Below are 134883 nucleotides of genomic sequence, written 5' to 3'. Positions count from 1 at the left end.
ACAGCCAATCCACAGCCGCGGGCGCCGGCCTCTGGCCACGCCCCCAGACTCCCCCGGGGGCAGTGCTGCCAGACCCCTGCCCCAGCCAGAGCCGCTCCCCGCTAGGAGGAGGCCGGGTAGAGGCAGGGTGTATCGCGCCTTGGCATGGCCTATCCTCGGGCCCCGGAGGTCTAGGGTTATGCGAGGGGTGTGTCTGGGTGTGAGTCGCTTTCGGAAAAAGGCTGTGGCCGCTCTAGGCTCTTTTCTTGTAGCCTTCTCGAAGATCGTAAGATCTAGTACTGACCCCAATCCCACCCGAACCCCATTCACAATCCTGCACCACCAATCCCCAACACGTTCACTCAGATCCGAGGTATCGTCACGCAGCCTTCAACTTCCACTTCTCAAATCCACGCCTCAACTTTCAACATCTTGAATCTTTCCTCAGTGCCTTCCCTATACGACTCAGTCTTCTGTTTCCTCCCGCTGTTAGTGTCTAATCCCAACCGAATTCCAGGCCCTGAAAGTCCTGAAATCCTGGCTTCAGACTTCATTCAGATCCTGAGCTCCGACACGCCCCCCAAATAGCCTCTCTTCTTCGGAACAAAGAGCAGACCCAGAACGGGGCTCCAAATCACACTCCTTCCTTCTGACCTCTTCCTAATCCAGGTGGGAAAGGGAAGGACCCCATCCTCACCCCCAAAGGACTAGGACTCCTCTTCTTAGCTCGCAGCACTCCTCCTTTGGCGGAGGGGGAGCAGTCAATACTTTGACTTGCCTCTGACACGCCTGCACAATAATTCTGAGGTGTCACTAGAAACCCAAATAAACTCGGCTACGTTTTCATTCTGAATTCCTAATTTATTGTGAGACGCTCCACCCACCTTCCCTCTGGGACACCAAAATGAGCTCCAGATTTGTAATTCTTCCTGTCAGACTAGTCCTCTTTTCAGACACAAACACAGCCGAGGAGGCTGTTACATAGAACAGAGAACATTTTTCCACAGAACCTTTTAAGGAGAAAATTTTATTTTCTGTGTGATTTGAGCTTGGAATTAAATAAACCTTGGTGGCAGGAATCAGAGTCACCCTCTAGGATCGATTTGCGAATCACTTTAGCGCTGCTCCTCCGTGAGCACTTGACCTGCCTGCCAAGACTTCCGTCCAGAGCTGTAAGAGAGCAGGGCGGGGGTTTCGGAGCTGGGATCTGAGACCTGCCCTATTCCCCTCCTGAGTAGGACTCTTATTTGAACAAGTCCGTTAACCTTTCTGAGTCTCCGTGTCCTCATCTGTAAAATGGAAATAATATCTACCTCCCAAGGTCAGTGAGAAGATAAAAGATTTGGGGCTTCTTCTCCCCCTCTTTCAAGTTCTATTTCTAGGCCCTTCCTCCAGACACTTCATCCTCTTCCCTGGACGAGTAAGCGAGGGTGGTTGTACACGGAACTTCCTACCTAGGGATGCAGCTACTAACAAAAACATGGCATAGCCTGCTCCCTTGGGCTTTCTTGGTTGCTGGAGGCCATCAGCAGCAAGCTCTCCGCCTACTCCCTGCCATGGGCCGACCAAGCAGGCAAAGACAGCTTCTGGCTGGTTCCAGTCCCAATCTGCGCTCTCAGTTCCAGTCTTTTCAGAGGAGATGTGGAGGGTTAAGTCCAGGTCTTAGGATACCTGATGTCTGTAGACTGTTTTTCCACTGCTCTAGTCTCAGTGTCTTCCATGAGAGCTCAGGAGATATTTATTGTATGAATGAATGAATGATTCTCCTCAGACAAGTGAGGTGTCCTCTCATCAGATTCTCTTATTAGATTCTTCATCTCTAAAATGAAATATTGTAGGGGCCCCTGGATGGCTCAGTCAGTTGGGCCTCTGCCTTCCGCTCCGGTCATGATCCCAGGGTCCTAAGATCGAGCCCCCCATCGGGCTCCCTGCTCAGCGGGAAGCCTGCTTCTCTCTCCCTCTGCTGCTCCCCCTGCTTGTGCACGTGCTTGTTCTCTCTGTGTCAAATAAATAAATATTTTATTTTTTAAAAAAATTAAAAAATAAAATGAAATATTGTACTTACCCCATTTATAAATAAAAGGGATTGAATCACATGTCTTGGGCCCCTTAGATGACGTAATGTGTCTGGAACAGCGTCTAGAACATAGTAAATACATTTTTTTAAAGAACATAGTAAATATTTAGTTAACGCCATTTCCTTTGCCCAGCCCCTTCAGGCTCTGTTTGATTCTAATCAGCATTCATGTTCGGTTAACCTGTGCCTTTGCCTTACAGAGCCTCTGTTAATCAGTGTTGGGTTATCTTCTATGACACACTTCCAGTTCCTTAACATTTTCCATGGAATCAAGTGTCTTCGTTAAAACACTGAAGAACAGGAAGGAGAAACAGACTATTTTTAAAATTTATTTTCCTGATATTAGGAAGAAATTTCCATGAGCCATGGATCCACAAATAAACTACATTGGAATGGAACAATAAATTATAAGTTTAAAATCATAGTTCTCAAACTTTAAAACGTCTCCAAATTAACTGGAGAACTTTTTTAAAAATGCAGATTCCCGAGTGTGAGCCCGAGAGCGTCTGCATCAGTTATCTGAAGGAGGTCCAGGAACTTGCATATGGAACAGAGGCCCCGGGTGATTCTGAGGCGGGTGTCACCAGGCCACACTTAGAAAGATGCTGGTTTAGAAAGTGTTATCTTGAAATTCAGTAAATAAAAATGCATGTACTTATTTTACCTTTTGAGAAAGGGAAGGCAGTGGAAAGAAGCCTCTGGCTTTGGAGGCCTAGCTGAATTCTGGCTCTACCATTTACTAGATGTAGGATCTGTGCATGCCACTTGATTTCTCTGAGATTTCACATCCCCCAGTGTGAAATGGGATAATGACACTGACTCATATATTTGTTGTAAGGTCTAAATGAGCTATGCACATGAAAAAATCTATCATTAATATGAATTCCCTTCACAGTCTCTATGGCTCTGGAAAAGGCTTTTTTACTCTGTCTTGATTTGATGGGGAAGAAACTGAGGACCAGCCCCCAGCAAGTAAGCTTCAGAGCCAGGACTAAGAGACTCTCCCTCCAGTGCCTTGTCCTATGCACAATGCTACCTCTCAGTCCTTATGCCAAGCACATTGTTTGCTTTTCCTTTTGGATTATTCCCTCAGGTAAAATGTTTTCTCCTAAATGGAGAGCAGAGACGGTTAGTTGCCTAAACTATATTCATTCCTACATTCATTCACTTTATGAACAGAATCCTCATTTCCTTTGGGAAAGCCATTCACCTAGCTAAAAATCTTAATTTCCCAGGCATCTGCACCTAGATATGACCATGCGACAGAGTTCTAGCCAGTGAAATATAAGAAGTCTGCCAGGAAGAGCTTGTCTGGAACATACTGTTTTCCTTATAAAGACTCATCACATTCTCACCTTCTTTCCATCTGGAACAAAGCTGCAACACCTGGAAGTACAGCAGCCATTTTGTGAGCATAAGGATAGTGTCCATAACACCATCTACACCATCATTCCTAGAGAAACTAGGAATGAATAGAGTAGATAACTAGGAGTGGAGAGAGTCTGGGTCCTTGATAAATTCCTTGAGCAACCGTACCAGCTGTAAATGCTTACCACTGATGTTCATATTATACGAGAAAAATAAACGTCTCCTTTTTTTAACCTTAAAACACTTTAATTCTGGTCAATGCTATCTATTATATATTTTTATTTCTGTCTTATTTTTTAGCCTACAAGCTAGTATTGATTTATACCATATTATCTATTGCTAACCCCTAGGCTCCTAACTAAATAACAATCACCTCAAAACCTAGTGGCCTAGGATAATAACTATATATTATTTCTCATGAGACTGTGGGTAGGCTGGGCTGTTTTTCTTGGGCTAGGCCAATTTAAATTGATCTCAGCTGAGCTCACATATGAGTCTGCTATCAGGTGGCAGGTCATCTGGGAACCAAACAGATCTATAATGGTCTAGCTCAGCTCCTTTATGTGGTTTTTCACTCTCTAACAGGCTAGCCTGGGTTTGTTAACATGACAGTTCAGGGATCCAAGATAATGAAAAGCAGTTTACAACGGGCACATCATTTCTGCCACCTCCCATTGCTTTGGGAATGAATTAGGCCAAACCCAAATTCAAAAGAAATAGATTCCACCCCTTGATAAAAGGAACTGCAAAATCACATTGCAAACGGGTGTAGATATCAAGAGAGATGTAAGTGTGGCCATTTCTTGCAAACACTTTTTACCACTTTTTCTGATCTTCATTTTTTTTTTTATCCCTAGACTTTCCATCTCAAATCACTTTAATTCCACCTGAAGTACATCCTTTCAATTTCCCCTTAGCGAAAGCTGACTGGTAGCAAACAATTTTAGTTTTTGTTTGATAGAGATGACTACATTTAACCCTTATTTTTGGACAGTGTGTTTTTTTCCACTGGCTACAGAATTGTAGATTGGCAATTGTTTTTTTCTCAACAACTGAAGCGATCATTTCACTGTCTCTGGCTTCCATTGTAGTTCGTGAGAAATCAAGTATTAGTCCATTTCTTCTTTGTAGGTAATTGGTCTTTTCTGTTTACTTTTTTTTAATAGACTTTATTTTTTATAAATAAAAATGTTTATAAATGTTATAAATAACAAATAAAATATTCATTTTTTAGTTTCACAGCAAAATTGACCATAAATTACATAGGGTTCCCATATATTCCCAGTCTCTACCCAGGCACAGCCTACCCCACTGTAAATAACCCCCATTAGCATGGTCCATTTATTAGAATCAATGAATCCTGCACTGACACATTATTACCCAAAATCCGTGACTTACTTTAGACTTCACTCTTTGTGTTGTATATTCTATGGGTTTTAACAAATGTTTAATGATGTGTATCCATCACTCCAGTATCACACAGTAGTTTCACTGCCCTAAAAATCCTCTGTGCCCAGCCTCCTCCCTCCCCCTAACCCTTGGCACCCACAGATGTTTTTGCTGTCACCATGATTTTGCCTTTTCCAGAATGTCACATAGTCAAAATCATACTGTAGCCTTTTAAGATTGGCTTCTTTCACTTAGTAATATGCATTTAAGTTTCCTCCCTATCTTTCCGTGGCTTGATGGTTCATTTCTTTTTAGCGCTGAATAATATTCCGTTATATAGATTCACTAGAGTTTCTTTATCCATTCACCCCCTGAAGGATATCTTGGTTGCTTCCAAGTTTGGGCAATTATGGATGAAATGCTATAAACATCCCTGTGCAGGTTTTCGTGTGGACATAAGTTTTCAACTCATTTGGGTAAATACCAAGGAGCATGATTGCTGGATCGTATGATAAGAGTATGTTTAGCTTTGTAGGAAACTGCCAAACTAGCTTCCAAAGCGGCTGTACCATTTTGCATTCCCACTAGCAGCGAAAGAGAGTCCTGTTGCTCCCTATCTGGCTGCTTTTATTTTATTGAATTTTTCATCTCTGGAAGTTTCGTTTGGTTCTTTTAAAAATCTTCATTCCTCCTCTCGTAATGTCTACATTTTTCTTTATATCCCTAAACATATGAACCATATTTATAATAGCTGTTTTAATGTACTCATGGGATAATTCCATCTACTCTGTCATTTCTGGGTCTGTTTCTGTTTACTGATATTTTAGGCTCACATTTTCCTGCTGCCTCTTATGTCTAGTGACTTCTTATTGGATGCCAGACATTGTAAATTTTCGGGTATGGAATGCTTTATTTTCCTGAAGAGGCTTGAACTTTTTCTGACAGTGAGTGAAGTTACCTGAAGATTAGTTTCACCCTTTTGAGGCTTATTTTAAAACTCCTTTGGGACAAGTCCAAAATAACCATCATTCTAAGACTAATTCTGCATCACTTATAAGATATGGTCTTTCTGGGATCTCTGTTAAATACTCTGTATGGTCCACAAGATCTCTCTACTCTGGCTGGAGAGAATGCAAATGATTCCTGAGCTGGTCTGAACTCTAAGAATCTGTTTTATAGCTTCTTAGCATTTTTTCTTGTCCCCAAAGTTGTTCTTGCCAGCCTTGTGGGGGTTCACTCTCTGCATGCAAAGATTAGTATTCAGCCAAAGAGTCCAGAGGACCCCGATGTGGATTTCTCAAGCTCTCTGGAGAACTCCTTCCTCTCCAGAACTCTGCCTGGCACATTCTAGCAGCTGCAGGCTCCCCGAGCACCGATCTCTATCTCCTCAAATCAGAGGAAGTGCTGAGTATCTGTGTTTGGTATTTATTTGCATATCATCTTCCGGGACGTGCCTGTCCAAGCCTTTTGCTCCAGTCTCATATTAATGATTTATAGGAGTTACCTGTATTATCTGGATATGAGTCCGTTGCCAAATGTGTGTATGGTGAACGTTTTGGTTCTGTTATTTTATTAATGTTATTTTTTAAAGAGTAGTGGTTTTCATTGTTTTTCTTTACAATTAGTTCTTGTCGTGTTTTGTCTTGAAAAAATTGCTTACCAACCCCAGAGATAGTCCTCTATGTGTTCTTCCAGTTGCCTTAAAGTTTTAGCTTTTACATTTAAATCTTTAAGCCACCTTGAATTAACTCTTGGAGTCAAGGCTTAATTTTTTCTGTACTGACATTCAGTTGCTCCACTATGATTTGCTGAAAAAACTTTTCTTTCCCTTTGAAACTACGTTGATACTTTTCCAAAAATTATTTGAGGGCATGTTTGCAGGCTTACTTCTGGACTCTCTTTTCTTTTACCATGGTCTCATTGTTCATCTTGATGCCAGTATCACTGTGTTGATTACGGTACATTATGGTAACATTTAAGATCATGTAGAGTTTGCCTCCCAATTTTGTTCTTCTTCAACATTGTTTTTCCTATTTTAATAAGTAAATTATAATGACAGTTTGTCAATATCTACCAAAAAAAAAAAAAGCCTGCTAGAATTTTTATTGGGAATTGCCTTGAATCTATAAATCAATTTGGGGAGAACTGACATCTTTATGATATTGATTATTCCGATCTAAATGCATAGCATCTTTCTCCATCTATTCAGGTCTTTAATTTCTCTCAATAATGTTTTATAGTTTTTATTGGTAGAAGTCATAACATTTGTTAAATTTATTTCTAGCTAAATTTTTATGTTACAGTAAATAAAATTCATTTTAAATTTGATTTTTAATTATTGTTTCCATTAAGTTTCCTAAAATTGTTAAATTTCAATTCTAGTTAGTTAATATACAGTGTTATATTAGTTTCAGTTGTGCAATACAGTGATGCAACAATTCTCTACATTACTCAGTGCTCATCATGATAAGTGTCCTCTTAATCTCCCTTCACCTATTTCACCCATCCCCCCACCCCTCACCCTCTGGCGACTAGTTTGTTCTCTATGGTTAAGAGCCTGTTTCTTGGTTTCTCTCTCTCTCTTTTTTTTCTTTGCTCATTTGTTTTGTTTATTAAATTCCACCCACATGGGAGTAAAGCCATATGGTACTTGTCTTTCTCTGACTGACTTATTTCACTTAGCATTATAGTCTTTATTTATTTTTTTAAAGATTTTATTTATTTATTTGACAGACAGAGATCATAAGTAGGCAGAGAGGCAGGCAGAGAGAGAGGGGGAAGCAGACTCCCCACCAAGCAGAGAGCCTGATGTGGGGCTCGATCCCAAGACCCTGAGATCATGACCTGAGCCAAAGGCAGAGGCTTTAACCCACTGAGCCACCCAGGTGCCCCAGCATTATACTCTTTAAGCTCCATCCATGTTGTTACAAATGGCAAGATTTCATTCTTTTTTATGACTTGAGTAATAGTCCATTACACAGACACACACACACACACACACACACACACACACACACTTTCTTGTCTTCTTTACCCATTCATTTATAAATGGACATTTGGGCTGCTTGCATAATTTGGCTATTGTAAATAATGCTGCAATTAATATGGGGGCACATGTATCTCTTTGAAGTAGGGTTTTTATATTTTGGGGCTAAATACCCAGGAGTACAGTTACTAGGTCATAGGGGAGTTCTATTTTTAGATTTTTGAGGAACATTTATACTATTTTTCATAGTGATTGCACCAATTTGCATTCCCACCAACAGTGCATGAGGGTTCCCTTTTCTCCACATCCTCGACAACACCTGTTGTTTTCTTGTATCGTTGCTTTTAGCCATTCTGACAGGTGTGAGGTGATATCTCATTATGGTTTTGATTTGCACTTCCCTGATGAGAAGTGATGTTGAGCATTTTCTCACATGTCTGTTGACCATCTGGTTGTTTTGTTTGGAGAAATATCTGTTCATGTCGTCTGCCCATTTTTAGTTGGATTATTTATTGGGATGTTGAATTGAATATGTTCTCAAATATTTCGGATACTAACTCTTTATCTGATATGTGATTTGCAAATATCTTCTCTTGTTCTGTAAGTTGTTTTCCAGTTTAGTTGATTGTTTCCTTTGCTGTGCAGAAGCTCTTTATTTTGATGTAGTCCCGTAGTTTATTTTTGCTTTTGTTTCTCCTATCTCAGGACATATATCTGGAAAAATGTTGCTACAGCCTATGTTAGAGAAATTACTGCCTGTGCTCTCTTCTGGATTTTTATGGTTTCAGGATAGGTCCTTCATCCATTTTGAGTTTATTTTTGTATATGATGTGAGAAAGTCGTCCAGTTTCATTCTTTTGCATGTGACTATCCAGTTTTCCCAACACGTTTGATGAACAGACTGTCTTTTCCCCATTGGATATTCTCGACTTCTTTGTGGAAGATAAATTGTCCATATAATCATGGGTTTATTTCTAAGCTCTCTATTCTGTTCTATTGATTTATGTGTCTCTTTCTGCTCCAGTACCATACTGTTTTGATTATTATAGTTTTGTAATATATTTTGATACTTGGGATTATGATACCTCCTGTTTTGTTCTTTTTATTATTTTATTTTTGAAACAGTTTTGTTCTTTTTGAAGATTGCTTTGGCTATTCAGGGTCTTTTGTAGTTCCATACAAAATTTGGAATTATTTGTTCTAGTTCTGTGTAAAATGCTATAGGTATTTTGATAGGGAGTGCATTAAATGTGTAGATTGCTATGGATAGTGGGGACATTTTAACAGTATTTGTTCTTCCAGTACATGAGCATGGAATGTCTTTCCATTTTTTTGTATTGTCTTCAGTCTCTTTCACTGATGTTTTATAGTTTTCAGAGTACAGGTATTTCACCTCCTTAGTTAAGTTTATTCCTGGCTATCTTATTATTTTTGGTGCAATTATAAATGGGATTGTTTTCTTAATTTCTCTTTTTGCTACTTCATTATTAGTGTATAGAAATGCAATAGATTTCTGTATATTGATTTTGTATCTTACCACCTCACTGAATTTATTTATCAGTTCTAATAACTTTTTTTTGGTGGAGCCTTTAGGGTTTTCTATGTATAATATCATGTCATGTGCAGTAGCGAAAGTTTTACTTCTTCCTTGCCAAATTGAATAACTTTTATTTATTTTTCTTTTCTGATTTCTGTGGCTAGGATTTCCAATACTATGTTGAATAAAAGTGATGAGAGTAGACATCTTGTCCTGTTCCTGACCTTAAGGGAAAATCTCTCAATTTTTCACCACTGAGTATTATGTTACTGTATGTTCTTCATATATGGCCTTTATTATGTTGAAGTATGTTTCCTCTAAATCTACTTTGCTGAGGGGTTTTATCATGAATGGATGTCATCAATTCTCGGCCTTTTGGCTAAGATCAAGTATAGTACCATGAATGGATGTTGTACTTTGTCAAGTCCTTTTTATGCATCTATTAAAACAATCATTTGATTTTTATCCTTTCTCTTTTTAATGTGGTGTATCAGGTTGATTGATTTGTGAATATTGAACCACCTTTGCATGCTGGAAGTAGATCCCACTTAATTGTGGTGAATGGTTTTTTAATATATTGCTGGATTTAGTCTGCTAATATTTTATTCATGATTTTTGTATCTATGTTCATCAGAGATACTGGCCTGCAGTAATTTTGTATGTGTGTGTGTCTTTATCTGGCTTTTGTATCAAGGTAATGCTTGTCTCATAGAATGAATTTCTAAGCTTTCTTTCTTCTTCTATTTTTTGGAATAGTTTGAGAAGAATAGGAATTAGCTTTTCTTTAAATGTTTGGTAGAATTCACTTGTGAAACTCTCTAGTCCTGGGCTTCTGTATATTGGGAGTTTTTTGCTTACTGATAAATTTCATTGCTAACAGTTGGTCTGTTCAAATGTTCTATTTATTCCTGATTTGGTTTTGAAAGGTTATATGTTTCTAGGAATTTATTCATTTTTTCCAGGTTGTCTAATTTTTTGGTATACAATTTTTCCTAATATTCTCTTATAATTGCATTTTATAATTGATTATACAATTGTATACTGTAATTATTATTTTTTCTCTTTCATTTTTTATTTTATTTATTTGAGTCCTCTCTCTCTCTCTCTCTCTCTCAGTGAATCTGATTAAAGGTTGACCAACTTTGTTGATCTTTTCAAAGGGCCAGCTCCTGGTTTCATTGATCTGTTTTATTGTTTTTTTAAACTTCTATTTCATTTATTTCTGTTCTAATCTTTATTAATTCCTTCCTTCTACTGGTTTTGAGTTTTGTTTGTTCTGCTTTTTCTAGATCCTGTAGGTGAAGGTTAGGTTTTTTATTTGAGATTTTTCTTGCTTCTTGAGGTAGGCCTGGATTGCTATAAACTTCCTTCTTAAAATAGCTTTTGCTGCATCCCAAAGATTTGGGACCATTGTTTTTTGTTTTCATCTGTCTCCATGTATTTTTTTTTAATTTCTTCTTTGATTTCTTGGTTGATCCACTCACTGTTCAATAGTAGCATGCCAGTTAACCTCCATGTATTTGTTTTCATTAAGTTTTAATTTTAATATTTTTTCATTTGTAGAAGTTGTATTGGGAACTTTTCCAAATCTGTTTGGTCTTCCTTTATTGTTCCTTGTTTTCCAATGTTTGTTTTTCAGTTTGGTCTTTTTTTTTTTTTTTAAGCACTTAAAGCATTGGTATGCTAAAAAAAATTGCAATCAGGGGCGCCTGGGTGGCTCAGTGGGTTAAGCCGCTGCCTTCGGCTCAGGTCATGATCCCAGGTCCTGGGTTCAAGCCCCACATCGGGCTTTCTGCTCAGCGGGGAGCCTGCTTCCTCCTCTCTCTCTGCCTGCCTCTCTGCCTGCTTGTGATTTCTCTCTGTCAAATAAATAAATAAAATCTTTAAAAAAAAAATTGCAATCATACTTATTTCATATTTGTATTTGTATAGATAATTCCAGCATTTGAACTCTTGTGGGTCTATTTCTGTGTCTGTTGTTTCTCATTTACAGTGTGTCTGTATTCTTATTGTTCCTTTTTTATTGAAAGTGGTGCATCTTCTTTGGGATTTTAGTTGCAAAAATTCTTTAAGGTCTGAGGTAAATGTCGGGTCCTCTGAGGAATATTTACATTTGTTCTTGCAATCTGTACTGCTAGCAGTCTCAGGTTACTTTAAGAAATTATTGGCTTGAATTTGGGGGGGAGGTTGATGTGTTTATTGTTTAGAACTCACAAGTAATATGATGTGGGGCTTCAGACTGCATGAAGGACAGCTATGCTTCCAGATTCTCAGTGATGACATTATTTTTCCTTTTTTTTTTTTTTTTTTGTGCTCAGCACCCATGTTCCTGCAACTCGCTGGTGGTTAATAGCTATTTCTGGTTCACCTTTTCACTGGGATTATAGAACTTTGGGGTCTTGTGTTTATGGAGGAGGTGTCCAGAGTCCTTGAATGGCCCCTGATCTTTATGCTCTGTGATTCCCTGTACTCTGTGAGACCAGACATCAGAAAGTCAAGTTCATCCGGTTCAGTAAGTGCCCTCAGAGCATCAGCCGGCTACAGTGCTCCCGTTACCATGATGTGAGTCCCTTCTTTCTCTTAGTATTTTGGCCCAAGAATCTTCTTACTTTCCTGCCAGCTGATAAAGGCATTAAGGAAGCCATATTTCCCAGGCATTTTTAGGTTTATCCCATGGGAGGGTCAGTCCACCAATTGTCAGGAATGCAACGCCTACTGCCTACCCTCCTATTACGCAGACATCTTAAAAATCACCATCGAGGGGTGCCTGGGTGGCTCAGTGGGTTAAAGCCTCTGCCTTCAGCTCAGGTCATGATCCCAGGATCCTGGAATCGAGCCCCGCATCGGGCTCTCTGCTCGGCAGAGAGACTGCTTCCTCCCCTCTCTCTGCCTACTTGTGATCTCTGTCTGTCAAATAAATAAATAAAATCTTTTAAAAAAAAAATCACCATCAAATTTTCTGCTGCAGCGTAACAAGGTTGTAACTGTTATAGGTATCAGAGGGGATACCAACAAACAAAAGCTATGTTGCCAATATAGTGCAAAAGAGATTCAGCTTCTGCCATTGTCTCTGCTGCTTTTCAAACATTAAAAATATGCTCACAGGCTGTCTATCCCACTCGCCTCTGTTCAAGCTGGTCTCCCCAAATGCTTGGGTTGCTTTAAGAAAATGTTTTGTTTTGTGTTTTGTATTGTTTTGTTTTCATTTAGACTTTTGTTATGGATGTCTCCTTTTAAACACACTATGGAGAAAGAATTTGTCCTCTGGATACTTTCTTCGCTTTGGGGGCTTTATTTATTTGTTAATTTTTGATTAATTTTGTAAACGCCCCCATGGATACTGGAAAACAGAAGCAGACTCTTGGGCATATGTGAATTTTTGTGTGTGTAGGTTTAATCCTGGTAGTTAATCTTTGCTTAATTTTGACTGCTTGATCTGCAAAGACACAGCCGTGCATTAAGCTCTCCCCACTGCTTTCCCTGTCTCCCCAGAGACACATTCTCTGGCCTTTACCGCCCTCCTTACCTTGTCATAAAACCGTAAAGTAATGCCAGCTTCCTGGCCCTTGTGATTTCGGGCTGAGGGCTAGCAGGTGTGAGCCATCTTCTCTCTGACCCCGGGGAAGCAGTCCCAAGACCACACACCGTGGCTCTGTACCAGTCTTGCGCTCAGAGGCCTGGATGGTAAGCAGTCCCAGCCTCTCTCTTTGGGACCTGGCCTCCACTGGGAAGACACCTAGGCTTCTGCCTCGTTCCCATGTCTAGGCTGAGTGGGGCAGACCCAGCACACAGGTGTGGAAGCCAGGCTCTGAGAAGCATCTCCCCCGAGTCAAGAGCAATGGGCAGGACACATTTTTAGGAGAGACTTCAAAGAGCCTGAGCATTGGATAAGCTCCACTCAGGTAGGCCCAGACCATGCCAGCATCACCAACTCTGGCTCCCAGAGTACAGGTTTCGATTCCTCCTTCAGGCCCCAGAAGGTAACTCAAACTCTTACCTCATTTCTGGTAAGACAGTGGAGACAATAGGTACTTTCCAAAGAATTCGACCATGAGGCTTAAGGAAATGAAAAAAGAAAATGCTGTACACCACCAAGCTTATAGAATCTCTGTATTTCAGTTTCTGGAAGGTTCTGCTCCTCACCCTACTCGAGAGTTCCATTTACAGATGACTTCATGTTATTTGAGATGGGCTCCTTCTTTCCAATCCCAACAAAAAGCCAGCATGAGGGGAAAGGGGTCAGGCTTTTTGGATGGACGGCTTTCTGTCTCCCAGCCCTCAGGAGCTGGGTTGTATGGGGAAGGGTAGGGACCCTGGAAGGGCAGGACTAAAGCAAGAGGTCTTTCCATGCAACTGTTCCTCTTTCCTCTCTCAAACACAGATAGGTCACCTCCTTCCAGGTCAGCCCTTGTTTTCCTTCTAGGAGCTCACATTGAAGTGAGGGAGATGGCTGCATACAATTACCTTATTGTTAATTATATTAATTAACTGAATACAATTAACTAACTTCAATATCTTCAGACCACCTCCCAGATCCTGCATTGTGTTTGAGCGAAGAAACAACAGTCTGACTTTCCAAAGCACACACACAAAAAGTCATTTGCATTTTTATTGAAAATGAAATTTGTCATGGTGCCAGAAAGATTACAGTTAAGCAACCAAATGTCACCGATGCCACCCCATCCTCTTCCTCCCTCTGGACAGGCCCTCTGCCCATGCTGACATCTACCCAGTTAGCCTTCTCCCTCCGCTTCTTCCACTACCCAGATCTCTATCACGAAAGTCCTGGGCTTCTGGTGGGCAAATGGACACCAGGTCTTGGGAGGCTGCCAGAGCAGGCAGGCGGGACAACTGCTGCTGTTTGTGTCTCCCGCGATACAGCGGGACAGGTGCAGCGCTGGTGGCAGTCTTCCCTCTTAACACTTTCTTCTGTCCGTCCCCAAGCACTACTGCTCCCTAGGGTCTGTCCCGGGTCTACTCATCTTGACTCAATTCATACCTCTTCCTGGACAACCTCACTTGCTCCCCAGCCTTCTTCTGGCATGGACATGCGGATGACTTCCCAAATCCCTGTTTCCCCAGGAATTCAGCTGCTGAGTGCCCAGGTTCTTCCAACAGGTAAACACCTCCCAGGGGGAGCCTGGAGCTTAAGAGGGACCCATGGTCAACTACCATGCTCTCTTTAGGATAGCAAAACCAGGACTTTAGGACTTTTATAAGTAGGTTATCAGTGGTGTAGCTTGGAACTCATCCCGTGTCTTGTTTGCTTTTTTTGGTCTCTCCTCCCTCCCTGGCAAGTTCTGGCCCGCATCGGGGAGGGCTGGACAATGAATAGCCTTTTTGTGTTTCAGACCAGATTGGGCATCTCCAAAGTATTTAGATGTCGTTTCCAGGCCCATCACAGGATTTGGTTGGATTTCCTAAGAGACAGAATCCCTGGATTAATTGGGTCATGTGTCCCTTCACTGTGGCCATAGACTAAGACATATCTTGGTCTAGGCCTAGGACTACAGCCCACCCATGAACCAATCATGGTGGAACTGATTGCAATTACAGTACTTGGTTTATATCAGTCAATGCACACTCTTAGAGCTCACCCAGACCACAAGGCTATCCCACCGAGAAAGAGAAAGAAAGGCTCAGTGACACATGAGGAAGCAACCAGTGTCTTCTGCAAACTTCCTCCTGAGCAACAGCTAGCAAACGCTTTTTGTACATGATCCATAGGAAGAAATACACTTAACGCTGTGACCCAGTACCCACCCCCACCAGACCCCACAGCGCTGTATCAGAACTTGCACAAACCAGTATCTACCCTTTGCTTGCTGCTGGAAATGCCTGCTGATACTGTGTAGTTCCGGCTTCTTGACCAAGTACCACTCAATTCTATCTCCTTAGTTTTTAAAAACCCTGGTCCACATGCACTAGATGGGTTTCACAACTCCTTAGGGGGTCACAGCCCACAGTTTGAAAAATGCTGCCCTTACGATTTGCATGGACCGCTTGCATTGTTTAAATGGTTGTTAAAATGGGTCATAAATTTTCCAGGAATGTAACAGGGAAGTGTGTAAGGAAGTGGAAGCTGAATTAATGGAGAGTACAAGGTCATGAAGCGTAGAGGGCTGGCGCTTGCCACTTTGACTCAGAAAACTGGCCTTGAGAGCAGAGAGTTTTGAGCTCCAAAGTGGGACTCCCTGCTTCAAGCAGTAAGCAGTCTGCAGGATGGTCCCCTGGAACAGACCAGGTCTGTGGCCACAGCGGGCTTCTCTGGAGGCAGGATGGGTATGCGATACAGCTGGGGGCACCAAGATGTTTTGTTCCACGATTTTTGTCACCCGGAACCCAACTCCAACCTCTGACCAGCCTTCTTTGACCCCTTGGTGACTGGATTATAGCAAGTAGACAGGTGCTTTCTGATCACGCTAAGGCCAGGCTAGGCCAAGCCCCTATGGTACATGAGAGGTGTCTGTGTACAATGCGGAGGCTGTGTGGGTGCAGCGAGGATAAATGGGCCACGTACCCATTTACATAACATTAAATGACATACACAAGTAAAGAAGATATTCTTAAGGATTCATTAATATGATAAAATAATTCAAAATAGTAGTTTAGTAGATTGAGAGACAGAGAGAGATAGAGAGAGATAGGGAAAGGACAAAGAAGGGCCTTCAGCAGGGATGGTAAGACATTTATTTCCTAATCTAAGTGGTAGATACATGGCTGGTTGTTTTATTATTCATTAAATGTTAAAGATACAGTGTACGCACATGGACATACACAAACACACACCTATTGGCCTATATTACAAAAAAATATAATAAGCCACAGGCCCTATGCTTGGTGAGCTCACAGACTCAAGCAGAAGACAGACATAATCACAACTAATATATTACACAACAACATCACAAAAAATATAAAGAAGGAATTCATTCGGGCTGTTTATAAGACCTTGGGTAAGTCATTTTACTTCTTGAAGCCTGGGGTTCTTCTGATGCGTTTGATACATTCATGGATGGGTAGATATATAGAAAGCTAGATAGATAGATGGATACACACATATACAATAGGTTTATTGTGAGACTCAATTGGTATGTACTGCATGAGAAAATGTCTGACAAACTGTAAAACATGTGAGATAATATTATCACTCTGGGCATCTTTGCAACTGCTTATTTCTTCTGTGAATCTGCTATCCCACACAGTTTTGTGCTCAAGTGGCAGTCTGAAGGAAGCAGGTTGTAAGTGACTGTAAATTATTCTCAATCGCACATATTTTGTGTCTAGCACAATGAGGGACAGAAATAAAGGCGGCACGGGCTACTACTGAATAGCTCGTGATTGCCAGAACGGGGACTTGGAGCTTCAGGGACGCCAGGGGGGACTAGTCTAGGGGGACCAGGACTTTGAACTTGTGGGCTACAGGGGGTTAGTGCAGAGAGGAGAGTGCCTCCCCTCCCCCAGGGGCTCTTTCAGTCCAGCTAGAAGACCCCCCACTGTCATTGTCACACCAAGGCCTGGCAGGTGCTGCTCATCCTTCATGCTCAGGCTGAAGCATGGACACAAATCCCTTCTCCTAGCTCCTCGAAGCCTGAGAAAGTACAGGAGCACTCTGGTGCTTGCAGGGAAAGCTCTCTTTCTGGATTCCTGGGCCTGTCCTTGCCCCTCTGCCACAGGAGACTCAGAGCACTGGCCAGACAGCATACAGCTCAATGGGCTCCTTGCTCAAGGTCCTGATTTCTGGGTCTTTGCCATCTCCATGTGAGGAGAACAAACCTCCTAGGTTTGGAGGTTTGTTCTCAGGAATAAAGTGAGAATTCATGATCAAGACTTAGGAGTCTAGGTTCAAGTCTACTCCAGGCAAAAAGACTCCTGAACTTAGACTTCAAACAATGTCTCTCTTGGGATAGAGTATGTCCCAGAGATGAGGGGAGACCGAAGTCCCAGGTTGGCTTTAGGTAGTTTTTCAGTCCAAGCCCCAGACAAACAGGTGACACATGTAAATGGGGTAATTTAAGGAGCATTTAATAAAAGGACTGTTTTCAAAGAGATGGTAGGCTATGGGTAAAGTGCGATGGTGAACGCAGAAGCCCACGGTGCTCCTTGAGGCACCGGTAACAGCAGCTGCTGTCACTAGCCCAGCTTGAACAATGGGTGGAGAGAGAGGCCTGCCCAGGATGCCACTTGACAATGGTGTTCTTTTCTATGGAGGGGTGCAGCCAGACCTTGGAGAGCCCAAAGACAGGAAACTTGGCAGAGAAATCCCCTGAATTCACACTCCTCCCTCCCTTCCCTCTCTAGCCAGTTGGCCTAACCTACCTGGGAGCCAAAGCACAAGAAAACCCAGTGCTATGTTCCAGTTGGATCAGGGTGCAGGGCACAGAACCAGGTGGGTCTGGAGGAGCAAGGGACCCACACAGCCGCATTGTGAAAGTGGGGGTCAGGTCAAGGGGGGCCAGTCTGAGCAGCATGGCACAACAGTCAGGATGAGGGAACCCAGAAGGTACCAGAGGTGACAAAAACACTGTCAAGGAGCCGATTCAGGGAGACTGCCTTTAGACCACAGGAATTCAGAGATCCAGAAGGCCCCTGGGAGGCCGGGGCATGTCCTTGATGGCTGAATTCAAGTGTCCCGTGTTTAAACAAGTACAGAGGCACATCTTTGCAGAGATATTTTTGGCATGCAAGAATCGAATTCATTTAGCAATTTCCCTTACAGCAGCAGGTTGAAATTTCCCATCAACTGTCTTCAAGGACATTTAGAAGCAATGCTGTAGGAGACACTCCATTATTTACTTTATGAAGCGGTCTTGAGTGACTTAGCGGCAAGATTCAGGTGCAACAGTGCAGAAGACCTGGTGTGAGACTTCACTTTGCCTCAAACTCACAAGGGACCTTTAAATCACTCTCTTCCCCTCTCTGGCCCCCAGTTTCCTCTTCTGCTGTGTGACAGGGTTGGCTGTGATCTGTAAGATATTTCCTGACTCTAGCACGTGACTTTCATAAACTATATGATCAAGAACAAGTCTTGACACTTGTTCTTGTCAAAAGACAAGAACTGGTCTTAGCAATGATTTTTTTGGGATAGGAAGCCAGAAGCTCAGGCAACAAAAGCAAAAGCAAACAAGTGGAACTACATTAAACCAAAAAGCTTCTGCAGGAAAGGAAACCATCAACACAAGGAAGGGGCGCCCTACAGAAGAGAAGATATTTGCAAACCATACATCTGATAAGGGGCTGCTATCCCAAATATATAAAGAATTCATACAGCTCAACAACAACAAACACACAAAAGAGAACGCTGATTTTAAAAATGGGCTAAGGACTGGAATGGACATTTTTCCCAAAGAAGACAACCACCATGGCCAAAGGTACATGAAAAAGATGCTTGATATCACTCATCATGGGGGAAATGTATATCAAAACCACAGTGAGATATTACCTCACACCTGTTAGGATGCCTGTTACCAAAATGACAAGAGATTACTAATATTGGAGAGGATGTGGGGAAGAGGGAACTCCTATACGCTATTGGTTGGAATGTAAATTAGTATAGTCATTATGTAAAATAGTATGGAGTTTCCTTGGAAAATTAAAACTAGAACTACCATATGATCCAGCAACCCCTCTGCTGGGTATGTATCCAAAGGGAATGAAATCAGTACCTTGAAGATCTATTTGTGCTCCCATGTTCCCATGTTCATGGCTCCATTATTTGTAATAGCCAGAATATGGAAACAACCTACACACACACACACACACACACACACACACACACACACGCTGGAATATTATTCAGCCTTAAAAAAGGAGATGATGCCATTTCTGACAACATGAATGAACCCAGAGGATGTTATGTTATGTGGAATAAGCCAGACACAAAAAGAAAAATCCTACACGATCTCACTCGTGTGTAGAATCTAAAAAAGTCTAGAAGCAGAGCGTAGAAAGGTGATTACCGGAGGTGGGGAGGGCAAGGAAATGGGGAGATGTTGGGCAGGGGGTACAAAGTTGCACTTATGTGGTATGAATAAGTTCTAGAGATCTAATGTACAGGGTGGTAACTATAGTTAATAATATTGTATTGTAGAGACACCTGGGTGGCTCAGTCGGTTAAGCATCTGCCTTCTGCATGGGTCATGATCCCAGGCTCCTGGGATCGAGTCTCACATCCGGCTCATTGCTCAGTGGGAAGCCTACTTCTCCCTCTGCCTGCCACTCCCCCTGCTTGTACTCTCCCTCTCTCTGACAAATAAATAAATGAATAAAATCTTTTTTTTTAAAGATTTTATTTTTATTTGACAGAGATCACAAGTAGGCAGAGAGGCAGGCAGAGATGGGGCGGGGGGGTGCTGAGCAGAGAGCCAGATGCGGGGCTCGGTCCCAGGACCCTGAGATCATGCCCTGAGCGGAAGGCAGAGGCTTAACCCACTGAGCCACCCAGGTGCCCCATGAATAAAATCTTTAAAAAAAAATAATATTGTATTGTATACTGGTAATTTGCTGAGTAGATCTCAGGTGCTCTCACCACACACTCTCACATAAATACACACAAATGGTAACAAATGGAGCGATGGATATGTTAATTAGCTTAACTGTAGTAATCCTTTCACTATGTATATGTATGTCAAAATGTTGTACACTTTAAATATACACAGTTTTATTTTTTTAAAAAAGAACCAGTCCTGACATACCAGCACAGCCAACTTGGCAGTTCCTCTGTGATTCCATTTTGTAAGCTACAAAATTGTTTCTTTGAAATCTCTTTAAAATTGCTCCATTTCTCTGATGCAGCAAGAAGGCAAGAGAAAATAATTGCTTTCCAGTGGACTCATGCCCACGAAAACAAACCCAAGTGTACTGCTGCTAAAAAGAATCCAGTCTGCCACACTTCCTATTTATTTGGCTTTGGAGAATTGGACAGAGCAGAACCGAGGAAGGCACGGTATACACCGCACTGAGTCATCCCCCTGAAGCGGATCCCACCCCCCGTCCCCGGCCTCCCGCGGGCTGCTGTGCGAGGGCAGGACCTCCTCTCACCGCTAACCCCTCGCTCGTACGGGTCTCCACGGAGGAAGCCGCAGAGCTCACTTCCTCACTACCATTCCCGCCCGCAACCTGCATATTTCTGGTGTAAGTTAGCAACGAAAACCACACCAGCCTGAGCGCGCACTCTCTCTTCGGTCCCCGGACTGCATTCAGTCCGATCTCCTGCTGTGTCTGCCTGCCTGGCTCCTTTTCCCGACTTTCTTTGCTGAAAGTGCAGTCTCACCTCCCCTCCCTCAAAAATCTGCTGGATTCTGGTGGGGCTGCCGGACGCAGGTTCCGGACACCTCCCCCCCTTCCCCCCACACCCCCCCGCTCCGCTCCCGGGTGATGACGCAACCGAAGCCTGGCCAATCACAGAACCTCGTCCCGCAGCTTGGAGACTGGGAGCGGAGACTGGGGGACGCTGGCAGGAGCGGCCGGTGGGACTCAAATCGGGTTAAGTGCCCAGAGGAGAGAGCAGCGTTCTCACGGCCTCGGCCTCGCTGAGCTAAAGAACGGGTCAGGAGCTTCGGGTGGCCATGCTTCCTGTGCCCTATCCTCGCCAGGATGAAGCCATCCCACGTAAGAGAAAATGGGGCCCAAGCACACAGAAAAGTCAAGATGAGAGGTGCAGAGAAAAGCGTGGAGAGTCCAGGGTGGAAAAACTTGACAATATAATTTGTTTGCTTGGACGCAGTGATCCCAGTCCCAGGGCTCCCCGCCCCCGCCCCCGCCCCCGCCCTCGGTACAAGCACCAGGAACTCTCCTTCTCTAGGTAAGCGAGGGTTAGCTGGATTTCTGTCCCACAACCAAAGAAGGGTGACTAATACAGCAACTGATCCGTGCACGAGGAGATTTGTAGGTAATAAGGTAAGAGACCCTAAAAGGGGGGACTGGCTCGGTTGAGGTGGTGCAGAGCCTCGGGGATTCATCTTTGCCAGTGGGGGAGAAGTAGGCCTTATAGGCCTTGTGCTGTCAGCAGCCTTTACAAGAATTCTCCATCAAAAGATGTCAGGATGCTAGAATGGGCCGTCTATGCACTACCGAAAAGGAAGCTTTCGTCAAAGTTGGGCTGTTTAAAAGTGGAAGGGATTGGCAGACAGATACAAGAGAAGGTCTTTCTCCTCACAGTGAGATGCCAAGGGTACAGAGAGTCGGGTGATCTTTTTCCTTGAAGAATTGCAAAAGCAGCAGTCTGGGGCTGGGAAGGAGAGTACGGGAATAAAGACAAAGTATCTTGTCTTGGAGCAGTATTGAATGCGGCACAGCCCAGGGCCTGAATGGACCTTCCTCGTCTCTTGGCTCTTCAAGCCAGCTCAGGCCAGGAAGCTGAGCCCCCAGGAAATGGACACTCCTCCAGGCCTGTGGCCAAGAGAAGACAGCCCTCCGCTAGGAGGTCTGGTTTGCTCAGTGGAATTCTTCCAAGTCCCGCAAGAGGCAGGACCAAGAGGAGGGTAGGGGAATTTGCTCCTGTGCCAGAGAAGTGAGTTTTTCCCGCCTCTGTCCGGAAGGATAGGGTGTAGGTAGTTGGCTGATGACAACCGGAACTGCTTCCCCATTCCATTTTTTAAAAATAGAATTTTCCAAACATACAGGGAGAGGGTTCGTGCATCATTTAGTCATAGATGGCAAGAGGATGAGTAGGTCTCTTTGGCTTCTCAATTATAACCTGGCCCAGTTGTTGCTTTTTCAGTTACTCAACACACATTTATTGAGCACCTACTAACTGCTGGATCTCTTAGATCCTGGGGATACAACAAGGAAGAAAACAACCAACCAACCATGATTTATGACTTGGGGGAGTCATTCCCATACCAGGAAGTGGGGACACCATCCAGCCAACTGGCCAGGGCCAAATCCCAGGAATCCTTCTCCGACTATGGAGCCCTTTCAGGAGGCTCCTCCTAAACCCAGCCCAAATCTGCCCACTTCTCACTATGTCCTCGGCTTAGCTGGGGCCCAGGACGTGGCGTCTTGGCTAAATCACTGTGACAGTTTTCCGAGTATGCCATTTGCCTCCAACGTTGCCCCTGCCACCACCAAGTCCATTCAGTACACAGAAGTCACAGTGGTCTTTGCAAAACAAAAAATCAGTTTATACACTGTCAAACCTAACAGATCTGCTGAGAGCAAACATCTAGATAGTTGTATCTATGTCAGTAATAAAATGAATGCTACCAGCAGGAGGTGAGTACGTGTTTGTGAGACTCACTTGGTGTATGTGAAGAGTCAATGCTGGTTTTGTGTTCTTTGACAGTGGAAAATATCATAATGACGCATTCAGTTGTATAATTTGCTTCTGCCAAAAAATAAATAAAGCTAGTTTGTGTCCCTTTCCTGCTTAAAACCCTGCAGTCTCTTCTCAGAGCAACCACACATAAAATCCAAACGCCTTACCTTAGTGGGCAGGAGCCTAGGTGCTCTGTGGCTTCCACCCATCCTCCCTCGGCTGGTGCTGTCTTCCCTCTCACTGCCTCCTGCTTTGGCTCTACCAGCTTCTTTCTGCCCCTAATACATACCAACAGAGTTTGAATCTCAAGGCCTTTACCTTTACTGTTCTTCCTTCTTGGGATGATACCCTTCCCCCAGATCTTTGCAAGCCTGTCCCCTTTCCAATGTTCAAAGGTAACAGGATACTCAGTGGGGGGTTTTATTGTCCAGGAATTCCAGCTAAAGCCCAGAGGTGAAGACAAAAAGGTTCTAAGCATCCACCATCTCAAGAGAGCTGCCCCTTCCCCTCCACCCCCCAGAGCACTGGTTTCCCCTGGTGGGGTTTACTGAAAGGTGTCAGAATGTGCCTATCAGCTGTCCTCCAGGCCTCCTTTCTAATCTTCCTGAGATGACTGGGACTGAGAAAAGAGAGGTGGGCTAGAGCCAGAATCCTCTGCTTTGTGGGGAGAGCAATGTTTGTAATGAGCGACAACCCTCCCCCTAAGCCAAATACTGGGGAGGCGTCAAGAAGTCAGCCATAGAGAGGGGTTCCCTGAGAGACCTGCTGTTCCCAAGCTGATTATCATTTTCTAATCTGCCCTTAGACTTTTGTGAAAGGTAGGACGGCTGGCGTTGTTTCCAGCTGGGAATGGGGCAGAAGGGAGGTACTTATACTCCTACTGCTGTCTGACAAGAAAGGAAGAATTTGTGGTAGGGTGAAGTAGACACTAAGAAAGGTGGTTGGGCTTGGGTCCCCCAGAGGAGCTCACAGTTGGGTGTAGAGAGTTTAAAAAAAAAATGGGCGCCTGGGTGGCTCAGTCATTAAGCGCCTTTGGCTCAGGTCCTGATCTCAGGGTCCTGCGATCAACAGGCTGCCTGCTCAGTGGAAAGCCTGCTTCTCCCTTTCCCAATCCTCCTACTTGTTCTCCTCTCTTGCTGTATCTCCCTCTGTCAAATAAACAAGTAAAAATCCTAAAAAAAAAAAAAAAGTCTATCCATTCTTTCTGATTCTAACACTGCTATTACATAAATACAGAATATTATATCTATCTTCCTCTCTATGTTTCATCTGATGAGTTTATCTTTTTGTCCGGGTTCTGAGGGGATCGCATTAATTCTTATGAATTTATCTGACAACTCACTAAGTCAGTTTTCAGTAGTGTATATGCTGTAGTTCTGTTTGATTTGGGGGCGCATACAATTATTTTATTTCCAAGGATTGTTTCTCGGTGTCCCAGTATTCTACTCCGTGCTTCTTCTGCGCTCTGTCTTTTCACTGAAATAAACACTTGAATTGTTTTAAAAATTACTTCCTGCTTTCTGTAATAATTCTTCTTCTTTGGCTCTGATCGATCTTCTGGTTCCATGTTGAGGTCACTTAATCTCCTCGGATGACTAACAGATGCTTGTCATTCTCTGGTATTTGTAAATAAGAAAGTCTGTATTGAAAAGGAGGGATGGGTCTTCCGAGTGCTGCGCGAGCAGTCGCACAGGTCACCTGGGAGCTTTCCTAGCTGCCCCCAGAGCACATTTGCCTCCAGCCCCTGCTGGCATGGTCCTACGGAAATCAGGGGCCAGACAGAGTCCCAGGCAGATGCTGCCTTTGTCCTGTTTGTCACATACCCGCTCATGCCAGGTTTCTGTCTCCCAAAAAGTTCTCGAGGTTTCTGCCTGGTTGGCGCTATTCTTGAAATAAAACCCATGTGGCTTCCCATTAGATGGAGCCTGATTTTGCAGGTTTTGCGGTGCCCAGCCCAGAGACCTCCAACCTGTCCTTGCAGAGTCTGCCCTAAGGGCTTGCTCTGGCAGCCTGAGCCCACTCTGCCTGGGCACAGCCGCTCAGAAGTACTGGAATTTAATGCACCCCTGCCTTCCAGTGATGGCTGGTGTATCACAACCACAGCTCCCTTGTCCCTTAGGTGGGAAATTCTGTGGTGTCTATTCATTGCATACAGAGTCCCAGAGTTCCTGAGAGGAGACATGACCTGGTTATCCACAATGGTGACCGGATACCCCCTTTAGAGCCTGCCTTGCCTTCTCTGTCTCACTTCCCCACTTCCCTGTCGGGTGTGTCCCGGGACCACCTCCCACATAAACTGCTTGCAAATCAACGCTCATCCAAGGGGAAAGGCAAATGACAGAGTGTGGCAGGCTCTTTAGAAAGCTCTGTCTCGGGGCGCCTGGGTGGCTCAGTGGGTTAAGCCGCTGCCTTCGGCTCAGGTCATGATCTCAGGGTCCTGGGATCGAGCCCCACATCGGGCTCTCTGCTCAGCAGGGAGCCTGCTTCCCTCTCTCTCTCTGTCTCTGCCTGCCTCTCTGTCTACTTGTGATCTCTCTCTGTCAAATAAATAAATAAAATCTTAAAAAAAAAAGAAAGAAAGAAAGCTCTGTCTCCTGGTATGGAGGAGGAACTGGAGGGGGATGCCGGAGGCCAGGAGATCAGCCTGGAGGTGTGAGCAGCACTCCCACAGAAGGTAAGAGAGGAGTCAAGACCTCACTGTGTCTCAAAGACCAACACCTACAGCAGAGCAGAGCTGCCCTGAGGTACTGGTTAAATATTGTGACATTCAGAAGACTAGAAGTAGCCATCGTGGAAATATCTAGACTTTGTCGACCTTCCTAGCATTTACCTTTATGTTTTTTTTTTCTTAAATTGTTGCTGTTGCTGCTGTTATTACTGCTACTTCTAAGGAAGCATTCCATCCATATTTGTTGAATGAATGAGAGATAAATGACTCCTTGGCTGCTGGCTGGGTCCGCAGTGCCATTCACTGAGAGAAGGCCCAGGGGAAAAAGAGCAAGTCTGGGGGGAGTGGGGAGGCAGACAATCTCCTCTACAGACATATCAGATAACAGGGCACTCTGGGTACTTTCTGGAACTCAGGGTGCCAGGCAGGCGCAGGCCGGGGACTCATCAGGCTATTTCATAGTCACTGTAGCACGTGCTCCTGTCAATCAGGTGGAATCCAGCCCCAGGGCAGAGCGGAATCTGGGAGCCCCTGCATAGCCAGATGATAATACTAGTTGTTGGATTACGAGGAGGAGCAGAGGGTGAAGGTAGCCAGAAGCTTGGGCCTCTCACCCACTTAGGGGCTTGGGGCAGTGGATCTTCACCCCAGGTATAGTTGTACTAGGGTTTACAGGTGGAGCCCGAGCTCTGGGCCTGATGTCAGGCTGAGAAACCAGGCAGATCAGAAGACATCACCCAGCGAGGCCAGACCCCCAGCTCCTCCTTCCCAAGAAACATCAGGCCAAAGACAGCGAGCACTTACGGATGTTTACTCAGTGTGAGAAAACCCTTTCTAGAGCTTCCAGCAACTTAACAGAGAGTGGTTTTCCATTGCTATCTCTGTTTTATGGGTGAAGAAGCAGCTTCAGGGAAAGGTTGAGTGGAGGGGACGATTTTTCATAACTTGCCTATGATTCCAAGGCTCTTCGGGGGTAAAGCTCAAATTCAAACCCAAACCAAGGCCTGCCTATACTCGACTGCCCTGCAAGGTGAAGTATAAAGGGAGAGGCAAAGGGGAAAGTCATCCAGTGGGGACTGAAGAGCTGTGAAGAGCTCAGTGGGGTCTCAGGGACCCAGGAGCTCAAGGCATAAACAGAAAAGTACTTCTCCAGCTGCTAGGTTAGGCAGAGGTTATACCCATGTCCATGCCTCCACTGGGGAGGTCTCTGTGGACTTGAGGGGGAAGGAGATATACAGGAGGTATGCAATAGTCGGTAGCATGAGAAGGCGTTTGGTGGGTTTAAAAAGTGGGGAGCATCATCTGTCTTTGCACTTCCAAATCCAAACCTAGTCCTGGGTGCAAACTCATCATTCAAAGTATTTCTGAATGTTTGAATGAATAAACAAAAGACCTACTAGATTTTTCTCGAACAAAGACCTGCCTGATCCCGTATCTCATCTTTTTAAGATCTTCCCAACATGCGCCCCCAATTGCAGGATCAAGTTCAAATGCCTCATCCTCGAATTCAAGGCCAGTGTGCTCTCACCCACCTCAACCCCCACCACATCCCCCACGCTCGGCCCTTCCAAATCATTGTGTGTGCTGGAATTTTTATTTGCTAGTTTGTTGTTTTCTCAACTTCCCGAGTCCCCTTTTTCTGGTCATCGTAACCCTCACATTTTGGGTGGAGGAACTGTTCCTTCTGCACGGTTCATCCTGGGTGGAGCTGCTGATCCATTTCGGACACACAACACACGTGGGACGGATCAAGTCCTTTCTGGAAATTAACAGAATCCCAGGAGGGAGAAGTCTCTATCCTCTGAGGCCAGCCTCTGGGGTGGGATGGGGGGCAATGTAAGGCTGGGGATGTCTGTGAACTACTCCTACCACACGAAGAACTCTTGTTCCTCCCTGGAGGGAAGGAAGACCAAATACAGAGAAAGCAGACAGCCTCTCTCTCTGTCTCTCTCTCACACACATACACACACATACACACAGACACACACACAGAACAGAATAAGTGATCACATCACTTGAGTCTATTGTACTCCCCGTCCTTCCTCCTGGTTTCCAGAACCAATACATTCCTTTATGTGTGTTTGCTGTTTTGTGTTTTTGGCTTATGAACTTGGCTTGTGTCTCCCTTACTGACTAGCGTTCATCTGTGCTGGATTGCTGACAGTTCCCTAAAGTCCATGCGGTCTCCTTCTGGCACTCTCCACAGGTTCAGACAATGTAGTATCCGCCATACAAAGTCCAGAGGTGCAGGACATGTGAGAGTGGCTCTTGTGATCCAGCCTCCTATTTCCTCAGTTTCCCTTCCACACCAGCACGTGGTCATGCTCATGTTGGCAGAAAGTATCACCCTGGACCTTCTCCTTCATGCTTTGTCTCCACCACCCCCATACCTTGTTAGTCTCTAGGCTCCTCTGGGCCCTCCAAAGTCTGCCTCTTCATGGGGCCCAGCCCCTCACATAGGTTGACAGCTGCTTCTGTCATTTTGGTTCTGCTTCTAGACGGGGGACCTTGGACGCTGTGGGCTTCAAACCTTGAGAGTCTACAACACAGACTCAGCTCCAGTACCCAAAGGCCTCCAGCACTGTAAAGACAAGCTGTCCATGGCATACTTCCTTCCCTTAGTGTACCTTAGAACATCAGTCCACTTCTTGGCCTGAGGTCATCCAGGAGTAGAGTGAAGGCTTAGAGACCTTTCAGCCTCTGTGTTTCAACTGCGTGACAAGAACCCCGGATGCTCAGAGGAGGAGGAATGACAAGAGGTAGACAGGTTTAGGGGACTGGGGGATGTTGCGGAAGAAGCAATCTACACTGGCTATCAGCAAATGGTGGTGACAGCTGTCCTGACATGGGGTGGGACACAAGCAACAGCCTGGCAGAGGAGCCTGTGTGACTCACTGAAGTGACCCATGAGGACACCAGGCTGGTGGCCTTTGGCAAGTGACGTGAAAGCTGCTGTTCAGGGAAGGGTCTTGGATGCCCAGGATTTTGACCTTCATTCTCAGAGACTGAAAGGGCTTGGGTTGCTTCAGGGCCTCTTCCAGGAGGACCCACTGGTTATACTGAGTCTAGCACCCAAGGAGGACTGAGAAGCCAGGACAGGAAACTCACCTCCCTTCCTGGGGTTAGCAGAAGGAAGCTCTCCTCCTTTGGCTCTCCCTGAACTCCCATCTTGCCCTGCCCACTTTGTGACCCATGGCCGTGGTGGGCTCTGACTAAAATGGATGGCATCTTCACGTCGTGACCTCAGGTGCCTCCTGCCCCACTCCTCTCTCCATTCCCGTCCATGCCAGGCAATTCCCAGCCCCTCCGTCACTCGGTAGGTGGGACAGTCCTCAACAACCCACTTCTGGGACTTTCCAACCTATAACTGCCTTTTATTCTGTGACTCATTAGACATTCTCACCACTCTTCCATTTAGGAAGCCCCTAAGTGGAGGTTCTGGGCTGTGTGCTTTTTTTTTGTCCTCAATTTCCTTCCCACCTCAAGGACTATTTGGGTGGATTTGGTGATTCTGTTTCTCTAGCAGGGTCAAGCCAAGAGCCAGAGCATCACAGACTCAGAGCTGGAGAGCGCAGGCAGGCAACCTCCTGCAGGGGTTCCTTGCAAAGAGCTGACACAGACCAAGTCTGAAAGCAGCCCCACCATTCACCAGCTAGGCCACCTGGAACAAGGAACAAGGGACTTCCTGAGCCTCAACTTTTCTTTTCCCCCCCATTTGTAAAGTGGAGCTAAAAATACCCACCTTGCAGGGTTTTAAGAAAGGCAAATGGGCCTTATAATAAGGTTGATGTTTAATAACTGGCAGCTGATATTAGGGCTCTTTTATGCCAACCTCCTTGAAAGAACCTAGCAGGCTTGCCCAAGGCCACGCGTTGCTGCAGTCACAGTTCACCGTGTTTCCCGGGCTGGGGTTCTTCTGCCCACCCCACACTGCTCTCACCAAGGGGGAGACAACAGGCAGGCCCGGAGGAGCATGACGGGAAATCCTCCTGCTCTCTGATCATCTCCCGAGGGCTGTGTGGCAGCGGCAGGGTGACCAAACTCGCCCCAGGGCCACTTCCACATCAGCGGTGGAGAATAAAGGAACTGGGGGCAAAGAGTCAAACAGAAGAAAGTGCCTGGAAAAGATGTTTTTATGTTCACTTACATGGAAAAAAAAAAATTGAAGTATACAGCACAAAGATATATGCATCTCAGAAAATTCATCTTCATGAACCTGTCGGTTCAATGGTAGTTGGAATTCTTGAGTGTTGCCCCAAGGAAGTCATACAATCAGGGGGCCGGGGAGGGGGGGAGGAGGGCCTCCAAGGGAAAGATAGTCATTAGGCGCAATTTCTTTTCTAGTTTCAGATCATTTGGAGCTTAAACTTTTCCAGCAAGTCAGAGTTATATAAACAGATGCCATACTAAAATATGATTGTGTAAAAATATAAAACTCCTAAAGCATGATGGCAATAATAGTTTAGGAAATAAACATTAAAGTCTGGTAATATCAGAAAATACAAATGGGATCCTTTGAGCAGTTCTGTCTCTGTAGGAACAGCAAAGGATGGGTACGTATTACAGATGCGTGAAGAATAAGGCCTTCAGTCGGCACATAACTTAGAAAGGGTAACATGTCTAAACACTGACTTTGTGAGAAAACATGAAGGACATCTTACACTCAGCAACAATGGTTAAAGGAAGAAATTCCTTTCTGAAGAATGCAGGGGGCCTTTGTTTTCAACTCGCTCTTAACCGTGGTGGGACGTGTCCACACCACACGGGACCTCCTGCAAAATCTAGCACCAATAGATGGATCAGATTTTATTTTTGATCTGAGTCCTTTATGTCTTCAGTTTTGAGTGTATTGAGGTATGTTTTCTTTGGTTGCTGTTGTGATGAATGTGTAATAAAAAATAAACTAATATTTACAACATTTAAACCTTTTAGATTTCAGTGTCAACTCTTCACATAAGAAAAACTGGAAAACCCTTATGAATCATTGGAAGGTCATTACTTCCTGGCATCTGTCATGAAACTGTTTTCGATACACAGAACGATGAGCCTATTAGCACAGCTGTATGTTTTCTGGTCCAGAATCTTCCCCGTGCTCAGTGGGGAGGCCAGTCCCGTGACAGCCATGTCAGCGGTTCGCCACGCTTCACAGTAGTTATCCACAAGACGCACTCCGTGGGGGCTGGAGCCATGCCAGATGACCTTCTGGGGCCTGCAAAGGAATTGTGCCACATTACTTTCGAGATGTTGCTTCTTTGTGGCATACCTCATCGAAGAACAAATTGGCCTAAGTCACAAATCAAGTCCAACTCTTGAGTTCTTCATAGTCTGACCCCACATCATAGTCTCTCCCCACCACTGGGAATGTCATTCCTTCCAACTAGCTGAACACTCTGTATTCTATCCCCACCCAGCTCGGACCTGTCCTAGACCATATGCTCTGCTTTTGTGACTCTGAACCTTTGCTCACAAGGTCTCATAGTCTGGAGTGGCTTCTCTTTCATTTTCAGACCAGGGATTCCTTCTGGTCTTTCAAAGTCCACTAAATGCCTCCTCTTACAGGCAGCCTCCTTGACTGTCAGCCCCATATAAGGATAAATCTTTCCTCTGTGCTCCCATCATCATACCTGTTACTCCATTTTACAATTACAGTGTTCCATCTAGGACTGTAGCTAGGTGGTGATTGTCCTCCCCTGTAGACTGTGAGCCTTGTAAAGGTTTATTACTATGCCTTCTGGGTGGGCATCGGGCCTGGCATAGGGTAGACATTGAGGAAAGCTTTGCCAAGCTTGTTCTAATCTCTCTCTCTCTTTTTTTTTTTTAAGTAGGCTCCATGCCTTGTGTGGAGCCCAATGAGGGGCTTGAACTCATGACCCTGAGATCAGGACCTGAGCCAAAATCAAGAGTCAGATACTCAATCGACTGAGCCACCCTGGCACCCTAACCAAATTGTCTTAATCTTAATAGCACACACCATTTCCAAAGAATTAGAGCACAGCTCACAGCACAGGGTTAAAGGATCATGAAGAACAGCACTCCTTACCATTTGCTGAGTGTCTACAGCATGCTGGACGTTCTCACACTTATCATTTTATGCTCACAGCAATCCTGTGGTATAGATATGATCATCTTGTCCATTTCACAGTGAGGCCACTGAGGCTCATAATGTGGAGGAAACTTGAAAGGTCCCTTATTAAGGGACTGGTCTCAGGTTTCCCAGCTGCAAGACCAGGGCTCTTTCTATGGCCTTCAGCTGCATGGCTGAGGCTCTGTGTTAGTAACAGCCCAGAGGGGCGGCCGGTAAAAGCATCTCATTGTTAGAATGTCTCCTAAAACTGTCACTCCGTATACTTTGAGGGCTTACCCCTGACTTACCAGGAAGGATCCGTCATCACATCTCGGCCATCAAAGGAGTATATCGGAATATGTGTATTGAACTGACCTCCATGGCCAGAAAAAATTGTGTCCCAATTGTTGAAAAGTACTTGGCCCTGTAGAGATAGAAATACTTCATTGGAGTTACTGTGCTATGGGCCTGCTAGTGGACTAGCTTTTTTTTTTTTTTTTTTAAGATTTTATTTATATATTTGACAGAGAGAGAGAGAGAGATCACAAGCAGGCAGGGAGGCAGGCAGAGAGAGGAGGAAGCAGGCTCTCCGCAGAGCAGAGAGCCTGATGCGGGGCTCGATCCCAGGACGCTGGGATCATGACCTGAGCCGAAGGCAGAGGCTTTAACCCACTGAGCCACCCAGGTGCCCTGGACTAGCTATTTATTCATTGATTTTTTAAAAGATTTTATTTATTCATTTGACAGAGAGAGAGAGAGAGAGAGAGAGCAAGAGAGGGAACACAGCAGGGAGAGTGGGAGAGGGAGAAGCACACTTCCCACGGAGCGGGGAGCCCGATGCAGGGCTCGATCCCAGGACCCTAGGATCATGACCTGAGCCGAAGACAGATGCTTAACAAGTGTGCCACCCAGATGCCCTATTTATTCATTCTTTAAAGCCGAGAGGCCACCCCATGCCAAAGCCACCAGCCCCAGGCCCAGAGCCTGGACTGACTGGGAACTCAGGAAATGTTTGTGGTTTGATTTTACAATCCATCCTTGAACCCTTTTGCTTTTATTGTTTATTTCTTGAGATAATTTCTCTTATTATAGGCATATAAAGGTTCCTCCCCATCAAAAGTGTGTTTTAGGTCTTTACTAATTTTTTTTCAAAGATTTTATTTTATTTTATTTGACACAGAGAGAGAGAGAGAGATCACAAGTAGGCAGAGAGGCAGGCAGAGAGAGGGGTGGGGAAGCAGGCTCCCCGCCAAGCAGAGAGCCCAATGCAGGGCTCGATCCCAGGACCCTGAGACCACGATCCGAGCCAAAGGCAGAGGCCCAACCCACTGAGCCACCCAGGTGCCTCACTAATTTTTATTTTTAAAAAATTTTCTACATATATACTGAACTTCAGAGTTGTGCCAGGGCTTGTGCCAATCTGCACTATGGAGATGACCCTCTCACTTCTTTTCCTGAAGGAGCCTAGTGCCCTTCAGTTATCTATATTCCAAGAATACTTGTCATCTGAGTGGGTGAATGTGGCAGAACAGAACCTCAGGGAAAGAGAAAGAAAGGACCAGGTGTGGGGTCTGGAGGTACCAAATTGGAGCACGACGGGTCACAGCGCCTTGGAGGTCTCAGAGTAACTGAAATACAGTGAGAGGTCATGGTCCAGGCTGCATGTAAGCGGTGACAGAGCTGTCCCTCCATGGAATTAAAGGAACCGGCCATTTTCATCGTGGAACAGGGGTCCTACAAGGACGTGCCTTGCCAGCAAAAGGGGGCAGAGAAATACCTGCCAGGTTCGGGCAGTTTGGATGTGCCAAGAGGACCAAAGTAGGGGGCAGGACAACTGGGCTCTGCTCTGGGACCAGTGCTCAACAGTTCTCTCTGGAACTGGGAATCCCAAACTGGGCGTCAAGGACCTGACTTCTGGTTTCTAGTGATTTTCAGCAAATTCCTCTCTCCCTTTGTGCCTCAGTTTCCACATATGACTATTTGAGGAAAGAATAACTCCTTTTTATTGGAAGTATTTATTAAGATGATGGGTATAAAGCACTTTGTACTTGTCTGCTCTGAGAGTCATACCATCTAAGCAGGAAGGACCATGGTAAACGTCAGGAAGCTGAGGCACAGAGAGGTTTAACTGATCCACCCAGGCACACAGCCAGTCAGGGACAGGCAGGGTCTGGAACCAGCAAGCCTCTGACGATGTCAGTCTCTGTGAGACCAGTGCCTCCAGCAGCCACTGGGAAGAATACTTATGCTTACCTTGAGGTTCACTATTGGAAGGCTGTATCTCTCTGCTTTCCTCACAACCGTGGAGAGGTCTTGCAGATGGGAGGACAGGAAGGCCCGGTAGGTGGACAATAGCCCTGCAGCCCTGGCCTGCTGGAAGCACTGAAAATCAGCTCGGAAGTCTCCAGAAAATGGCGTGTTCAGGGCAACCAAGTGCAGCTGTGAAAAGTAAGTGAGAGTTAAAAGTTAGAAGCCAACTCTAACCTGCATACCCATCTCAGGTTGCTGGTAAGACCCTGGACTCCCCAGGATGGAAGGCGCTACAGGTGGTGTCCCTCAGCCTCTGCCTGAGGGAGGCTTTCCAGCCCCGGCCTGACCGTCTCTGGGGCAGGGAGCTCGGAGCCCAAGCAGCGGGCTTCAGCTCTCTGACCCACTCTAGATGGTGACCACGTCCTCCGTATAGCAGAAAACAAAACAAAAGCAAGCACTTCAGAGATCTGAACCCAGGGTGCAGGCCATCTGCTGGAGACTCCTGGGTCTGCCCTAGTTCAGCTTCCAAGAGGGATTTAAGCCAGCTTTGGTACTGGATCCCAGAACTCCACCACGCTGGCCGGCCTTGCCCTTTCCTCTACTCCCCGAGTAGGTTGGGGCTGATCATGAGGGTCCAGAGGGAAAGGCACTGAAAGGAGAAAGTCATGACATATCTTGCTAAGACTGCTGGGTAGACCCTTTTAGAAACTAGGGGTCACACAGTAACTCGAGCCTCACATTCCTGCCACCTTGGGCAGCGGCCAAAATAAAAGTCGTTCCATAGTCTGTTTTCTCCCACACTTCTTCTCCCCAAACCCATGCCTCTCTCCCGGCCTTTGTGCTGTGCCCTTTGGAATACATTCTGTGGCATGTGTCCAAGAGTGGCCCTCTCCCTCTTCGATGTCACCTTGGAGAGGGCTGGCCCAAGTCCCCAGAAAAGAAAAATATTTCAAAAGTTCTTAAACCAAAAGACACGAAATGAGCCCTGTGGGGTGAGGCAGGAGGTGGCCAGCGCTCCTCTCCCCATTCCTGAGCTGCCTCTCCAGGCTGAATGTCCCCAGCACCAAGCTTCTACATGGCCCAACACCAAGGGTCGCCATGTTGGCATTCTCCCACTCAGCAAGGGTCTGGCCGCCATGAACCACAACATTCGGACCGTCCCACGCAGTCCCCCCTGCGCTTCTTGGGACATTCTTCTCTGTTTCGCCACCCCTTTCCTTCCCCATTTTGAAGAGAAGAGACCACGCATGCCACACCTCCCAGTTTCTTCCTGTTTTTTCATCCCTGGTTCTGCCTACATCGTCAAGCTGGATAGAGGTCCAGGTCAAGCACACCCTTTGCCTCCTACCTGAGACAAGGCTTCCCCCGCAGCCCTCCCAGCACCAGCCTGAGGATGAGGAGGCAGCTGCAGCCTGCTGCTCGCTCACCAAGACCACCTTCAGGCCACCGGACTTCCAGCCTCACACACAGGCTCTGTCTTCCTCCCTCCCATCGACCTGAGGACCAGCACCCGAGGGACGAGGCCCTAGGGTTCCACAACCTTCCAACCAGCATGCTTCTCATGGCTACACCCAAGTGCAGTGACCAGAGGATGGCGTCCCCACACCAGGGGACACCTGGAGAAGGGGCACAGGTGCATGCATCCTTCTAATCCCACCCATCTCCACCCCCCCCCTTTTTTTTTAACAAAGATACATAAAGAACTGTCTGGAATGATGGCTGTTTCCAAATGGCAAGACTGGGGGCTTTTGTGCCCTCATGTCTGTATTTCTCTAGGAGCCAGGACATTTTTAATAATGAACATGCTATCGTTTTTATGAAGACAATACAAGTCCAATAGTCAAATGTTAAAAGGGTGATCTGGGAAGTGGTTGTAGTTTTGGTAAAGTTATTGGGGATTTACTGTTTCCTTCTCCATTTTTTTCATTTATTGCCCAGATTTTCTACAAAATACACATGACTTTAGAATTGACAAAATACTACTTTAAAACATCCTTCAGCTGCTGCCCTAACTTCTCCCCTTCATGGCCGAACTTTTGGAAGGGTGACCTCCACACACGTCTCTCTTTCCTCATCTCACCTCTCCTGTCCTCTCAAGCATCCCTCCACAACCCAGATATGCTCATCTCTGGCTTCTAAATTTGGAGGACACTGTTTTGTTCTTCGGATGGACCTCTTGCAGCTTCTGATACTGCTGGCTTCTACCTTGCTTGTCATTCTTTCCTCCTCTCGGGCTATGGCTTCTATAGTTCTCATGATTCTTCCATCGGCTCCTTTTTGCTTTTGCTCTATGCTCTCCAACCCTGCTCAGTGCACACACTCTCTTTTGGGAATCCTACCACCCTCCTCACCCAGGTCACAGCTCGGTAGAAGACTCCCAGGTCCGGAGTACCTCCAGACCAGGCCCCCGATCCGACTCCCTCTGGGTGACCTCCATTCACATATCCTATGGGTGCCTCAGACTCACTGTGCCCCCAAGGGGGTCCTGACTGGTGAGTGGCAACACCCCCAAGAAACACGTCTCTGCTGCGAATCCAGGTCTTGTTCTTTGAAAAGGCCCCAGGACCCTTGCTAAAAAGGCATGGCCTTAGGCCATTCAATCTCATTCTCTTGGCTAAGCTCGATTCGGCTGGGAGTGGGCAATGAGCCCAAGATGACCCCGCAGATGACCTCTCCACACAGACCCTGGACCGAGTCAGGTGGTACTGGGCCCTCCAGCTGCAAGACCCCCTGGAGCTGGGACCAAGGTCAGTGCCACGACAACTCAAAGTGGCGTGCGAGCTTGTGGATGTGACCTATGTCTGCGTGTTGGGGTGGGGGTGGAAAGGCGGCAGGAAGAGAGAGCCTTACAGAAGCTGCCCTGTACCAGCGCGGACGAACAGCAGGGACAGGAGTCCCACAGGAGTCCCAGGAAGTTGTACTTCCTGCCGTTGAGTTTCAGGAGGTTCCTGCAGTGATCTAAACACCTTCACTTAAGCTCATGAAGGAAAAGGGTCAGTGCTGTCACTCTGGCAACACAACGACCCTCCGGAAGAAAAGCAGCACCCTTGACGATCCAAGCAGAAACCTGGGCATCGTTCCCGATCGCCCTCATCCCCGCTGTCCCATATCTGTACCGGGGACCAAATCTGTCACTCCTGCCTTTTTATTTTCTCTCCAATCTTATTTTTCTACGTGTTCACCGCTGTGATCCTGGTTCAAGGAATACAATAGCCACCTGACTGTCTTTGGGCTCCTGGGCCTGTCCCTTCCGAACCATGTGTACACCATAACCAAGGTAATCTCTGAAATGCCAATCTTAGAGACTGTTTTCTTGTTTGCAACCCTTCAGTAGCTCTTCATTGCCCGCTGGAATAGGTCAAAGCCCTTAGCTTTGCTTACAGGCCCTTGTCCTCTGCAAACTAAATTTCTCCCTTCTCTGCCTTAAAACCTGCCTCTTCAGCCAGATGAGGTACCTGCTGTTCTACGAATGCCCAATACCTCCCCTTGCCTCCCTCTGTTCCAAATCCCCTCTGCCTCGAATATGCCCACTCTCTCCCACCTGCCTGCCTCTCTCCTGCTCTCAACTCTCCTTTAGGTCTTAGTTTAGGGGCTCCCTCTAGTAAAGAAGGCAGAATTTTTTGCGGTTCCTCATTCCCCCAGCACCCAGTGTGTGCCTCACCTCAATGACTTACCAACTATCGTAACTCCCTGGTTTTTGGGTTGCCCCCCCTGCTAGTCTCTATGCATCTTGAGGGGGAGGGAGAGGGCTCCAGGCACGGGGCGGGGGAGTACACGTTGTTGGACACACACCCAGCACTTGCAGCGGGGGAAAAGCATGAACCCTACTTACAACAGGTCTCTCGTAACTGACACTTGAGATCGGCATCAGCGGAGGCGGATGTGGCTGTCACATAAAAGAGGAAACAAATGGTCCTGAATAAGCATCCAGTCTGATCCTCAGAGCACACCAAGGGGCGACTGTGATGCTTTGCATTGTCTGTCATTGTCTCCAGGACACTCTAAGGAGTTTCATGCCTCCCCCTCCCCAGGACCCCCCTCCCCAACCAGGAAGACAGGATCCTCAGGAAGGGAGGGGATATTCTCCAATCTTTTACAGAGAACACAGAACTGAGGAAGCAGAAGACCGTGTCTTAGAACCAACTTATTCACTTCAACTAGAGCCTCTGTTTCCCCGCAAAGCAGGGTGGGGATGGCAAGACGTGCCTCAAGGGGTTGCTGCAGGGCCAAAAAAATGGACAATGGAAGTTGACAATGGTCTTATCAGGCAAAGAAGTCACAGAGTGCAAAAAGCAAAGGGCTCTTCTAGACCACTTATGCCAACCACGATTTCACAGGGGAATAAACTGAGACCAAGAGTGGTTGGAAGCTACAAGAGGATTCAGCTACAACATGGAAATAGCAGGTCTCCACCCTCTGGGTCCGGTTCCTGCTCTGCTCTCCTGTGAGAGCATTCTGTTGGCATTTGGGAATTTCTGGGCTTCCACCAGCTGGCTGGGCAGAGGTTGGAAAGCTTGGTTCTGGACACTGAGGGGGACTTCATAGATGCTGATGAGCGAAGGAGTGAGAAGTAAGGCAGGGCAACTACTCACATTGCTGGAGAGCGCAGGGGGCGGCGGGCTGTCGGCAGGAATGGGGATCAATTCTCCCAGCTGAAAGAAAACAATACATTGAAAATGAAACATCAACTGGAGAATGTCAGCCTAGTTTCAAAACAGAAAAATGGCATTTCCAGGGGGTAGGTTATTATTTTTAGAGGGTATCTGCAGGCAGCTTGTTAAAAGGAAGCTTAAGAATTAACCTGTAATTTCTTCCAACCATCTCGGACCCGAATGAAGAACTCCGTGCTGTCCCTCAGGTAGATGAAGGTCCCTTCAATGACCAGATGTGCTTTCTGCAGCATGTCATCCATGGTACTAAATGCTGTCACCTGTCAGAAAGTTTTCCATTCCCAACAGTGCTGTTACCGCTAGAGTGGTGGCAGGATTCCCCTCACAGCCAGTGAAAGGCTCTTTGTGCCTTTGAGACATATGTAACTTCATTAATAGCCAAAGGACATTCTTTATGAGGAAACAAAAACACCAATTAGCTCAGAGCACAAACTGGAACTGTAATGAATAAAGGAAAATAGGAAGATGATATTCTAGGGGCACAAGGACAGTTAAAAACTATATAGAAGGTTGTCTTTCTTGGGTCTTGGCATCGGCAAAACCATGGGTACATTTTGCCACTTGGATCTGTGTGTCGGCTTGGTGGCCATGACGTTGTTAAATGTGTTTAACTCCTGCTAGTCTTTTTTTTTTTTTTTTAAGATTTTATTTATTTATTTGACAGAGATCACAAGTAGGCAGAGAGGCAGGTAGAGAGAGAGGAGGAAGCAGGCTCCCTGCCGAGCAGAGAGCCCCATGCGGGGCTCGATCCCAGGACCCTGGGATCATGACCTGAGCTGAAGGCAGAGGCTTTAACCCACTGAGCCACCCAGGTGCCCAACTCCTGCTAGTCCTTAAAGAGTTTCAAGTTTGCTTTCATTTGGAATAAGAAACACAAGCCGGTGGGCCATTCCACTTAGGTTTGGAAACTTTTTTGCCCAGTTGGGCAAAAAAGATTGTACAATTAGATTTCAATTACAATAAATTGTAAAATTGTAAAAATTAAATAAAATAAAATTTTATTTTTATAAAAATAAAAAATTAAACAAAAAAGTTGTAATATTAAATACATGAGAGGCAATGGGGGTCTGTAATTTCTCCGTCTAGAAATCGTCCAGAAAAAGATCAGCTGTCCATCTTGGCCACTCCAGGAGCAGCCACAAGTTACCAAAACCTGCTGAGAGGCATCATACCTCTGAGAAATATCAGCCAAGAGAGCCTGTATTTTTCATCTTGACTGAGAAAGAGCATAAAAAGTTAGTTTTCACCTAGTCTTGAAAATCATGACTTTGGGCATCAAAATGGCTTAGACATGCCCCAAAGTCACCCAATGTCAACATTCTGTCAGCTGCTGGATGGTTTTTTTCTTTTGACAGCTACATTTTCCAGCTAAAATCCAGCCAAGATCTCAGAGCATTCCCAGGACTCCGGACATCCTTGTGAGGTGTTTGTCCCTCTTCCTGGGCATGGTAATCATCTCTGAGCGCTCGCTACACTCTGGGCCCACGGTGTGCAGGGGAATGAATGTACGAGAGATGTCCGGGGGAAGGAGCGAGAAGGCGCAAGGACCCAGGGGAGGTCTGACCAGCAGGGGCCCTGCTGTGAGCCTGCTGATACTCTGATGCTTCTGGTGTTGGATGTAATCGAATTGGTTCTTGTGACCGTTTAGTCAATTAAGGATTAGAAGGGTGGAACCAGAGTCATAAATGATTTTGTATTCTCTTCTCTTTTTACTTGGTAAGTCACCTAAAGACACCATAAAGAACCTCTTTACGTGGAATTGTACCAATTCTATGGCCATGGAGACCTAATTCTTACCTAAAAGGTTTGCCAGCCCCTACACCCCATAGTTGAAATTCTAAGGAAACCCAGCCAGAGCAGAAGGAGAAATGCACAGTGGTAATAATACTGACCAGGTTTCTGGATCCGGGAAGCCCTGGCTGTCCTGGAGGGCCGGGTGGGCCTGGAAGGGCCACAGCTAAGACAAAGCAGAAAAGAGAAGTTACAAAAAGGCACCGTCTCCGCAAAACACCTCAGGTGTCGGGGGAGGGGGTCACCGAGGGGAGCCCTCACAGCTCCATTCAGAGCACTGTGGAGCCCTGAGCCTTGCAAGTGCAGCTGGGGGGCTGTGGGCCCAGCCTGGGACTCCACCATGCTGACAGGTTTGGGAGAGAGCCGGGATTCTTGACCGTAGCCCCGCATGAAGCCACACTAGGACTTTCTCAGTTTCACAAGTGACTGCATCCCCGTTGTTTCTGTTGTTCTTATAGGACAGTCTGAGTGGAGTTTCCAAAAATGTCTCGAGGAGACAACAAGCTCCCTGAACCCCTGCTTCCTCACCTGTGAAATGTAAACCAATCTTTCCTCTTCCTGGGCTGTGGTGAGAACGGAGAAAAGATCGAAACTAGGGATGTGCTTTACACAAAGGACACAGCATCCCGCCAGATGTTTGCAGTGTTTGAAGAGTCAGAGCCCTCTTCCCTAGAAAAATGCTTATACTCTCCTTCTACCTCTCCAAACCCCGCCCCCCACCCCCACCCCCAAATCTGCAAAGCTCTTGGCTCTTGGCAGTTCAGGATGTTTTGGCAAGTTCCCGGTAAAATTATCCTATGAGATTGTTCAGGGGCAAGGAAGTCCGCAGTTCTGACATAGGACTTGAAAATCATTACATAGATGCTGAATGTCTGGTGAAGACAGGGTTGGAGGACCCGGGTTTGGATCCCAGCCAAGCCCTTACTATGATTTGTGACCTTGAGCAAGTCTCCTAGCCTCTCTGAGCCTCAGTGTCTTCATCCATGAAATGAGTTTTATAATAAGATCCATTTCCTCTCCCTCCCAGGGTCACTGCGAAGATTAAGTGGGCTAATTGATAGGACATTTTGTACCCGGGGATGGCGTGCCCTAGGTGAGACACAGTCCTTTGTCACTGGAGCGAGGAGCCCTGGGCAGCGTCTCCCATCGAGCTGCTATGAACAAGATTCCCTGCGTCCCGTAGCATCCTTCCTCCTCCTGCCGCTGCTGCTCATCCCCCAAGGTTATGTTGGCTCCTCTGGTTCCATCTGCCCAGCAACTTCTTTCTTTGTTGGATGAGGATCCTCACTTCCTCTTCCTCCCCCGACCCCCCACCATTTGGATTCAGAAGGCACCGTCCTGTTCTCATGTGATCCCGCCTTCTGGCCACAGGTGACTGGCCCAAAGCTGGGCATCGGGGCCAGGCCAGGTTGGTCAGAATTCTTCCCTAGGCCTTCTCCACCCCAGGACCTTTCAGACTAAAACCGAGAAAGAAGGCCAAGATTTCTAGCTGAGCGGTGGAAAGTCTGAGCTGTCAGTAACCATATTTCCCACCATGCAGGGGATGTGGTCTGTGGTGAAGAAACGTGAAGCTAGCACACAGAGAGAAGCCGAGACAGGAGATGGCCAGAGAACCCTTCAGGGGTCGAGTCCCTGGTTCTAGGCTGTGCCTGAGGTCAAGCTGTAGGCCGGTCCCTCCCACAAAGAAAGATTCACCTCCTTCTTCACATCCAATAAATTTCCCTTCTGCTTAAACTAGTTTGAGTTACATTTCTATCACTTGCCGCCAAAAACCCCCAAAAGCCCAATCCCAAAGCCACCTCCTGTGTTCTCCCTGATGTCCCTGACACTTCTCTTCCCAGGGGTCCTTCCATCACATATGGCTCGTGCCGGTACAAACAACAAAAGTGACACACTCATGCTCTGACTGCTGCTTTTCCACCATGGGCCCGGAAGGCAGAACACAGGCTTTTGGAGCTACGCTGATCTAGGTCTGCGTCCCGTCGGTGCCCCTAATTAGCCGTGCGACCTTGGAAACATTTGTGGGTCTCACTTTCCTCATCTGTGAAATGGAGATGCTAGTACTTTCCTTGAAGGGCTCTGTGAGAATTCCATGAAATGATGTAGGAGAGTGACGAATGGAGTGCTGGCGCTTGGTGAACGTTCAGTAAAGGGAGATTTTCTTCTACTTCACCTGTTTGTTGTTTGAGGGAGTAAGGGACCTCTGGGTAGGGAGAGTTTTATAGAGGGTTCGAATCGACACTTGTCCTCGAGTCCCCTGCGGGCCGGGCATTGACAAAGCAGCCAAAAGTTCCCACCCACACATGAAAAGGTGTTCCACGTCTCTAGGCTGTAGGGAAAGGTGAACAAAAACCACCGCAAGCTTTCTGTTCATGGCGCTGGGCGCTGTCTGGAATAAAACGGGTAGAAGACTAACATGGGTGGGTGGCAGCGAGCAGACACCGGGGCCGGCCTGCGCTGCTGGAGGGGCTGCAGAAACAGGGTGGCCACTTTGGAAAGCAGGTCAGCAGGTCCTCAAAAGGCGAAACAGAGTCAACACGTGTCTCGGGTACCCGGCAAGGCCAGGCTGAGCAGCACACCCCCGGGAGACTTGAAAACATATGTCCACCCAAGAACGCGTACGCGAATGTTCCCAGCAGCATTATTCCCAATAGCCGAGAAGCAGAAACAATGCGGGTGTCCCGCAGCCGATGAGTGCAGCAGCAGGAGGTAGCAGGTGCACGCAGCGGACTGGCACTCAGCCCGAGCGAGGAAGGAGGAGCTAGGGCACGCTACAGCACGGTTGAGCCTGGAGGGCATCGCACGGAGGGGAGGCAACCAGACACAGAAGGCCATGTGGGGTGTGAGTCCTCGGATAGGACAGTCCCAGAGCAGGCCAAGCCAGAGCAATAGCGAGTACACTTTCGTGAGCCCAGGTCCGTGGGGGGAGGAGGGCAAGAATGACTGCTCATTGGTGCAGGGTGTCTTTTGGGGATGATAAAAACGTTCTGGAATGAGAGGAATGGCAACACGACCTTGTGAATATATTAAAGACCAGTGAACTGTACACTTTGAATGGGTAAATGTTATGGCGTGTAAATTATACACCAGCTTAAAAAAAGAAAGAAAAGCCTGTCCAGGAAATAGCTCTCTGTCACTCAGTGTGGCCCAGACATGCCACTCAGCTGGGGCAGCTGACCCTGAGCACAACAGCAGGGAAGCATGAAAGACCACTACGCACGGTACTAACCTGCTCCAAGGATTGCTGGGGGTCCTGGTGGCCCTGGGGGTCCTGGTGGCCCAGGGGATCCAGGTCTTCCAAAGCCAGGAGGCCCAGGCAGGCCAGGAGCCCCCGGGGGTCCCTGGGGCCCGATGACAGTCTCCCCTTTCTGGCCCTGTCAAGGCAAGAGCACAGTAACAGAAAAGAAAACGCAGCATCGCTCTCTAGAGGCCCCAGCTGTCTCTGTATGTTGGTAAAAAGTCAGTAATTAGCCTCTATGCCAGGCACAGCTCTGGCAGAAGAAGACCTAGAGAACAGCAGCCCAGTCATCATGCTCCATGTCCATGTCCATGCACTGTGTCCAACTCCACAGAGCCCTGGAGTCAGAAGGGCCCCAACTTTGCATTTCACAGATTGGGAAACTCAGGCACAGAGAGAGGATGGGGCTTGTTCAGTGTCAAAGCCAATTCTCAGCAAAGGAGGAAGCGGACCCGCGGTCTCCTGGCTCTGCAGGGTCCACCCTTGTGGTGAGCTCTGGGACCAGAGTTTGCTTAGGGCTCCTGAGGGTCATGATCTGGTCATTATCTCACTGGAGGCATAACCTGAATTTCTCTCCTGTGAGCTGGAGAAACTTGGCATCCTAAGAAGACCGAACCTATCTAGGGTTTCCTTCTTTGATGACATTTCAGAAGAATCAAAGAGACCCTCCTAAAATATCTCCCTCCCCTTCCCTTCCACCTTCATTATCTGATATGTTCACGATTAGTAACTCCTTGGGTTGAGTGAATTTCCCCACCGTTGATGTGAAAAAGACAGTGTGGTGAATGACCTGGAAGTTGCCGGAATGCATACGGCCACAGCCTGCTCCCATTCCTCCATGGGCCTCAGCAACCTCCCCATCAGTAAAGAAATACAAGGGAGGGAGGCCAATCCCCAAGTCCTGTCTCCAGCTTCTGGTGCTGTGACAGACCCTTGACTCTCCAACTGCCTGGTCCTGCTGGGGGGCTTCAGGGAAGGCTGGGCTCACTGAGGCAGATGGCGAGGAGAAGTCACTACTCACAACCAAGCCAGGACTTCCTGGCAGGCCTGGAGGCCCCGACACAGAGAAGTCACTGTGAGAGTCTCCTTTTTCTCCTTTGATCCCCTGGTCTCCATTCTCCCCCTGTAAGCCGAGAACATTCAGTAAGAGTAAGAAGAAGCGGTCTATGACCTAAGCCCAAGCACTTGGAAACACCGGCCAAATGTCTGGTAGAGAAAAACTCACCTTCAAGCTGTTTAGAAAGTGTCTCAGGTAAGCCGGATCTACTGGAGGGCCTGAAAAGGAAATGCTGTGTAAAATTCACTATAACCTCAGAGATTCAAAACTAAAAGTCTCCTAGGGACACCTGGATGGCTCAGTCAGTTGGGCGTCTGGTTCTTGATTTCGGCTCAGGTTATGATCTCAGGGCTGTGAGATCGAGCTTCACATTGGGCTCCGTGCTTTCCTTCTCTCTCTTTATTCCTTCCCCTGCTAGCATGCCCCCCCAAAATAAATAATCTTTAAAATAAATAAATAAAAGTCTCCAAGTTGGCAACCATCATTATTCCCTAGTGGAGGTGACCTCACATTGGTTTAGCTCACAGAGTAGGCACTGGACTTGGGCCCCTAGGCTGGGCCCCACAACCCGGACACTGTGGGATCCTGGGCATGTCCCTGGCCCTCTGTGGGCCTTGTTTTGCACAGGAAGCATGAATGATTGGAACTGGTCTCTCCTGCCAATGTTCCACCGAGTGTATGTGTGGCCCATGACTGGGTCTCTCTAGAACTCCATGGAGCTTGCGGTCAGTGTGGTAGTAAAATGTGTCTTACTTTCTGGCTCAGTCAGTTGGATTTCTCATGAACAAAGATCCAAGGCAAGATCCAGAACAATAGTTGGAATACCTGGTGGTCCCTGGGCCCCCTGGTCGCCTTTTTCTCCTTTTGAGCCGGGAAGACCCCAGGATCCTTTTTCTCCTTTAATACCTGTCATCAAACACATATATGTTCTGTTTTGTTTTTTAAAAAAAAACAATGGAAAATCACCTTCATTCTATATAAAATGTTTCTGAGACAAGTTTTCACGCTGAGCCCCTTTAGCAAAGTCCACGAAATAAACAAAGGCCTATTGAAGGTATGAAATCCTTTGCTAAATGATGGGGAGGGCAGAAGTAGATACATGAGACACAATCCCTCACCTTGCAAAACTCTGTCTGCCTGGGGAGACGGACATATGAAGGATAACGCAAGGCAGGATGGAGTGAGTGCTAAACTTAGGGGCTGTAGTGCATGGTGGGGGCCCAGCGGAGGCTGCCGGTAACCCTCTCCTGGACAGCTGCATGCACACAGCCTCACAGGCTCAACACCCAGTCAAGCTTCCAGGGCCATCTCCTCTCTGCCTGTGCAATACGGTGGTGCAGGGGAGGAGAGGAATCTCTCAGAGGTGCCCTCAGAGGACACCAACGGAGCTAAGTATTCCATGTACAAAGCTGGAAGGATCCCAGCTGCACCCCCCACCACCATCTCTTAGGACTTATGAGAAGCAACCTGTCTCTCCAACTCTTTCTATGGAGGAGAGGCAGGGAGGGAGCCTTCTGGAACTTCAGCGTTGGGGAAGGGAAGCAATCCCCTGTGCCCACTTTGACGGGTGGGGGAGACACCAGATCTCTGCATTCCTAGTTCCCAAGAGGTATGACATATCAACCAAGCAGTACCCTTGAGCCTAGAGATGGGGCTGGGGGCTCAGGCTTCTCAGAATGGGGGAAGGGGTGTGAGTACCAGAGGCATGATGCTTCCCCCCCCCAAGCCGGGGGTCAGCAGGGAGATGCAGTCTCAGGGTGAGGGTGGGAACACCTCAACCCACCCATGGTGAGATCATACGCAGTGGTGAAGCCCCAGGAAGGGGCTACTGAGCTCCCCACCACGGATGAGGGTGCTCACCGCAGGAAGCAGAAGTGACAGCCACAGTAAGTAGCAGGACACAGGCTCACCAGGGGCGGTCCTGTCCAGAAATGTCTGTTCCCTCCCCCCTGTCTCCCACAGTGGCCCTGTGAGGACAGGGAACCCCCAGGGATCCGAGACGGCAAATCCAGGCCCACCCTGCCTCCCCAGTGTCCACCTTGCACCAGGGGCAGGGGCAGAGCCTTGAACTGGACCTGAGCATGGAGGGTCAAAGCCATCTGGCTTTGCAAAAGCAACAGAAAAACCACGGGGCCAGATATCATCAGTGGGACCACTGCCTGGCAGGCCACAGACAAGAGAGGTCAGTCTTGGGGGAAAAAATGACCTTTACCCGTTTAAACAGCAAGTGTTCAGAGATCCCAATCAAAAGGGGGACAAACAGTGATGTGGTGTGGGGACAGGGAAGCAGAGTGACTGCTCCCCTGCAGGCTCCTGTCTCCTGACCTATGCCCTCTGTGGGTATCTACTAATGAGACACCCAGAGCCAGCGTCTCTCACGCTCTCCTGTGCATAGACCTCCAGGAGGAGCTTAAAGGGAGCCTCGGACGAGCAGGTCCGCGGTGGAGCTGGAGATGCTGCATTTCTAATGTGCTTTCCGGAAGTGCTGCTGCTGCTAGTCTGAGAACACGCAGAAGCAAAGGGCTTCTGAGCTCCCATGGCCCTTTCCTGTATTTGTCCCTCGCACACTGCATTATCATGGTTCTTAAAATAGTTCCATCTCATGGAGTCTAAGGGCCTGGGTGGCAGGAACAGTGTAGGATTCACCTGCTGCAGCCCATCCCACAGCACGGGGTGCTGTCATGAGCTATAGTCTCTGTGGATGCTTTACGAACAAACTAACAAACAAATGCACAGAGTACTTCCCGCTAGCTAGAAGTCCTACCAAGATGTACAGAGCATGCAGATGTGTGACAAAACCAAAAGAGGTGCCCAGCCCCACAGCACTGTCCCCGCGACCCCTGCTCCCACCACACGCAGCTAGATCTTCCCAGCCATGAGTCATAGGTCCAGCGCTGGGAGTGGAGACCACCTTCTGCAGAGCTATAAGAGTCTGGAAAAGTCCCACAGACCATAAGGTGAAGAAGGGACACTGTACCATGAAAGGTGATGAGTTCTGAATTCCCAGGATGTGTGGTGTCAACCTGGAGAGGAAGAGAGTCAAGGTCATAAGGCACCCTACCATGGAGTCAGACCCTTCTTGCACTCTGGAGCCCCCCCAAAACTCTGAGCTCCCCAGCAGCCCTCACTGCATAGGCCAAACCAGGCCTTCAACTGGGGCGGGGGGGCAGTGGGCATCATAGGTCTGGGGGACACTCACTGGCCGGACAACTCTGCAAAGGGAAGGCACAAAGCTTCAAGATAACAAATCGTGGCCAACTATGAGTGTCCTTAGCCTCCTTTCTTGTGATTTAGGACCGATTCATGCAAGAGGTTAAGCATCCGAGTGAGTGATGTTCACGGTCACAAGGCTGGGCCAGCCATGAGCTCTGCTGCAGCATAGGATCAAGGAAGGATGTAACGAACAGGAGCTGATGATGGGAGCGGTAATTAATAAGGGGGGTTAGCATTTGGTTCAAGGGCTATTCTAGACTCCCTATTTCGAGTCAGGGGCCGGCACCCAAGTTATCCTAGATAATCACTCCTTCGCAGTTCATTCCCAGACTCCTGCATTTTCTCATCTATAAAACAGAGCTACCTGCGGCCCTGCTTTTAATACCCAGCTTCACCCTTTGCCAGTTGATACATAGAATCAAAGTGACCACTCTGGTACCGGGATCCTCCTGCTTTTGGATGGAGGGTCACAAGCTGTTCAGCGGTTACCAAGAGAAGAACAGGGGGCGTAGATGGGAACCCCTACAATCAACACTTTGGAGCTAGGGAAGAAGGCTGCAGTGCGAAGCTGATACCGTGTGGCTACACCGATAGGATCCTCCACTCCCAACGTGGGCTGACACTGTGGTGTCAAAAAGGGGCTGAAAGCAGAAGGGGCTTATGGTATGATGGATGTGGACAGAGAGCAGTTCTCTTCCAAGTGTCCGTTTTGAGAACTGGTCCAGAAAGGTCCATGGTGTCTGGCCAGACAATGTGAAATCAAAAACTCATCAAAAATGCTCTGAGCTCATCACTGGTTTCTTTTCAGAGACCTCATGACCCCAGGGGCCATGGCTACTGCAAAGGCCATGGTGACGGCAGTAGCATAATTACAATGATCTCCAGGTTTGCCGAGTGCTGCCCCATGGTTGTTCCATTGACACCTGCAACCGTGTTAGTGGAGGGGGGCTTCGGGCACAAACTCACGGGGTCCCTAGAGCAAACAGGCTCTCCTTCTGTATGATAAGGAGGCGGGAGGCAGCCGTCTCTTGGAGGTGTCCCTTCAAGCCATCACCATAACATGACCTGGCTTGCTGTGGTCCTCATGGAGATCTGGGAGCCGGCAGGCCCCTTGGTCATCTTAGTGGGTCCTGTCATCGGCCTTCTAGGCCAGAGTTCCCAGGCCCTGGGCTGCAGACTTGTGTGCCTCAAAGTTTTGACACAGACAGATGTCCAGACAAACATGCAGCCAGACTGCGTCATTTTAAAGCTTCTGACCCAAGCCTCACCACCACACCCAATAAGCATCAATTATGAACCCACTGCAAGAAATCTTTGTAAACCGACATTTGCAAGCTCCCGAGAAGGAAGGCCACACCTGTCTATTTCACCCCTGTGTCTCCAGGGCCCAGCAGAGTACTCAGCTCTGGGCAAGTCCTCAAGAAATACTTGTTGAATGAATGAGAAAGTGATCACACTGTGCGTTGGGACAGGCCCTCTCTCCCTGGCCCTCCCTATGGAAACAGGACCCTCCCGAAACAGGGAAGTCCTCAGCGACAGTGCCACTGCCTAGCTGGGTGACCAGGCACATGCCTGAATCTTGGGAGTCACAGTGTCTATACCTGGTGCCTGATGGCCAGGGGACCTGAGGGACGACCCCAGCTTATTAGGACCATGGACCTGGACAAGTCAGGGAGCTTGTCTGAGTCACAGTTTGCTCACTCGTTACAAAGTGGGCGGGAGCGCTCGCCTCTCTGGGGTTGTGTGCTATGCAGCAACCCAGTTGGGAAGGGACGGCACACACTCAGTTGTAGGTCTTAGCCCACAGCTCCTAATGCAAAGAACACTGATTGGAATTGCTATATTTTCCCATCGATACTTTTAAAGGGTTTGTCTTCCTTCTTACTGGGCGGTTCCATGCAGGAAGCTGATGTGGTTACAATAACAAGACACTGCTTTCCTGATCGCAATACAAGAAACACTCTGACAGCACGTGCACCTTTAGAAGACCCAGTATGTTTCATGGCCACGGTCTGTTTTCTAGAAGCTTCTAGCTAGTTACTTCAGGGTCATGGGAGATATTGAAGAGGACGTTGTTGGACTGCAAGGGCTCAAGACAAAGACCGGTCACCTTCTCTAGGTTGCTTTCTATGCCCCAGGCTGTCCTGTAAGACAGTGACTCCACACTACTTACCGGCGTTTTGCAGTGTGGCCGGACTGGTATGGGGAAGACAGCCTGTGCAAAATGAGAACAACAGAAGTGAGGCCATCAGGACCCCTGACTTCAGCTTAGGCCAGTCCGGGGTCCGTTCCCGCTGAAGGTCTCCCTCCCCAGCCCCACTCAACTTACTCCTTTGATGTTAACCACAGCTCCAGGGGGTCCTGGGGGGCCTGGAGGACCAGGTAAGCCAGGTGGGCCCTGAAGGGAGAAGAAAGGCCTTTTCTGAGTTCTGGTTATTGTGTGCAGAGGTGATGTGGGATATTTCCTCCAGGATTTGGGGACACTACTCGAAAAGAAGAGTCCTCTTAAAGTTAACTTCTCCCACGGGTAGGCCTGACACTTCTAAAGATCACGACTGCCTCCGGGACCCCCAGGGCATCTTTATAGCAGCCCATGGGGGAGGCAGCAGAACAGACAGTCTCCCTGGTTTACAAATGGAGATGGAGGCCCAGAGAGGGGAATTGACCTGCTCAAGGCCACACAGTCGGAACTCAGATTCTAACTCCCAGAGCGGGGCTCAGCCAACACAGAACCCACCACCTCTCCACCAGCACATCCCTGGTATGGAGGGGGGGGCAGGAGGGGTCGGGAGGGTCCTTCACCAGACTCGGTAGTGGTGAGAATGTATGTAAAACTCTTCCTCAATAGCAGAGCTATTTTCAAAGTCAGGTCAGCCTGGCCTTAACACCACACAAAGATTTCTTGAGCGTGGATCGGAAACAGGACTGCTCAGCAGTAGGGGTGAGGTTCTGACCACAGGCATGAGGAGTCTGGCCTGCTCGGAAGCCGCACTCATTATCCTAAGTGAAGGCATGAGAGCTTGCTTTCCCCAGCAGCTGCAGCGGCTTGACGAGCATGAGCCGGTCCCCACAAGCTTTAGTAAACTGCATTCCTGATTTCCACACATTCAAAGGAGAGACAGTGTGGCGCCAACAAAAGGAGACTTAGCAGAGAGTGTGGGACACAGTAGGTGCTCAATAAACATTGACTTCCTTATTGTAGACCCTGGAGCCTGCTGCCGTCCCCAGTGTCTGCCCTCTTGGGAGCCTCCGCCTAAGAAGCTGACCTAGCTTTGATACCAGCTCACGAACACGTCCTGAGCCCCTAGAGATGTGTGAAATCCCAGGACTGGGTATGGAGGGAAGAAAGATTACTACCCCAGGGTCAGAAGACTGGGGTTGGAGACCAGATTTCCCGACCACATCTGGATTGCTTTCTCCCATCTCTGTCTTGGGTTTGAACAAGGAAGCTTCTGTTCCACTAAGGTGTTCTCAGGGAAAGGGATCCTCCCGAGAGTGAGCTGGAGGACGGGGAGGGGTTGAAGGATCTTTGAAAGGCAATGGAGGAAGGAGAAAAACACTCCTAAAGATTCTGTCTGCAAGCCCCACTTGCTGGACCTGGCACACTCTTGGTCCTCCTTTGGGTACTAGACTCAGGGCTCTATCCCACGGCGGGTTGGGGGGAAGGGTTGGGACAGTGGTCACGTCACTCACCGGCATCATGATCCCTCGGTCTCCTTTGGCGCCCTTGAGGCCATTCAGTCCCGGGCGACCCTGAAACCCCACAGGTCATGCCTTAGTTAACCCACTCCCCAGCAGCTAGCCCAGCCCACGAGTCTGCCCCTCATGTCCAGTCAGAGGACCACCGACACCTACAGGTCGTCCGGGAAGGCCAAACTCTCCTTTGTGTCCAGGCGGTCCTTTGGGCCCCTAGAGGCAAAACAATTACCAGATTAGAAAGAACAGAAAGTCAAGAGCCAAGGCGATGGGGCCACTGGCCTGCCTTCATGAGCAGGGGTGAGGATGAATCACGGAGGCGAGGAAGGATGACAAGGGCCAATTATGAAGTAGCCACCTGCCTGTCCCCTTTCTCCCAGCCCCTTTGCTCTATTCTGGGACCACCTGTTCCACCCCTTACCTCCCCTGGAGCTCCTGTAGGCTCTGCCCCGCCCCAGACTCCCAACCCCACCCTCTCAGTTAGAGCTTAGGAAGGAACAAGAGATCAGGAGCTCAGGGCCTTGGCCCCCAGGTAGCGGGGTGCAGGGGTAGCTTAGAAGCTGGATCTTTGCTCTAGGTCTTAGGTCCCAGGACATGTCTCCAACTGGAGTAATGCAATCCTGCCTCATTCCTCATGTCAGCCCAGCCTGAGAACCTGCCCCAGGATTGGGCTTCTGCCTTGCTTCTACCTCTCAGGACCAGAGTCTTGGGCTAGCGCCTTGATTCTCCAGAGGAGTCCTTGACCTGTGGACCCTTATTCATTCCAGCACTGGCTTTCTATGTCTTCATGCTTCTAGAGACACAGCCCTGTTCCAATTTCATGCAGGAACCCTCATGCCTTCTGGCATCTGGGAGACACACGATGCACACGACCTCTTCCCAGAACAGGCTCTACCTCCAGTCTGCCCCTTCTTACTTCTGTAGGTGGGTCTGCCCTGTCTCCCAAGGGAATGCCTACTTTAAGCTAAGCCCCTTCTTTCTGCTGCCATTAACATATACGTTCACGCCCTGGAAACTGGCAAATAAAGCTGAGCAGAAACACTCTCTGAACATAACGGACCCAGCCCACATTACTCCTCACGAAAGAAAAGCAAGAACAGAAGGAATCACAGGGCGCAGGCCACTTGGTGGTATGTTCTAGTGCAGAGCTTCTCAAATGTCAGTGTGCCTGGCATCACCTTGGATCTTGTCAAAATGCAGACCCAGGAGGTCTGGGGTGAGCCCCAAGGCTTTGCATCTCTAACAAGCTCCCAGGGGATGCTGATATGCTGATCCATGAGCCACAAGCAACATGGCTATAGGGTAATTGTACAGGAAGTGTAAGCTGTACAGGTCATGAGGGCCACGGCTGTCCTATAGGGCACCTTTATGCAAATTAGGAGGTGCTTCCTTCCAGTCTGTACTTGGCAAGCTGTGCTCACACCAGACTTCAGTAGGAACCATCAAAGCAGCCATCCCCAGCAGCCTGCTGGCCACCATTGCTAACTACCACTATTTCCCATGGGACCAGATGATAGTAAGTGATTAACCAGTGGTGAACACAATACTCCCCCAGTCTGCCTTAACCCACAGTTTCTCCTCTGCAGGGCAATCCATTCTGCCTGACTTAAAGGACCAAAGGGCTCAGAAGGGCCTTTGAAGGATGCACCTTGGAGGTTATGGCCCATTCATTCACCAAAGACATGTGTCTTTGAGTCCTTTCTCCCCAGGCCTGAGGTCCAGCTTCAACTGAAGAAACCCTAGGGGCAAATCTCCAGGCCAAAATGCTTCTTCAGAAATGCTTACTGGAGGCAGTGGGAAAACCCTGAACACAGAGTCTGACAGGCTTGGTTGAGATCCCCAATGTACCATTTACAAACTGTGTGACAGATGGCAGTCTCCTTACTCTCTTTGACCTCAGTGTCCTGGTCTCTAAAATGGGGATTCTGATAGTCACCTTTCCGAGTGCTGAGGATGAAATGAGATGGCGTGAAGTGTCAGTGTGTCTGAGCCACAGTGGGGGGTCCTACACCTCAATTTTCTTGTTCTTTAGTGGAGGGGGTGGAGACTATGACAAGAGAGGCTTGTAGTTTATTCTGGAGAGAACTGGCAGTTTCCAAAACCATTCAGCAGCCCAACTGGGTTACTGATTCCCAGAGCAAGTAAGGCCCTATCATATCACCTAGTACTAATTCACTACCTTTCCCTTACCGATGGGAAAACAGAAGCCCAGAGAGAAGTGGACTTGCTCCAGACCTCATGACAAAGGAGCCGTGGATCCACAACTAGAATCCAAAAAGCAGAGAGGCTCTCTGGGATTCCTTGGAGGGGCTCCCAGGGCAATGCTGGTGAGCATGGGGTACCTGTGCAGGACCATCCCGGCCTCCCCACCTTCCTGGACACACAGCTCGACCACACTTCTGAGTACACCCTCCCCCCATCCCACCCTAAACATCTGAGCTCTTTCTGGCCAGTAGAATGTGCTAGAGGTGATGTTCATCACTTTCCATCATCTTTTTCCTCTCCCTAGTCCCAGCCTGCCAGCTGGAAGATGCCAGTGTGGTCTCGAAGCCACCAGATGGTGGAGTCACAAGATGGAAGCATCCTGGGTCCCCTAGTCACGGCTTGGAGGAAAGGGGAGAGGCCCGCCGAGGAACCACCACCATGGGCTTGGCGGGAGTGAGGAACACGCCTCTGCTGTGTTAAACCGGGGAGACTTCTACTGCCTTACAATTAGCCTACCTTAATCCACACGCATCGGGCCACATCCCTTCTATGTTCACAACGGGGACAACTCAGTCTAACAGGGCCCATGTACGATAAACCCTTCAGTCCCCAGACCAGACCCAGCCGAGGGGCGTACCAGCTTACCATTGGTCCCGGGGCTCCATGCTCTCCAGGTTCACCCTAAAACAGGGAGACATGAACTTGTCATTCAGAGGGCCACAGTCCATGGCGGGAGCAAACCTGGGATGCTGACACAGACGGCTGCCTTCAGGATTGGGTGACACAATTACCTTTTTCCCCTGCAGCCGTTCCAGAGGAATGTCCCCTGTCAGGATGGCACCTGGCTCTCCCTTCTCGCCCTGCAATTCAGAGAACCTTTGATGACATGGGGCTCTTCTTCACTGCCTGGGCCCCCCCTTTCCTGTCGCCCGGCCCTGCCCCTCCAGCCCCACCGCTCTGACATAAACTGTGTCTGGAGAAAGAACCGCAGCAGCCTCCTCAGGGTTACTGCCTCCGAACACCATAGGACCAGGCGGAGGTCCTGCAAGCCCCCCCACAGGGCTCCCCAGTGTTGACAGATCTGCATTGTCATCCCCTACCCTCCTGGGACCAGCCTGACGAGGTCCTCCCCACCTCTTGCTACACGGCACCCCTCTGAGAACCTCTGACTCCTAATTATTTTGCGGCTTTCTTTCCTAACAATCCCTATTCTTGTTAAAACATCTGTAATTGGAAAAGAGACAGGTGAGAACACCAGGAGCCTCTCTCAACACAGAGGTCTTGTGTCTCCATGTGGAACTTTGTCCCCAATGCCAGGCTCCCGGGCAAACCTGGTCGGGCAAATTTATCTCAGCTGCCGGGAGCTCGGGGGATGGGGAGACCGGTGGCAAATCCCACCCCCAAATCCTGTCCTCGGCAGAGCCGTCTCCTTATCCCAGGAGGCTGGTGGATAGAAGATACTGGTGCACAGAGAAGGCCGGTGGAGGAACCCTCGATACCACCCTGAGGCTTTGGCTCCAAGCTTCAGCGCTGGCCCCTGGGGGGGCTGGGCTTGACCCCACTAAAGTCTCCCTCCCACGGGGCCACAAGCAGCCAGGACAGTGGTGCTGGAGCAAGCAGAGCAGCCCCTTCCCTCTGTCCCCTAAGCGCCCACCTCATGTTCGGCTCTTACCCTCCGCCGGTGAGGGAAGGCAGTCCTGAGCACGGCAGCAGCGAGAAGGACAAGCACAAGAGCGTTAGAGGCTGAGCGAGAGAAAGCCTGTTTGCTGTGAGGCCTGGCAGCTGGCTGGGAGCCCTCCCAGTTTTCAAGATGGCAGGAGATTAGGGGCGGCCATGGCGTGTAGATCCCTCTAGAAACTGTGTAAGGCAAGAGCCACTCTTGCTTGACCAGGCTTCCTCCCAAGCCAGAGCAGCTGCTTGCCAAAGGCCCAAGGCAGTGAAAAGCATCCCAAGACATCGCCCCATGTGGTGCCAAACTTAGACCCCCTTCGTCCAGCACACTGCTCCCCTCCCCCCCAAGACTGTGATTCAACAGACACCAGAGCCTCTGTTGGGGGGCCAGGGCCGGGTGTTGGGGGGAGAAAGAAAGAGAGAAGCTTAATGCTCCTTCCTTTTGGAGACATAACCACCCTCCGTGACTCTCAAGGCAGGCTCCAGGGCTGCTCCTACTGGCTTTGCACAGACCTTCCATGCAGCAGTGGCCATACTTTCTGTCGGCTAATTGCATGTCCGTTCCTCCTATCTTACTTCTGTGTCCCTAGTGCCTACTATGGGAAACTGGCTGGCACACCCCAGGGAACAGATATGCGGTGGATGAGTACACAAATGGATAGATGAATTAATGACCCAGTCCCCAGTCATTGCAATCTGTGTAGGGATGTCATTCTCCACCTTATCTATAAAAACCAACTGGGGTGTTAATTCTAAGAGGCAAAGGTGGAAGGGTATAAAGTTCCACTCATTGTCCTGGGAGCTCCAAGGACATGCTTTGCATGCTTTTTATTCCAAAGCTTTTGGACCAAGACTGCCATCCAAATGCAGAATGCCCAGCTTATAATTTCTAAATGTCAGCATTCATTGTACTCATTAATTATATATTTTTTATTCAATAAATGTCTTGACTGCCATCTGTGTACCAGGACCCATGCTAAGCACAGGAACTATAGAGAAGAAACTGGCATGTGGCCTGCCCTTGGGGAGTACACACTCTAATGGGGGGGTGCCCAACAGGGAGTTAGACAAAGCACAGCACCTGTGACAACAACACTCAAGGGCATGTTGAGTTCTTTTCCCAAACTGAGATGAGAATCCATTTCTCCTCCCATGGCCCACCTATACCTTGGAGGACCATGGAGATTAGAAAAGTTAAGAGCTGGGGAATGATGGCTAATAAATACAGAGTTTCTTCCTGGCATGAAAATGTCCAAGAATTGGGTGCACCTGGGTGGCTCAGTCTGTTAAGCATCTGCTTAGGTCATGATCCCAGGGTCCTGGGTTTGAGCCCCAAACCAGGCTCCCTGTTCAGCGGAGAGCCTGCTTCTCCCTCTCCCTCTGTGTGCTGCTCTATCTACTTGTGCTCTCTATCTCTCAGTCAAATAAATAAATAATATCTTAAAAAGAAAGAAAGAAAACATCCAGGAATTGGATAGTGGTGACAATCCTTTAAGGGGTAGCTTCTGTGGTACGTGAATGATATCTCAGAAAGTTTACAAAAGTTAACAGGGACTTTCAGCCAGTTGGAAATACTTGGCCAATTCTGGAGCATGATATCACTAAACACCCAGCTCCCTCTTACCTGTTCTCCTTTCAGTCCTGGAAATCCAGGCACACCGGTGTCCCCTTTTGGTCCTCGAGGGCCCTGGAAGGAATCATCAGAGGCTATTTTATGGTTTGTTGAGATTAAAATGCTTTAACCAAGTGGAATTATTTTTTTTCAAAAAGTAGAATATGAAGGGTCATTCTGCTGGTGGGAAGAAATCACCATGAGCCATGAAGCCGTGATCTGGCAGGGCCTGGCAGAAAGAAGACAACACTGACCGAAGGCTTCCTCTGACAGCCGCCACTGGAACAGCCTCGTCCTGCTGCCTCTGGTGGCCCTGTGGGTCCTTCCAGGCCATCCCGTAGCTGGCCTCCACCCACCATTCACCTTCCGTGACTCCTACTTCTTCTCTGGCTCCCTACCACTTATGGGGCGAGATCCAGGCAGCCCAGCCTGACACCCAAACCCAGCCCAGCCAGCCTTAGACCTCATCCCCTTCTCCCTGTCACCCCACCAGCGTGAGCCTTTCCCCTTTTCCTCTGCGTCTCCGCCCATGCCTGTCCCCTTGCAGAAAAGCCCGTCCACCCCCTTGAGGAGCCAAGTTCTGCACACCCAGCCAGAGCTGACCTCTTCTCAACCCCAACAGACGCTCAATACCTGTGACGATGACTCACAACCAGATGTCTGCCCCAAAAAGGTTCACACACTTTACTGCCATGAAGCTTTCCACTAGTCCCTGTCCTCTCCACTGGGTTAAAGGGTAAATTATGCGCGAGAGCAGTGGCTTTCAAATATTTGTGATTACTATTTTTTAACGATGAAGCTCTCTGCCGTCCTTCTTCAAACAAGACTTAAATGAAAACCCAATATATAAAATATGTCAAATGGAGGTTCTTTATTGGAGGTCCCCCAGAAACTGCCTTTGTGGCCTCCTCTTAACTCCCTAAAGTAGCCCAGTAGACTCCCTCAGGAACGCAGAACTACTCATCTAGAGGAAAACGTATTCTGGAACATGCCACCAGTTTGAAGCCACCACGCCGGGGCTCAGAGGTGTGGCCTCTTTTCCTAACAAAGAGGTGTCCTCCTCGGCTGCCACTCTCTCCTGTGTCTAAGGGTTACTTCATACATATTTCCAGCATCATTGTCGGATATGCTCCTTTTACAAAATGTAAAAAGTTCAGAAAAATAAAAAAAGAAACAGAAAAAGAAATTGTTTATCATCCCACCATCAAGAATCAATTTATGTCACAGTTTTGATAAATTCCCTTCATTTTCCCAGAGACAGTGTATAGGCCTGCTGGCACTGGGACGTTCCAGAGCTGTAGTGTCTTGGAGAAATCATGTAGATTTCACTCTGGAGCCTTGAGGTTCAGCACAGGTTCCAAGTTCTAGACAGAACTGATCAGTTTCTACACAGAAATGCATATTCACCTTCCACGATGGAAACCCCAATGGGGTTTCCTATGAACTGTTGGACTTCCGGTCTATGATTCCACTTCCCCCATCCCCCATCGCTACTACCTTCTCACTTTAGGAAACTGATCTGCTGGAACTGTATCGACTGTATCTATCTATCTACCAACTGAAATGTTTGACTCATCCACTTGCATTCATAGAAAGCCAACCACGGGGTCTGGTTTCCGCTGGTACTGTGGAAGAGAGAGATAAGACCCAACCTCCACAACCTGTTCACAGTAAAATTGAGAAAAAAAGACAAGGACGCAAATAACTGTTATTCAGGGCAGAAAAGAATCATGGCAGAGCTGAAAATAAAGCCTATGGGACTCAGAGGAGGAAAGGATCCCTCCATGTGGGGGTCAACGAGGACAGGTTACATGAACAAGATGGCACCAGAGCTTGGTCATGCAGAATGAGAGTGGCATTCCAGGGGGAAGGAACAGAATGAACATAGCCCCAGAGCACAGGGAGGGAGGGAAGGAGGAGGGAGGAGGGCCACTGTGGTACTTACTGGAAATCCTGGCAGCCCAGGTATGCCCTCCGGACCCTGTGACATAACAAAAACCAAACGGATGGGTGAGGAGTAGCATTTCCAGCAGGAGGCCAGCAGGAATGTGGGGCCTCAGGGCCCACCCCTCCCAGCACCTCCCAAAGGCCCAAGCATGTTCCTGTGTGGAGGACCCCATGATCCGTTCCTAGACGAGGATGCTGAGGCCCGGGACAGGAAGGAACCGTGCAGAGTCACATGGCTAGTTAGTGACAGAGCCAGAAACTGTCCAGGAGCCCAGAGGCCCCACTCCCTCTCCACCGCCAGGGAGGACCCTGCATTTGAAGTGGCTGACTCGTGCTCTGGGAAATCACTCAGCATCAACCTCAACACGTGTTCTTGAGAATAAGCCCCTCACTTCTGAGGAGTGGGCCTGGAGAGTGCACTGAGGTATTTGCGGGTGGAAGTGGGGGCGTTTGGGTGGCGTTCTTCTCCCTCAGAGAAGAATAAACAGAGTCTAGTTCACTACACATTGGTCAGGGCTCCGTCTCCTGGCCCGGGCATCCACATACCTATTAAAGTCTGTGAGTTTGGCAGAATACATAAAGAGAGAGACAACTGGAAAGCAACACATTTCTCAATGCCCTGTGCGTACAGGGGGGTGGGGAAGCATGAGAGTGCTGGCCGGGACTTGAGTCCCGTCAGGGAGGGAAGGTCCTCTGAAGAGGACAATCTTGGCCCTTCATTAGGACTCAAAAGGACCCCTGAGGACCTGGATTTGCTAAGGCGGGGGCAGGGGGGAACAGGGATTGGCAGGGAAGGTAGATTCTAGAGGTGGGCAGAGGGAGAAGGGGCAGGGGTAGACAAGGCCCAGGGACTTTCAGAACAGAGAGACCAAATATTTCATTTGAGCCTGTACATTGCTTTAGTAATAACCCACCTAATACCCTAAACCTCTAATAGTTTGGGAAATACCAAGAGCCTCTGTGAGACGACTTTGGCTTGATAGCAGGTTTGCTTTAGGGGTTGATCACCAGGGTGTTTTGAATGATTGTCCAGAAATCAAGGGAAGGGAGCCCCAGGGGATGTAGTGCAGAAGAGACAGCAGAAGACCCCACCAACAGAGGTGACCCGGTAGGAGAGACTGGCTCTAGAAGAACCTCCCAGATATTTGCAGAAGCCTTGGGGAGAGCACCGAGGGCCCCTGGACATGGATGGTGGGGGTTCCAGGCCAACCTCAGTGGGGACGGCTGGGGGGTGACCCCCAAAGCCAACTGTGGAGGTATGAGCCTCAGTCTCCATGTGAGCTTCCACAGAGGGCAAAGCAGGTCCATGCCCCAGCCTCTCACGAGCTGCCCCAGAGGCTAGGGAGCCTATCAGAGAACAGGCTCAGGGGCTCAGCTGACCTCTCTCCCCAGCTGTCACCAGCAGATGCTGGGAGGGGTGATGGGAATGTATGGCACAGCCTGCAGGAAGGAGTTTCCTTCCTCTTAGGTCCTGCTGTGCCTTAGACCAACTCTGTGGACTAGCTTCCCTGAGTGTTCCTGGTCTCTAACAGGGGCTAAAAGAACCGAAGCAAGTCACATTCTCTCCTTGTGTACCGCTTTTCCCATGAGCACAAGGTTAGTTTTCTCTAGGCTCTTCCCATTCTGCGAAATGAAATCATGTTAAGAAAAGCAGGCCAAAGCCATCACACGGACGTCACTGGGTTTGTTACTTCTGATTCTCTGATTTCCATAACACATACTTCCGATTCTCTGATTTCCATGACACATACTTCTGGTACATGAGACTGGAAGCTTCCACTGCATTGGACAAAACTCCCAGGACAATCAAATTAATGTGATGGCAACTTCTCAGAAATGCAAAGTTCCTTTTCCCTTCTATCCTGATACACTCTAGCTCCACGCTTCAGGAGCTAAAAGGGTTCCAAACCAATCCAACTTCATTTCCGCAGGGGCCTCTGGGTAGGACCCTCACTCTGGCAGCAGCTGTGGATACGCACCGGAGGCCCAGCCAGCTCAGGGATGTCTGAGAGATTCATGAATCCGTGGGTGAGGTTGGTCAAGGACTGAAAAGAAAGAAAGCAGACAATGAGACAGAGGGTAGCACACACCCCACTGGTGGCAGGCTTTAACGGAGGTCACCCCAGGATGACAGAACACAGGTAGACACCGTAACATCCGAAACTGACTGCCAACACACCCATCCCTTCCCCCACGTCTTATACAACAGCACTGAACTGCCCTAGCACTTTCTTCTTTCAGTTAACCTTAAACTTGCACAATACGTACATGCCTGCTTTCTTTTAAAATTTTAAACATGTGTCTATATTTGGAGATATATATATATATATATATCTCCACAGTAAGCTTGCAGTGTTGGCGGTGTGTGTGTGTGTGTGTGTGTGTGTGTGTGTGTGTGTGTCCACGGGCCTGTTTTACATAAATGGCATCAGGCTATCTGTACGGTTTTTCTACTTGCTTTCTCTAACTATGCAGCATGGCCATCTTTCCACGTGGAACTGGCCGTATGGGGCATTTTTAGTTTTAAGGTATTACTAAAAGCTGTCTTAAAGGGCTATACAATTCACACTGTTGCTAGAGCATATGAGATTAACTATTTCACCACGCCCTTACCCATGCTGGATATTTTTAATACCCCTCTCTCCCCCTTTTTAAACTCTAGTCATCCTTTTTTCCAGTTATTTGGGATTTTTGTTTTTCTGTCATCTACTGGTATGATGTCATGTGTCTCCAAAGGGCCACAGTTCCTCACCAGTGTGAGGCCCTAACATGAAGGGGACCTTGCTCTGGTCCCAACCACATCCCAGCCTTCTCTACAAATTTCCATCTCTCTCCACCCCACCCCATCCACAGCCATCAGCTCCCTGGGCCTTGGACACACTCACGTTTTCTACTCTGAACGGTGGGCCTGCCACCTGAATTCTGGAGGTCCTGTCCTTCACACTTAGCTAGTAAGATCCTTCCCAGCTCTCAAGTCTCTGCTCAAAGACACTTCCTCCAGAAAGTCTTCCTGAATTTCTCATAACCCAAAACATCTTCTGCACTTGTTCCCTCACTTATGTTCCTCTCTGTTACAGCTCTGTTACAGCCGTTCTCTTGACTGCAAATGCTGCCAACCAGAGGAGTGTTCTGGAAGCCCCATGTGAGAGAACGGTGGTACTGGGGTAAGAACAGACACACGGGGTATGCTGGCGGCCGGGAACTCCAATGCCAGAAGCCAGCTATGTACCCTCTGTGTAACCACCAGCGCTGAAGGCCCCAAAAGCTGTGGACAACCTTATCTCCCCTTCAGCAAAGGCACAAAATACATAGTCATTCTCCAACCTGGATGACACTCACACTGGACAAGACTTCGATGCGACCTGGTGGCCCCCTGGGTCCAGGGGGTCCCACAATGCTGGCTCCATCCATGCCTCTGTCACCCTGGATACAGCAGTGATAGTGGAAAAAAAAGTCACTGTACACGGATAACGCTCCCAGAACCTGGCTGGGAACCCCCACCCCCATCTCAGATCTGTGACCTCACCTTGGGTCCTTGGTCTCCTTTTTCTCCTTTGGGACCCTGGTGAAACAAACAGACATTCTCTGGTTTTCTTCTCTTCACTTTGCTTCCTCCCCATCTATCCTCCTGTCTTGCCATCTCTCCCTAAGCATCCACATCAATTTTTTCCCCAGATAATGATGATGGGCAAATTCCCCTTCCGGAGTCAGGAAGAAGAAACACCCATAGGAGCTCTCTGCCAGCACGGAGCGAGTGTCCTCTTGACCCTGAATCTCAGAGCCTTCTGCATCTGGAGGAGAGGGAAGGGTCTTATTTAATCCTGGAGGGGGCTATGCTGCCTGCCCCTGTGAGGCTTCTCTCCTGGACTGGTATCCTCAGCTCTGGGTCCCATCCGACAAAGATAATGAGATAAAGATCTCATTATCTTTGTCGGATGGGACAAAGATGGGGAGGGGTGGTCCTCTTGAGAGCAGGAATCATTGCAGAGGATGGATAATACCTCCCTGGGGCTCGGTGCAGCTGGAAGGAGCCCCTATCAGGAGCGCAGGGTTCTGAGATGAGGAAAGTGTGAGTACTGAAGGGGGCAGCAGGTAGGAGGCAAGGAAGCCGAGATGCTCGATGGTAAGGGACAAAGAGAAGACTTTCAAGTTTTCCCCTATGATGTTTTATATAAAACGTCTGTGCCGCTCCTCAAAGAAATGAGCTATAAAGAGCACTTGGTGACCCCATTGCACGGCTGGCAGCCAAAGGCACAGAGAGGGTGAATTACTGAAAACAGCAGAGCCCGGATGGCAGCCCCCCCAGATGAAGGCTTCCGAACTCAACCTACACTGGGAGCCACTGGTCCGGAGAGTCCAGGTTCGTGTAACAGCCTGATGCTTCCAGACCCTTCAGGATCCTGGGAAAGAAAGAGAATGAGAATTTCTTACCCAGTTCCTGAGCACCTACTGGTGCCAGGTGGGGAGCTGGGCCCTGGGGCTGGGCTCAGTGGAGGGTCACCACTGTCTCTATCATTGGACTAACATCTGTTAGCTAGTTTGCTCCACAGTCCCTAGTGCACGTTGTACTTTAGCCACAAAAAGAGGGCAAAGTACCTCAAGTCCAAGTCCCGCTGTACATCCAGGACCTGGGGGCCCTGGTGGTCCAGGAGGCCCTGGGGGTCCCATGACCCCAGGAGAGCCAACTTGTCCATTTTTCCCTGGAGGTCCCGGTAAGCCTCTGTTGCCAGGGTCACCCTGTAAGGAAGACGACAGGTTTATTGTGCAGCCCTGGGTTCACCAGTGAAAGGAGCAACAGACATGCCTGAGTCCGAAAATCATTCTTTGTACTTAATGAGGTTGATGGGTTCTCTGACAGGCACTGCTTCGAGGTACAAAAACCTCCGTCTTGCTAACTGGCATTTCATGTGGAGACACGCTGATGCACTCTGTGCATCTGGCCCTTTGGGTGGAGGGCGTGGGAGGAAAGCAGACATGGTATCCATTCTGCTTTCCCCAAGCACTTCCTGAGATCCGTTTCTCTCTGCTCCCAGACACGCAGACCCTCAGCGCTCCAGCCCAATTGAGCAAACCCAGAGAAAGGCCATGAATGAGAAGAAAGTATTTTCTTTTTCTTTTACCTTTTCACCGACTGAGCCGTTAGGCCCCCTTGCGCCCTGGGGAAAAAAACAAAACAAAACAAAACAAACAAGACACACACACACACACACACACAAAACAAAAAACAAGAAAAAGGGCCAATTAATATACATCTCATTTGGTATAATCAGAGGAAAAAATGCAGAATTAATGACTTTTTTTAAGATTTTATTTATTTATTTGACAGACAGAGATCACAAGTAGGCAGAGGCAGGCAGAGAAAGGGGGAGAAGCAGGCTCCCTGCTGAGCAGAGAGCCCGATGTGGGTCTCAATCCCAGGACCCTGAGACCATGACCTGAGCCGAAGGCAGAGGCTTTAACCCACTGAGCCACCCAGGCGCCCCAGAATTAATGACTCTTAAGTAACAGGATATTAAAAGGGGCTGACGTCTCCGAGCCGAGGGCATATTACAGTTGTCAGTTTGCTAGGCAAGTTACACTGAAAGCTGGAGAAGTCCGTTTTTCAACTGCTAGCTCATTACCTACCTCAAGAGTGAAAAGGAGAGGTTAAAGATGAAACAAGGAGAGACTGGAGAGGAAAAATTCCCTTGGAGAATTATCTGTATACTGGCTGGTCCCTTTTCCCACCTTCCCACAATGCAAGTAGAGGGATATGTCTCCTACCTAAAGCCAAGAAAGGGGTTCAAGAACTTGATATGTATTTCCTAGACTTTTGGAGATTTGTGGAATGATGATGGACTTTCTTCTGGATATATCTAAAGACCAAAAACTGGCTGGGGTGGCCCCGGAATGGGATTGGGGGGGAGGGTATCACTCTAAAGTGGGTTGCATGTCCATTCCCAATGGGAACCACAGTACAGGTTGAGAGAGGGGGGTTAGATGTGGATTCCATAGATGAGAACCCACGATGAGCTCTGAGTAGAGGGGAGGACCAATGGGGGGCTGGTGGCCAGGAGTGGTCAACCACAAGAGACATGGCCCTACATTAGGGGACCGTGGACAGGGCCCCCCAGTGGGAGAACCTCTCAGGATTCACAAAGGAAGGAGCCAGGAAAAGGTCCTGACACTTGATTATCACAATCCTGCCTTTTGTGGCTCCGCCATTCTCCCCAATCCCTCTCTCCCTGGGCTGGATGGCCCTTCATATCAAATCCATAGAAAGGACAGAACAGAGAGTTCCAAAATAATATGCTCAGAAGTCAGATGGCAAATGACACCGAAACTGAAAATAGCGAGGAACACTAAGGCAAAAACACAGGAAGCTGCAGCCAGAGACTTCAATGGTGGAGAGAAAGCACAGGGGAAAAAGGATCCTGCAGAGCAGTGGCAGCGGAAGCCAGGAGCTGGGTGTGGCTCTGATGGGCAGATAGGTTCAAATTCTGGAGCAGGAAGGCTGGCAAGTGGTGCCCATTCCCCCTCACCTCCTGGTCTCACGCCTACATGAACAATGAACGTTGTTTACTAGAGTCAGGACATAGGGCCGAGCCTCGAGTGGCTAAGGGAACCCAGGGAGGTCCAGGGGTACCCCAAAACTCATAAGACCAGCTGCAGAGGGGCCCTGCCTGATGGTACACACCACTGTCCCCATCCTCTCCCCCAAACCTGCAAGTCTCTGAAGTAGATGCTGCCCAGCTCTCCAACAGAGGCAGAAAACAGACCGAAGAGAAGTTCCAATTTCGAAAGCAAACAGACAAGCAAGAAACACCACACATCCGGGGGGTGGGGGGGGAAGGCAACACAACACTGTGTAAGGGAGGCAGCAGTGCCGACAGAATGCACGCCCGGGGAAGGAGCAGGAGGAACAGAAGCCAATCGGGACTCTAAGTGTATACAATCTGTATTCTCAGGGAGAAAAGGGAGGGCTTTCTAGCCACAAGACGTGGGCAAGCTATCATGGCATAAGCACAGATCACTTCGAGATCTTAGAAATAAAAATACATAACCATTGAAAAGAAGTGCTCTATAGGAACTGAATCACAAGAGAGGCACCGGAGGAGAGAATTACAGAATCTGGCTGTAGAGTCCCCCTGCCTTCCAGTGGGGACATTAGTGGGTGGCGGGATGGGAAGGGGTTCCGGGAGAAGGAAGCGGTGGTGGCCAGGCTCAGAGGCTTCTCTGCCTACCAACCTGACCGCTGAGAAACTACATGGGACTTTTCACCATGGGCAGAAACAGAAAAGAATTGTATTCCAGTTCCTCCTCCTAATCTAGAGCCTGCGGTTTCTGTGCCAGCTTTTCTCGGGTGTGACCAGCCATTCCATCCTCTGCGGCCTGTCGCCATCTGTCCTTGAAGGAAGTGCCGACCTTCTGCACCTTTCCAGTCACAAGTCACATCGCAGTCAATCAGGGATATTGTGAGAAGTTAAACGAGCCTCCTCTCTCGACTCCTGGACTCTATCCTCCGAAAACCTTATTGTGTTCCCAGCTGAGCATGTTAAAGAAAATTATGTTTGGAAAGTGAAAAACGGTCTTTTTCACATTACCTTCCCAGCTCTTCAAACTGAGAGTACATCTTGTAGCAGTTTCAAAGGAAGTTCTGGAAGGTATTTTGGACCTTGATTAACTGGTCTCAGAAACAGATGATTTTATCCAGCTTATACATGCAAAAAGGTAGTATTTGGACTCATTCCACTGGCTCACAGATTCGGTGGCCACCATTTTGGAATCTGAGCGGATTGGCTTGGGGCATGGAAGAGCTCATCTTGGAATTTACATGAACACATACAGTGGAAACTGGGAACCCCAATGACAAGAGTCAGCAAAGACTCTCTGCTCTCCAAATGACAGGGTAGAGCTGTACTTCACTGCTCAGTGGGGACTGGAGGATCCTGGAATTCCAACCAGCCCAGCTGCGGGGTTGGCTGTGGCAGTGAGGTATGGAGAGGCCAGCTCCACAACGGAAATACTGCCAAAGACCGAGGTGCAGGAGTGCTACAAAACCACACTGCAGAATTCACTAGAAATTTCCGCTCATTATGGTAACTGAATTTGCTAAGGACTTTGACTTCAGTGTACAAGAACATCAAAGAACCTAATAAATACATTGTTTTTTTTTTCCTGTTGTGTATCTGAGATGTTACAACTTACTGCCTCATACATGTCTCTCAGCTGAGCTCTTGGTGTTTGTTACACTGATAACTTCAACTTGTTACAATTAGAACTGACCACGGTTGATTCAGTTTGATGGGGGCCTATGATCCTGATTTTGTACCAAACACGTCTGATGGTTAAAGAAGATATGAAACAGGAAATCGGGCCAGTACTGAAATGTTCAAGTGACCTAAGCTGTTACCAGCCCCAAACCCATTACTGGACCTTTATTAAGCGTGGTTCACCGTGTAGGTTCTCAAGAGCACCCTGCTCTGCCGTGTGTAAGATTTAGAGAACTGCTCAAATCCCAGGTGGGGTTCAGTAGAGAAAGGGCAGCTGATAATGATTTACTTGCATTTCCCCTCATCTCATGGGCAAAACAGAATCTCCTATACGAGGCCCAGTGATGACATATGGGCAGCTCAGTGGGATCACTCGAAGCCCATTAGTGGGAGCTCAACGCCCCTCCACAGCTCTGGGCACTGAAGAAAACTTCAAAACACAAATTCCTTCTGGCCTGGCTGTCCCAGCACATTTTGACATCGAAAAACACAGTGAATGACTCAGATTGTAAAAGGAGGACAAGAGTGGGGATTGCAAATGCTATACGTGTGCTGAAGATCTGGGTGGCACAGTGTGCCAGGTACAAAGCAGGAAGGAATGTTCCAGAGATCCATCTCTAGCATGTTGCAGAAGCGTCCTTTCCAGAAGCATTCTGTAGCTGGGAAAGCAGGCAACTCTTGTCCTGTTCCTTCATGGGCTAAAGATCTCAGAGGAGCTGCTCCTCTTAATTCGGGGAAAATAAACTGAAAACGCCTGTCATCGAACTCAACATAAAGTAATCTATCTAAATTCTTAATGACCATCCGCATTTTGATGACAATCCCAATTTGAAAATAATGAATATATAGGATAATATTCTCTTGCCAGCCAAATAATTCCTTGGGGGGAAATTCTTTATTCTTTGGGGGAAAACTGCCCTTTGGACAACTGCCCAGACTGGTCTCCACACACGGTGAGAGAGAAGAGAGGCTGTTTTCTGGGCGGCGTGAGGAATGATCCCCTTACATGCGGCCATGTACCGCCTGGCAGGAAATGAGGCCCTTGTCACGGGAGGTATGCAAGCTGAGGAACAGATTCCATGGAGGGGAGTCAAGGATCAAGTGATGTGTCACTGGATCCTACATTGTGTGGCGACACGGAGGCCGCTCATGTTCTCAGGCACCTTCTGTTATTTCACATCCCTACCACGCTCCTCGGGTTACTTTTGTCCTTTAAGAGATTTTTTTTTTAGGTAAATGTCATCTGCGAAGTTTCTTCCAAGCTTTCTAGATCTAAATTTCCAAGTCCTTCTAGAGTCTGCTTTCACTTGACCAGAAAGTGTCTTCTGCACGTGGTGCGACAAATTCGGACTCATGCAAATTTGGGGGAGAAAACGGTAATTTATGTCCAACAGTGATCCTGGGCGAGCCGGCCGCCTCGGGCAGTTGCAGACGGTGCCCGCCCGTGTCTGCGTGTGGGTGTGGCTATGGGTATTTTTAAATACGAGACCGAGCATGGGAGGGGTGTGTGCGGGTGGGTAGGGGAGAGCTGGAAAGAAGGACAGGGAGGAAAAGTGTAGGTCTGTGATGTTTCCTGCAAAATCTAATTTCTTATGAAATAGTTGGTACATGTAAAAATGAGTCCTATAAAGCCTGACAACTAGTGTCTTTCTTCTTTTTCTGAGAAATGAGCTTTCCATGGAAATCAAGTTACTGTTTCAATTAAAATAAACACACCTGAGAGCTGATGGAAACTGGAAACTCATTTCAGCAAAGATGGCGGTGTCTGGGGAGTTAGCATTTTCCACAGCTTCATACAGTGGGGTCCACAGAAGGCCTTGCTCCCCATCCCAGTTGGGAGGGATCCTCCCTCCTCTGATCCCCAGGGAAGCTTACGACTGCATCACTGCAAGGAGGTTTACTTTTTTTTTTCTTATTTTTAGTGTTCCATCATTCATTATTTGCATATATACCTCATTTTGATTGCTCTCCTTTGCAGGATATGGCTTATCTCCTCAAAGAGGCTGGGGACCAATGGAAGGGCAGGACCTCCACCCCTGCGGCATCATGTGGGGTTTGCAGACTGAGGACAATACAGGCTCACAGAGAATGAAGAGACTGAAGGGAATGGCCAGTTTGCTGGTCAGATGCTCACAGAGGCCTGAGTCAGATTCTAAGGACACATAGACAGCGCTAGAGCTGTTTGTTACAGATAAGCTAACACGGGCTCGGAGAGGTCCCGGCAGAATCAATGCTGTGCTAATGGGAAGTGTAGGAGGGACATCTGCTTTCTGCTCTTCGGGAGTTTGAAAGGGCTTCTCAGAGGATGTATCTGAACCGGCCCTTAGAGAAAGAGGAAAGGGAAAATCACCTGAGATGGAGAGAAAGCATGTGCAAAGGGCAGGGGGCCATCCAGGAAGGGCAGGCCCAGAGCACCACAGTAGGGCTGCTGGCTGACCCAGAATCCATGTGCGGGAGCGGCAGGGGACGGAGCTGGGAAGGCAGGTCTGGGCACTGTCAGCGTTTGGTCCTTCAGGCAGCAACAAGGCTTGATACCTTCTCAGCAGAGACCAGAGGGAGCCTGCTGCAGGAGGATGGACAGGTGGGGCAGGTGGGTGGAAGCTGGATAGCGGGTGGGAAGAATGGGACACTGGCAAGAAGCCTGAAGCTGCCGTGCGGACGAGGAGAGATGAACCTCAGACCAGGGTGGAGAGAGGCAAGGCAGGTGGATGACAGATGGGCCAGTGTCCGAAATGGGTGGGGCAGGGCAGGAAAGGGAGATGAAGGAGGGCTTAGAGAAGATTCTGCGTTTGCGTCCTTGGGACTGGGTAGAAGGCAGCATCATTTACTGAAGCTGGAGATGCTAAGCTCAGGTTTGGGCATCAAGAGCCCTGGGATGGAGACATCCAGCAGAGAGAGGATTCGGAGGGGATTAGAAAGGGTTATTCACCTAAGAGGCAAGGACAGGCCTAGAGGTAAGTGAGAGGCGGTGTGGCCTGGTGGACCCCGTGCGTTGGGCCCCTCCCACCCTGTCCTTACCTTCTCTCCCTTCATCCCAGGAAGGCCGGAGGCTCCATCAGCTCCAGGCTGTCCCTCAGGGCCCTGGGAACAACAATGACAATCAATCTACAACATCTCTGATAAGAATCAAGAATGAACCCTTCCTAGAGAAGGAGGCCATAGCTGGGAGGACTGAGCTGGTGAGGTCAGTGGGTCCAGGAGCCTTGTGTCAGTCTAGGGCAGAATGCAGGCCTCTGGTCCCAACATGGTCACTGCTGACCATGCCCCGAGGACAAGTGTCCTTCACTCTCTGGATGGCATCTTCTTCTCTGGAGGGAGCTGGGGGCAGGGTCAGACCAGATGGCCTCTAGTGGCCTTGTGCTCCAGGCCCAGCACTCTGATGTCCTAGGATTCCAAGATTCCACCTGAGTTTGCCTCTCCTATAATGACTAAGCTAAAGCAGCAAAGGAGGGGGTAGGATGGTGAATTTCTTGGCTTCTGCCTCTTATGAGTCTTAGCAATGACTCAGCTGAGGCCTTTTTTGCTTACAAACATTAACAAGTTGCTCACTCTCTGTTATGAGCCTTCATGTTGGGGTCTGGGGGCTCTACATGCCTCCCTGGCTAGAGGAAGCCTCATGGCCACTGAGAGGGGGAGAAGACCCCAGCGGCTCACCGGGGGTCCAGGTTCACCAGCAGCTCCATCCTCTCCAGGCGATCCAGGGGGTCCCATGAAAACATCAGTTCCTGGTTTTCCTGGAATCCCAGGTGAGCCAGGTGGGCCTGGGGGGCCTGGGGGGCCTGGGGGACCCTAAAAAAACAGAAAGTCTGTTAAGAAACAGCAGGGGAGGAGATAAACATATACTAAGCATTTATGTTCCATCCATTCTTTCCGTTCCTCACACTAACACTACAAGTAGAGAGCGGTGTTTGCACTTAGCTGATGGGGGAAACTGAGGCTCAGTGAGATAATGTGACTTGGTCTGGGCTCACACACTCACAGCTAATTATTAGAAGAGCTGGGATTTGAACCAGGGTCTTTCTGAGCCCCTCATATCATGTGTTCTCCCCAGTTATATGTGTACAATAAAAGTCCAATCAGTTAGACTTTTCAGAGGTGTTCTAATTTAGTTTTCTGATTACCTGACAGAGCAGTCAAAAACTTCCTGTTGCTAACCCTTATTAAAACTCTTTAGCCTCGGGGCGCCTGGGTGGCTCAGGGGTTAAGCCTCTGCCTTCAGCTCAGGTCGTGATCTCAGGGTCCTGGGATCGAGCCCCGGGATCCAGCCCGGCATTGGGCTCTCTGCTCAGCAGGGAGCCTGCTTCCCCCTCTCTCTGCCTGCCTCTCTGCCTACTTGTGATCTCTGTCAAATAAATAAAATCTTAAAAAAAAACAAAAACTCTTTAGCCTCTTGCTGGGTTGGCTGATCCCACCAGCCTGGAAGAGCCATGTGGCTCCCACTCCATTTACACAGTGAGTCCAGAACTTTCCTGCTCTATGCTGAGGTGTGGGTGGGGAGGGGGGCAACTGAGTGGTGGGGAATCAGCACAGGGGGGTCTGAGTGAGGTTGGGGGCCTCAGGACAAAGCCACCAGCTGCAGCTGGAGCAGGGAGGTGCTGCCCGGGAACCAGGAACCAGGAACCAAGAACCAGGAACCAGGAACCAGGAACCAGGAACCGGTAACCAGTGGGGGCCCTGCCTTGGGCGGGAGGCTGAGGGGGTAAGACCAAAGAGGAAGGAGTGGCTGAAGAGGTAGGAGGGGCTGCCTCAGGGTAGGGAGGATTTCAACAAGAGTCTGGAAGCCGAAGTGTGAAATACTACCTAGAGAAGAGGCCAGTGGTTCTCTATAGTGGGTTCAGGGAATGGAGGTAAAACCAAGCAAGAGGTGAAGGTCATAGGCATATGCTGCGGGACAGCCCTGGATGCCAGGGAAAGGGGGCAGGGGCGAAGTAGGGGTCCTGAAGAGAAACTAAGGCTCATATTCACTTGAAACAGAACGGATCAAAGTGGAAAATGCCAAACATAGACACATGTGGGGGCGAAATATAATCCTCCCGATGACTGGGAAGGCAACCCCAGACACCAGGTGGTTCCATCTTCACACTCACCCTCAGCAGCTCCTCACTGCGCACCAGATCGCCAGAGCCAGAGCCGACGTCCAAGCCCCAGCCCAGGCCAGAGCCCTCGGCCTCAGCTCCTACCTGGAGAGAGAAGAAGTTCCCACCACTTGGTTTCACCTGCCACTCCCTAAGGACAGCCTTGTCGCCAAAAGTCTTTCCTTACTCTGTAGCCCTGTAACTCCAGCTGCCAACCTTCCTTCTGGCCTTTTCTCCTGTTCCCTTCTACCCCTCCCCTCCTCCCCCACCAAGTCCTGCTGCACAGCCAACGGGCAGCCCGTCCTTGAACATACTGTGCTCGTTCGCATCTTCTCAGCCTCACTTCCTGCCTTCCAAACCCCTACTCATCCTTCGAGGCCTAGTTCTACTGTCACCACTTCCAGGAAGCCCTCCCACCCCATTTCCAGGTGGAGGCGGAATTCATTTCTCCCTACTCTGTGTTCCTCACCAACCTCTGCTGAGGTCTCGATTTGGTGGTAGGACCACCCGACTTGAAGCTCAGTTGTGTGTTTGTCTGTCAGCCCCTCCAGACTAGGACCCCTCCAGGGTTGGCCCATCCTGAGATACCGCTGGATGTCCAGTATCTTGGCACAAGATCTGATACCAGGAAGGTACTCAGTGCTTACTTGTTGAATGCCATCAAATTCCTCCAAAGAACAAAAGGGAATTTCTAAAAACCCCTTTCTGGGACTTAATTCCTGAGCCCAAGAACCAGGTGAGGCTGAACTCAATCACAGAACGTGCACGGAGCACACACGCCAAGGCCACGAGAAGAAGCAGGGCTGGAGGTCCGGGCTGGGTTGAGAAAGGAGCAGTGGTATGGGAGAAGGAAGGTGGGGACTGCGGGGGCTTGCTGACACCGTCTGAGGGACCAGCTAGACTCGGGGCTTGGAGACGGACTGGATGCGGGGTGGGAGGCAGAGGGCCCCTGGAGGAGGCTTCCTGATTTCTGTCTTGGTATCCAGGAAGGTGGGGCACCACTCCCAGAAACGGGGCATCCTGAGGGAGGAACAGATCTGGGGCACTGCAAAAAGTCGTTCAGGATGTGGTTGAGAGACGTACGGGCCGTTCAGAGCACCGGATATAAACGGGATGTAAAGAGACTCCGCTCCTGAGCTCACTGAGGGTTCTGACAGAGGTGAAGGCCCCACGTGTCACTGGAAGACACCCTGAACCTTGGGCTGGGCCTTTCTTGGCTTCCCAGCCCCTGCATGCTGTGTGTGCGCTGAGCCTGGGTGAGGGTCTCACCGTGGGTCTGGTCGGCCTGGCAGGTTCGGGATGGCCAGGAAGCCCCTCCCCAGCTTCAGCCTAAAGAGAACAAGATGGTCAATGGAGTGCTGGCCGCCCCCCCCCCCACACACACACACTGTCCCCTCTGCTCCCTGTAGAAACCGCTCATCTTTAAGAGGAGGCTTACGCAGGGAGGGAGAAGGCTTTGTTCCTCATAAGCCAGCCCAAGGGACACTCAACCACCCTGGGCTCAGGAGCCCTTCATCTCTGCATCACATGCATAGTGTGCATGGAATGATGGAAGGAAGGAGGCAGTAGGGACCCTCCCCATCCCATCAGCTAGGGTCCCCCCGCCCCAAGCCCTGGTCCAGGTGCGGCCGGAACAAGGTAGCCAAGCCCATGCGCCTCCCTCTGAAGTGGGTCCTGGCCACCCTGCTCCCCCCACCGGCCCTGCACCTTGTCCACAGGGTTGTAGGCCTGTCTCCCTGGGACCAGCGGCTTCTGGAGGGCAGGTGTGGCACCCGAATCTCCTCCAGGCCCCAGTGCCTGACACATGGCCCTTAGTGGGTACTCAGGAAATGCTTTCAGAGTGACAGGAATACCCACTTGGAAAGGAAAAGGAAGCAGAAAATGAGAAAATGCAGGATCCCAGGGGGCGTTCAGCGGTCACAAAGGGTGCAGAGAAATGGCTGCTCTGACAAAAAAGGTGACACAATGGTCTGAGCCACCAGAAGAAATGGAAACACGAACAGTACATTCGCACAGAGCCTGTGTGGTGTGACCTGCTCCTGGGAACTCTGCTAGCATCTGAAGTCCACCGAGAAGGCCAGCCTAAAAGGAGGACACCACCCTCCCCAGACCCCAAGCCCTCCCGCCCCTCCATCCCCACTGGCAGCCCCTCTGACCCTACCAGGGCCGGAACACCCTCCATCCGGGGGAGGGCGGGAGGGAGGCAAGAGGACCGGGACCAGCAGGCAGACCAAAAAGATCCCCAGAGGCAGCCAGGTTGCTGCCTCTGGCTAGAGCAGGCTCCAAGGGTGGGACCTCAGCAGGCTGGGGGGCTCCCAGGGGCCCTGGCCCTGGTTACCATGGGCACAGCCCCTCGGTGACAGTTCAACCTCACTGCTGCTTCAGGAACAGTCTGTTATCTGTCTGTGGGGACAGACACCAGACAAGGCACTCCCACCAACACCACCTGATTTCATCCTGACAACATCCTCGAGTGGTAGTCTCCGCCACCCCCATTTTACAGATGGAGAAACTGGAGCACAGAAGTAGCAAAGACCTCTCTGGAAATCCCACAACTCCCAAGAAGCAAACCCAAGTGTCTGAAGCCCCCATGCTCCTGGGCTTTCCCAGGAAGACAATCAGGGGCAGAGACGGGAGCCGAGCCAGAGAACACCAGAATTGGAAGGATCCTCTGATTACAGATGGGGAAACTGAGGCCTGCAGAGGTTAAGGCCACCGATCAATGAGGAGAGGTGGCCAGACCTGAGCCCAACACCTTTTATTTTTGGTTCTCCCGGACTCCCAATTCAGTCTCTTTGGGACTCAGTCCTCCTACTGCTTCTGCTATTTCCTTGATCAGAACTGACTCTATTTACCCCAAATAACACGCTCCAGTCACCTGACCAGAGCCAATGTATTCTCCAGAATGGTCACAGCACCAGCCTTTTCTGCTTGGGGCCCAACCTGCCCTTTCCTTCCCACATGTCCTCTCTGAGCCAAGAAAAGAAGATATCATTGAAACCTGGTCCATGTCCCAAAGACATGATGGAGCAGCTCAGCTCCGATGTGGGAGCCCTTTCGTGAGCTAAGTGTGGCCTGGGGGCTTGCAGTAAGCCCCCGCACAGAGGTTTGGCCACCTAGCCTCTGCTGTGCCCCTCAAACCCAGCAGACACTAGGGTCTTGGTAAGTATTCCCCTGACTAGTGGGAAGTCTTCCCTGACTAGTGGGAAGACTGTAGACATGGAGTGACCTCATTTGGACCACCTGGACCCTGATGACAGGCTTCCAGCTCATGTCTGAAGATGGGTGTCTGGGGACAGTGCAAAATACAAAGAGACAAAGTCCAGACAGTAAACCCTACTCATCTCCTGGGAGCTGTGTGACCCTAGGCAAACTGCCAGCCCTCTCTGGGCCTGCATACGTAATTGGTTGGGTGTAGCCAAGCATTAGGTAAGCTCTTCCATGTACTGATTCATGTGATTCTCACCACCACCCCCAAGAAAATATGTGTTAAGACCCCGTGTTACATAAACAGAGAGAGGTGAGAAATGCGTCACAGAGCTGTGGCAGAGCCAACCTTGGATGTCCCTATCCCCCACTGCCTTGGGTGACTTTGAGACTCACAAGGATCCTAAAGACGGCGTGGGTGCGCTCTTCACTGCCCCTACTGTGCCTTTAAAACATTTGCTCATGAACCGAGGCTTCCATTTCCCTTCCCTGCCGATTCCTGGCACAGTGACCTGTCTTAGGGGTGACCTGTCTTCATCAGTCACATGCCAGAGCAAACTACAATCGGTGTGGCTCCCCCTTTCCCCATTGTCCCCCTGCCTGGACTCTCCTTAGACCTTTCACAAATTCCCACTGTAAAAGTCATAAACACCTCTGGTGAAAACACCAGAATGTATTAGGAACCTGCCAGGCCTCCCCAGTCCTGCCACTTTGAGGACTCAACTGCTAACACTCAGGGAGGGTATTTCCTTCCAGAGTTCATGCGTGAGTTTATTTTTAAATAGTGAAGACCACAGAATGTACTCGAGCTTATAATCCATTTTCATCGTTCAATGTTATGTTGTATTTCTCCCACCATTAAATACTCCTAATAAGTGTAATTTTAATAGCTGCATAATGTTTCGTTATTTGAATATACTTTATTCGATCAACCCCCCTATGGTTTTCTCGTTAAACTGTGTCTGATTTTTTTCTATTATGGGTAATATGGAGATTAGCAAATGTGTCTACAACCAAGCCTTTTTACACAGCAGACTATCTCCTTTAGGACTGATTCCCAGAACAGGAGCCTCTGGGTCAATTTCTCCAAGAGGTTCTCATGAGTAGTGAGCCCAGCGGCATTGCCAGCAACGGGGCTGGTTTAACTAGACAATGCAGGGGGTTAGTCCTAGAGGGCTGTGACAGGTCCCACAGGTCACACACCGGTAGCCTGGGTCAAGGCTTTGAAAGTGCCGGTGACCGGGTGTGACTCTGGTCACTAGACTGTCCCTTGAAAATATTCACACCTGAAGAACAGCTTCCTTTAGATTCACAGCTGCCCGTGCTGGGAACCAGCTCTGGGGCTCTAGTTCCAAAGCACGAAGTTACAGCCCTTAAGTGAGGGCAACGCTGGGCATGCGTACAGAGCTTTCCAAACATTTCCAGACCTGCATCCTCTGACTCAGCCTCATAGCCGTCCTCCCGTGAAAAGGAGGGAATGAGGCCTAGGAAAAGAACGGGTTTGCTTGAGGTCATGCAGGTACGGCCCAGAATTACAGAAACTCGTGGGAGAAGGGGCATGGAGGTCACCCCCACACACCTCTGAGTCCCTGCTGAGTCTGAGAAGCTTCCCTGAGTCTGGGATGGGACTCACCTGACATCAGGGTCTTGGTGTCTTCAGCCAGCTCTGCCTGTTACAAAGTTCTCATCTGAACTTGGGGACAACTGGGGACATGAACCCAGGTGCCCTACCTTTTTACCTCTTGCTTTTTCCTCCACACTCTGTGGCTTCCTTGTGTGTTCCCATGTCGCAGGCCCCTCAAATGTCCAAATGTGGAACTTCATGAACCAAAATGAAACCCGCCTCTAAGCAAGCCAGGAGCAGGTCCCTCCCAGGATGCCGGCCTTTCTTTTTCCCCTCAATAAGACAGGTCACGCCAAATCTTTGCACCTCTACGCCACTCACCAGAGTGACTCCTCTCTCTGAAGCCACCGTGGGTATGGACAGTGGGGGCCCCTCTGGGGGGCTGCCATCCAGCTCTTCTGCCACAGTCCCGGGCAGGGGCTCCCTTGTTGCAGCTGCTGCTAGGTCCTCCTCTTCACCAGAACCCTGAAAAGCAAAACCAACAAGAGGCATCCCCTCACCTGGCCTGTGATGCAGCGCGCGGCAGGCTGCCCGTGAGTCTGGGTGACTGTCATTCCTACAGTGCCTGTCCAACCTCACAACACTTGCTTACCTTCAACCGTCGGTACACACAACATTCACAGAACCCTAGACTCAAAATTCCCCTCCCACACGTGCATCTCCTCTTCCCACGCATCCTCTGCCCACCCCACCCCCATCCCTAGCGACCCCTTCCGACTTGGCAGCACTCTGAGAAAATTCTTGGACAAAGCTAGGAAGTAGCAGGGTGTGGAACCTGATTCCCTGACCTGCTCTCTCACGCTCCTTCCAGGCACCCTGCCTCCCTCCAGGGGCGCCCACCCTGATCTGGGCTCTCCCAAAGCTGGGAAGGCCAGTGACTGCTCCTGTCCCAGGACGCTGACCCCTCTCCCTGCCGCGAGCCAGACAGAAAATGCCAGGAGACACTTACAGAAGCAACTGCTTGCTCAGGGGCCACTGTGGGTGTGGGAGGGGCCAGGCCACCGGTGGGGACCCCGCGAGTCTCCTCTTCCTCAGAAGTGCTGGGGGTCACTTCCGCTGCAGCTGCCGGTGTTGTGAACATTGCCTCCCCGGTTGCACCCTGAAACAAAAACGGCATGAATCGGCCCCTTCTTTTACCTGCCCTGCTTCAGCAGGTGTATGGCTGCAGGACAGGAAGCCACCGTGCCACCAGATAGATAACTCACGTGGCCATAGCTTTGCTCGAGCAAGACCCACCTTGACTCACAGAGACCCGGAAGGAACCCCAGGCTGAAGCGCACCTCTCAGGTCAGGGCACTCGTCCCCCAGACACCCCCATGGCACCCCGCTGCCCAGTGCTTTGGCTGGTTAAGGGTCCGACGAGCCACCCGGGGGGTGCTCCTGGGATGGTATTTTCTTGACAAAGTGGTATTTGAGCTGAACTTTGAAGGCTAAGCCAGGATTAAGGGCAGGGCAGAGGGAAGAAGAGGTTCAAGGTAGAGAGGAGAAGGTCTGGGCATGTTCAGGAAACTGAAGGAAGGTCAATCAGGTGGGAACACTGACAGCTGGGGAGACAGTGAACCAAGATGTGGTCACCAAGGCTGGCCAGGCTAGATCCGGAAAAGCCTTGTGGTCAGGGGCGGGGGAGCAGGGTCTGCAGTGACAGTGATGGGAAGCTCCAAGCAGAGGGCTGCCCCCACAGGAGGAGTTGGGGAGAGGACGGAGGACATGAGCCCGGGGCCTCAGCTATTGTCTGGACTGGGGACATGCTGTCTTAGTCCACAGGCTGGCACCAGGGAAGGGGAGAAGGAGGCAGGTACACAGTGGATTTAGATAGAAAACCAACAAGACCTGATGCTTGACAGGACGTGGGGAGTAAAATTCTGGATTGGCCAACTAGGAGGCAATGGTCCCAATCATTTGAGGTGGGGACACAACAGTGAACATAGGGAGTCCAGGTTTGAGTCTGAGTCTGAAGAACTTGCAGGACTGCCACTGTAATGACATTTTAGGGACAGACCTGCCACATGTCCTGAGATATTTGCATCCCACCTTCACGAGCTAGGAACACTATCTCCATGCTGCCTAAGAAAAAGGTTGAGGAGGCTTGGCCCTGCCCTTGACCCTGATCCCCTCTGCCCTCTGCCAGCCTGTGCTTGTGTCCAGAAATCGGCCATGGCTGTGCCATTACCTGTCCCGCCCACATCCAGGCTCCCCGACCCTGGCTCCTACCCCACCACTGGTGGAGGTGGTGGGTCCCTGAGACTGCCCCCACTCGCCGGCTCTCCACATCCCCCCAACTGGGCTCCCCACCGGCCTGCTGGGGCTGTCAGCACATGCAGTCCCCAAGCCAGCTGGGCTCTAGCACACGCATACCCCGGCCTTGGCCAGCTCCCCTTCAGAGAAGTGCCCCATTCAGGCTCCTTCAGGTGTGCTGAGCAGAATGAAGATGGGTCCTCAGAGTAGGTCAGGACCCGCCCAGCTATGAACTCAGCGCTGGGGCACTCTGCACCTCTTACCCATGTAATCCCTTCCCCGGCGTCCTGGATGGGCATGGATGGGGTCACTCCGCCTGCAGGTACCCTGCTGGCCTCCACTTCCCCGGCGGTGCTGCCGGCCTCCCCAGCTGCAGTGGCTGCTGAGCCTTCTTCAGCGTCTGCTCCCTGAGCAGGAAGACATCATGAGGGAGCTGGAGGCAGCAAACTGCCCCGCCCCGTGAGTGCCTGCCTGCTGGCACTTCCTGGCCCTCAAGGCACCTGCAGGTCCCAGACCTCACCTCATGCTAACGCCCTGAACATGGCACCCACACAGAAACCCACGCCTTGCACACCACTCGAGGCATGAGCCCTGGGTCAGCAGGCCACCTACGTGGTTCACTCCGTCCCTCGCCATCACCCTTGGTGCCGCTCACCGCCGTTCTTGCCTTCTCCCTTCTGCTCCTCCCAGAAGGAGGGCTGTCACCAATGCCCCAGTCGTGGTGCTGGGACAAAACCCAGGGACTCACAACGCCCAGGCTTCTTTCTTGTTAGAGGACTTGGCTGCCCTCACTGACAGCTTGCTCGTCTCACTCCCCTTCAACACCTCCCGCGTGCCTAACCCTGCGCTCCCCACAAGCACCAGCCGTCACGGGGGCAGATCCACCGGGTGCCTTACAAGCCCTTACTCACTGAGACTCGTGGCGGGAGAGGACATCACTGACCAAACCCAGAGCAACCCAATACCACCTGTTGCCCGGACCATGACAGCCTCCGGTACCAGGCCCGGCCTCCAGGCTTGCTTCTCCCACCCTTTCTCCACTTTCTAAGCCCTACTCTGACGAGGCCACTAGCCCGTCAGTGACTCACCACTTCTTTTTTTTTTTTTTTTAAGATTTTATTTATTTATTTGACAGACTGAGATCACAAGTAGGCAGAGAGGCAGAGAGAGAGGGGGAAGCAGGCTCCCCGCTGAGCAGAGAGCCTGATGCGGGGCTCGATCCCAGGACCCTGAGATCATGACCTGAGCCGAAGGCAGAGGCTTAACCCACTGAGCCACCCAGGTGCCCGACTTGCCACTTCTGAACACACTCCAGCTCCAACTCGTGGCTCCCCAGGTCTCAGGGGCTTCGCTGGCCACATTCCCTGCCCCTCTTGCTCACACATGCCCCTTGCATGTTCCTGTTGATGCCTCCAGGCCTCTGCTCCTGCTGGCCTGCCACCTGCTGGGCTCCTTGCAGGCATCCCCGTGGTCTTGCCTTTGGCATCCTTTCTTCAAGAAGGCTTCCAGGACCCTCAAGTCTGGGTTCTGGGCCCCTTTCGGTGCTTCTCCTATTGTACCTCTTAGAGCTCTGTCCCCAGGAACTGGTCTATCCTATTTACCTGTGCCCAGCATAACACATCTGTCCACAAACAGCTGCTGACTGATGCAGCAGAGCCCTCAGCCTTCAAATCGGTGTCCACTCAGACTGGATCCCACAAGGCCCCCACTCTGCATTCTGCAGATTGAGAAGGAAGACCAGTGACCGCTCCCACCCGAGATGGCCACCCTCCCCCAGAAATGGCATAAGCTCTGAGCTACTCACCAGAGTGACCCCTTCCCCTGTGTCTTCAGTGGACAAGGACAGGGCTGGCCCCCCGGTGGGCACACTGCTGGCCTCTGCTTCCCCAGTGGGGCTGGGGGGCAGCTCGGCCTTCCCGACCGCTGCTGTGGCCGCCAAACCTTCCTCAGCACGCACACTCTGAAACAAAAGCATCGTGAGGGACCATGTCACTGAGCCCGTGGCTCTGACCAGTGTGCCTGTGGCTGGACGGATCAGACTGCTCACACCCCTCTCCGTCAGCTTGTATTTCTGTAGCTTCCTTCTCTCACAGCGCTTTCTTATCTGTGACGTCACCCCCATACCACGACAGTCCCAGAATCCCAGAATGCCGGGGACAGGAGAGACTGCAAGGCAAACGGATCTCCTGTTTGATTCCAAGCATCTGTTTGCACATGCTCCATGACCGGGAGATCCCTGTCTCCTGGGTCACCCTGCTCCATCTCCAGACACTTCTGTCTAGACACATCTGTGTCCCTGTGACCTCCCCCAGGTACCCATCCAGGAGCCATAAAAACAAGTTGAAAGCCTTAGCCCCTGACGGAGATTCAGAGAGATGCAGGCAACAACACTGACCTCCCCAGGCTTCTCCAGACTGACCCCCCATGATTCATCTCTCCCTGTGACTCAGTTTCCTTGGGAAATGCTACACAGCTGATGCATGAAAGGGATACAGCAGTTTGGCTGCGAGTGGCATCAGACTATGTTATATCTCAGTTTCCAAAGGTTTTTTTTTTTTTTCTTTTAAATTTGGAGGGTGCGGGGGTCATTTTATTTTGTTTTGTTTCACAAAAAGTAGCTCTTTTGGATACTAAAACCACGAAGCTGATCAAAGGTAGATTTCCTTGCTGCAGTATTTATAAGGGGACAATCATAAGGAGGATATAAAGTGCAGTATTTCCCAAATGTATTTGACCACAGAACCTTTTCCCCTACAACATTATTCCTTGCATTAATCCCCACCGCCCCACAAAAAAAGAGAAGGTGGTGTCACAGATTTTAAAATGAGACTCTGCTTCAAATTGAGCTGAAGTCCCAAAAGCCTTACACTAAAGTATAATTAAGAACAGTTAATTCATTGTACAATTAAGTACACTTCACATGCCCGAAGGAGGGACCAGACCACTTGTGTGGGATGTACTAAGACACAAGAAAGGAAATCAGTTTTATCAAGGTTAGCTGCCACCTGCCTTCAGGCTATAGAGGAAAAGGTAAAGAATTCGTTTGGAGACAATCAGCGGTGTGCGGGGACCTTCTCCTCCCTTCTCCCCACTACAAACCATTTGTGAGCTGGATATGTGTTCCTTGGAAACTGAGAGACAAAGGGGCTGAATTTTGATATTATGCCAGACTAGACTTTGGAAAAAGCTGTGAAAATAGGTTATTATCAGGTGGCATCTGGGAGAGCATGAGAAGTGTCTGAGTTCCATCCCACGAATAACAGAAAGAATGAGCTGAATCTGTGGGATTTTAGCAGAAGTTGTTGTGAAAAGAAGACATTTGCTTTAATTTTGTACTTTACTGTGTCTAACATTTTAAAAAATTGGCTTTGCGGGTATAAAAGCCAATTACCCAACAACGGAGTGGACACGCACGTGTGCAATCAATCTGGTTCTGTCTAAAAGGGGCTCCAAAGGAAAAGGCTGTGTTCCTTCACAGATGAGCAGGAGGGAGGTGGTTACGGTGGGGAAGACCCGGCACCCATCCCCCGGGGAAGGTGTGAGGACCAGCTTGTGCTGCATCTCCTCCCCCTGACCTGGTGTGTGGTCTACTCTCCTCCGTACAAGGATGTTCAGCAAAACCCCCCTTGATTCTTTACCATGCCCCGTACAAGTTCCCATCAAGTCTGCAATGAGCAAACAAATTGACTACCGACTTGGCAAATGAAATTTACCACTCACTCACCTCTTCAGTGACGTGAATGAAGGCTCCACCCCCCGAACCAACGTCTGTACCGGGGGCACCGTCCGTAATGGGGGCACCGTCCGTAACGGGGGCACCGTCCATAGTATGAACTCCCTCCAGCGTGTCATTCAGGACCTCACCAGACCCTACGGAAACAGGCATTCTGTAATTGATGACTGTATTTTGCAACCTTGGAAAAGAATGAAGCATCGTTTTACCTATTAACTTGAAAAGATGTCCATAATATAGGATTAAGAGGGGAAAAAACCCAAGTTGCAGAAAAACCAACGTCAAAGGGCAGTATCACACCATGCTTCCATCAGCTCCAGTACCACTTGCATACGGGAACCCAGCTTTGCCGCTTACTAGGAATGTGACCTGTGGCGAGTCATTCAGCGGGGGCCTCAGGTTCCTCATCCATAAATTGGGAAGGATAATTCCTATTTTACAAGGGTGTTTGGAAGGTTATGTGCTACAAAGATTCAATAAATGAACACAAAAAAAAGAACTGAGGACTGTCCTTCAATAGAGTTAGCAATTTCATTAGCCATTCATAAATGTTCACTGTCAGTGTGGTTCCGTGTGTAAAGGGAAAAAAACTATGTGAGTGTACGTGTTTTTTTTTTAAGATTTTATTTTTTATTATTTATGAGAGAGAGAGATAGCGAGGGAGAGCATGAGCAGGGGGCTGGGAGAGGGAAAAGCAGGCTCCCCGCTGCGTAGGGAGCCCGATGGGGGGCTCGATCCCAGGACCCCGGGATCATGACCTGAGCTGAAGGCAGATGCTTAACTGACTGAGCCACCTAGGCATCCTTTGAGTATCCAAGTTTTATCATCATCATACATATATATATATAATTATCATTATATAATTAGTATGATTATTAAATAACACACGTAATATATAGAAACATATGTGTGTGCAGATAATCCACACAATGTTGGCTAACCCAAAAGGCTAAACACTGGTTTCCTCCAGAGGACAGGTAACGCAACTACTATTTTGGAGGGTTCATACAACTCTGCATTGCTTGAACTGTTACCAGTAGCACATATTTCTTTGCAATTTAAAAAACAAGTGGAGGGGCTCCTGGGTGGCTCAGTTGGTTAAGTGTGTGCCTTCGGCTCAGGTTATGATCCCAGGGTCCTGGGATCGAGCCCTGCATTGGGCTCCCTGCTCAGCAGAGGGCCTGCTTCTCCCTCTCCCACTCCTCCTGATTGTGTTCCTTCTCTCTGTGTGTCTCTGTCGCATAAATAAAATCTTTTAAAATTTTTATTTAAAAATTTAAAAAAATTTAAAATAAGTGGAGTCTTAAAGCAAAGAAAAAGAAATTATACTAATATGAATGTACACCTGTCATGGGCTGGGTCCCATGCTAAGCATATCCCATGTAGTACCCCATTTAATCCTCCCACTTGCCCACCTGTCCTACCCACAAGGACCTTCCCACCACCTGACATCTGGAGGAGCAGAGCCAGGACAGGGATTGCACGTCTCCAGGCTCCTCCCTATCACTCCAGGGCATGTGTGTGCTGCCCTGATGTACACATTAGCACCTTATTATGATTACCCCCATTTTGCTGAGGAGGAACAGGATCCCACAGAAAGTAAGTGACTAGAAGGGGCCCTGAAGCCAGGTCAGCCTGTCCTCCTGTCAGGCTAGGTCCATGCATGCTGTACGCACACATGTCCCAGGGTGAGAACAGTGTGGGCAGAGGAAGGTGCTGAAAGATCCCCCACCCCGCCAATCCTGGCAGGCATCACCGCTCTCTCTTGTCCTCCCGGATCTGGCCACCAGGGGGTGCTGTGCAAACAGTAGGCCAGACCCCAAACCTCCTGAGTCTCCACTCCTTGGAGGATGTTAATTGGAGAGTGGGGGGAGGGGTGCCCTGGGCCAAGATGGTGTCAGGAAAGCTTGGAATGAAACTACTAGGTAGCTTTCCCCAGACGGAGACAGAGCTCAGGGTTCAGGCCCCTTCCTCCTCACCATCTGGGCTGTCAATCCGACAGGAAGAACAGGAACGCTTCAGCAAGCTCTGCCTTTTCTCGGACAGTTACGGAGTCCGGCTGATGCCAGGGAACGGAAGAGCCAGTGTCTGGATCTGTGTCTCTGTCTGCATTGGCTCCCACCTCCTCGGCACTCACCCCCGAGTCCAGGAGAGCCTCCAGCCTGGCCCTGTAGCCTCTGCCGGCTCAGTGCCCCTCCTCAGAGATCCTAATTCCACCCAGGACAACGGCATTCACAATCCATAAAGCACTTGCACATCCCTGGCTGCACTCAACCCTCTAAACTACCTGGGAGGCAGGGATCGTGAACACTCCCAGAGGGCAGGTAAAGACTCTGAAGCTTGGGGCGCCTGGGTGGCTCAGTCCATTAAGCATCTGCCTTCAGCTCAGGTCATGATCCCAGGGTCCTGGGATCAGCCCCACATTGGGCTCCCTGCTCAGCGGGGAGCCTGCCTCTCCCTCTCCCCTGCCCCCGCACTCTCTCTCCAAATAAATAAATAAAATCTAAAAAAAAAAAAAAAAGATCTGAATTTTGGAAATATTAAGCAATGTGCCCCAGGCCCGAGAGCAAATAGGTAGCTAAGCAGGACTTCTGTCCAAGCTGTCTGCTGTTCCCAGTCTTCCCCGGCAACACCCCAACTCCGTGACGGTATTAAACGATGATACAAATTTTTTCCTCTTCAGTCCTGTATACCTTCTCTCTCCCAGAGACTTCCCAATTTAGTTGTTAAAATAATGTGCATTTACTGATGGCAGAAGTGAGAAGAATGATACACAGGATTACAGAAGGCTTGTTAAACCAGAGGTAAAGACAGAAAAGCCAGCCAAAATCCTACCACCCAGATAATACTTAGAACATTTTGTTGTCTATTACTCTCTCTCTCTCTCTCTCTCTCACACACACACACACACACACAAGCACACGGCTATATATAAATAGATATAAATAATATACTCAAAGTTAGGGTTGCAGCACACAGAGTTCTGAAATGTGCTTTCCTTGTGGCGTTTCGCACGAGTCCGTCCCCGGGTCCTTACATCTCCTGCATCATCAATATCAAGGCCGTACACATGCATGAAAGGCAGCTTGCCCAGCCAATCTTTCCCACGGGCAGAGCGGGTTTCTATCTGTGCCTTCTGCCCTGCACGTTGGTGCTCTGGCGCGGGCAGTAATCTCAGTCCAAAGCCAATATGCCTCTAATAAGGGCAAGAAGTGCAGATCCCTCTCAGCCTTGGACACATGTCACGCTGCTGCCTGGGGGTCACAGCTGATCTTGGGTTTTGACCAGTGTCCTCCGCACACGTTGGGGGACAAGGGTCAGGGGTGAGAGCCCTGGATGGGGACACAGGAGGCCAGAGCACCCCCAGGGCCTGCTACTGACTTGTGGGTGCCTGCCTGCCCCTCTCCAGCCACCAGTTTCCACTGTGGGCCCCACAGGAGTTCAGAGGACCTGATCCTATCCTCTGAGAGTCAGGAGTTTGTGGCCAAAGCTGGGAAGGGTGGGCATTCTGAAGTCGGGCCTGGGCCTGAGGTCTGTCCCACCACTCAGCAGCTGTGTGACTGTGGGCTTCTCACTTACATTTTCAAGCATCCGTTTTTCCACCCATAAAATACTGGCCAATAATCCCAACCAGGACATGGACCACCAGGATTGGAGATGAAGTATGTGAGCACTTGGTGCAAAGCAGGTATTTAATTAACAGCACATTACTGCAAGCTTTTCTGTTGGAACTCAAGCCCTTCCAGAGTCTGGGGGTCAAAAGCTCAAGTATCAGGGGCTCCTGGGTGGTTCAATGAGTTCAGCCTCTGCCTTTGGCTCAGGTCATGATCTCAGGGTCCTGGGATCCAGCCCCACACAGGGCTCCCTGCTTCTCCCTCTGCCTCTGTCCCTCCCCTACTCTAGCACACAGACACATACACAGTCTCTCTCTCAAATAAATAAATAAACTCTTAAAAGAAAAAAAAGTTCAAGTATCCAAGTTCAAATGTAGGTCTGCCCTTTACAAGCCAAAGAGCCCCAGCTAGGTCACCTAACTTTTCTGAGTTGATTTCCTCATCTTGTTTATAAAATGAGGATGGTTCTAGTTCCTTCCTCGAAGGACAGAGGGGAAGGTTCCATGAGAGGCTCTAGAGGGCATACATCGCGCAGGCTGAGCACACAGGCGTCACCTCATGAAAGACCGCTGTGGGTGAAGGCGCAGTGGGTACTTGCCTTGCTCTAGGCCGCTGTGCTCGGTGATGCTCAAGTTGGTGGTTTCCAGAGTCCCCTCAGATACAAGCTCACCAGAAAGTTCGGCATCATCAGAAGGAGGTGATGGAATTGGAGGTGTGTTTATGGGTTCCACTTCTGCTTCTTTAGACTGAAGAGAGGAAAAACGAGACCCAAAAGGATTCACTTGGGAGGAAAGCAGGATAAATGGTAGGGATTTTCACTGGAGGAAATAAAACGTCCACGACCCACTGAACAAACCCAGAAAAAATGCCTGGACCTGCCTGTTACATACGTAGGCTATCGCTAAACCTCCCAGGACCTTAGCAAGGGGCATACTAGGGGTCATGAAATTCTGTTCTGTTCACAGTAAGACTCGGTTCATCTCGGCTGACATTCAAGCACAAGGACCCTGCATCCCAGGTCAGCGCAGAGGACATGATCAATAGAGATCTCTTAGATGAGGGAATGAACGAGTAAACAGAGGAACCCGGGTGTCCTCAGTAAAAACCATATAAATCCAAGGCCAGATGTGTACTGCGCGCCTGAGAAATAGAAGAGGGGGGTGAGTTCCTTCCAAGGAAACTTCAGGATCTGGGCAGCTTTTCCAAAAGCAGTCAATGTCTTAATGAACTTTACCAAGTAGAGAAAAATGAATAGACAAAACCCCCGCAACAGTTGGAAACACAGCCCGGCTTCAAGATCTCAGCAGAAATCCTGATGGGGGTGGGGCACAAAGGTCATAACACCATCCCTCAACCCAGGATCAGGGAGGAGCTCCTAAGCCCAGGGCTTGGGGATGTTCACAGTCTCATCCCTTCCTGAGCTCAAGGAGCTGCGGGTGGTGAATGGAAGGGACCACCGTTGGCCCTGTGGTCTGAACAGGAAACCACCCAGCCACTGAGATTTTTAGAGCTGATTTGTTACGGCAGCATGACTTGACTATCCTGACTAATAACAAGATTATTTCCTTTCAGAATCTAGTATACAAAGAGTAAGTCTCTGGTCCATTAGAACAAAGGGGATTCTTACGGGCACCATAACCTGGGATTCAATGGTTCAGTTCTTACGATCAAATTTAGGTCCAATCTCTGCACTCTGCTTACTGGCTATGTTTTGTTGGGCAAGTCGTGTAACCTTCCTCTTTGTAAAATGGGACAATGGTGCCTGCTCACGGGGTAGAAAGCTTGTGGAGGTGTTCAGGACAGAGCCGGGCCCATAGTATGAACCCACATATGGTAGCTATTATTCACATCACTGGAATTTCAAATTTTTGAAAAAGAACAACCCCTCACTAACGCTTTTCTTTGGGTGTCGGTATTAAAGGTGACTGCCTTATCCAGCCTGTCCGCCGAAACCTTCTTTTGTCAAACTTGTGAGGTAGCAAATGCTCAAGGCAGAGCGTGAATCTGGCCCCTGGTTCGGGCCAGGGGTCCTGTGTCCAACAGGTGTCCGCTGGTTCTCAGGGGCTCGTGTGGACGCGGAACCTGTGTGGCTGATGACAAAACGGGACTGTCGAGTCTCAAGACTTTGTGTTAAAAGCATAGAGGTTGGCTGAGCCTCTCTCGCATTTGCAAACACAGTTGTTCTTTCCACGTGTATTTCCAGAGGCCCAATTGTGCGCCAGGTCCTCCGCCGAAACCCAGGGATACAGAAATGGAGAAAAAAGACAGAGTGTCTACCCTCTCATTGTTGGACTGTGGGGAGACCCAGACTCAGACATGGTGTGGCTGAATGTGGCGTGTGAGGGCAGAGGGGAGAGTTGAGGATGGAAGGAAGGCTCCGACAAGGGGCTGGGGACTGGATCCTGAAGGGGGAAGTTAGGAATTGGCCAGGTAGGGTGGGGGGTGTGGGCAGGGCCCTCCAAGCAGATGGATGGCCGGGACCAAGGCCTGGACAAAGGGGTTACAAAGATTACAGAGCCTGGGAAAACTGGGCATTTAGGTGTGGCTAGAGCAGAGGTCCTGGCTGTGGATCAGAATCACCAGCAGAGCTTTCATAAGTACAGTCCCTTGAACCTCACTCCAGAACCCCTGAATCTGAATGTCCAGGTATACAGCCAAGAAGCAAGTGTCCCCTACCGCTGCCCCACCGCCACCCGCCCAGACACACACGCAATTCCGATGCACAGCCAGGGCTCAGAACCATAAGGGCATTAATTCTAACTCAGCATAATAGAACTTTCCAGAAATGGAAAGGGGTGTCAAGAGAAGCTGACTTAGGGGGAAGCATGGGGTAGCAGGGACTCCTGCCCTAAATGGGGAAAGAGGTGAGGAAGGCTGGCTTTTTAAGTCCCTCACTGCTCAGACAGCCCATGATTCAGTTTGCTGCTCATGGCTTGTGTCTTGCAGGGTGGCAGGCTGGAAGGGGTGAGGACAGGGAAGTGAGATTCATTCCAAGAGAGAAGCCAGACAGAGATGGGAGGGGAAGGTCTGTGAGAAGAGGGAAACTCCCTGTCCTGGAGGGGTGGCCACAGAGTGGAGCCACGGAGCCCTTCCAGGAGATGGTGATGCCACTGACAGAGCCCTAGTCACGAGCTAGAGACCTAGCTCTCCACCTCTGGGCTGGGCAGCCCTGGGGACAAAGGTTTCCCCTCCTCTGTGCCTCAGGGCCTTCTCTGAGGAATGAATGGAAAAGCACCCCCCAGCAAACAGCAAAGGGAGCGAACAGACACTCTGCAGGACCCTTGCCAGGAGGAACGGGACTCCAATCCCAGGAACACACCAGTTAGCTCCAGACCCACCACCCAGATAGAATTCTGTTGAGGACTAAGGGCAACCACAGCAGCTTGGTATGTCCAGCACCCCCAGTCACCAGCCAACCTGGAAGCAGGGGGCAGGAGGGGGCCCCAAGAGGACAGGGCACTCTAGCACAATAAACTTATCAGTCAAGGGTGACACCCACCACCACACGCTGCCGTGTGCTGCCATGTGCCGGGCGCTGCCCCGGGCAGCAGCTGCAGGGGAGGTCTGCTACATCTCAGTGGAGGTGGGGGAAGTGATAGACTCATGGTCAAGGACCAGAAAGGGGCGGAGCTGAACCACACCCAGAGGGACTCCCATACGCCCCAGTTATCTCAGCACCACTGAGGACAGTGAGGCTAGGAAGTCTAGGAAGGAAAGTGTTCCGTGGGGGGAGGCGGGCAGGGGCCACTGAGTCCCTCAGCTGACTTCTCTTCAGATCCTGGAGGGATGTTTCTTACCTCCTCTCAGCTGCAGCATGCTTGTGCACCTGCCCTGCCCTGGAGGCCTGAGGTCCTGACATCACCGCTGCCTGACTCTGCTCCCTGAGCTTCTGTCACCACCTCCCCCCCACCAACCCCCCGTGCAAGGTGGTTGGAAGAATTAAATCAAGTCACATATACACAAGCACCAGGCCCACAGCAGGCAGAGAAATGCTGGTCCTCTTCCATCCCCTCCCTTCTCCCACCCCTGTCCAGAGTGCCCAGCGTTAATGCCTCCTCCACCAGAAAGTCCTCCTTGACCCATTCCTGCCACCATGATCATCTTATGCTCTCAAACCTCACTCCCCTTTCCTGCCCCTCTCGCAAGGCCACCATGTGTTACTGGCATCCCTGCCTGAGCTGAACTCAAGCCTTGCTGTGACCTCGTGCACTGGGGGACAACATCAGGCTAGAAGACCCAAGGGACCACCGCTCTGTGCCCTGCTGCAGGTGCCCTGGACACACCAGTGGTGGGGTGGGGGGCAGAGCTGTGGCACACAGGGTTACAACTTTGCCCAGAGCAGCCACCATCACCATCACCACACAGGCCACCTCGGACCCTTGCTTCCTCTGCCCTTGCTGCCCTAGAGCTGGCTGTAGTCCTAGGGATGAAACTTGACTACACCGCCCGGGCCAGAAGCACAGGGCTGCAGCCTGAGAACTGGATGGGGCATCAGGGGGCCCATGCTCTACCCTCAGATCTGCCCAGGCACCCAAGGGGCAGTCTCATCCCCTGTCTGGGCCTCAGTCTGCCCACCTGTACAAAGGGCAGTCTCCCATATACCTCTGGACAGAAAGAGGAGAACTTTATGTGCCACCCCCTGCACTACGGGACTACAGTTCCATTCTGCCCCACCCAAACCTCTGTCACCAAAAGTCTATAATCTATAGCCTCTGCCTTATTCCCTTGCTTTCTTTTATCAGAGATGAATCTGTAGAATGTGTCAGCACAGTCGAGGAGATTTCTGGGCTTCTGTGTTCAATGACTCAGACCCTGCTGGCTGTTTTCACTAAAATAGGCTCCTGCTGCCCCCACCGTCTGACTCAGTACTTTCAAAACCACTTCCTCGTCTGGGCCACAGAGTACATTCCCAGGAGGGAGGAGGCCCCAGTCACTGCGAGGACGGTGCCTTTCCCATGGGAGCAGAAGGGAGCTCCTGGGAAGGCTCTGCATGTCCCAGGAGAGGGGGCCCTGCCTTCTTTCTCAGAGCCCAGAGCCCGGAACAAATGTCATGCCAGCCACCATTTAGGGCCACTTCCCTCGTGCCTGACGCCAGGCCCTGACCCTGCACTGCTTCCTCTGACCCTCCTAACACGTCCTCGAGACGGGACTCTGAACAGCATTTTATGGAAGAGCAGCAGAAGCCCAGAGAAGCTGAGTATGCTACCTAAGCTCACAGAGCCGGGAGGCACAAGAGCACAATGTTTACCTTTGGACAGTACTCTTGTGGCCATGGCACATGGTGGCCAGGAGATACGGACATTCCAGGGCACTGGGGCTGTGGCCAAATACCCTGGGCCAGGACTTTCCTGACCTCCCCAGGTAAGCCCACAATTGAAGCCACAGATCTGAGAACAGAGATGTCAGGCCCGGGCACGCTCCATTGACTCTGGGCCCCTAAGAGCTGGCGGAGAAGGTACAGTGCGGCTTGAGTACTCACCGGGGCTTGAGTGTAGGTGACCGCTTCCAAGATCTCAGCGACTCCCTCTGTGTCCTGAAGCCCGCTGGCCTCTCCTGACGCCTGTGTGGAGACAAATGATAGCAGCAGAGGGCAAGTCACAGAGGGTCACTCCTTTGGAGAAACTGTGCACGTGTACATGTGTGTGTGTGTGTGAGAGAGAGAGAGAGAGAGAGAAAGAGAGAAAGAGATGGACAGAGAGAGGAATTGAGAGCGAGCACATATATAGTCGCTATTCTTTTCACTGTTCCTTCCATATTTTATTGTTCACGCAGACAAAAACCTAGTCAATATACAGTTTCTCTAATATCATTTTGTGATATTAGATGATATTATCTAATATCATTTTGTCCAGGTCCTTTCAACCTCTGCCAAAGGGACTCTCATTTGCATGGCTGCCACACAAATGTTACACTGGAGAACCATGACATTTGGAGAATGTCTTCCTATTGCTACCTTGTCTTCATAATGAGCCACCTGATGTCAGCCAAGGAGCCTGAGGGCCATCATTTTGTAACGAATACCCTATTCTTGGACTCTCGGGCAGCTTCTACTTTTCCAGTACCAACAGCAACGCAGAGAGAAGGGAATGCATATACGTAAGGGCTCCCTTCTCCCAGCTTCACAGGAATGTCAGGCCAGGATCACGGCCTCGGGGAGAGCCAACATTCTTACAGAGCCAAATTCCACCTCTGAAGGGTTTCCCCACTAAATGGGCAGCATTTTTTTCTAAATGAATAAAATCAACTTTTGCTTTGCTTTGGGGGTGACACCCCCCAAAGAGAAACAGAGGTTCCAGGAATATGGCACGCTGTGCTCGCTTCTGAATTTTTGCATCAAGCTGAGGCTTCTGCCTGAAACGCCTTTTCTTTCTCATCCGGCGGATACTTGCTTGTCATTGGTCAGGTATCAGCTCCTCCCTTGCCTACTCTGGTCCCTCTTCTTTCACCTTCGTGCCCCCCACCCAACACAGAGAGCTTGGGTTTGAGGACCACGTAGGTCACCCCACGGTTCTGTCACTGCCTCTGGGTGCAGAAGTGGCGTGAGCAGCTTGAGGACGGAGACAGCTGCCAGCGTATCTCGGTATTTCCAGCATCCCCCAGGACTGTCACCTAGCAGGGACTCAGTAGATCCTGGGGGAAGGGAGGGAAGCAGAAGGGAAGGGGGGCACGAAAGGACCCATCTTTTTCCCTGCCTACCACTCCATCCCCAACTTAGGAACGGATTCATTTGCCAAGCATAAAAGCTAAATTTAGGCTCATTTTTATAGGAATTTACACTCATGTCTTAGAGTTTTAACTTCGATTTTAGAATCCTGATACCCTTTCTTGGCAGGAAGTCTGGAAACCAGGCCACAGACTGCCACAGCCACCGGAGAACCTAACACCTTAGAAGAAAGGCAACCCTCCCCCAACCCCCCCCCCCCCCACAAAAGAGATGGCTGAAGCTCTTAAAAAAATAAAGCCAAAAAGCCCAAAATAGGACTTGAGGCAACACTTGACAAGTTGAAGGATTTTAGAGACTCGGTGACGTTGCGGGAGAGGAATTGCCTGGGCGTCCAGCCCTCCCTGGCCGACCGGAGTCTGGGGGTGGGGGGCGGTGGGGGATGGGGGCTCACCGAGGACTCTTCAGACTCACACAGCTCCTCAGGGATCCTGGGGTCAGGGTGGACGGTGAGCTGCTGTATAGAGCCCTGGGGGGAGAGCACAGGGTCAGAAGCCACCACCTGCTCGTCCACCGCACGACAAGTGGCAAGCTTGACTGTTCTTGCAACGGAGCCCAGGCCACCAAGTGAGAAGACAGGCGCGAGAATGCACTGCCTGGGGCCATGACCACGGAACAAGCCACCTCTTGGCCCACTCTCCTTTGGGGGCGGGGGTCCTGGTTGGGCCAATGTAAGATGAGCTCCGCTAGCTGGAGAAGCCCCTGAAGGCTACTGTGTCCAAGGTACAGACTCCCAGCAGCCTCCTACCTGGTCCCAGGTCCCCAGCCTGTCTGTGGCAGGCCCTGGGATGCCCGTCTCCCCTCTTCCAGAAAGTGTCGAAGCTCCTTGGCAGGCAGGCCTCGTGGGAAGAAGAGCGGCCAGCCAGCCTCCCGGCCTCCACCCCCACTTCCTCTCTCCACCCCTGACAGTCCGTTCTCCATGATGCTCCCAAAGTGAGTGTGGAAAAACTGTAACTGGATTTTCACTTCTTCAGACTCCCTGACGGTCTTGCGCTCTCCTACTGTCCCGCTGTCCTGCTGTCCTACAAGTAAACACAAACTCTGACCCCTGGTACCACCCTGTATCACTCAGCCAAGGAATCAGTAAGCAGGTGTATTGACTAGATGCGTAACTACTTAGAGATTTTCTTAGAATGGCTTATTCATAAAAGCCTGTTTTGACAGGAAAGTTAATTTTCTGCTTATTTTTTTCAGAACACACTGTCCAAATGGAGAGAGAAAGGCTACCTGTCCTGCTGGCATTCTGGCATTCTCCACCTTCACAGAAATTACTTAAATGTACGTGACACTCCTCTCCAAAGGTAACAACAACCAAAAAAATTGCTGAATAAATAATAAACCTTCCTCTTTTTATCGTGTCTTAAAATGCACAAAAAGCTTTTACTCAGACCATCCCACTTGAGTCTACCACTCCATGGCGTAGGTTTGCTTATCATCGTGCCCAGATAAGAAGACCCAGAGAGAATTGGAGGATCCACGCTCTAACATCACCAGGCTAAATTGAAAACAGGACCGGAATCTAGGTTTGGGGTCCCAGGACTAGCGCTCTTGCCACGGCACACACATGCCTCTCTGAGGCTTTAAGAACAAAACAGTAAGAATGGTTGCTTGGGTTCCCTGCCGGCGTCCGGGGCCTCCCCAATCTGCAGGGCTTGGACTCACGGTGAATCTCTCCAGCCCTGTGGCTCCTGCGTTGCCCACGAAGATTCCCGCACTGGGCTCAAAAGCCAACGGCCGGGAAGACCGCTGGAAGGGGATGTGGCCGTGTTCCTCGCAGTCCATGAGGAGGGCCACTTCCTCGCCCTGGACAATCACGGAAAAGCGGCTCCACCTGTGGGTCATCACGGGCACCGGGAAGGCAGCAGCCTCGTGGGACACGTGGGAGCCTGGCTCCGTGTAGTAGAGGATGACCCGCTGGCGGCCATCCTCCATGCCTGAGAGCCGCAGGCCCAGGTAGATGATCTTCTGGAAGGCATCAGTGATGGCAAAGAGCACGCCGCCATTGTCGCTGCTGGGCTTGACCGTGACACTGATGGCAAAGTCCCTGAAGAAGGTGGGTGGGATGAGGGTCCGGGCCGGGCGGCCAACGTTGGCACCAGGCCCGAAGCTGTAAGCTGGGAAGCCACCATAGCCAGTAACGAAGGACACAGATGAGGGCAGCGGGACACCGATGAGCTCCGTGAGGTCCAGGTGGCCCTGGGAAGCCAAGTCTGCAGGGGGGAAACAGAGGCCATGGCTCACACATATATTCTACTAAACTTGGAAATGGGGAAGAAAGAGAAAGTCCCAAGTGAACTGGGATCCCTCAGAAACCTCACTGTAGTTCCTTAATTGCTGGTTTTCAAGCTTTTTCAACAATGACCCACCATAAGAAATGCATTTATATTGCAACCCAACACGCAAGTTACGATAAACATGCACCTATAACACCGAAACAATGTTTCCTAAAACGTTATTACTTTCAATACTCATCAGGCGCTCTGATATTTTCCTTTTGAGAATTCTTTGCCTCTTTTATTTTATTAAAAGCATGCTGGAGGGGTCCCTGGTTGGCTCAGTCGGTCAAGTGTCAGACTCTTGGTTTGGGCTCAGATCATGATCTCAACATCATGAGATCGAGTCCCAAGTTGGACTCCATGGTCAGGGGGGAGTCTGCTTGAGATTTTCTCCCTCTCCCTCTGTCCACTCCCCTCAAATAAATGAATAGAATCTTTAAAAGCATGCTGGCAACAATCCACTAAGTTGATTTCATCACCCACTAAGAAGTCCTGACCTGCAATTTGGGAAACATTTTTAAGTATGTCCTGGAATATTCGCAGACTGTGTAACGTTCTCCCGTCAATTTACAGATTGTTCCTCATTTCTTTCTGTAAAACTGGGTAGGTTTGTTTTGTTTGTTTTGAATGAGGTCTACTATTGAAGTGCCCCAGGGTATGGGGAAAAACTGGGACAAGGTGAAGTGTTTCTAGATCTAAGGCAGTTGAAATTCACATAATCGTCATGATGGACATTCCCTGAGTTCTTCTGTGCAGATCCCAGCTCTAAACTCTTCACATACTTTAGCTCATCTAATCCTCACAGCAACTCTGTACCCTTAGCCGCATTCTACTTCAGGGAAAAGTTAAGAAATTTGCCCTGATTCAAAGCCAGAGTGTCTGACCCCAGAGTCTGAGCTCTTATCGGGCTGAAATCCTAGGGCTCCATTGTGGTGGTCTGGAAAGGCCCTCAGGCTCGGAAGCCTTAATCTGTCCAACACTGATGCCCTGGGAGCAGGCTTTGAACTGGCTTGCAGTGATGGGCACCCATTCCGAAGGAGATGCCAGGGTCCCAGCAGTGAGAGAGGAAGGCAGGTCTCAGGGATAGGTGGCCAGGACCCCTGAAAACAGGACCCGCCCCCCCCCCCCCAGACGGGACAATGAACACACAGGACACCTTGCCCTCAGAAGTGAAGCCAGATCCTGAGGACACAGCCCAAGGAGGAGGCCTGGAGTGAGTGAGGTTAGGAATCAAGCAGGGTACTTCCCCAGAGACCAAGGAGCAAAGCAGACATCTGGTGACTGCCTGGGCTATGGCCAAAGGCCAGAGGACCCTAAGAGCCCGAGTGACCGCAGGGTTTGTGTCCAGAGAAGACCCACGCCATTCAAGGACACTGTGAGTAAAGCCCCATCTGACAAACTGAGCCTGCATTTCAGTCTACCAACTTGCCCGTCTATGTGGACAACTGATTAGCTGGTGACTCATTTCACTACCCCACGGCTGTGTGTCCTCCTGTGATATGGGCCCCACGAAATTGATTAAAGGAGGCCATCCGTGTAGCCCTGGTAAATACGGCGGTGACACAATAACCATTCACTACTCTTCCCTTCAATGACATCTACTCAACAAGCCCAAGAAGTTGCTGGACAGGGGTCATCAACTACACTGTGCTGACAAGGAGAGGGATGCCAAGATGGGGGCCTGGACACCCTGCCTCAGTGTTCCCTGAGCTCCCTACACAGAGTAAAGTTGACCAGGTTTTTCATACGTGATTTTCCTTCATCCTCACTGCAGGCCCGGGGTCATCTGCCATTTTCCCATCCTACAGATGAAGAACCAGAGCTTGGGAAGACAAAGTCACTCCCTGAGGTGACACAGTAAATGGCACAAGTTTTCAAGCCATGACTGGTCTGACCTCAGGTTGGTTCCCTGCCTCAGTCTCTTCAGACAGGGGTTCCCTCCCAGGGGCTCGGGGGGGGAGCTGCACCTCGTCAGCCTGCCATGCCAATGACCCTTGAGCAGCACGAGGATGCAACTGAATTCTGGGTGACCCAGGAACTCAAACTTCCTTGGAGGATGGGGGAGAGAGAGATGGTGACTCCAGTGGGTCGTCCCAACTGACCTGGGTTACAAGAGTAACACGTGAACCGGATTTCGAAGACTTCGTTTGGACAAAGGAATGTAAGATATCTCATCAATCAAGTGTATATGGATTATAAAAGGAAATGATAATTTGGGGAAATACTGGGTTAAATAGACTATATTATTTAAATAATTTCTAAAGAATCTGAAGAAGAACAGGTCTGGGTCCACCCCTCTGCTGGAGACAGTACTGACCCAGGAGAAGCCCTCAGACACTCTCCAGTCCTCTTCCCCTGGCCATGCCCCCGAAGGCAGCCTCTCTGAAGCCCATGGCATGCCTATTCCCATGCATGTCCATTGTCTGTTTGCTACCTGAGCACAGACGTGCTGGGGACAGACTGTGCCACCACTGCGCATGTCTCTAACCCAGTGTCTAGTGTCTCTAACCCAAGCCGCGTGGACTCCTCTGACCCTTTTATAACTCCCATCCAACATTGTATTTTGAAGGTTGATCTTTGTTGATGCATTTGGCTCTGGATCTTACACTTTCCCAACAGTTCCCTACAGCATCCATAAGCCGTACAGACTGGCTCACTTTCCTGTTGATGGGAAGGGAGGTTTTCACGGCTATTCAAAACACGACCACTGCGGACTTCTTACCCACATCTCCTGGTGCTTACCTGGTTGGAGGGGGGGGGGGAGGATGATTGGATGCTGTGGGGCTAGACATCTGCAAATTCACTGAATGCTGCTACAATGGCCTCCGAAGCACCTGTGCTGATTTTTTTTTTTTGTATTGGGACATAAGTGATATATAGCATTGTAGAAGTTTAAGATAAACAACATGTTGATCTGATATACTGCTGTATTGCAATATGATTACCCCCAGCTTTAGCTAACACCTCCATCAACATCACGGTAACTATCACTTCTTTTTTGGTGGTAAGAACATTTCAGATGCCGCTGTGCCCACCAGCAGCACACTCTTACCAGCACTCAGCGGGAGGTAGGGAGATAACCCAAGGGAGCAGTCTGTGGGGCTTTTCAACTCTAGCAATAATGTTTATTTCTGAGACTAAGCAATATGTAAAAATATTCATTGTAGTATTGTTTATAAACCATGCATGGAAAATATTTCACAACATTTTAGCAAAAACAATTACCCATCTTCAACAAAAGAGCAAATCTGATCATGTCAGTGCTCTGCTGAGTAGTCTCCGGCCGCCTAGCCCAGGGTTCTGGGTCTGCAGTCAGCATGGGGGTTGGGGGATGCCTGCCACCTCCTGGCTTGAGGAGACTTGGTGGTCCAGACCCAGCTGTGCTCCCTGCTCCCCAGCAAGCCCTGACGCAGGCCTGGGAGAGCCCCACGCTGTGGCAGGTCCTCCCCGCTGAACAGCAAGTGTGCTTCCCTCTGTCGCCCACCCCATCTCATTCCAACCAGTTACTTTGCCAGAAGATCTTCTTTAAGACCCAACCCTGGCCTCGCTTCCCCTGAAATCACTTGTTTCACCTCCTGCACCCATACCCTCCTCCCCTCTGGAGGCTGCATTAGACGCCCTCTCAGCCCACACTGGGATCGTCCGTCATTGCCCTCGGCTCATTGCATGTCACTGCTGGGCCGCTTGTCTCTCTCTCCATTAAACTAAGAGGACAGGGACTACACCACTTATCTCTGGGTTCCCAGTATCCAGCCTAGTCCTGACGAATGAATGAACGAATGAACAAATAAATGAACGCAGGACTCAAGTCAACCCCCTCATTTTACAAAGGGGTGAAAGTGAGATTAAAAGAGGGAAGAGACTGCTGGCTAGGAACTCAGAGCTGATTCTCCACCAATGCTTTTCCTCTCCAGTTTGCAACTTGCATTAAAACAGGAATTAGTTTTAAGTATGAGAAACCCCAGAAGGCATACATGAAAAGATGGATAAATCTGGTTAAATTTAACTGCACCGAAATTCTTCAAGTTCTGCATAGCAATGAAAATTCCCAAACTGGTGTCAAATAAAATCCCAAACTGGACAAAAATATTTGCTACATTTAGTACAGACAGCAAACTAGTCACCTTATGTACAAAACAGAAAAGCAACAGCCCCATGGAAAAATGGAAGAAGAACAGGGAAATTCTTTCCACTGTAAAAAAAAAAAAAAAAAATTAAAATGTCTCTTAAATATATGAAAAGATACTCCACCTCCCTCAGGAGAGACACGCAAGTTAAGGCAATGAAAAGACACCCATTTCCCTATCAGATTGGCACACATCAGAACATCAAATAGTACGCCGTGTCATGGGTTGCTGGTGAGACCACACGCACTGGTATACTGTCCGTGGGAGGCTTTTTGGCAATATAAATCAAAATTACATGTGTACACGGGCTCTTTGATCCAGGAATTACACTTCTACGGATTCTCTAACAGATAAAGTCACATATGTGAAATCTAAAGCATGTACGAGAATATTCACTGCAGCATTGTTGAAAATGTTTCTAACTGTCCATCTTTGGGAATGGTTAAATAAATAATCAGCTTTGATATACCATGAAGGCTTTAAATAAATAATAATTTTAAAAGGAGTTGATTCCTTAGGTACTGATATGTAACAATCAACAAGTTGTATTAAGTAAAAACAGACCAAAAAAAAGAGTGCAGAACAGAATCACTATGAGTTTGAAATACACATATTAATGCATATTTCATATATAAATGATATAAATGTATAGGATATATTTTAAAATATATATTAGGATATCTCTAGAAGGATACGTAAGAAACCAGGACTAGAGATTGTCTCCAGGGAAGGGAGCCGGTGGCGGTGGCGGGGGGGAGGGGGGGGGCAAGAGACTTTCTTTTCTCTAGACACTCTTTTGTACTTTTAGAAATTTTATACCATATACATGGTGTGAAAGAGACATTTACATATTTTAAAGACCTTAACTCCTTCCATCCCCTTTTAGAAATTATAAAACCCTCTCTCCTTGCTTGTCCTCACTCAGATATGGCCTGTCTCTGTATGGAAAGAAAGGGGAGGGAGAGAGTGAAAAGAAAAGAAACAGACATCCCACTGGGATTTCTTTTCTCCCCTCCAGGTTTAAAGATAAAGCAAAACAGAACCAACAGCACCCTGCTGACAGCCCTGCTCTCTCCTTCCCGGATCCAGTGTGAAACTCGGCCTCCTGTTCCAATCTCCCCCCTCCTGAGAAGAAGAGGGAAGCCCCTTTCCGGTGGGCCGCCCCAGCTTTGGAAAAAACGTGCCCTTCCATGGGAGTAAATGGGCCGAGCTCTCATTCAGCCAGTGGCTTGTTTCCAAGTGGTGTCCCCACGGTTTCAGGGACAAGTGGGGGTTCAGAGGACCTGGGGCTAGAGGCAGAGAGGCCAGGAATCCTGTTTAAACCAGCCCAGCGCTACCATGGCCAGTGCAGCCCAGGCTTCCACGTGGCAATTCTGGGAATCCTGTAGTCCCCAAAGAATCCTGCTTTAAAAAAAAAAAAGAAAAGAAAATCACACATCTCTCCAACCTCCTGGTTTTATAGATAGGAAAATGAATGGCCAGGGATGAAGCTCTGTGAATATAAAGCCACAGCCAGGAAGTAGCAGCTGAGCAGCAGGCAAAGAGGGACAGAGGGGAGGTGTGACTCTGCCCCGCTGTCCCAGCCCCTCCGGGCACTGGTGATGGGTTGGCCATCTGGAGAGTGGGCAGAGGAAGCCACCTGCGGAGGAGAATTCTTGGCATTGGGTAGAGCTGGGTTGGGATCCAGACTTCGCCATTTACCGAGTGGGCAGCCTTTGGGTGGATGACTTAGCGGAGATGTGGGGACATTCGGTTCATCTCATGGGTGGGGAGCCAATGAAATGAAGGGCGGGAAGTGCCCGTGCTCAGCAAATGGTAGTGACTTGTGTTCTACTTGACTGAAAGGTATAAACTTAGCAAAAAGCAAAGTCTGCAAAGAGGACCCTCCCTAGCCGCCCCCTGCCCTCCTGCCGCCCAGGCCCCAGCTGTGCGAGGGAAGACAAGTGCGCAGGAGCCTGGCCACAAGCCTTGTTTCCACTGGGTTGGCCACAGAGGGAGCCAAGCTGCAATCCGCAGGAAGCCCAGGTCAGCCCAGCTCCGCTCTCAGCAACCCCAACCTCCCTCCAAACGCGGTATCCCGCGGCACGGCGTGGTGGAGAGTGACCCCTGGCCTGGAGTGACCCGTGCTCAGGGCTGCGCCTGGGCCTGCTGGCTCATTTCCCCTTGGCTTCTGCAGGAGGGCCACCTGCTCAGGCGGCCACCAGGGAGGGGAGAGAAGCCAGGGAGCCAAGACAAACAGGCCCGGCAACTTGGTCCACAGGCTTGTCCTGGGATGGCTCTGCGCTGGGGGGAAAGTGGGAGGGTGGGGATCACAGCTGGTGGGAAGACATCCCACCATCCTGGGGTGGGGGGTGGGCTAGATCGGAGGGGGCAGTCTGACAGGGGCTGATCCTGGAACTCTCTGGCCTCAAGAACCTTGGGGCCCTTCATGGGAAGGGGCCACACTTCTCCACAGATAATAACATCTATTCCCAGAGGAAGCTGTGTAACTTGAGTGAAATTATATATCTAAAATGCTTAGCACACAGGAAGTGCCAGGCTCAGAATCTGAGGCCCCGGGGAAGGTACATGAGATCAGGCTCAGGCTCCACATCTAACAAGGACCTCAATGCATGCTCGTCCATCACCTGGAGATCCAAGCTCCCTCCCATTCCCACAATGCTAGGTCCACAGGCCCAGGGAGCCCTCCAGGCATGGACATAGCCATGGGGCCATGAGAGAGGCCAGGGATCAGGGGGGTGGGGTGAGAGAGGGAATGCCGGACTCCTCAGTTGAGCCCAGCTCTGCCACTGACTCCATCTGTGCCCTTGGGCAAGCTTTCTCCATCCCTGACCTCAGTTTCTCCATATGTACATCAAGGAGTTAGACGAGATGGACTCTTGGAGCCATAGCCATATAAACAGTCTAGGTATCTTCATTGCCTTCCAAATACCTCCTGGGGCTGACTCTGCTTCAGTCTTCATCTCTTGCTTCCTTAATGCATAATAATAGTTTCATCTCCAATGGAGATTTCTCAACCCACTTTTTCAATCCAAGAATTCATAACATTTATAAAGTCCCCACATTCTGCCTGTGTGCCTCTAGGGATATGATGCTGAATCTAGAATGCAGGCACTCAAGAAACTCATGATCTAGGTGTCTTGGTTAGCAGTTATCCATTCATGCTACTTACAAGCTCTAAAGCATTCCATGGCTCCCTAGTGCCGACAGGATCAAGTCAAAATTCCAGTGAACACACCCTCTGCTTCATCTCTTCATCCGCCCCCTCACCCCCATCTCTTGTCTCTGCTCAAGCTGTTCCTTCTATTCCCATCTTCTCAGAGCCAAATCATCTAAGAAGAGCCCCACCCTCCCACTTCCTGCCCTTGCTCAGTGGCACTCCAAGACACCCGAGCCCTCCTCCCACCCTATACACAGAACCACATCTTCAATCCCTCCTTTAAACACTCAAATCAGGTCTGGGCACAGAGCAGGCACTTAGTGCCCTGGCCTGATGAAAGGGAACAAGTCTTTGGCTCAGGCTCCTGAGCACAGCTCTGGGCGGCCCCTCCCGAGGGCACAGGGAGGAGGCATCAGATGGTTCTAGAGATGGACCAGGCAGAGGAAAATCTGAACAGTCACAGCAGGGTGCAACTTTCCTCCCAGGGGTCCAAAGCCAGTTTCCATGGAAACCAGGGCAGATTCCTAGTGATGAAGAAACAAACAGGGCAGGGTTCAGGTTTTCATTCCACAGAGGCGACAGCAACCTGGCCAGAGGAAGTGTAACATAGGAACCTTTCCCTCTCCTCTCCGCAGCCACAGACTCCAGGACATCTGGCATCTCTGTTCCCCAGTCAAACCTTGGTTTCTCCTTCTTTTTTTTTTTTTTTTAAAGATTTTATTTATTTATTTGACAGACAGAGATCACAAGTAGACAGAGAGGCAGGCAGAGAGAGAGAGGGAAGCAGGCTCCCTGCTGAGCAGAGAGCCCGACGTGGGACTCGACCCCAGGACCCTGAGATCATGACCCGAGCTGAAGGCAGCGGCTTAACCCACTGAGCCACCCAGGCGCCCCACCTTGGTTTCTCCTTCTATGTAATGGGCTGGTTCAGCCCTTCCATCTGTGGGGTGAGGAGGCAGTGCCTAGGGCTAGTCTGGGCTTTGGAGCTTTGCCTCCCTAGGGAACTGTATTTGGCTTCGTAAAGCTCCATCTCACAGATGATCATCTGGGACCCGCGCCCAGTGCTCGCGCTTGTTAGCATTTAAGGCCGGAAGGAGCTAAGGAGCGTTCCTCTGGCTCTAGGTCAACTAGGGCTGCAGAGAAGCCAGACAGGGAGGGAGGCTGAGGACACCCCAGGATGGTGCATGGCAGCGGCCCCTGGTGGCCGCAGGCAGAACTGCGCCTCCGTGAAACCCAAGGAAGGCTTCCCCAGGCTACAATTGGGAGGGACATATCCTGTGCCTGGAGAAACTGGGAGGACAGGGATCCCAAAAACACAACCAAAGGTCTGGAGGGTCAAAGGTCTGGGAGGGTCCCCAGAGGGCAGGCTTGAGGTCATGCTGGTTTCTGCAGCCAAGTCAGTCTCAAAACTTAGATGCCGGGACGCCTGGGTGGCTCAGTTGGTTAAGCGGCTGCCTTCGGTTCGGGTCATGATCCCAGTGTCCTGGGATCGAGTCCCACATCGGGCTCCTTGCTCATCAGGGAGCCTGCTTCTCCCTCTGCCTCTGCCTGCCATTCTGTCTGCCTGTGCTTGCTCTCTCTCTCTCTCTCTCTCTGACAAATAAATAAATAAAATCTTTTTAAAAAAAAAACTTAGATGCCTACCTCCTGTTCTTTTCACTTTTCTTGTTCTGGTTGCCTGGGAAAGCAAAAGGGGGCACCCACATCTCTCATTCCCACCTGTGGCTGTGAAGACCCATGGGACACTTTCATCAGCTTAAATGGGACCCAGGATTCCTTCAAGCTGGTTGGTGTATTCCACTGGAGACAGGGCTCAAGGGGTCCAGAAGACCCTATGTTCCTGGAGCTAGAGCCAGTAGGCTGAGGGAGTACAGGTAAAGTGGGGGTATCTACCCTGGGAGCCCCAGCAGGGCCCCTCTGCTCTCGGGCTCGGGGGAGAGAGGAGTTCCCCAATACCTCTTTTGCTCCAGCAGCATAAACTGTGGAGCCTCAGAGAACCAAGTGTCCCCCTCTTGCTCCTTCTCAGGCCATCCTGCCTAGGAGGGAGACATTCTTCATCTTCTCAGGACTGCTCTTTCCCTTCCCTTTGGATACCCCTACAGGGACATGGCCCCTGAGGACTCTGGGTTATCAAATCAGACCTCCTGGCCCATGGCTTCCCTTCCTCTCACTTCCCCCCAGAGACAGGAAACAGGGAGGGCAGCAAGACACAGACTCTAAGCGGGAAGAGCACAGCTCACCATCTGGAGAAGGAGTTTCCTCTACCACATAATGACCAAAAGGCCATGTGCAAGGGTTCTGTGTGCCTATGTCCACTGTTGGGGAGTTAGGTCCCTCTCCTGAGAACCCTGACCACTGCTGGACAGTTTTCAGTCTTCAGGCCTCTTTCTCCTGATAGACCGAGACGGTCTCCCTTAGCTTGCGCCCCGCCGGGCTGAGCCCTTCTCTGCACTCTGGGACCACACACAAGTCAGCCTTGACTTTTTGTATCATGGCCTCTCAGAAGCAGGGGGTGGGGGAAAGGGCCAGCCTGGGAGGCAGACTGTCACTAGCTCAATGTATGATCTTGAGCAATCCCTTCTCTTCTCTAAGCCTCAGAATGATGGTTTCCAGAGGCCCCTGCCAGGTCTGCAAGTCTCCAAACCTGCGTCGTTCTCGTCTGCCATCTATTTTTCCAGTTTCTCTAACCACTCTTCACCGTCCGTTCCTCCAGCCCACAGCATTCAGGCCTGGAAGGAATGACTCCAACAGGGAGCAGGACAAACCCAGCCCTCCCCAACAGACTTCCTCATCTTTGGGCAGCACAGCCTGGCCAGAGGCATGGAGCGCTGTGCCCAGGAAAAGGTCACAACTCGGCCTATAAAGAAGCATCGCCCCACCCAGTCTGGAGCCCGCAGAGGCTCCCAGCTCTACCTGAGTCCCTTCCCAAGGAAAAGGAACACAACAGAATGCATACTGCGTGGGATCCATCTGCACCCAGCAAAAAGATGCAAAAGGTTCTTAGAAAAACCTGCCACCCAATGCATTTCTTAGAAAAAGAACCATTTTCCTGCCAGGAGGGAAAAAAATCCTGAATCAACTTAGAAAGGAGACCTGGGCTTGGCAACAATCAAAGACCTCATTTTTCTGAATTACAGAAGAGCATTTTTCTACATGTAAACTTAGAACGCCTCCTTCCCTTTTCCGGTTTTCATATATAGCATAGGAATTTTCATGCTCAATGAAGTTACTGTGTGAGCCCTTCTCCCTCTCTTTCTCTCTCTCGCTCTCTCGCTCTCTCAGACCTTTGGCGTAAACCAAGAGAGGGATGGCTTTGAAGGTGCCTGGCCGTGGGTGGAAACGGACCAGGTGTGGGCACTGTGGCCTGTCTGTCCCGCCCACCCAGCAGGAAGGCGAGGTTGTCCCCCACCTAGCACCCTCTCTGGCTTCCAGAGCATCCCCTCACCTGAGCACCCCCAGCAGAGGGGAGGCATGGCATGATCATTCTCTCCTTTCAAAGAGGAGGAAATTGAGCCCCAGCCTACTGGAAGATACCCGTGCAGGAACCAGCACTGAAGACTTGACGCTGGGCCTCTGCCCATGACAAGCCATGCCCTCCCAGGCTGCCCGTGGGACTCCTCTGGGTCCGGCTGCACACCTCTGTGTCCCCATGGTCCCCACCCACCCCTCCACCCAAACACCCTCATCTCTCTGCCTTCTGCTGGTGCGTCCCCTTCCCCCTCTGATATGACGACACATAAGCTTCTGGACATAGACTGTGGGGACCCCTCTCAGTCCCCAGTGCCAGCAGAGCCTGGCAAGAATGACCTATAAATGAAGACAAGCAAGAAGAACATCAGCAGCTAAGATTCACCGTGGGCTTGCTGCGTGACAGGCATGGTTCAATGAGCTCCCCATGAATCATTTCATCTTCTACAGACTCTCTGTGAGGTAGATAAAGTTATTACCCCCATTTTACAGGTTAGAAAACTAAGGCTTGGAGAAGTTCATCACCACTCTAAGGCCATGAGGACAATCAATAAACGATCAAAGTCAGGATTCAAATCAGAATGGGTGGTACAGCCTGGTGTGAAGTTTCCAGTCCTAGCCACACATCAGGGTCACCCAGGGAGCTTTCAAAAAGACAAGAGGTCTGCCCCTCCTGCCTCGCCCTGGGGACCCCAGTGTCTTACAGGGTCTAGCCTAAATGTGATGCCCTCCCCCATGGGGCGGGCCCAGGTAAGAGTTACCCCCCTCCCCCAACCCCAGGCTTGTCTATCAGGCAGACCTGGGCTTGAGTCCTGAGTCAGCCACTAACCCATGTATGGCCTTGGGAAAGCCACTTCCCTCCTCTGAGCTGTATGGAGGGACAGCAGCAGAGCTGGCTCACAGGGTCATGGTGAGAATGGATGACACGATGAGGGCCATGCCTAGCGGAGGGCTGGCACGTCTGAAAACTCAGGACCAACTGTGGGTCCTAGCTAACTGGACTGGGCCAACTCTGGGACCAGCCCTCCCACATTCTCTCCAGCCAGCCTCCAACTCTTAGCCATTGAAGAATTAATATCATTAGATAAGTAGGCCCAACAAGTAAAGAAGTGAAGAGTTTAGCCTGGTCTCCCTCCTTCTGTGACCCGGGTCTGCTCACTACCTCCTCCTGCAGACACTCACACACATACACACACATGCACACACGCACATACTCTAATCCCTGGGCTCAGGCAAAAGTCAGATCCTGAGCAAGAGCCATACGCAGGCCTCAGGAAGCAGCGGAGGGTCCTGCTGTCTTGTTGCAGCGAGGCTATTCCCCGATTTGTTCTAGAAACCTGGGTACCCAGCCAGCGCAGTGGCCACGTGCACCAGGTGGTGCATGAGAGCTGGCAGGTGTGGGCCGGCAGGAGCCTCTGGGCAGAGTTTTCTAGTCAACTCTTCTCCATGCATGGCCCTTCCTTTTCCATTTGGGGAACAAAGACTCATTGAGTGTGAGGAGGGCCTTGAGTCTCAAGGATGACATCAGCTGCAATGAGTCATCGGTCCCAGCAGGCAGCTCTGGAGGGCTCAGCTCAGGGCACCGTGAGGGAAACTCATAGAAAACAAGTATGGAGGGCACCAGGTCTGTTGGGGGCACCTGAGGGGCACAGATGGGAGCACGCAGCAGCCTGCCAGGAGCAAGCACCTGGCAACACGCAGATCCTGAACACTGCCAGGCTCGGCGCCAGATGGAGACAAGAAACCAAGAGCCGGAGGCCAGGCGGGGTCAGTGTAGACATCTGGACCAGAGGGCTTCAAATGGCATTCCCAAGGGCTGGGGTGGAGCTCCGGGGAGGGGGTGCACAGAGGCGGCTGCCAGTGGTGGGGTGGGGGTGCAGGGGAGGGGATGAAGGGGGGGAAGGCTTGCCTGTAGGGCCCCTAACACACACGCACACAACCACACGGATGCACACGTGCACACACAAGCACCCTCACACACACAGACGCCTCTAGTCCTACACACACGTTCACACACACACCCACTCTGACACCTTTGCCCACACTCGTCCTCTGTACACACTTACAGAGCCACATGCACACTCGTCCGCTCACACACTCACACATTCACATACACTCGCCTACTGTCATACGCACGCTCGCCCCAAAGCAACTCTGACTCCATTCCTGCTTCATGGATTTGGTTCCAGTCACAGCCTCATTGGAAGACAGGATTCAGTAGCTAAAAACCCACCCACCAACAAAAAAGCCCACCATCAAAAGCCTTTGACGTCACTGATGTTCACGAGGGAGCACGGCAAGGGAAGCTGCTGGCCAAGGGGCCCACGGAGAGTCGGCAGCCCACTCTTTCTTCTCCAGCTACTTCTTGAAGGGTTTGGAGATCTTTGCCTACATCCTACACAGAGGGTTTCGGTTTCTCTCATGTGGGTACATTCTCTGCCTTTTTCCCCTTGTCAGCAAAACCTTCTCAGAATGTCAGGTTTGGGCGTGTCTTCACAAAGCATCGAACCCAACTGACTCATTTTCCTAGAAGCAGTGCTAGAAACGGGTTGATCGATGAATATGAACAGCCGATCCATCCAGGTGATGCTTGGCAGAGAGCCTGGCACAGGTAGGTGCCCCACAAAGGCCAGTTTCAGGAACGTATGAGTGCATTTGTGTGTAACGATGTCTCACGTGTACTGAGCCCTCACTGTGTCCTGGGTGCAAGGGCTTTACCTGCACGGCGGTGGCTCTCAGCTCTGGCTATAGAGCAGAGTCACTGGGGAGATTTCCAAAGATACTATGGCCCGTGCCTCACTCCCACAGATTCTGATTCAGATGGCCCAAGCGTGGCCTGGGCTGCGGAAGCTGCATAAGGTGATACTCACAGCCCCTGAGTTCCTTTTGTTTTTTGTTGTTGTTGTCATCGTCGTTGTTGTTTTTAAGATTTTATTTCTTTATTTGAGAGAGAGAGAGAGAGAGTGAGTGTGCGCAGGGGGAGCAAAGAGGAAGGGAGAGAGAGAATCTCAAGTAGACCCCACACTGGGCATGGAGGCCGACATAGGGCTCAATCCCAGGACCCTGAAATCATGATCTGAGCCAAAATCAAGACTCAGACACTTCACCAAGTCACCCCGGTACCCCAACACAGCCCCTGAGTTCTTCACAAAAACCCCACTCTTATGGTTCCCAATACACACATGTGGGAACAGAGGCACAGAGCAGTTAAATCACTTGCCCAAGGGCACACAGCTATCAGGTCCCAGAACTGGTGACTTTAATCCTCATCTGTCAGATGTGAGGAGCTGAGTCTCTACCCCCTCCTTTCCAGAAATGTCACTTTAATCCAAGGCTGCCCCTCTCCAGAGAGCACCCCCTGTTTAGCCCTCAGGGATCCTGGGCCCATCTGCCTCTTATCCTCATCGCCCTGACAGCCCCTCCTCATCGCTCTTAGGATCAGCACAGCTTCTCCCTACCAGCTACGAGGAAGAGGGCTTTGCTGCTAGCCAGAGACAGTCTCTCCTGGGCTTCATTTTCTGAGCAGATCCGGGAGGGTGGAGATTCCAGTCCGGCTGGCCACTGGGTAGCCCACCTCTTATCCTGGCTGACTAGACATATTTTCAGAGCTGCGAGAAGGAGCTCCAAGCAGAGCGGTGTTGGGGAAAAAGATAGCTCTGGCTTCAAATCTCAGCTCTGCATTTAAGAGCTGTGCAACTTTGGACAAAACACTTCCCCTCTCTGAGTCTTGGGCTCTGAATCCCTAATATAGGAATAATGTCACCTACTGCAGAAAATTATTTTGAGAATGACTTGAGGTAGATAACAGATATAGAATGCTGAGCTGAGGGCCTAGCAAACGCAGACATTTAGCAGAGCACGTTGGCGGGGGCGAGTGCTATTATTATCAATGACATAAGCTTTCCTTCCTCTGGGTCTCAGTCTTCTCACCTGCAGGTAGGACGATTCTGCTTCCTTCCCTAGGTTGCAGAGAGGGCCACGGTGGCTCTGAATGGGAAAATGTTTTGTCAAGCACAGCCTACTCTGGTGCAGGGAACAATTTATAAGGACAGAGGGCTCCAAACAGGTACTGGGAGCTGAGAGTGCTCAGCTCTGAATCCATCTGATGGACGTGGCCAACGTCAATTCAGAAGCAGAATCCCTGCCCCGGGCTGGGAACGGCTTGTGTACCATGGGGCCAGCACAGAGGAGCTGGAACCTGGAAACTGGCTTAGCACCCCACTTGATACCCACCCCACACACCCCAGGGCAAGAAGCTGGGGTCAGGCCTAACTGCAGGTGTTGGAAGAAACAACAACTAAATAATAATAACGACCACGTTCACTGCAGTGGGTGGAATGATGGCTCTCCAAAGACACGTCTGTACGCGCTCGTCCACGTCCTAGTCCCCAGAACCTTTGAATGGGACCTTATTCAGAAGAAAGGTCTTTTGCAGATATATTTAAATTGGCAGATGTATTTAAGGATCTTGAAATGAAGAGATCATTCTAGATTATCCAGGTGTGCCTTAAATCCAATGACAGGTGTCCTTAAAAGAGACACACGGGGCAAGGTTGGACAGACAAAAGGGAGACACTGTGACCGTGGAGACAGAGCCTGGAAGGAGGCTGCTGCAAGTCAAGGAATGCCAGCAGCCAGCAGAAGCTGGAGGAGGCCAGGAAGGACCCTCCCCACAGGCCTCCAGAGGGCGAGTGGCCCTACCAACACTTTGATTTTGGAATTCTTGCCTCCAGAACTTTACAAGAATAAATTTCTGTTGTTTGAAGAAACCCAACTGTAGTATTTGGGCCAGGGAAACGAACACATCCGCTGAATGCTTACTGTTGGCCAGGTGGGACCTGGACTGGGTCATTCGGTGCTCACGGTAGCCTGGATTATAGATGAGGAGACTGAAGTGTAGAGGCATGGGTTCGCACAGATGGTAAGTGACAGAGACAAGATCTGAACCCAGAGAGCCTGGGTTCAAGCCCCACAGCCCATCTGCTCACACATGGCCCTAATGGCTCTCAAAGTGTGGTTCCTGGGCCAGCAGCAGCAGCAGCACCTGGGAACCCAGAGCTACAAATCCTCAGGCTCTCCTCCAGACCTAATGAATCAGAAACTCTGCAGCAAAGGCCAGCATGTGTGTTTGGACTAGTCCTCCCGGGGACCATCACCCTCAGGTTGGTGATACCTGTCATACACTGTGCTGGTGGAGGCTGAGGTTGTGGCCCAAGGCCAGAACAGAGGCCAGGGGGGGAGAACCAGGCAGAAGGAGATGTGAGCAGACACCCAGCAATGGAGAAGTCTGTCGCAGGGCTGGGACCCAGGCACAGGGTTGGACAGGAGTCCAGTCGGCAGTGATGAGCTACAAATTAGCGACTTCCTAGACAGGACAAGGGAATGTTGAGTCCCCTGAGTGACTACATCCCAATTATTGACAACAGGAGGGACTCAGAGCCTGTAGTGAGGTGGCCAAGGGGCCCCAGGCTGGAGATAAGCAGATATAGGGAGGCTTGGGAGCCCCAGCCCAATGGCCTGAGCTTGTCGGCTGAGGGTTCTGGAGCCAGGAGTAAGCTGATGGCCTCCAAAGGAGCTATTCCCCAAGAAAAGCCTGTCCTGAGCAGAAGGAGCCCATGCCTTCCAGAGGGGATGGCCATAGCTACTTCCCTTGCCTCCCCCAGCTTGCCCTTGCCCTACACTCGGCTTAGGGGGCCTAAAGACATCCAGGGAAGTCCACTTCAGGCACACTGGGAAGCTGGGCCTCAGGGCCCACTTGTTCTAGATGACTACAAATGAGTCACCCCATCTTGCCAAGAAATCCTCCCTGGGTGAGTTTCCCAGGAAGCTCCAATTTCTCACTACTCTGTTATTATCTGTTTACTTGCCTGTGTCTCCCACTGGCTTATGAGCCTTTCAGGGTCCAGACATCATGTTCTGGCTTCATTTCTGTATCTTCCAACTTCACCCACCCCTCTAGCGTGGGACCTTGCCTGGGGTAAATGAAAACTGAGCATGGGGGGATGGACAGATGGATGGACGGACAAATAACGCACATGTGAGTGAATGAACGAGCTCGGTAGATTCTGGACAAGAGTGACTGCAGACCTGCCCTAATAGTTGCTATTTATTGTCATCAGTCAAAAGAATTCTAAGGAATGTCCACTGTTGTCACTGTAATCCCACCAACACCATTAGCTCAATACGCACCTAATAGCCCAGCTCTCATCGGATCCCCGCTGTCGAGATATAATAAAATATTATTATTATAATATTACAAAGGCTTGATGTTAACTTCTGTGAGGGCTGCAGTCTTCCATCCTTTAGGCTGATCCTTAAGCAAGATGGCTTTGAATGAGCAATCTTCTGCAAAATTCCAGCCCTTGGCTCTCACCCACTGACTGAGTTGGGAGTGCCTCCCTTAAACACACTGGCCTCTCAGACTTCAGACTAGATTCCAGCCGCCCCCAGGGAGTGGGGAGTCCCCCCTCCCTGAAACGAGGAAGATGTGAGCAACTGCCCTTCTCCCTGACATACTGTTAGAGTCCTGAAGTTCGGCTGGAGGCCTTGGGGAAGTTGTTCATAGCCTGTTTGGGTATCAGACATGAGCTGGGGCCACTGGACAAGTGGGATGGGATGGGACAGGCCAGCCCTCCAGGTCCTAGGGAGAGAAGGGAAATATTCCTGCTCCTGACTGCATCCCCCACCCTCACCCAAGAAACAAGGGTGGGAGGGGCATCAAGCGGTGGGAGGGGCATCAAGTGGTGGGAGGAGCTTGGAAGCCTTAACAATTCTGGAGCTGTCTAAGTCTCTCTCTAAGTGAGGCTTATCCTTGGGTGTTTCTTGAATTTTTTGGCACGGGTGACACTACCTGGTCAGTAAAATCTCTCAAAGAGTTGCTATCACCTGCCTCGATTCAGCCATCACTTATATTATTACCCCAGCTCCAATGCAGCCACAAGGGGAGAACAGATCCTGGAGGGATCTTTCCTTTACTCTATCCTGGTCCCCGTCGAGGGTTCTGGCCTTGCCTACAACCAACGTCCCATGGCTGACCTGGTCCAAACTTGGCTCTGGGGTAGACTCCAGGAGATGGAGAGGATGCAGTGTCTGGTCCCCAACTAGCTCTCATCTTAGTAGAGGGGACAAGACACCAACGGGTGGCCTGAACTGGAAGGCTTTGCACAGGTGAACATGGTAGAGTGAGCAGAGCACAGGCGACCCCACTGTAAGGAAAATGAGGGGTATATGCATGGTTCTGGGGGAGCGGCACCCAGGCCCCTTTGTTAACCTCCTGCATTAGAGCAGCAAGGAGAGAATTACAAATCCGAGGAAATACAGACATAGTAGTGTTATTAAAGTGAGTATGCAGTAGCTCATTAATCCCAGGACAATTTGGCCAGGTGGAGACTGCCGCTATCTCATTTTGCAGACGAAAGCCCCAAGGCTGGTGAGCAGGTGGCTGGGACTCACAGGGGGTCACCTGAGGCCCTCCCCAGCTCTTTCTAGTCGCACCACTTTTGCACAGAGGAGACAGGAACCAGATTGCAGAAAGGCTTGAGAGCCAAGGAGACTGAAGTATATATCCAGCAGGCCACAGGGAGCCTCAGCAGGCTTCTGAGGAAAGCCACTGCTGACCATTTTAGGAGGCATCCCCACCTCACCCCGAGTGGCTGCCCCTGGCAGCCGGGTCCCCTTCCCTCCCCTGCCAAGGAGAGGGTGGAACTGGGGAACTGGAATGCGGAGCGAAGGCGGTAGGCTGGCAACAGCCGGAGACATACTTTCCTGCAGCCTCTCAGGGCACTTGGCATGTAGCTCTGCCTCGGGCAAACCAAGCTGCCGTGGGAGCAGCCCGGGGCGTCCCAGCAGACGAGCTGGTTTGAACTGAGCCAGGGCGGAGAAGCCACCGAGCAGAGTGAGCTCACGGCTTCGGCAGGCCCGTGAAATCTCACCCACGCAGAGCAAGCCCAGTGGAGGCCTTCAGAGCTGGGGAGGACCTTGGGGAAACACCAGTCCCATGTCCCCAGGACGAGAAAACCAAGGCCCAGACTGATGATGTGAGTCACCCAAGATGGCATGTTCCCATGGCCATCTAGTCTCCAGGCCACTCTCCCCCGAAACCCTAGAGAAGGTGCGGTGTGGGAAAGCGCTTCAGCCGGGGCTTGGCACACAGTAGAGGCCCAGTGTGGGCATGAACGCCTCGTACCTGTGGTGGGGGCCCGCAGTCCACACATACAATGACTTGGGTGCTGATGGGCAGGTGGGGAAAAAACCTCTAAGATACCTGCTGCCAGTTGTCACCAAACACACTGCTTCTTCCTACAGACTGGCCTGCTCAGTGGCGCAGAGACTGGCTCCCTACTGGACACTGGAGCCTGTTCGGCTCTGCAGTGGGATTTGAGTCTCAGTAAACAGCTGGAACAGATGGTGACCCTAAAGTCATATTTTGCAACAGGCTGACTCTTGTTTAATCTAGATGAAAGTACAGCTCAACAGTCCCCACACGTTCGCCGGAGGGAGAGCGGGGTTGGTGACCGGAGTGAGGGGGGACAGAACTTCCATGATGACTACCCTGGAGATGCCCCTACCTGGAACCCTGAAACTGAGGGGGACGTCGAGGGAATCCCAGGAGGGCCAGCGTCACCCCGTGGGTGCAGGGGAAAGGATGGGGGATTCGGCACAGGACAGACCTGCGTGCAAGTCTTTGCTCCACCACTTACCAACTGGCGACCTTGGGCCAGTCCTCTGACATTTCTGAGCATTCGTTTCCTTATGTGGGCATACATATGGCCAGAGCCAGCTCTCTGGGGGGTGGCGGAGGGCAACGTCAGGTGCCAACCACGCCCTCCCTCCATTCGTTCACTCATTCATCCATCCACCCATTCACTCACTCACAAATAGTATCAAGCACCAACCACCATGTGCCTGGCACTGCTAGTCTTGGAGAGGCACCGGTCTTCATGGTCTGTGTGGTCTAGGACTGAGCAACCCTGGCGGTACCACCACTGCAGGCTTTCGAGCACTGATGCCCGGAGGCCACCCTCGTCAGAATCTGCAAGGATGAGGCCAGTGATGCCACTGGTGCAGCAGCGTGAGGTCCCTGGTTTAGGGAAACCTCCCATCCACTGAAGGCCTGTTTCTTCTGGCTCTCTCCAAGCATTCCCCTAGCATCACTTGCTGAATGCCTCACACAGCCCCAGAAGTGGGACCTCTGCCCACCCCAGTCCCACATCAAGGAGAGGAAACCATCCCTTCTTCTGAGTGATCTGCCTGAGACACATCGCTCCAAAAAGAAAGAACTGGGATTTGAAGTCCATCTGATGTTTCCAAAGCTCAGTTCTAACCACAGGCTGCCATATACAAAAGGGACCTCAGCGTCTGTGAATGCCTACCTTTGGCTCTCCTCCCACGTCTCCAGGGGTGGGACAGACCAACCATGCATTTACAGTCACACGGCGCTGGGGGAGTTCTGGGTGGGGCAATGCCCCCACCTGGACATCAGAAGACCCAGATCCAGGCTTCTTGTAGGCCAGCTATGTGGCTCCCATCTTTTTGTCTGTAATTTAGAACTAGAACAGATGATCCTGAAAGCCCCACATGTTCGGGGTCCCCAAGGTTCCCAGGGGGTTTTGATGGAGGCAAAGTGTTTGGGGAACCTCCAGGCCCTTTGCAAGGGGTGCCCTAGGAACCCAGCTCTCCAAGGTGCACAAACAGTGGTTCTGTGCCTTCTCCCACAGAAGCCACCGTGGCACGGACCACAAGGGGAGGAGGCTGCCTCCAAAGGGCGGTTCTTAGAAACCCTGAACTTGAGTGGGACTGTCCAGTCCCCTGCCTACACACACATGGGCAGCATTTCTCACATTCCACTCAACCTTGCCATGCTAATGCGGCCCCACACACTCATTCCTGGAAAGGTAAATGCAGATTGAGAGGGGAAAGCTTCTTGTAGCCATGAACACACACACACATTTACTCACTCAACCAGCATTCGCGGAGCACCTGCTGTCTGCCTATTAGAGGTGCTGGGGATCCAGCAGTGACAGACAAGTTCCTCCCCTTAGGGCATAGACAGTTCTAGTACAAGAGCTATAGAAAGCAATGATCTCCATCTTGTCAACAACAACAAAGAGTGAATCCCTTCCACACATAAGTGCATTAGGCATCTGCAGCTGGAGAAAATATTTATTCAAGAGAGGGTTCTGGCATCTATTGCCATGATTCTGAACCTCTCCTACAAGTTGGGGACCTCAAATCTATATATAATATCATCTCCACTTATGCATCCTGCCATCAGGGACAGGGGACCCTGAGGATCTGGGTCTAGACAAAGAGCCCCCAGAGCTCAGAGACTTAACGAAAGCCTCCTGCTTTAACTCTAAAAGCACTCAACTTCTGCATCCTGCTCCGTAATATATGTGTGCTGTTCCTTTTAGTATAAAATGTTCTTAATTGTTCCCCTATCATCACTAAACTCCCCACCCCCAGCCAAGTTACCAGCTTCTGAGTAATATGGATGCGGGAAATAAACAACATGACTCTGTGTGCCATGGTCACCCAGCCAGGAGCCGGGAGCACAGCCAAGGTGAGGTCTCCAAAGGGACGGCCCGGTCGGGAGGAGGGAAAGCATCATCCCTACCCCACCATTTCTAAAGAAGTTGTTCTCCTGTGTAAACACATCTAAAAGCTTCCCGCCAGAGTTATGAGCCCCAGGATCTTGCTTCTGTTCCCTGGCAAGAGATTTCTGCATTGTGTTTATGGACACACCTTCTGAATACTGAGATCCAGAGAGAGACAAAAGTCAAAATAAGAGTATCAGATCTGGATGGGCCTGAGAGCTGGTCTAACCCCTTCATTTCATAGACAGGAAGAAGCTTTTCAAAGCCAAGACCAACTACAGTCTCACTGCAGAGGGCGAGTCTTAGAATTCTTTCCCCCTGTGACATTCATGGCCTCATCACCTCATGGTGATGCAGGGGTCACAGGCTCTGGGTGGCTCTCACTGAGCCCTGCTCCCCTAATGGTACCAAAATTTTGCTGCTACCTCTCCAATGCACTTCTCTGGAGCAACATAGAGGTGGAGACCCTGTACTTCCTCCCTGAAGCAATTCACTCTTTGCAAGTAGAGGCACAAGCAGGGCAGGAGGCAGGACCCGGAGGCCCACAGCCCATGGATTCTGGGCTATGAGCACTGCAAGGGACCCATGGAACAGAAGGAAGCCAGGATGCTCACCCAGGGCCAGGCTTGGGAAAGCAGCTCCTGGATGGAAGTTCTGTTTTTACCTGAGACTCCCCGCAGCCTCCCCTCCCACACCTACACACTGTTGTTTCCACCCTCTCTTTATTATACTCCCTTGATCTGGAACATTCCATTTCTCTTCCAACCCCCCAGACCCATCCCCTTTCCTGGCTAAATCGATTCACCCCTCACATCTCACCTTCAATGTCACTCCTCATGGAGACTTTTCTGACCCCCCCAGTGCTGATCAAAATGGCCAGGGCTGTGCTTTCAGAACTCCCTGTACCTCTTCCTAACATTTGCTCACCACGTACAATAATTTAAGGTTGTTTTTTTTTTACAATTATTTATTTAGTGTCTATGTCCCCCATAGATTGTAGACTCCCTCAAGGTCGGGAACCATGTCCCTCTTGTTCATCATTTGCTGCCCAGACATACCACATTGCCTTGTACCAAGCAGGCAGTTAATGAGTATTTATTCGGTAACCATGAGTGAACAAATGAACGAACGAAAAGCCTGAGGCACCTGTGTGGCTCCATCAGTTAAGTGTTCAACTCTTGTTTTGGGCTCAGGTCATGATCTCAAGGTTGTGGGATGGAGCCCCAAGTTGGGCTCTGTGCTGGGCTTGGAACCTGCTTGGGATTCTCTCTCTCTCTCTGCCCCTCCCCCTCTCTTTCTTTCTCTAAAGAAAGACAGACCTACGAGGTATGACAGGCAGGATGCAAAGTCTACTGAGGTCAGAAACTTTGGGATTAATTCTATCCCACCCACCTACCCGCCCCTGCGAAGTCCTCCTTCAGCTGTATCTCACTTTTCCCACAACAGAGTATGGCTTTTTACGTTCCCTCCACTAGAAGATCAATGATTCCAAAGCTGAATGACCTTGTTCCAGTCCTCCTCATCCTTGGCAAGATGGACCTGCAGAGGAATTCTGAGCCCTGATAGACTGAAGCAGGTACAATCACTGTGCTAAGAGCTATGGGGACATGAGCCCCTGGCCTCATCACAAGAACTCTGAGATGGGCACGATTATTATCTCCCATTCTACAAATGAGGAAACTGAGATAGAAAAGGATTAGTAAGCCATCCAAAATCACTAGCCAGTACGTGCAGAGCCTGGAACTGAACCAGTTCTGTGTGCCCCCACAGCCCAGACCCTTAACCACCATGCTACAAAGGCCATGCACGAACACCCACATCCCCAAGGGGCGTAGGTGATGCTGACCTGGGGCTCTGCATTTCTAGCAAGCTCCCAGCTGATGCCCATGGGCTGGTACAGGGACCAGTTTGAATAGTAAGTCTATAGAGGAGGAAAGGCAAACGAAGATTTCAGTAGGGCAGGGAGAGTATCCCAGCCTGCAGGGAGGCATGCATGAGCGAAGGCTGGGTGAAGAGAACAGTGTCAGAGCCCAGCAAGCAGTTTGGCGTGGCTAGAGCCAGGGCATGAAGGAGGGATGGGAGGGAACAAGCAGCCTTGAGCTCGGGCCCAAAGAGAGTGGAATTTAACGTGTAATGGAAAGCACAGAAGTGTTCTAAGAGGGGGCGTGATGTGATGGGACCTGTGTTTCCACGAGCCACAGGGCATGTTTGGGAACAGAGACATGGAGGTCCCACCATCAAGGGAACTGCTACTACAGTCCATTAGAAGGACACGACACAGCCCTGATGCTGGGTGGTGGGTGGGCAGAGGGATGTAAGCGGGACATTGGATGCAACAGACATTGCAAGGGTAAGACCCATTTCTTTCCAACAAAGCAGCAGTGCTCTTTCCACGTACTAACAATTTCTCAGCTCCTCCATGCACTAGGGCCACAAGACAGAGCCAGAGCCGGCAGCAGACATAAAGTCAGGTGCACACCGTTCCGGAGGAGTCTCAAACAGAACGACTCTTAGAAACGGGGCCCACCAACTGCTCCTTCCAGTCCAGCCACACAGTCCACGGGGAGCTGTCTCCAAAGGGCTGCCTTGTCTTGCCTTGCTCCAGCACCAGCATCTGAGTCCCAGATTGGCAGTGACTCGGTCAAGCTCCCACAGCCAGGCCCAGCATCGAGGAATCGGACGGCTAGGCTAGTGCTGGGCATTTCAGAGAATTTCCCCGGTGGAGAAAACGAAGACATTCAGCTGTAATTTGGTATCAGCCCGCACTTGCAAATATGAAACAAGCAAAAACATTCCATTTCTTCAACTGGAAGTTTACATTCTAAAAGAACAGGGGGGGAGACCCTGAAATGGAGCCATCTACTCTAGACAGTTAAACCTGAAGTAAAATTAGAAAATGTGTCACATGGAAAAACTCCGCAATGAGAAAGAGTTTCTACCCACCCCTCCTTTTTTTCTTCTTTCCGTGGGAGACTGAGTAATTTGGCATTTTAGCTAGACGGGGGAGAGGGTAGCTGTGGTCTCCGTTTTGTGCCAAATGCACGGTTGTCGAGGACAGTTTTGTATCCTGCCTTGTGGATGGGGGTGCAGTGAGGCATCTGCCTGGCAACTGGATGGACAGGGCTAAGAGCTGCTGAGTTCAGTCACTGCCCCCCGAGTGCCACAGTGTCTGGGCAGAATGAACTCGGGCATGCTAGAATGTTCCTGCTAACAGTGCTTTTAGGGTTCACCTGGCCCAACCCCTTCACTTCTCAGATGGGAAACTGAGGCCCCCAAAGAAGCAGAGATCCATTCAAGACAAAGGAAGAACAGGGGAACATCAAAGCTGAGCCTCTGGGCAGGTGTCTACCGCACCTCCCCCCATCATTGCCATCTGTGCCTCCTGAAGATAGGGGAGTCCCTCCATGGCTGATGGTCACCTGAATGCACCAGGTTTCTACCGGGTTGTTCATTTCAGAAGCATTGCCTGAGTACCTACCAGGGGCCGGGCATGGTGCTAGGTGCTGGGGTATGGAAAATGTCCCCAGTTTAGATGCTCAAGGTGGCCCTCCCCCAGATTTCAATGTGCAGTTTGAGCTCAGGCTGTGAGGAGGGATATTCTGGTACACAAGGCCAGAACAGCACTTTGGTGGGATGTCAGGGGTCTCAAATACCATGCTAGGTAGTGTTGTCATTGTTGTCTATAGCTACGGTAACAAGTCACCACAAATTTAGTGAATTACATCAAAAAAGAAAAACAAAAATTTATAATCTTACAGTTCTTTAGGTCAGAAGTCCAACCCAGGTCTTACCTGGATAAAAAGTAAGGTCTCAGGACAACTGGGTGACTCAGTCGGTTAAGTGTCTGCCTTCAGCTCAGGTCATGATCCCAGGATCCTGGGATCGAGTCCCACACCGGGCTCTCTGCTCAGCGGGGAGCCTGCTTCTCCCTCTCCCTCTGTCTCCCACTCCCCCTGCTTGTGTGCATACTCTCTCTCTCTGACACATGAATAAATAAAATCTTAAAAAAAAAAAAAAAAGTAAGACATCAACAGACTGGGCTCTCTTCCAGAAGCTTGAAGGGAAAATCCATTTCTGCCTTTTCCAGCTTCTAGAGGCCACCTGTGTTCCTTCGCTCATGGTCCCTTCCTGTGTCATCAGCATCAGCAAAGAAGGCCGATCAAGTTCTTCCCATGTTTCATCTTACTGACCTCCTCTCCTGCCCCTGCTTCTACTCTTAAGGACCCTTGTGATTATGCCGGGCCCACGAGCATCTTCCAGGATCCTCTTTTTTCCAGGAACTTCTTTTAAGGTCAGCTGATCAACAACCTGAATCCCATCTACAACCTTACTTCTCCTACACCATGTGACCAAACGTATTCACTGGCTCTGGAGATTAAGATGTGGACACCTTTGGAGGGCCATGACTACCTTCCATGGGTGGTTAGCATGGGAAGATGACAAAGGGTTTGAAGCCGGGGTGACATGGTCACGGTGTTACAGCGTTGCTCAAGCTCTAACGTGCACGCATATCACCAGGGAGCTTGTTACAACGCACATTCTGATTTACTAGGTCTGTGGCTGGGACCGGAGATGCTGCTGTTGCTGTTGCTGGTCCTTGGACCACATCTGAGCAGCGAGAAGCTAGAAGACTACTGTGGGCCACAGTTTGAGGACACACCGAAGGGTGGCAGGAGACAGAACTACATGCCGAAAATAAAGATGGAAGAAGCCTATTGCTAAGATGCAGGGCTGAGAGGGGAGAAGCACTTGGAGGGCCCAATGGAGTTTTGGGTGTGATGCTGTAGAAATGGCATGAATTGAAGTTCAGTTTGTCCGCCAGCGTTTAGGCTCTCTGGACTTCTATTCTAGAATCGTTATAACTTCCCAGCACCCGAAAAGCCTACCTTCATTTTCTTCTGGTGACACATACTCTATCCTGACCTACCTGTTATATCTGGGTCCCTGCCATACCTCCCATTCTGGTCCCCGCACCCTCTGTCACAGCGGATGGCTGCGGGTGGTCTCCCAGCAGGGCAGCGGACACGCACAGATTTTGCTAAGGTCAAGGGTTCATAATGCTGGGTTTTCACTCAGATCTCCACAGTCTCAGGCTTTGAATGATTCATTCATTAATGGACTCAAGTGCTCATTGTGTCCATTTGGTGCCATGTCAGATGCTGAGGAAACATGGATAAATAAAATAGGTTTCCTGCCCTTGGGGAACCTGCAGTAATGTGGGAACAGGGAAGGAAGGAGGTACTGAACGGGTTACCAATTATAGGCCCAATGCTTACCTCCTTACTCTTCTGAGTAGGAATTCTTGGCCCAATGTATAGCTAAGGAAGGTAAGGCAGAGAGAGGTCACTCAGTGCGAAGCGGCAGAGCTGAGATCTGAACCCAAGACCCAGGCTCCCAGAGCTCATCTGCCTGAACTATGCCCCCTGAAGCTCCCTCTGGGATCCAGTGCCAGCCGTGCCCCTCCTCTGTGTTGCAACCACGGCTGGTACTTTCCTCTCTGGGACTCGGGATCGCCACGTCGGAAAGGAGGCCTTCGGGCGGCACCAGTTGTTCTCAATCCTGGCTGCACCCCAGAATCACACCAACAGCTTTTAAAACCTGCCAGTGACTCGACCTCACCCTGGATGGGTCCAGCATCCTGGAAGTGGGGAAGGCTGGGCATCGTGTTCGTTCTGAATCTCCATGTGATTCTAAGGTACAGCCAAGGTTGAGAACCATCAAGGCCCTTACAACCTGACTCCTGGAATTCCAATTTCCGGAAAGACCCTCTTCTCGTCCAGCCCTTACAGGACATGTGCAAAATGAATGAACAAAGCAGGAAGAGAGCAAGGAGGAAGGATTCACGACTCCATTCAACTAAGGGAAATATGGGGCAGTGATGCAGCACCGTCCCTCCCCCTGCTGTCACTTTTCTCCTTTGTTTTGTTTTGTTTAAGATTTTATTTACTTATCTGAGACAGAGAGAGTGAGAGAGAGAGCACAGGGTGGGGGTAGGGGAAGACAGAGGAAGAGGGCAGAGAAGAGGGAGAGGCAGACTCCCTGCTGAGCAGGTAGCCTAACACACAGGGCTCGATCCTAAAACCCTGAGATTGAGACCTAAGCTGAAGGCAGAGGCTTAACGGACTGAGCCACCCAGGCGCCCCATCTCCCTTTGGATTAGAGAAGTAGCAGCAGCGGATAAAGGCCGGCTGAGCTCCTCTTGTGTGCTGCTGTGGGGAGGAGGAGAAATCACTACTGCCTTTCCAAAGAATGCAACAGAAGCTTTAAAAATGGGCATGCACTAGAGCCAACAATTTGCTTCAGGAATTCGTGCTAGGGAATAACTGTGGAAAGGGTCAAATACAGAACTACAAGAATGGGGTCATCACGATAGTTTTTATAGTAGCAAACAACCAGAAACCGTCTAAAGGCATAAAAGGGGACTAGTGTAATTATGGGACGTACATACAATGAAATACTATTTCAATTACAAAGGATGTTAGGGACAATATTTAATGCTCCAGAGGAAGGGTTTAGATGACTATTAAGGGGAAAAAATGCCAAGCAATGAAACACAATGTACAGAATGAGCTATTCTCTTTATAACATATACGCACATTAAGGCACATAAGTTTGAAAAATTGTCCACTAAATGTTGGCAGCATTTATCTGAGTCATGAGACAATATGTGGCCTTTGTAAACTCCTCCATCCTCCAGGTCTTTACACTGACTATTACTTTGACTATCAATTTTTTAGTGTAATTGAAAAAATAAAGCTCCTCTTTCAAAACTCGTTTCCCTCCCCCTGCCACCCCATCTGCTGGTGGAAATGGACATCCCTACTCTGGTAAGGCAGAGGCTCACCTGCACCTGCATTAGGACACACAGGGTAGGCTCCCTAGCAGTTAAGTCAGCTGCTGCCCGCTGGTCTCTACTACTGAGCTCTGAGGCGCTCTAGGATATGAACGCTCGGACCAATGCATCTTCTTAGTCACCAAACACACATCCCAGAGGGCCTCTGTGAGATCAGGCAGTTAGGAAATATGGGGAGAAGACAGAAATCTATATATCTATAAATATATCTCTCTGTATATATATCTATAAATATAATTATATAAAAATGTTATACATATAAATATTATATGTATATAAATACAAATATATCTATATAGTAGCCAGAACACAGAACATGGCAGTTTTTCAAAGACTTCAACAGATGTTCACTTTGTAGAAAGACTCGTTGAAAAAGCCCTCCTGGCGGTAGAGGGGATTTAAAGCTGGGCCTCATGCAAGTCCTCAGTGATGGAAGGGTGACTCTTGGAGACGTTGAGGGCAAGGCTGCCCCCTGCAAATCAGACCCTAGCCAAGCTCCCTCAAACCCAGGAAGAGGCTCTCCTAATATCTGAAGTCAGGGGTTCTACTCATTTGAGGGAGATACCAAGATCCCTAGAAGAGTTTTCTTCCCTGTCTAATCCTTCAAGTCATCCATGTCCTGCAACAAGTGCAAAGTGAATTGGATTGGATAAAATTGGTTTGGTTTGGGTTGGGCTGGGTTGGGTTGGGTTGGGTTGGGTTGTGTTGGGTTGGGCTGGGTTGGGTTGGGTTGTATTAGATTAGGTTGGGCTGAGTTGAGTTCTGATGGGGATAACAGGTGGGATGCACTCATTAGATAACCCCAGTCTCATATCTCCCTCATTAAAGCTTTCCCAATAATAGGTCTGGATCTTCTTCCAGGTTCTGCTCTAACCCTAGACTTTCTCTCTCTTGAATTGGGGTGGAGCAGAGGAAGGTGGTCAGTCAACAAACCCGCTCCTCCCAACACCTCTGATGCATCTCTGCTCCCCTGGGCTCTGTACCAAGAGTAGTATCTCAGGCCCCATGATCTGCTGCTCTGGCTTTGAAACCTTATTTGCTCATCCATTCTCCTTATTGCACATTAGTGTCTTCGGCTGAATCTTATTGTAAGATTTCCTCCCTTTTGACAACCCTCACCCACCCACCACCACTTCAACACTTCCACTACTAAATCATATCATGAGAAAATTCTGTGATACACCGGTCTGCACTAAAAAAGTGTATGGCCTAATGAATGAGACAGGGGTGACTTCCCTTACCAGATTTTAAAACATACTATAATGCAGTAATTATCAAGACCAAGTGAGATTTTATTTTTTTTATTTTTTTTATTTTTTTAAAGATTTTATTTATCTATCTGACAGAGAGAGATCACAAGTAGAGAGGCAGGCAGAGAGAGAGGGGGAAGCAGGCTCTCTGCTGAGCAGAGAGAACCCGATGCGGGGCTCGATCCCAGGACCCTGAGACCATGACCTGAGCCGAAGGCAGAGAGGCTTTAACCCACTGAGCCACCCAGGTGCCCTGCCAAGTGAGATTTTAAAAACACGCACACTCATACGCACAAGAAGGGATCAACAGTAGAGATTTGAGAAAAAAAATTTCTATCATTTAAGAAAAAAATTACACGGTAACCAGAAGCAACACAATGATGGGTAAATCACTCACATTTTAATTAGTATTTTGAAAAAAAAAACTGACTTCAGATTACACACTACATAGTCTATGTAATTAACCTAATTTACAGTCCATTTTAAGCAGATCAAGCTGTAGACATTCAAAGAAACCTTGAAAATAAACTCAATATTTAGCAAGCAAAGAAAAGATAAATGTACAACTTTTGACAAAACGGAGGCCATCAGGATAAGATGAATGGGGATAAGCTAGACAACAAATTGTTATGCAATTACATATAATGAAAAAAGATAAAGAGCAAAATGACATTAGCATAAATTTATAACTAGTTATTAAAGTTACCAAAGGAAAAAAAAACTAAAAGTCCCAATAATGTACCCTCATTCCAGGCCCTGGGCTATGTTCTAGGATTCAGAGTTGGAAAGGCCCAGTCCCTGCCTCTTAGAGATTCCTGGGTAGTAGGGAAGGCAGACTTCATCAATGATTTCATCAGTGGTCACCATCCATCTGAGAAGCCCTGTGACTGAGGAATGGATTAATAGTGCCAGCCCAGAGGAACGACACCCAACCTGCTTGGTGGAGGAGGGCTTCCCAAAGAGAATGGGTAAAGGATGAATGGTGGGCTATCAGGGGCATGAGGAGAAAGGTAGTCTCAAAGAGCAACCAGCCTGGGCAGAGACACAAAGATGAGTCATTGCATATCTTATTCCACCAGCTAGAAGTGGTTTGGTGTGAGCCCAACTCAGTAGGGGCTCTGTGTGACTGGAGAGACTGGGAGGCCACAAAGGGCCCTCTGCAGCAAGGAGCATGACCCCCTCTGAGGTACAGTAAGAACCCAGTGAGAGCAATTAAAGTAAGAAGGAGAATGACTAAATTTGTATCTAAGACAGAGCCATCTAAATACAGAAGAACTATCCAACCACTTCTGTTTGTTGATGGGCACTTCTGTTTAGGATAATCTAGTCCAAAAAAAAAAAAAAAATCCAAAAGGAAAATAAAGGCCATTCGTCAGAAGATGGTCCCAGCAACCCTGTTCATAATAATGACAAAACAGCTGAAGTCCAAGTGGCCAACTCTGCACAAACGAGACATGACCCACACCATCAAAGGGCTCCCATGGAAAAGGGAGACAAACGTACTGACACTAGTGGGGGCAGGGGGAACAGTGGGTGGTGGCGGGAGAGACAGATGAAGGTCGTGGGGAGTTCCATAATGAGAAAGCTTATCTCGCAAGATGCCTCTACCAGGGTGCCATGTAAACTGGTAGGTAGCATTAGGCCTTCGAGAGAAACAGAGAGCAAGGCAGTCTCTAGATGGAGAGAAGAAGTCACATCTTGTGCTTCATGTGTGCTCATCAAAGAGACTATAAAACCCTAAGACAACATGGGAAGCTATGAGTGGCTCTGTGGCCAGTTCTCAGCCTGAGCTCTGTCATAAAAACACACAGGCGGCACAGAAGGCCCCCAGGGGCATTCCCCACTTTCTATAAGCCCGAAAAGTTTACCCAGTAATGAAAACACTACCATCATTTATCTTCATCGCAACTTCCAATGGTGTGTAAGCAACAGTAGCTCACTACAGGCCATGACCCCAGGGAGGCAGGAGGCCAGGGACAGGACATCTCAGGTGTGACCTTTCCCCACTCTTCTCTTCTTCAAGAAAGCACATCAGATGGCCATGAGTGAGAGTGAGATGGTTAGAGGAAAATCCCAAACTGGCTCTGATTAGCATTCAGATTTGCCTCCAAGAAGATCTGCAGATGGCCAACAAGCCTGTGAGAAGATGCTCGATGTTACTAGTCATTACAGAAACGCAAATCAAAACAACAAGAAGGGACCACTTCACACCTGTACTAAGATAACCGTAATTAAAAAATGGAAAAAAATAAGTGTCAGCAAGCATGTGGAAAAATCAGAGCCTTGTATGCTGCTGGGAGGACTGTGGAATGGTGCGGCCACTGTGGAAAGATTTGGGAATCTTTACAAAACCTGAGCATGGAATGACCACATCACCCAGCAGTTCTACTAGGTATATACCCAACATAATTAAAACAAGTACTCAAATTCTTGTACAGAAATGTTTCTAACAGCACTATCCATGACAGCTAAAAGGAGGAGACAACACAAATGTCCCCATCGATGGAAGAATGGATAAACGAAAGCGGTATATCCATTTGGTGGAATATTACGCAGCCATAAAAAGCAATGAAGTCCCGACACACACTACACATGGATGTCTCTCAATGATATCATGCTATGTGAAAGAAGCCAGACACAAAAGACCCAAGTTATTTGATGTCATTTATATGAAATAGAACAGGCATATCCATAGAGACACAAAGCAAATCAGTGGTTGCTTAGCACTCGTGGGGTGAGCCTGGGGAAAATGGCCAGGGACCACTTAATAGAAATTAGACTTTTCACTCTTTGGAGTGATGAAAACATTTTGCAACTAGACAGGAAACAGCTGTACCACAATATGAATGTACGGACTGCCACCAAACTATACACACGAAAGTGCCTAGTTTCATGTTATGTGAATTTCACCTCAGTAAAAAAAGTCAGAGAAGATAACCAGAGATCCAAAAAAATATATGGAAAGGCAATCAATTTGATAATCAGGAAAACATAAATTAAGACTACAGTAAGATTCTAGGGGCCCCTGGGCGGCTCAGTCATTAAGTGCCTGCCTTTGGCTCCGGCCATGATCCCAGGGTCCTAGGATTGAGCCCTGCATGGGCCTACCTGCTCAGTGGGAAGCCTGTTTCTCCCTCTCCCACTCCCCCTGCTTGTGTTCCCTCTCTCACTGTCTCTCTCTCTCTGTGACAAATAAATACATAAAATCTTGAGGAAGAAAAAAAGACTACAGTAAGATTCTACAATGTACTCATTAGAAGGGCCAAAATTCAGCCCAGCGACAAGACCAAGTGCTGTTGGGGATTTGAAGAAGTGGGAGCTCTTATACCAGGCTGGCGACCGTGTACCTCAGGGCTGGCATTGTCTGTTCGGCCTCAGCGGCACACCCCGTTACCCAGCACTCGGGCCCTAGACACGGAACCAACGGGAATATGTGCCCCTGTGCACCGAGACACATGTACAAGAATGTTCAGAAACACATCGCTCTATCTGCCAACATGGAAATGCCCCAAAGCCTGTTGGAGAAAAATGGACAGATAATGTACAGCATATTAATCCAGTGGGAAATGATACAGCGACAAAGATAAATTCACTACAGCCACATACAACAGCGTAAATGAATCTCAAAACTTAATATTCAGTGAAAGATACCATGTGTAAAGTTCAAACTCAAGTCAAACGGAACTGTAGACTTTGGGGATACATGCTTAGGTACTACAGTTATTTCTAAAAAGGAAGGAAGCAATCACCATAAAAGTCAAGGTGATGGTGACCTCTGAGGGCAGGGAGGGAATAATCACATCCAAGGGGTGCAAGAGAACTTCTGGGGCTATCCTGTTTCTTTCCTTTTTTTTTTTTTTTTTTTTAAGAATTTATTTATTTATTTGATGGAAAGAGATCATAAGTAGGCAGAGAGGCAGGCAGGGGTGGGGGGAAAGAAGGCTCCCTGCTGAGCAGAGAGACCAATGTGGGGCTCAGGGCTCGATCCCAGGACCTTGGGATCATGACCTGAGCTGAAGGCAGAGGGTTTAACCCACTGAGCCACCCAGGCGCCCCCTATCCTATTTCTTGACCTGGGTTATATGGATGTTTGATCTATGATAAATCATTGGGCTATACTTTCTGTGTGCACTTTCCTGCATGGGTGTTAAATCTCATGGTAAAACAGTTTAAAGAAAACTAAGTAAGTTGCATCTATCAGGGTTTTATTAGCAGGAACAAATTACCTGTGGAACCACTGCCCCTGTCCCCCAAACCACTTCCCTATCTGCTAAAAGAGAGGTATCCCAATGGCACTGTAACTTTATTGGCTCGGCTATGATGAGTTAGGGGCACCAGGATCGGTGTGGGGGACAGGGTCCCATTGACAAGGGTCTCTTTAAACAGGGCAGGTAGGAAACCCTCAGGAGCTAGGAAGCCTTGAGACTTTGGGTCTTGGTTTCCTTATTAAAGCACAAAGATAATAACAGTCCTGGTCCCTGCCTCCTGCAGTGATTCTGAGGACTGGATGAAGGTAACTCAGACCTGCTCACACCTCTGCCTGAAAGTATAAAGTGGTTTGTTTTAAGTGTTGGCCTGATTAAAATGCATGCAAAATCTGGTTTGCGGAAGGATATTTCCCGTGTCCGGGAAATCTGGAGAGGCTCTGAGGGACGCCTAGTACCCATCAGTTGCAAATGGCCCTTTCCTTGCCCTTTTTGGCTCCTGAGGGTTTCCTGGCACTTCCTTTTTACGTTATGGATGGGAACAGGACTTCCTCTGTGATGTTTCTAACAACGGACTTGGCATCAAGGAGTCCAGCCTCCAAACACAGGAGAAGAAATAAAAACACCGAAGTCTCTTTTCCCAGAATCTTCTTCCTTTTTGGAAGTGGGGGTTATAGGAAAATTCACAAAGACCACGAAACACGAAGCTGCCCTCTACCGCTGAGCCAGCGGTACCCTCTAGCACGTGAAAATTGCAATGTTTCGACATGGGCCATGGTGCTGAGAAGCCAAAGCTGTGCTCCAGCTGCCCTTTGATCTGCAAGAAATGCCAAGCTGGAGGCTCGGGCAGGAAAAAGTGGTCTTTGAATTTAGGTCTTGCTCCCAAGGAGACAATGGTCTAGGCTGTCTGAGGCTTCCTCTGGCACACAAAGAGTTAACCCAGGCCACCCTCCATAGTCCGTTTCCTGCAAAGGGAAGGAGGTTGATTCCCCCTTCTCACACACTTCTTCTATTGAGGCTAAATACTGATTTTCTAAATTCAAAAGGGGTGGGAGGCTCCCGCTAGGCCAACATAGTTCCGCAACAACACAGCAAGGAGAAAGAGCTGAGGGAGCAAGGAAGGGAACCCAGGGAGCTGGGTTCAAATCCCGCCTTTGGGACAGGCCACTCCTAAACCTCTCTCAAACTGCATTGTTTGCTCACACATCTGTTTCAAGGATCAACCCAAAAGTTCTATCACTTACTTTGTGCCTAGTATGAGTCACAGTGTGGAAAGCATATTATTTCTAATACCTCTTTTAATCTTTGCAGCATCCCTAGGAGGACAGGTGGTCTAATTATTGCCCTTTACTGTAAACAGAGGCACAGAGATGTGAAATTCATTGTCCTGAGCTGGGTCACCTAACTCAGCCACAATTCAAGCCCACACAGCCTGAACACACACTTCAACCAAAATCGAAAAATCAATTGATTGATTGATTGATTTTAATCCTCAGTTTGTTGTATTACATTTTTTAAAAAAGATTTTATTTATCTGACACACACACACATCACAAGTGGGCAGAGAGGAGAGGGTGGGGGAAGCAGGCTCCCTGCTGAGCAGAGAGCCCGATGTGGGGCTTGATCCCAGGACCCTGGGATCATGACCTGAGCTAAAGGCAGAAGCTTAACCCACTGAGCCACCCAGGCACCCCCCCCAAATCAGTTTTAACTCAGACCCTACCAGTCATCCACCCGCCTCTGGGTTCTGGTGGGGAAACTGAGGCTCGGGGAACCGAAGAGACCAGATTCCTGGCTCTCCTCCACCCCCAGCTCTTCTCATCACCCATGGCACCACTGCCCGCGACGGATGGGAGACTCCCTTAGGTAATTCAAGACTAAGTTAAACATCGAGGTAATTCGGTCCCGTTATTTCTTGCGCGGCAAAGGCGCCAGGTGTCCCTGCTGGTGGTCACGCTCCCGCACCTGTGTCCAGAGAGGGCACCAGACCTGCCCTTACAATGAACCAGCCAGCACGCACGACCTGCACGCGGGCGCTGGGTGAGCTGGAGCTAACTGTCCCCGCGGAGCCGCTGGCGCTGTCACTGTGCTTCCAATGTCCCTCTGTGCCCACGATCCGGGGGGCCGCGATTAGCTCCACAGTGGTCGGACGGCGCGCCACCCGCCCTGCGGGTGAGGGACTCCCGCTCGCCCCTCGCATCCTCCGCACCGCCCGGGGAAGCTGCGGGGCCGCCAGTGCGCACCGCGCGACGAGGACTCCCTTTTATGTCCAGGAATGAGGAGCACACCGCAGGCACTCCCGCCGCCAAAACCAACTTCCCCGGAGGGCGCGGAAGCAGACGGTGCCACCTCGGGCCGCATCGCTTACCTGTCGCGGAGCGGGTCTGGGAGACAGCGGGGAGAAGCGCGGAGATCGAAAGCAGCAAGAGCAGGCGCCAGCAGCGCGCGTTCCTCCTGCAAGAGGTGGCGGGGGGGCGAGAAGGTGAGGCGGACGGGAGGGCCGAGGGGCCGAGGGACCGGGGCGCGGAGAAGCGAGTCTTACCTTGGCGCCATCTCGCAGGCCTGCCGAGCCCCCGAAGGCACCGTGAGCCCGGCTACGCGCTGGCCGCCGCTCGCCCTTCCTGCGGCGAACAAAGGCGGCGCTGGGCAGCGGCGGCGGCGGGCAGCCTCGTTGCTCCCCTGAGTCACCCGCGCTCTGAAACCCGACTCCGCCGCGCCCTGCGCTCGCCCGCGCGCCGTGCCGCGCCCACCTCGGCCAGCGGCGCCGCACTCACGCCCCTGGGGGTCCCCGCCGCCGCCGCCGTCCCCACGCCCCTCTCTCCCCTGCGACGGACGCGCGCTCCCGGGCCGCGGCCGCCACCAGGACGGCCTTATGTAACCTTCGAGAAAAGCCCCACACCCGCGCTCCTCTGGGTACGCGGGGCTCTGCCTCCCTTCCGCCCTAACGTCTGTCCCAGTGGGGGCTGCCCCGCAGACGACGCATTCTCCTTTCATGGGCCAATGGAATTCTCTCCACCGCCCAGGGAGGCTGGAGTCATTGTGACTTCCTTCAATGACGGATGAAGAAACTGAGGCTCAGAGAGATGGAGCGAACGTCCAACCAAGATCACACAGCGGGACCAAGTTCTGACAGCTGTGCGGGCCCTGAACGCCTGACCCATGAACCCCACAGTAGTGGCCCCGTTTCTAGGGGTTCGGTGATACATACAAACTCATGCAGCAAAGATGATCCTAATAAAAAATTTAAATGTTGACTATTTCCAAGGTTTTCCTCTCTACAGCTTGCCTGTCCCTTCCACCCCCCTGCCAGGGAATGTAAGTTTCAGGACGTCGAGAATTTCTATTTATTTTATTATCTGGTTAAAGCAGTACCTGGTGGTAGGAAATACCAATAAACATTGGGTGAATGAAGGAGCGCGGTCTCAGGCGAGACCACTCCGGGCACCGTGATGATGTGGGACAGGGGAACCAGGTTCAGCCTCCAAAAATCTATCCCTGGTGTGTGTGACTGCCCCATGTAAACAGAGCTTAGCACAGGGCCTGGCACTGGCTAAACCCTCAAATGGTGACTTTTTATTATGATTACCAGCGAGCACAGTAGAGCAAGATTTGGGGGTACAAGGAGGCATCATGGAGGTCCGTGGAGACCTGCATAGTTCTGAAACCTTGCAAGCCCCAGAGGCCTCTCTTGAAGCACCAAGCAGCCACAGCGGGCTAAGGCACTGTGCTCAGTTCCCAGTTTTCACTTCCAGTAATTTGCGTTAGCTCCCAGAGATGGGATGGGGGATGGACATGGTAGCTAACATTTATGGAGTGCTGATTATTTCCCAGACGCTTGCTAAATAAATTCTCTACAGGTTCCCCCCACCATCGGAACACAGAGTGAGCCTATGAAATCTTTGCTGAGCCAAAATGGTATAAGGTGAAGAAGCAATTACCACTAATTTATCTAGAAAAATGTTTGAGAGTTCCCAGACCCCAGAAATAACCCCTCTTAGGCTGCTAACAATGCCCAAAATAAGTTGAGATAAAGCACAGATGCTCACAGATACGATCCAAAGCGGTGGCAGCTTGATGCTGAGATGCTTGTTGGGGTTGGGGGGACATCCCACTGCTTGGGGTCCTTGCTGCATCTGTAATGTTTGCCTGCGAATTGCAGAGCACTATTTTCATGTTGCCCCTTTTCTCCACAAAAGTGAAAATCCACTTCGGATTTCTTTTAGTTACAGAAAACAGGTACTCCTGTAGGTCTTTCATAAAAGCAAAGTGGCAAAGTGTGAACATTTGTAAAGCAGGGGATGCCTATATCTGGGTTATCTCGCTTAATCCAGCCCTGGAAAGGCAGAATTGCAATGATCCTCGTTTCATACATGAGAAGGCGAGGCTTACAACATGCCCAGCGTATGAAGGACAGGGACAGGCACCCATGCTCTTCACCACTCAATCACACTATGGACCCAATGACAATAGGGTTAGACCCACTGGAGACATGCAGCACCCCGGCATGAAAGGGTTAATGCCTGCACAGCCAGTGAGGGCTCTGAAGCGAGGCCATCAGGAGCTGGGTTTCCAGTCCAGTTCTGGCCTGGGCTACAGAATAAAGTTGGGCAAATCCTGCCACTTTCTGGTTTTTTAATTTCTTCATCTGTATAGTGGACACAATGGTCCTGATGTGGACAAGTGGCTGTGGGTCTGTTGATAAAAAAATGTGGAAAGATGCTCTTTCCCCCCATAAAGGGCTGCGTATCTGGGATCTGTACACAGCTAGGATTCGTGTGAATGGCCTTCAGAACTGGAAGAGAGCAACATGGCCTGGAGAAGGCAGGAGAGGTTTCAAGATGAAACTGAAGTTCAACCAGCCTCTGGGTCCAAGGAGAGTTTTGGGGGGGGGGGGGGTTCAGAGGAGGGAGGGGAAGGCACTACTCCTACAGGTGGACACTCAAGCAGCAAATGGCTAAAGACGTCCTGGATTGGAGAGCAGAATGGCAGGCAGGGCAATGCTACAGAGCCAAGACCTTCTATGACATGCCAACTGATATGTTTGAATGTGGCCTTGAAATCATTGGCATTCCCTACACATTTGGAATCCTGGAACATTACATAGAGCCCTGAGAAATCTGATCCAGCCACCTCCCTCCTGTCCCTATTTTATTGACAGAAAAACCGAGGCTCAGAAAGGCCAAGTAATTTACAAGTTAACTTTCCAGTAAGTGACAGATTGACAAGTCCCAGAACTGAGGAGGAAGATTCGTAAAAGGAGAGCAGGGGTAAGGTCCTCAAGTGTTGCAGAAGATCCTTAAAGGTGGTGAATTCCCTGCCACAAGAGAGACACACCCCTTAACAAACAAGAGGTCCCAGAGAAGGCAGGAATTATGAACTGGGGCTCTGGGATCATGCCTCCCGGTGAATCCTGGCTCTGTTACTAAGGAGCTATGTGAAATGTGGGCAAATTGGTAAAACAAAGATGACAAAGCATTCTTCCTATCAGTTGTTGGGAAGATGGAGAGGTTTCTGATGTACACAGCATTTATCGGAGTGTCTGGCGCAAGACAATGTTCATTTGAATGTTAGCTTCTGTGATTGATGGTGGTGAGATTCTGGGAAGGGGTGTGGCTGGAAGAGAGACGACACTCCCACCCCCAGCCCAGCCATCAAGAGGCTAAGGCACCAGCCGCCAAAGCAGCTCTAGAGCTAGGATGGCCCCATGCAGAACTAACACACAAGGCAGAGTACATTCTAACAAAATCATCTGCTTCAGGCTTCTTTCTTCATCTGTTCGTACTCTCTGTGAATATGAATTCTCTCCCACTTGCAG

The 134883-nt window shown here is 49.8% G+C and overlaps 1 protein-coding gene across 2 annotated transcripts; it reads right to left on the bottom strand.

The window, feature by feature from the left end:
• Positions 1–29374: 29374 nt before the first annotated feature.
• On the bottom strand, positions 29375–131670 carry LOC111145762 (collagen type XV alpha 1 chain). 2 transcript variants are annotated; one of them, XM_022500948.1, is made up of 41 exons: positions 131611–131670; positions 131437–131522; positions 94797–95344; positions 93529–93603; positions 91893–91973; positions 87012–87159; positions 82791–82936; positions 80871–81026; positions 79330–79473; positions 77781–77930; positions 77153–77296; positions 73270–73329; positions 72013–72105; positions 70580–70714; positions 69944–70006; positions 63794–63829; positions 63270–63410; positions 63005–63073; positions 62200–62235; positions 62013–62096; positions 60653–60718; positions 58672–58707; positions 56739–56801; positions 54235–54303; positions 54089–54124; positions 51398–51451; positions 51236–51295; positions 49872–49940; positions 49716–49757; positions 47307–47352; positions 45155–45235; positions 44498–44547; positions 44294–44395; positions 43264–43408; positions 40136–40200; positions 38375–38503; positions 38166–38225; positions 37406–37459; positions 33577–33762; positions 31632–31747; positions 29375–30468 (listed from the first exon to the last, which is right to left on the bottom strand). In XM_022500948.1, the coding sequence occupies exons 1-41, from the start codon at positions 131619–131621 to the stop codon at positions 30255–30257; spliced, it is 4149 nt and encodes a 1382-aa protein (XP_022356656.1). In that variant the 5' UTR covers positions 131622–131670; the 3' UTR covers positions 29375–30254. The 2 variants fall into 2 exon arrangements, with proteins under 2 accessions (XP_022356656.1, XP_022356657.1); XM_022500949.1 differs by lacking the exon at positions 73270–73329.
• Between the last annotated feature and the right edge of the window lie 3213 nt (positions 131671–134883).

Source organism: Enhydra lutris, unplaced genomic scaffold, assembly GCF_002288905.1.
Source record: "Enhydra lutris kenyoni isolate GAN:26980312 unplaced genomic scaffold, ASM228890v2 scaffoldscaffold13, whole genome shotgun sequence".
Classification (NCBI taxonomy): domain Eukaryota; kingdom Metazoa; phylum Chordata; class Mammalia; order Carnivora; family Mustelidae; genus Enhydra; species Enhydra lutris.
This window is presented reverse-complemented; position numbering and strand designations above follow the sequence as displayed.

Bases quoted from the DNA above. Each gene is read 5' to 3' on its own strand.
- LOC111145762 (XM_022500948.1), bottom strand. The intron at 77,297-77,780 runs GTAAGTGTCTCC...TTTGCTTTTCAG, and splicing joins CTGAGCAAGCAGTTGCTTCT to GGTTCTGGTGAAGAGGAGGA. The intron at 37,460-38,165 runs GTGAGTAGTTGC...TTTATGTGACAG, and splicing joins CCCCTGCGCTCTCCAGCAAT to CCACATCCGCCTCCGCTGAT.